This window comes from Saccostrea echinata, unplaced genomic scaffold (genome assembly GCF_033153115.1).
Source record: "Saccostrea echinata isolate AGI-Se365-2 ecotype Australia unplaced genomic scaffold, CSIRO_AGI_Sech_v1 ptg000025l, whole genome shotgun sequence".
NCBI lineage: Eukaryota > Metazoa > Mollusca > Bivalvia > Ostreida > Ostreidae > Saccostrea > Saccostrea echinata.
The window spans coordinates 20,342,237-20,486,415 of NW_026889774.1; the positions used below are offsets into that span (position 1 = coordinate 20,342,237).

The 144,179-nt window shown below is 31.8% G+C and overlaps 7 protein-coding genes across 15 annotated transcripts in view; 2 read left to right on the forward strand and 5 right to left on the reverse strand.

The window, feature by feature from the left end:
- Positions 1 to 6,341: 6,341 nt before the first annotated feature.
- LOC133192937 (uncharacterized) lies at positions 6,342 to 10,840 on the reverse strand. The gene is made up of 8 exons (XM_061328941.1): positions 10,825 to 10,840; positions 10,178 to 10,322; positions 9,924 to 10,085; positions 8,733 to 8,879; positions 8,437 to 8,635; positions 7,035 to 7,127; positions 6,842 to 6,937; positions 6,342 to 6,749 (listed from the first exon to the last, which is right to left on the reverse strand). The coding sequence occupies exons 1-8, from the start codon at positions 10,838 to 10,840 to the stop codon at positions 6,453 to 6,455; spliced, it is 1,155 nt and encodes a 384-aa protein (XP_061184925.1). The 3' UTR covers positions 6,342 to 6,452.
- Positions 10,841 to 14,061: 3,221 nt separating this feature from the next.
- On the reverse strand, positions 14,062 to 16,867 carry LOC133192938 (myosin-2 heavy chain-like). Its single transcript, XM_061328942.1, has 6 exons — positions 16,860 to 16,867; positions 16,382 to 16,546; positions 15,843 to 15,959; positions 15,292 to 15,417; positions 14,909 to 15,058; positions 14,062 to 14,077 (listed from the first exon to the last, which is right to left on the reverse strand). Exons 1-6 carry the CDS (start codon positions 16,865 to 16,867, stop codon positions 14,062 to 14,064), a joined length of 582 nt encoding a protein of 193 aa, XP_061184926.1.
- Positions 16,868 to 23,063: 6,196 nt separating this feature from the next.
- On the reverse strand, positions 23,064 to 64,578 carry LOC133192939 (girdin-like). The gene is made up of 11 exons (XM_061328943.1): positions 64,481 to 64,578; positions 64,262 to 64,393; positions 63,831 to 63,959; positions 63,582 to 63,749; positions 63,207 to 63,473; positions 62,923 to 63,078; positions 62,166 to 62,417; positions 23,928 to 24,126; positions 23,713 to 23,805; positions 23,487 to 23,582; positions 23,064 to 23,384 (listed from the first exon to the last, which is right to left on the reverse strand). Exons 1-11 carry the CDS (start codon positions 64,576 to 64,578, stop codon positions 23,091 to 23,093), a joined length of 1,884 nt encoding a protein of 627 aa, XP_061184927.1. The 3' UTR covers positions 23,064 to 23,090.
- Positions 37,332 to 48,359, reverse strand: LOC133192356 (myosin-11-like). The gene is made up of 14 exons (XM_061328372.1): positions 48,355 to 48,359; positions 46,815 to 46,955; positions 46,048 to 46,173; positions 45,547 to 45,672; positions 45,090 to 45,224; positions 42,243 to 42,356; positions 41,672 to 41,839; positions 41,326 to 41,583; positions 40,599 to 40,865; positions 40,214 to 40,477; positions 39,466 to 39,732; positions 39,023 to 39,286; positions 38,281 to 38,541; positions 37,332 to 37,536 (listed from the first exon to the last, which is right to left on the reverse strand). The coding sequence occupies exons 1-14, from the start codon at positions 48,357 to 48,359 to the stop codon at positions 37,332 to 37,334; spliced, it is 2,601 nt and encodes an 866-aa protein (XP_061184356.1).
- A 20,361-nt stretch (positions 64,579 to 84,939) lies between the features above and the next one.
- On the forward strand, positions 84,940 to 90,154 carry LOC133192120 (homeobox protein PKNOX2-like). Of its 2 annotated transcripts, none has more exons than XM_061327989.1 (9): positions 84,940 to 85,081; positions 85,412 to 85,492; positions 85,907 to 86,078; positions 86,287 to 86,613; positions 86,924 to 87,017; positions 87,129 to 87,232; positions 87,790 to 87,866; positions 88,065 to 88,303; positions 88,623 to 90,154. In XM_061327989.1, exons 1-9 carry the CDS (start codon positions 84,993 to 84,995, stop codon positions 88,739 to 88,741), a joined length of 1,302 nt encoding a protein of 433 aa, XP_061183973.1. In that variant the 5' UTR covers positions 84,940 to 84,992; the 3' UTR covers positions 88,742 to 90,154. The 2 variants fall into 2 exon arrangements, with proteins under 2 accessions (XP_061183973.1, XP_061183972.1); XM_061327988.1 differs by having other exon boundaries at positions 84,941 to 85,081; positions 86,903 to 87,017.
- Positions 90,155 to 90,254: 100 nt separating this feature from the next.
- Positions 90,255 to 105,985, reverse strand: LOC133192123 (cilia- and flagella-associated protein 91-like). 3 transcript variants are annotated; one of them, XM_061327998.1, is made up of 17 exons: positions 105,975 to 105,985; positions 98,351 to 98,431; positions 97,907 to 97,983; positions 97,574 to 97,731; positions 97,284 to 97,430; positions 96,839 to 97,023; positions 96,469 to 96,646; positions 96,083 to 96,240; positions 95,552 to 95,874; positions 95,202 to 95,318; positions 94,554 to 94,580; positions 93,386 to 93,457; positions 92,951 to 93,097; positions 91,881 to 92,102; positions 91,478 to 91,626; positions 91,160 to 91,251; positions 90,255 to 90,830 (listed from the first exon to the last, which is right to left on the reverse strand). In XM_061327998.1, exons 2-17 carry the CDS (start codon positions 98,418 to 98,420, stop codon positions 90,703 to 90,705), a joined length of 2,250 nt encoding a protein of 749 aa, XP_061183982.1. In that variant the 5' UTR covers positions 98,421 to 98,431; positions 105,975 to 105,985; the 3' UTR covers positions 90,255 to 90,702. The 3 variants fall into 3 exon arrangements, with proteins under 3 accessions (XP_061183982.1, XP_061183981.1, XP_061183983.1); XM_061327997.1 differs by lacking the exon at positions 105,975 to 105,985 and having other exon boundaries at positions 98,351 to 98,543; XM_061327999.1 differs by lacking the exons at positions 94,554 to 94,580; positions 105,975 to 105,985 and having other exon boundaries at positions 90,257 to 90,830; positions 98,351 to 98,542.
- Positions 104,263 to 144,179, forward strand: part of LOC133192122 (cell adhesion molecule DSCAM-like) — a 46,461-nt gene continuing 6,544 nt past the window's right edge. The window contains exons 1-18 of one of the 6 annotated variants that reach the window (XM_061327990.1): positions 104,263 to 104,337; positions 121,367 to 121,450; positions 122,743 to 122,793; positions 131,783 to 132,034; positions 132,350 to 132,631; positions 133,527 to 133,853; positions 134,238 to 134,372; positions 134,694 to 134,822; positions 135,208 to 135,483; positions 135,603 to 135,692; positions 135,796 to 135,972; positions 136,229 to 136,450; positions 136,660 to 136,758; positions 137,407 to 137,700; positions 137,826 to 138,017; positions 139,690 to 139,785; positions 139,900 to 140,184; positions 140,524 to 140,550. In XM_061327990.1, coding sequence (XP_061183974.1) covers positions 131,974 to 132,034; positions 132,350 to 132,631; positions 133,527 to 133,853; positions 134,238 to 134,372; positions 134,694 to 134,822; positions 135,208 to 135,483; positions 135,603 to 135,692; positions 135,796 to 135,972; positions 136,229 to 136,450; positions 136,660 to 136,758; positions 137,407 to 137,700; positions 137,826 to 138,017; positions 139,690 to 139,785; positions 139,900 to 140,184; positions 140,524 to 140,550 — 2,692 coding nt within the window. In that variant the 5' untranslated portion in view covers positions 104,263 to 104,337; positions 121,367 to 121,450; positions 122,743 to 122,793; positions 131,783 to 131,973. Of the gene's footprint in view, positions 104,338 to 117,676; positions 117,822 to 121,366; positions 121,451 to 121,762; positions 121,782 to 122,742; positions 122,794 to 131,782; positions 132,035 to 132,349; positions 132,632 to 133,526; positions 133,854 to 134,237; positions 134,373 to 134,693; positions 134,823 to 135,207; positions 135,484 to 135,602; positions 135,693 to 135,795; positions 135,973 to 136,228; positions 136,451 to 136,659; positions 136,759 to 137,406; positions 137,701 to 137,825; positions 138,018 to 139,689; positions 139,786 to 139,899; positions 140,185 to 140,523; positions 140,551 to 144,179 lie in introns of those variants that run through there. The other 5 variants (XM_061327996.1, XM_061327995.1, XM_061327991.1 and 2 more) reach the window with 5 other exon arrangements.

The following is a 144,179-nucleotide window of genomic DNA, read 5'->3' on the forward strand; positions in this document are numbered from 1 at the left end:
TGTAAAAAGTGATGTCTTTGGTACCATGGTACCAATTATACCTGGTAAAAAACACAAACATTAGCCATTAACTCAACTTATAACGATGTAAAATATAAACCATATTATTTTGACATGTACATGTAATACTATGTTTTTGAATGCAAATATCTTGACCTTTTTTTAAAATCTTGTACCACTTTTTAAAGCAGATTTATGAAAACAGCCTTTTTTCAGGAACAGATTTATAGTATATTTATGTTTTAAAACTAAATGATTGGTGTAGGTTTTCCTTACTATTTATCACTATCCATGGTTTGGTCTTGGTCAAGCTATATTGTGTCCATTTTGCGGGTATCTTCAACTACACGCATCTGTTGTCAAGTACACTTACATTATATAGATATTACACATATAGCATATATTCATAGTTATTTGGAAGAAAATAAACAAGATTTTTGAAAGAAATTGTCAGAATTTGGTCGATGCTAATTCTACAGGATGTCATACATATTCTGTTAACCTCAAACATCTACTTATATCTCATTATAAAACTAAAATAATGGTCTGCTTTGTTAATTCACTTCCGGAAATTAACCAAAAAATTTTTTTTAAATAATTAATTAGTTTTGCATACAACTTGACATATTATCTTATATATCAATAAGATACGGAAAGATAAACTGTTACTACTAATATTCTACAGACTGAAAAGACTGAAGATGATTTTTGACCTCATTTTGATAATGTTTGATAAAGTAAATACATAAAAAATACTGGTATATTCGAAAAATTAGCTTACTTTTATTACCTTTATCTTGTACTGTGAATTTGTGAATAAATTTTCTACTTTCGTTTTAAATATCCGGAAACAGTAAACAAACTGTGTGTCACTCTGCTCATCATACCTGGCTTTATGTATTTTTATCACAATCAAAGCATTTTCGATAGTCCACTGAAAAGTTTTCAGCGCAAACTAAAATGTTCAGTTCAGAAAAAAATTCGAGGAGTTTATTGAAGAAACTTATGATTAAGATGTAGATACCTACCATTAAAATTCAAAGTACTATCATTTTTTTTTACTATTAATGATTTTTATAGCTAATTATATTGATCTTTTCATTTTGATTCACATACAGTGTACTAGGTGAAACACTGGCATCAAAATAATCCAAAGACACAATCCTTATAAATATACAGTGTATATAGGTGAAAATCATCCTAAACAGTTTGCTCCCAATTTTACTTTAAAAACAAACAATCTTCGGCAACTATTGTTCGTAAATTTAAGATAGAATTCTTCTACCAGGATCATGGCGATGGAAATGATAGATTGTGTAGGTTGACGATGTGTTTTTAAGTTTCCTTATTGACTACACAATTTAAAGACATACTTAATATATGATAAAAAGATAACGTTTGATGTAACTATTCAAATTAAAAAAAAAGAAACATTGGTAAATCGCAGTTTAGTGCTATTTAAACCTCTGATGCAATGTCTAGAACGTAACATATCGTATGTGCATTTTTACATGAAAGGTAAGGAATGTGTTACGGTCTTTTAAAAAAAGAAAATCAAGAGAAAAAGCGGGTATTTCGGTTAGCCAATATAATTTTAGTTAGATTATTATCTCGGTTTGGTAGTTTCACCATATTTGCTACCTTAATCTTGTGATTTGTATATTATTCTATTATTTTTTTTTACCATTCAAGCCTCATTTAAACTAAAAAAATTAATCTGATTTCAAGCATTTTTTAAACCTTTAAAAATATCACTCAGTGTTCGCATTATTTATTTTGTGTCTTAGGATATGCAGTGAAATTTATTTGATAGATGCATTTTTGCAATAAACTTTCCAACACAGTCTTTATGTTTTTAAATTTAATCGTTTTGAAAACATATAAAGAAATGCTTGGTAAGGTTCTCTTGTTAAGTTGTCAACAAACGATCGATAAATGTCATACGTGGTTAACTGAAAAGTTTTTATTCTCTGGTTGTTTACATTAGATCGTTTGAAAGTTAAACTGTATTTGATTTTTAAAGCAAACTTAAGAATGTGGCGTATATCCATTGTTAAAAACAAGCTTACAATAATAACCTTACTACTGTATATGCTCTAATTTCCAAGACCGATATAGCATTGCTTTTCTTCAAATTTGAATTTGGATCACAATTTTGAATCACAAGCTGTTACGAATTAATTGGCTAATAGATTTTAAGACGATGAAGATTTTTTTTCAAATAATTGTCCCAAGACAATGATGGTGCCAAATAGGGGGTAAAGGTAGTATGAAATATAATTTCTAGAAATAAATGGGTCACGATTCATTCACGCTATCCAAGTTTATTCAAGTCAAGCCCTTGGTGGCTGAGAAGAGGGATTCGGACGCATAAAGGGGAATAAAGTTTCAAAATGGGAATAAATTAAAATTATTTTTAAGATGAACAAGGCAACAATTAGTCATATTAGTATGCAATGAAATGTAAAGATAATGAATAGTAATCACATTACAGACTGAGAGCAGAGCAAACAGGGACTCTAGAAACTCCAAAGGTGGAATCAGGCGCTATTTTAGTCTGAATTATCTGACGTTTTCCAGGCTCTTTTTCACGATTTTGATATTTGACGTGCAAGGACAACAACAAAACTGGTGCCATTATGGAAACTGGAAATTTAGCCGCCTCAAAACGGAGGCAACATTCTTGGGTCAATTTTCGACTTTTACATACGAACCGAAATAAATGTCAAACTCACAACTTATCAATAGCACAATGCTTCTATTACTCACCCGCTTTTATGGTTTATTATATAAAAAGTCTGATGAAAAGATTTTATTAAAATGTAGAGGTTAGTTTTACTTTATTTCGCCAGTCCTGTATCGAAATGTGGAGGGATATTTTCGTTAAGCGACATTGGTGAGTCCTAGAAGATTGTGCTATTAAAAAGTTGTGAATATGACTAATTAGGTTCTCAAGCATCGAAAATCGACTCCGGTTGAAAGCGTCTTCATTTCCCATTTTCATAATAAGGGCGGGTTCTGACGAATCCTAGCACGTCAAATATCAAAATCGTGAAAAAGCCTGGAAAACGCCAGATTTTTTGGAAAAGTGCCATGGAGAAGTGTGCATTCCCTGTCGACCGGTATCTTTAAAAAACTTCTTCGATGCTAAATCAAAAATTCGTATTAAAAAAAAAAAAAAATACTCCCTCATTTCTAAATTAAAAAAAGATTTAATACTGCCAAATGTAATCCATATTAACTACTAGTATTCCTTATTTAAAGGATGGATTCCAATACAATCTGTGATGGGAGGATAACGGAAATATTGAGGAGAATCAACAATATAGAATCAACATTACATGACATGAAAATAATGATGGGTGTATTATTTAAACAACAAAACCAAAATTCAGATCCTTCTAGAGGTGAGACAAATGTTCCTTAACCAAACAAGAGACGAAAAGGATCTACACATTTTCCAGAATGCACAATGAAAGGTGATTTATGAATTTATCTAAATAGGAGAAAGACATTAGAATCTAGAAAATTCTAGAATTTAAAAAATTCTAAAATAAACTTTTCTATGCAAAATGTCTACTTTAAAAGAGATTCTAGAGATTATATGTGATAGTGCATTGCGTCTCCTGTATCAGTATTTTTATTCAAACTCAAGAAATTGGAAATTTTATTTTCAGAAAAGAAAGCCTAGACTCTAATTTTTCACCTGTATGTAGTCTAAACCTCAGAAATTATTAATTTTTTTTCTTTATACGAGAATTCTTAATAACTTTTTCTTTAATATATTTATGCAGTATGTTTCTTTTTGTTTTGAAAAAAAAAAATCCATTAAAATTCAGCAATTAACTGCTAGAATTCCATTTTTATTCAGTTTTGTTTCAAAAATAAAACTGAAAAAATTGAGATTTTTTATTTACAGAATATGTTCACAAGGAGGTGTTGCAAGAGAAATACCAAAAGATTGTCAACAGATTTGATTTTTCAAAAGATAATGTACTGGACAAACTTATTGAAGGTGAAGCAATTTCGGAATCGGACCACGAAGTCGTCCTTAAACTAAGTTGTAAGAGGAAAGATCAGAACCGATATTTGATACAACGTTTTCGTCGATATGACACAGACAAATTCAAAACATTTTTAGAATCTTTAAAGGAAGATTATTCCGACTTAGCGAGTGATCTGAGCGTGTCCTTTGAGGAGAAATTAAAGGAATCTAACAAAACAAAGTGTGCACACTGCACGATTGTACACACTGTTGATATTTCAGATGTCTTGGATACACTTTTTGAAAACAAGATAATCGATGATGAAATTACAGATCAGAAATTAAGGGGAATACCCACGGCTTCTCTATGGATACAACTTTTTCTCCAACTCAAAATTTCACCATTTCCAGCACAAGAGTGTAAAGACATCCTCGTTGATTCCCTGTATGCGAAATACAAAGATATAGCCGAAGTAGTCAAAGTCACCGAATTTGATAGAATATTTTCATGTTTCTGCAAGACTAGTAGTAGAGAGAGAATGTCGATTGCCAGTGACTTTCAGACTGATGGATCGGGAAGTTTGTCTGATGTAAGTTCATTAAGTACTGTGTATAGCCGAGATGGGTTACCCTGGACACTTACTTCACCAAGCATTGAAAAAAGCTCCAGGGACAAAAATTATTTCATTTCACAGACTTCCCTCGTCTCTCGAGATGACGTTGAACCGTTTGATCATGAAAAAAGTGTTTTTTGCAATACACCAAAAGAATCTCTATTTGATTCAAAAGTTAAAATGAAAAGAGATATTCATACGTTTTTAAAAAGAGAACCAGCACGAAGACATACAGTGGAAGTTACTGAGAATATTTCCGAATTTCAGGATAAAGAAGTGGGTGAATATGATAGATGGCAAACAAAGCAGTCCAGGGCAAAAGAAACTTCTGAATTTGATGTTTTGAAAAGAAAACTTAAATCAATTCCCACTCTTCAGAGTGGAACATCAAAGTCATTCAGCACACAGAAACCTCAATCAATTCCCACACTTCAGAGTGGAACATCAAAGTCATTCAGCACACAGAAACCTCAAAAAGGAACGTACACTTGCATAAATTCCCAACGATACCAGCAATCAATGAATATGGGAGAAGAGATGTTAATAGAAAAGGAAGGGACAGTCAAAGTTTTGCAAAATTTACAAAGCAACAATGATCGATACTATAGGGCTTCGGATCAATTGTCCTCATTTGATTATGATCAAAATTCCTTTGAAGATTTGCAGCTACTCCCTGATTCGATGCTGAAAGATACAGACAAAAGAACAAAACATTCTGTGTACAGAAGGTCCCCTAGATTTAAAACAGCGTAAACTACAATGCATTTCTTCAATGCTGTTCTTGACCAAATTAGGCAAACCAATTTTTATTCCCTGCAATGCACATGTTTCAATAACAAAGTTACAACGGTCGGATTATCGACTAAGCACATCAGGTTCGGGATTGACCCTCTCTTCATGGTATCACATTTAGTGGTGCTTAAAATTAAACCAGCAAAATTCCAAATTTTGAAGAAAGAGCATTTCTGTTCCACAGTACATATATAACAATAATGATGATAACTTTGGAGATAAATTTGAAAATTTACTTGGGTAATGTAGGGTGAGATTTTGGACGCTGAAACTTTATGCAGATAGTTTGAAAAACCAGAACATTGCTGTATTATGCTAAAGAATTTATGGATTTCTATATATAAAGCGCACTGCTTACTGTCAACTTCCACCGCCTACTGCTTACTAAGACTGCCTATGTTTGATACTGCGTATTGTGTTGCCTTTGATATGTAATGCAACAAATAAGAGTGCACTGATATTGATTCTGCTTGATCTTTGAATTTTTTTATTCCTCCATTTAATGCTCCATTTGATTCCTCTTAACTCTACCGAGCTACAAGCTCCATTCATTTCTTTTAATCTCCACTGAGCTACAAGCTCAAGTGAACTTTTTTTTATCAATCGTTATGATTTTGAATACCCTTCGCTCAGAGTTGCTTATGGTTCTAGAGAAGGAGTTCAAAATATATTATTAAGTTTGCAGACACTAAGACGTATAGAAAGACAATCAAACAGACAGCCTGAGGGTTGTAAAATTCTTCTCTAAACCAGTAGTTCTTGGGGGAAAAGCTTTTTAAAATGACTTTACCCTTTTTTTTTTTTAACTTTTTATTGATCACTTTCCTTTTAGAAGACATGACCTTTCTTTTAATAAGGGCAAAATAATACTCCATTCACCATTTAATCGATTATTATGTTGTTCTTTGCATTTTAAAAATAAATTCAATATTTATTTCTGTTCTGTCCCGGAAATATCAGCAAACGTTTTAATATGACACATAAGCAAAAGGACATCAAATCATTATAAGAAAAACTGCAAAACAAATATGAATTAGTATACTATAGTAATATTGTAATAATCATGGAAAATGTTTTGGCTGTGCCACACCTTTAGACAACACAGGTCCATTTTCATGCAAGTACAATGCAGGCCAGACAACGAAATCCAAATATCCTCCTGTTTTGGTATATTTCCTCAGTATATCTGTGTTAAATGTCGTCCCTTTTCCGAATTCAAAGCGGGCAAACACTGGAGGAAGACGGATTCTCATTCTCCAACAGAGATTTGCACATTGACGTGCATACAACTTTGTTTTGGGGGACACAGAAACGTCTAACTTCTTCTTCAAAATGGCTGGAAGTTTCGCAAGAAACATCTGAAAACAGAAGTTTTAACTTAAATCTAAGTTAATGTGAAAATTATTTTTGGCAAAACAAAATAAGTATTTCGTATCTAACTTTGCTTTACCTGCCCAATAATTGAAGAACAAGCATTTCCCATCGAGAGCCTTAAATCTGCTAGTGCTTTTTGTATAGAACTATTTGTACCATTGATCCGACGTGTCTGTAAATAGGAGAAAATCACAATTCAACAAGATGCAAAGTGATACGATAAAGATAAGTTATGCAATAGATAAGTGCCATGTTTTTGCTGATCAAACCTCTTCAGTATTTACATCCGTGAGTGTAAAGACTGCTTCGTCGATCCTGGTTTCATAATAATTCTCTGCTTTCATGCAAAACGTGTATGCCTCCTGATAAATAAAATAGAGATGGAGCCAAAGTTTAAGAAGTGTATAGAAGCAAGTAGAAAACAAAAATTGGAGAGAGGTTAAAAGACTAAGGACAAGATAGCAAAAAGAAGTTTAAGTTTTGGAGTTTTTATAATGAACTTAAACGCTAAATTTAAAATTTCCATCAACTGTTGTTAAAATATAGTATACAGGGTATAATTGTTTTAGCAGAAAATTCCAAAAAAGAAGGTCAGGGTTATTAGTTCAGTAACCAAAGATTATGGGAAAAGTCTATCAGAATACTAAATTTAAAAAAGTCCGAACTATCAAGTTTTAAAAGTTGTAGGGCAAAATCGGTTTTCCTTCGCAGGTATCAAAGGACAGGTTCATTGTCAAGAGCCCTGGACCTGATAGTAGAAAGTTTTGTTTTGTTTTGCTTTGCTTTTTTTTTTTTTGTTCGTTCGTTCGTTTGTATGTTTGTTTGTTTTTTCAAAAAATCTTTATTATGCTCAATACTCAAGATAAGCTTTTTCGTTTCAGCGATGTAGGTGTAAACTTGATTCTTTGTAAAGTTTGCGAAAGATCAAGATTAAGATAACAAAAAGTGTTAGCCCAATGCATGTATCATTAGTGGAACTCTATTAACAAGCCATGTGCATTTTAGGGTATCAAAGACACATATTTGGTTAGTCATAAAAAATGAGATAAAACCAAAGTTAAAAGAAAAAAAAATTAAGGGAAAGTTCAAATCACAAAGTCAGTATTTTTTTTTTTTTTATTTTTAAAGAAAATTTCTTATGTGAACTGCTCATGCTAAATACATGCATTACAGCCCTTTTCTCAACTACGTAGTGATATTGTGTAAATTCCATTACGCAATATTTTAGAAAAGTAAGTCAAGATCTAGTTTAATGTCACGAGGTCAATAATCATGGGATTTTGATAATCACTTTATATTAAGCTATACATGAGCAAAACATCAAATCCCTACGTCGTCTTACAATTCAAAAGATACGGGCTCTCACATACGAATAGACGGACAGACAGCAACCAGGAGAAGTTTCGTTTTTTCTGGGATGCGACACAAAAAGGAGACAAGAAAGAAAAGTTTAACTATCACATTTCAGTATGCGACAATAATTTTGAACATGTCTAAGAACTGAGATCAAGATATTTTACTAAGATTTTGTTTGAATAAAGTAAAATGATTTTATATCTAAACAAAATTTAACTATTACACTCAAGTATGCGACGATAATTATGAATTAAACAAGTCTAAGAACTGATATCAAGATATTTTACTAAAATTTAGTTTGAATAAAGTTATCACCTGTAATATGTTCAACAGGACTTGTATAGTTTCTTCTTCAGTGTTGTACGTATTCTTAAGTTCCTCAAAAGCGTCTGTCCACTGGTTGTCATACAACTCGGAGAATTTTTCTGCTATTTTTGTTGGACGATTGCTGTCACTAAGATCGGTTACTGCTGCATTACCATGATATAGCTTGGCACCAGCCACCTTGCTTAACCTTAATGTATTTACATTTTAAATCTTTTAAATATATTTACTTTAAGCGGTATTCTGATAGCTGAATATTAGAATGAAACATACTAATTGTAGAATACCTTGATAATGCATTGTCTTTTTCTTTACAAACTTCAGAGATTTCCTTTTGGAGTCGATAATTGTCATCTTCTTGCTTTAACAGTCTTTCTCTTAAACGCTGTATTTCCTCCTCTAATGTTTTGATGTTTAGTTCAGCTTGACTTTGCCTTACATTTTAAAAGAGCAAAAAATACTTATTACAATAACATAGATCTGGGTTGTAAAACGCACACTTTTATTGTAAAAATGATTCAATATGCCATTGTTCACAAACGAAATAAACAATACTTAAATGCATGATTTGAATTTTATGAAATACATGAATGTGTTTTAAACAAATTCGTCATGCTTGCTAAATTAATACAAATATTTGATCAAGACAATTGACAATTTCTTACATTAAGGTTTTATCTCGTAACTACAGTATAATAAGAAATCCATTATAATAATTTCAAAAGAGGAACATCAGAAAATTTACTTTTGATTATATACTGTGCTCATTGTCTTATATAACTGAGGGATAAATCCATTCAATTTACTTGAATATACATCTTAAAAATGTTTCTTAGTGAAAATATGTAACTGAGTACATTTATCTTATTTATCTATTACATTGAGTAAGTGGTTTTAGGCAGTGAAACTTATTGTTTTATATCTGTAATGCAAAGGTATCAACATAAGCACACGGTACTTTTTATCTATTGTAAAAATGTATGTCAATTAACTGCTACATGTATGTTGATTTGTATTCATGGGTCTTTACAATGGTTTGGAAGGTCTTAAGAATTAACCCAGCCCCCCCCCCCTCCCTTTGTTTTAGTTCCAAGTGTTCATCAAGTGAGACGCAAATAACATATTTTAAGTTTTTGTAAGAAAGGGAGTTGGGGTTAGATTTTGTATTACTTTAAATGAATGATGAATAAGCTATAAAGAACATATTTTTTAATACAATTTATATATAATACAGGACTCTTTAATCCATCAAGTATTCGTGACTGATGCTAGATCCAATATTAATGTTATCATTTATCTACCTTCGATAGTGAATTAAAAGTGAAAATATCATCAATATATGTTTCTCTTTATTGCTGGTGAAATCTTTAATTCCAATGCATATTTGGTTGATATTAAAATATCTGCTATTTTTAGTAATTTTCTTTTTAAAAAAAAAAACTTAATTTTTTCTGTTTTTGTCTAAGTTACATATATACCTTTGTAATGCATTTTCTTTTGCCCCTGATATGGTGGAAATGTGTGATTTATGCTTTTCATTTTCATACTCTAGCTGCAAAATAACTTGCTTCAGTCGGTCTATTTCAGATCCTGGTCTGTGTGCTCGTGAATCTGTCTGTTTCAGATGTGTTTCGCCTTTCCTTAAAATGAAACATACAAAAAGGCAATGTAAATTTAGGAAAGATTTACTAAAATACAATTTTGAAGAAAAAGAAAATACTTTTTTATTTACCGTTGGACTGGGATTTTTTCTTCTTTCAAACTCTCTGCCTCTTTCTCTAACGTATGAACTTCTTTCTTCAGGTTGCATACTTGCTCTTTCAAGTATCGAATCTCCGATGAATTTTGATCAGCAAGTTTTAATTTCTTTTCATTTTCTCTGTTATGTATAAATTAAACATGATCTTTTAAATACTTAAAAAGTAACTTATCACCACATACCATACAATACAAGACTTCATTCATTGTTGATAATTGGTCTATATTTCAGACTTCAAAGTTAATAAAGTTTCTATTTCTTCTTATTCTTTACGCAAGACACATTTTGGGACAACTTTATTTACTCATGTCAGTATTCAATTTTGTATGTGAAAGATGTTTACTGAAAGGAAGGAATACCCTTGTGTTAAAATTGTGTTAAAAGATTATTGCATATACATGATATTATAAATACACAATTATATTACAAAATATTGAGCTTAATTAATGAGAGGGGAGCACAATACTAGCAGCTATTATTATTCTTACAGAATTGCGGCCATGATTACTATACAATGAAAGAAATGGCGTGTCGTACACGGGATAGGCCACTTTCATAGTAATTCAATTTCATAATGATATCAGAAAGGAAATATCAGGGTTCTCCACAAGGGGTTTTACCATGGCGGCCCGCCATGGTTAAAATCGGCGGCCGCCATGATTAAATTTTTATTGCTCTTCAGTATTGACACATACTTTTTAATGACTTGAGTAATTAATTGTGTTTATACTACGACTGCCATGCACCTCTAGCGAATGGGGATTGTGCAAATCAAACACGGTAGTTGATCGGTGACTATGCTGTGAAGCGTGACAATGGAGAGTCAATCAGCTCATGATTAATACAGTGTTTACGGTAGTTCCGGATCAGTTTTCATTTATACATTGGTAGTGAAAATTAATAATGTACATATATCTTGAGAGTTAATTTTATTTTGTGAATTCCATAGTGTTCACGATACGATAACAGATTTACAAAAGATGACATGACGAGCAGTAACATGATAATCGACAAGCATCCCATTCAAGTTTCTGTGGCTAACTTGATTATATTTCTGATAAAATGTACGTAAGTGCCAATCGCCGTCTTAGTTTTAGAGTTACCTCCCGTTTTTATGAAACGTCGCGTGGCGCTATTTTTAGCACTACGCACGTGGAGAAGTAAACAATGGAGCAAACTCAGCGAAAAATGCAACAAGGTTAGCTTTTTTAAAAAAAAAGCTGAGAGTCAGCCACTGGAATACAGAAAGTTTCTTTCTTGTTTTGTGATGGTATATGATTTGTTTTATCCATCATGTGTTCATTAAAAGTCATTGTCGTCTAAGTTAAAATTCGCCCAGTCGTTTTCTTATTTGTAACATAATGCTGTACATAATAAATAATAAAGCATAGAATAAATTTTAGTTAGACTACATCGTGATCTTTATGATGACCTCCAATTAATTTCTCTTGGGCGCGGACATCAGATGCAGGCCCGTAGGAAGCAATTTCAGTTTTTTTTTTTTTGGGGGGGGGGGGCACAGCCATACATTTTCAGTTGGAGGGGCACTATTAACTACCAAAAATTCCTTGACAAGCAAAAAAAAATTAATTAAAAAAAAATAAAATAAAATAAAGGTCATCAGACGTTCTTATTGAGGGGGCACAAACATATAGTAGCTATGTTTTCTATTAATAGTAGTCTATATATCGGAAAAATTATTGGGGGGCACGGTCCCCCGTGCCCCCCCCCCCCGGTTCCAACGGCCATGAGATAAAGTTCATCTCAGAAATGAACAAAGCCACTATGATCCCAATCATTGAACGTTGAAGAATGTATACATTTTCAATTTTACTGTAATATTCTATAAATGATATAGATTATGATGCTTAAAAGGAAGGTAGACCTTGGTTTAGATTGTGTTAATTATTATTAGATAATAGTTTTTAATCGTGCAGGTTCGGGGCAATGCATGATAGGGGAAGGGGGAAGGGTGCATACTGTATGTATATTTAATTCAATTTTTAAATTTAAGCATTCATTTTAGTGTTATTAGGAAAGAAAAGAATTGCTTCAAAATAAAGTAATAAACTGGAAATTCAAAATATTTTATACATACAGTACGTATACCCTAAAACGATACTGGATTCCATCTCGCTCACTCTCTCTAATTGGGGGGGGGGGGGGGGGCTGTCTATAAATCAACGCAGTTTCTCTCAACTCTCAGATCAAGTTCTACTGCGGTCAGTTTCTCACCTGTGGGCGCGGTTCACGTGCACAAGCGGCACTTACATGTCTATCATCGTGTAAATTATAAGACTTTACACATCTAAAGTGATCTTTTGACGTTTTCATAACTCTCATCATTAAAGTGGAAAGAGATTCTTTTTTTTTTTAACTGTTTTGGGACCTTTGTGCAAGTGGATTATTGTGTGAATTCCGACCCGTACATGTCTTATGCAAGGTATTGATCGAGGGAGTCTTGCATCAGGCATTCAGAGGAATACACACAAATCCGTGAACTTGCAACGGCGATTGAGGGAATACATATCAAGTGTTAAATGTGCTCTGCATATAAACTTCTCATCTTCAATAAGAAGCACTGAAATATTTTCATAGTATCATATTTCTCACATAGAACAATCTCTTCTTTAATTTTTCGTCGAGAACGACGAAGAACAATGCAGTCTATAATTAGATCGAGGTCGCGTCTTTGTTTAGAGGGGGTGTTTGTGAAGAATCACGCCCTTTGGTTTGAGCAAATAGCACGAGTTTCGTGTACATCTTTTTCCCAGAATTCCAAATTACGCAAGCGCACTTGCAGTTTCATCCCACCGTAACTAGTCAGCCCGGGGGCTGACTAAATATGTAGAAAAAAGAACGTTAAGAAAAAACAGAATAGAGAATGCAAAATTACAGTAATGTCAGTTTTATGCCCCTGGTTATATTAAGTTATGATACTTTTACATGTATGCCATCAGTAAGTTTTTATAGACCATCCAGTTAAAAAAGCTTAGGCATTGTTAAGATGTCCGTGTTCGTTCGTCTGTTCGTTTGTGTGCATGTTAACTTTTTCTGGAATTCCTTCAAAACGTTCCTACAGTTTTGGTTCAATTATGGTACATTTGTATATTTTTTGTATATTTATATATATATATAAATAAAAAAATTTAAAAAAATTATTTATTATTTGCATAAAAAAATGTTGGTGATTTCAACTTTTTGAGTTGCGGTGGTTAAGTTTTGTGAAACGTATCAATGATAAATGAAGGTTAGAAAGTCTACATGCATTCGTGTTTTCTGTCACATATTTCGCCTTCGCGCAGGTTCCTCCATTGTTAAATTTTCAAATGTGGAGAACCCTGAATATGAGCAAAATAGTTGCATTACATGGAAGACCATAATTTTCATCCACCAAACAAAATCAAGTGTGACCATTGTTAACCCAGTATAAGTATATACCCTAGATGTTCCACTGGATAGTGTATTTCATTGTTTAAAGCTTCTACTTTCATTCCAATGTCATATTATTTGCATGCATATGTATAACAGTCTGTTTTTTTTCGTAGAGTTAATAGTTTTTTTTCCTTTTCCCCAGTACATTTTAATTTAACATAAACTGATTGTTTGCAAATGTACATTTCCTTATAAAATAAGAATACACATCTATAATAGATACAAAAGGAAATTAGAGCAAGATGCTAAGCTAAAAGAAATACTAGTACGTATAAGCTTAAATGAAATTTCCTCAGTGAACCGATTAATAGATAGTAGGTTTCTTGGAGATTTATGCAGAGTATAGCAATTCATTGGGTATTCATAACAATAGTGCTTATAGCAAAGTCGATACTTAACCCATATACGTGCGTGCCTTCAATTCATGTAAACAGGAACCTGTAACCAAGTAATAAAAAAGGCAATACAATTTTTGAGTTTCATACTTTCAAAAACCTTTCTTGTGAACCCTTTTTTCAGAAATTATTTTAAATTCACATCTGCTTTAACATTTTTGATGAGGTGGAAATGTTAGATCTACGGTTTTCGTTTTCATTCTCTAGCTGAAAAATAAATTGCTTCTGTCTATTTCAGATTCTGGCCTGGATGCTTTTGAGACTCTCTGTTTCAGATCATTTTTTTTCCATTTTCATCCTCAAGAGAAATAATAAAATGAAGTAGTGTGAAGGTACTGGAAAAAGAGAGTTGCTGAAATATTTTGGAAGAAATAGGTAACATATTCCATTGTGATCACATGCGGTCGATCACACTTGATTCCATTCTTGACATCCAGCAAATGTAATTATTTTCATAAACTTCATTAGAAGAAAAAAAAAATGACATGACACTGGAAAGTTCGCAAACTCATTCAACGCATAAAGAGTGGAATTAAGAAATCAGTACCATGTTAGCTATAACTGACTTACTTCTATTGAAGTTAAATATGATAAGCTAGTCTAGGATCTACCTTTGTAACGCAACTCTTTTTCCCCTTGATAAAGATGAAACTCTTTTATTTTCCTTTGATAAGGACGAAATGTGTGTTCGATATTTTTGATTTTCTAGCTGCAAAATTACTTGTTTCAATCGGTTTATTTCAGATTCTGTTCGCGAGTTTCCTTCAAATTCTCTTTTGAAAAAAGAAGAATGAAAACATTAACGAAGTACATGTATATCATAACAAGACGAGGTTCTTTTTCTTCAGAAGGAAACAAGATTTTGTTTTATTACCTATGAATTTGGATTTTTTCTTCTCTCAAATTGTCTGCTTGCTTTTCCAAGATGTGGATTTCTTTCTTCAGGTCATTAACTTGATCTTTCAGACATCGGATCTCAGAATCTTGATTGGTTTTCTTTAAATTCTTTTCATATTCTTTATTTCTGTATAAATTGAACATAAACACAATGAAATCATTCATTGTCAAATTGAATTTAATGATCATAATTACTGTTAATAAATCTTTTCACATCTACGTTATGCCTGCTTATACGACACTAAGGGAACCATTTTTTTTATGCCAGTTTGTCCGCCTGTCATGTAGTATCGTTTTTAAAACTGAAAGATTGGTGTTATAACAGGTAAATGTATTATACATATATATGCTGTAACCTACTTAACATAAAGAGATTGAAGTTCCAACTTCGTCTTTTCCTTATCTCTGATCAGAACTTTGATTTCTTCCTCCCTTAATTTTAGTTCTCTTGAATGCATCAGTGACAAGTCTTCTTTTTCCTGTAAACTATAACATTTTATTCCTGTTTACTTGCTTTTACCCTGTAAACAAGCATTTTGAGAGTATTGTATTAGCAATACTAGTCCCCTACCGGCAAGTGTAATCTGGTTCCCTTTAAGAATTGAAAATGTCATATTTCCGTCAAAAATCAATGAAGTGGAACGAAATGCAAACTTGATCTGTAACTCATCAAGATACACTCACATACGAAAAATCAGCTCAATATCTACAAGCATTTAGAGAAAAAAAAGTGCGGAAAACCAAGTGGGACAGACTGACAGACAGACAGAGGGACAGCTAGACTAACGGACAGACAGACAGACAGACGGACGGACAGACTCAGAGGAAACCTATAGTCCCCTCCGGTTTCACCGGTAGAGGACTAATTATTATCAGAAAACATATCGCGAAACACAATAATATAAACTTACATTCGCCTTCTTTTCTCTTCTAATTTCTTGTTCTCAGTTTTCAAAATTCTTACTTCAAAACGTAAGTTTTCCACCTCTAATTCTGTAGTCTTTTTATTGTCGGTTTGAGTTTTCCTTCTGGAAATGAAGTAGAAATATGCACAAATGCACTTTTACTGAAAAAATTGCATATCCTCTGAAATAGATTTGAAAAAACTTCCTGAAAACGACTACTACGTGTACTAGTCTAGTTTCCATCTCAGAATATTTCTCTCCTATTTTTGATATTTGTATTTTTTAAACCCTAAATATTTTTAGAGGTTTTTGATCCTGCGAAATAAAAAAATGTTTTTGTTTGTTCTCGTGAATTTGTTTTTTTTCCCTTCAAATAGCACAGTAGAAGGATCTTTACATTTTTGAAAGAATACAAATTAAATCATTTAATGTAAATGAATTTTATCAATTTTCTATATAGTCAGCATACTTAGAAATAAGCATTTTCAAAAATCAGTACATGTATACAATAATTAAATATTTATCTAAAACTTTTATTCCTGTACCTGATACTATGTTCACTATCAACTGTAAGCCAAAACACCTTTGATTGCTCCTCTTTAAGTTTATGTCTGAGTTCATCCAATTCCGATTGCAAACGAGTTACACCGTCATTCAGTTTTAAGATATCGCCATCTTTACTGTCAGATTCTGCTTTTGATTGTTCAAGTCTTTAATGTAAACAAAAAAATGATTTAAACGTAGTAGCAACTTCAAATTCAAAGAAAGCCAAAATAATTCAATAAAACAAATCTTGGAAGGTGCTGGTTCCTATGGTAAAATAAAACAGAAATAGATTATTCTGTACGTAATTTTATTTTTTTTTAATCATCCGTTTACGTTCTTTGTAAACCTGTTGTAGATTTTTTTTTTAAATTTGGTCCAGGTTTCCGATGTAAATAACTTTACGTCAATCCTTAATTAATTATATGGAAGCTATTAAACTTAACAATTATCCTTATAAATTGTGTCTGCTGTTAAGACATTAGCATACCTTTTTTCCAAGTACTCAATTCGTCCTCTCTGATCTTCGGAATTTTTGTCTTTTTCACATCTTTGTTTCCACTGTAAATCGGCGTTTTCCCTTAACCTACCACACAGATAATTGTAAGTTCATATAAAAATATTGAAACCACAGTATGCAATCCATTTAACAATTCATTTGAACATAATTTATTGTAATTCTGAAGTACAAAGGGATTGGACTAAAAGTTCTAAAATCTTGTAACGCAAAGAGAAAAGTCGTTAATTCTTTGTTGCCCTCGGTGAATCTATCCCCAGTGATAAAACCTGAATCTAAAATGTGAATTTTATCAAATTTTAAAAACTTATCCAAACAAATAATCGAATAATTAAAAGGAACTTACGACATTTGAAGTTCCGTTTTCAAACGATCGATCTCTTCCCTTTTCTTTTGTATAATTTTACAAAGAGGACCTGACGGTCTTTCAGTCAAAGACTTTTTTATCTCTTCTTTCTCTCGGAGAGAATTGTCCAAGCTTCAACAAAAAGTAAATCAGTTGTTAAATCAATGCATCAACAGTTTCAAATCAACTGAGACAACTACAAGTATACTAATTAATGGAAGAATGTTGTGAGACATATTCGAGACTTTCTATTTACTAATCTATATAAGTTTAACATTTTAAATTATTTTTATAAGTAATTCTATACGTATTCAGCAGATTTTGGTTTATTTCCAACATTCTGTCATTTTGAGACTGCAAAACTGAGCACAGAAAGCAATCGGGGGCTGCTGGGAGAACTTTGCTGCCAGATGTTCTGGAATATTCATCACAAAGTGGAACATTATTCCTGTGAAAAAAGATGAATAAGTTGGAAAACGAAAACATATATATATATATATATATATATATATATATATATATATATATATATATATATATATATATATATATATATATATATATATATATGAAATATCTTCAAAAACAGAAAGCTACGGTACGATTGGTCATACATGTATTTATATGGAAGCAAACTCAGGAAGTGTAGAATCAAATTTGTTCAAATCATGACCCCGTAGCTAAGGTGGGGCCTCAATGGGTGATCAAAGTTTTACATAGGAATGCATATTTAAATTTTAAAAAAAAATCTTCTTCTTAAGAAAAACGGCAAAGCCATGATTAGTCATATTAATATTAAAGCATCCTCAGGTATGTAAATTCAAACTTGTTCAAATCATGACCTCCAAGTAGTAAAGAGGGGCTACAACAGGGGATCAAAGTTATACAAAGGAATATAATGGGTATATCAATAAAATTTTTCTTCTTAAAAACAGCAAAGCCTTGATTAGTCAGATTTATTTAGAAGCATCATTAGGTGTTGTAGATTCAAGTTTGTTCAAATCACCCCCCCCCCCTTTTTTTCCCGAAAAATTTTTATATTCAAAATCTTCAATACTGAAAGCAATAAGAGCTGCATTTTTCGGGAATTTTATTTTGCTGTTAAAATGTGTTATTATGATAAATTTGTATGTAATTAAAACCTTTATGATCAATTAGACTAAAATAAAATATCAAATTGTTTTAGAAGAAGGACTTCCTTACAATCAAATATATATTATTATATAAGAGATTAATATTGTACAGGACGACTATAATGTAATTTTGCCTCAATCAAAGCTTATAAAAAGTTTTTTCGTCGCAAATATGAACAACAGAAGTTTATAAATGTTCTTTTTTTCTGTCACTGAAATAGTTAATTACAATTTTGCAACAAAAATTTCAGACATCAAAGTTGCAGCTCATTTTGCTTGAACTGATTTCTGCCTTTTCGTAGCCAAAATGTTCAGGTGAGCGATGTGGCCAATGGGCTTCCTATTTAGTGTATCATTTTTATACATCAAATGGTCACTTTCATATGCCGGCGTGGTATATATATAGTGGCCCTGCAGAATTCCTGAAAGAAGTATTACATTATTTTATCCAGGCCGTAAGTCTATCAATAATTGAGTAAAGAAAAATGAATGTATTTTTATTTTTATCAATTAATAGACAATTATAAGTATCAAAATCATGCCCACTGTAATTAAGTTATTCCTTACTCATTTAGGGCTGGGGGTGTATGTCTTTCCTCTCGTTCCCAAATAGGATAGCGTCTCATCCTCCCTGTATTTAAAAAATTTGCTCCCTGTCTGAAAACAAAAATAAAACACTGCGCTGCAGTTTCATTGTAGAGGATGATGATAAAGTTAATCCTCAGTCTTTTTTCTCACATATATCGAATTACATCTAATAAATCATTTTACAAGTTGTTTATGAAAAGCAGCGTAATGAAGACAAATTTTCACTTACTCTAAAACAATCTTCTATGGCGCACTTTTTAATTTATGCAAGAATCACAAGTGCAAAAAAGAAAAATAATTCGCAAATTTTCGCAAAATAAATTTTCTTTCTAATGGACAGACACACGACAAAGAATGTGATTTAGTCGATTTGAACAAACTTAGCAAAACTAAAAAGATCTATTTATTTGCCGGTACATTTGTTTATATATGTACACTCCCTCTTTTCAATATCACTATGCAGACTAAACAATACTATAGTGCTTAAGAACATGGAGAAACCCCTTCTAACTCCCTAACACATTGGTCTCTCTTGGTCTTTGAAGAACATATAATGTAAAAAAAAGTATGTTTGTCACATTTTTATTTATCTATTATTTACAAGTCTACCCAACCATTATAAAACTATGAAAGTACTTTTTGTATTATACATTAAAAATCTTTGTTTAATCCTTTTATACAATTTGATCTATCAATTAATAAAATTTACAGTAATTAATTATCAAAGATAAAAAGAAAATGGGAATAATTCTCTCAGTAGAGTACAAATTTCCCGATAATATCAATAGAGCCTTGCCCAGTACCAGAACATTTGACCCCGTGATCTGGCTAGAATATCACAAATCTGGCAAAAACACCCTTGCTCATTATAACTTTGTACCCTGTTTGCGTCCAAGATGCCCAAGAGAAGAAAATATCAAAGAATTAATGCATTTTTACTGTATACATGTTACCCATAGAGCCCCTCTTTATTACAATAATCCCAGATCCAAGGGCTATGAATTTCACAGTTTTGAAAGACGCATCCTGGTTCATTATAACCATGCACTAAGTTTGTTAGCTAAATACCCTGGGGCAGAGAAAGGTTTTTAAAGAATTTATGCATTTTACTATATGATTATCATAGCCCCGCCCTAACACAAGAATTTCTCAACCAGGGACCATGGATTTCACAATTTCTAAAGGGGTATCCTTACTCATCTTAACCATCCACTTAGTTTGCTTGCTTCATAACCAGGAGCAGAGAAGAATATTTTTCTAATAATGCATTCTCACTATATGATCATTCCAACCCAAGAACCATGACCCAGGGACCATGAAAGGTAAACGGTTGACAAACGACGGACGACGACGGACGAAAAAACATAGCAATAGATTCAGCTGAGTGTCTCAGGTGACCTAACAAGCGAAACATTGACAGTGAAAATGCTACTTACGTTGGTTATTATTATTTTTTTTCTTGCTACACACACCATAGACTACTAGTTAAAATTTAGTGCAAAACGAAAGTTAAATATTCCCCAGGTAAACCTTTTACAAAACTTTTAAAATAAAATGAAATTTACATTAACATATCAGATTTGATTATTTACATATAAGATTTGTTTATATAAAATGTAACTATGAGGACAAGTATCAAATGGTTTCGGTGATTTTTTACAACTTCGATAGTAATGGTTCCTTCCTAATCAAACTGTTAAATACTCTTTATTTCTACATACTTTGTCAACTTTTAAAAGGTTGAACTATCTTTTTACCTTATGTGGTTATCCTGTCAGGATTAAAGCCTATTTCTTTGGTTTGATACATTGTACGTATCTTTATATCAATATCAATAATCAAATTTTGCTTGACCTTAAAATCGATCAACTACGAAAGCCTTAAAGGACCAAATTTAAAGGTAAATGGCCAGACCATCTACAAATTACATGTATGTTATGAGCGAAATATGTAGTGCTCATTTCCTTAAAAAAACAAACAAAAACGACAATTAGATTGTAATAATCATGATTTCAGTTTTCGTTATTTTAATATATTTTTCAAGCAATGCAGAATTTTGTGCACTCTATTGAGAGATTTTATTCACTCATACTAATTCTCGATCTTTTTTGAATTCTTCTTTTAAAGTTTGTCCAAGTGTTGACAATAGATTTGTGGTTTTAGTTTATATTGGATGATCTATTTTAAATATTAGCTAATCAAGGTGAGGCATTTTTAATACATATTTCATTGTTGACTTTAATTAGCTTGAATTGGCAAATGACATGTTCTGTAGTGGGTGACCTATAATGACTGTTTCAAACAGGACAGGTTAAGGACATCTTCGACGTCTCTCAGAAGTCAAGAAAGAGATCTATGATCAAATTATTTAAAATTAATTGTATGGTATAAAATTCATAACGTATAGAGAAAGATCATGAATACTGTAAGTATACATATATTTGCCTGGAAAAAAAATGTAAATAAGCGTTTTATCTGGAGTTGGGGCGTCGTAAAGAGTTGATCCTTACGTCTCGGGTTCGATTCCACTGTGATGAGTGGAGACCGGTCCTTCGGATGAGACCCTATAAACCGACGTCTCGTGTAGCAGTCGGTGCTGGCACGAAAAAGATCCCTCACTGCTCAAATGCAGTAAGTACCGAGTACAGGTCTACATTTGCAGTCTTCTCGGCGAATGTTGGCATCTCAATATGAGTGAAAAAAAGGATGTTAAACAACAAAACAAACAAACAAAATACTGTCGTATAGAAAACCATTTATCATGTGTGTATTGATAGCAAATACAGTGCTATGGAAATCAGAGATAAACTCTCAAATTCTGAGTTTGTTCCAAATTAAAAAAAAAAAGAAAAAGAAAAGTATCTAAATCTTCAAAAAGATTTGTCAAAAATGAGGAAAATCAGAAATTGCTTTCACACAACATAACTCCTTCTGATAAAATAATACTAGCGTTAATATTTCGTTGCGTTTCCTACGGAACAAAACTGTTTGCAGTTCAGAGCAATTTCCTCCTTTTAAATGATATGCATATTATTAGTAAACAGTAACGATTTGGAACAATTTGAAAAGTGAAGTGGGAGACATATACCCAGAGTAGCAAAAATTGAATACATACGAAAAGACAGTACTAAGCATTATTTTGCTCCTTCTTTAAATTAATCAGTTATTACGTTATTATCGATTATCCACAGAAATCTACGAGGTCGACCAACTCTGTGAAGGGTTCTCTCTCTCTCTCTCTCATAAATATTATTTTTTGTCCTTTTATATATCAATGACCAAAAAAAAAAAGAAACTTGTTATCCAAAACAGTTTTTAATTAATATTTCAATATCGCTCATTAAATAAAGGATTACTTTTTACTTTATTTTCTACAACAACAATCTCCTTTCGCACATTATAGTGTATTATCTCTAAATAAATTGCATAACTCTATTAATTCTACTACATATTTTCACTAAAAAAATATATTTTGTATTGTTTTTATACCAATTAGCCATTATTGGGCTACAGAATTTTCTGACTGTGGTTCAACTGGTTTTTACTTATAAAGAAAAGAAACGTTTGGACTGATTGTGTATCAAGTTTTATTAAAATATGACAAACTCTGCGAGTAAAAAGAGAAGCGTTCTGAAAGTATTCCACAGTAATTTCTATTTTGTACAAATCATGTAACACCATCCGTTAAAATGAAGAAAAAGATAAATAGAATTATGTATCTTAGTGTCGTCTTCTTACGTAACTAATTTTTGTCAAATTGGAACAAACTGTAGAAGGTGCAGCGTCAAAGAAATTTCTTTTTTTTAAGTAATAATTTCTAGTAATCATGTCACCACCGTTTTACGACCTCATACTGCTGATAAAATTCAAATGCATCTTTGTGAAGTAACTAATTTATTAAGTTTTACTAATATCAGACAATTACATTGAAATCAAACTAAAATTGTAAGAAGAGTAAGATATTGAAAATTTCTTTTTTGAAAACAGACGACTGTCGGAAGAACGGCGGATATTTTATCAATACATAAGATTTTCAGGTCTCTGATCAGCAGAGCTAATGAAAACCAAAAGAAAATCTTAAAAGTTTATAAATCATCCACGATATGGAATTGACGGGATAAGAATAATTAAGGGGTATGCTTTGGTTGTGCCACTCCTTTTGACAAGACAGGTCCGCTCTCGTGCAAGTACAATGCTGGCCAGACAATGAAATCAACATATCCCCCTGTTTTTGTGTATCGCCTCAAAATGTCTGTGTTAAATTCTGTTCCCCGTCTGAACTCGAATCGGACAAATATTGGAGGGTCACGAATACTCATTCTCCAACACAGACTTGCACACTGGCGAGCGTATAGTTTTGTCTTGGAGGATACAGAAACGTCCACCTTCTTTAGAAAAGAAGGTAGTCTTGCCAAAAACATCTGAAAATGACAAAATTTCTGTATGTTACAACTTTGATTAGTAATACAAGAGAGCTTCACATTTAAACCAAATCCTATTTACTTTTTTATTAATTGTCTTACCTCTTCGACAATTAAACAACATGCATTACCCAAAGACAACCTTAAATCTGTAAGGGCTTTTTGAACTGGAACATCTGCACCAATGATCTGACGAGTCTAGAGGGGAAGGAAGACAAGCCATTTAAAATAAGAAAATGAATAATTATGCAAGCGTAAATTTCAAATACATGTATATCATAAAGAAGACATATTATTAACATTTGAAAGCGATGAATCCTAATATTACCTCTCTACTTTTCTCGTCAGCCAATGTAAAAACTGCCTGTCCTATCCTTGTTTCGTAATTTTTCTCTGTGCGGACACAAAAATCATATGCTTCCTAGTGGATGAAGAACGAAAAATAATAAATCTTCAGCATTCTTATCTTCAAAAATTGTTTGTCAAATGATATATGAAGTCTGTAAATAAATATAGGAAAAGTGTTATTGAAAATACAGAAACCTTCAAAATTTTAAGAAGGACTTGTATAGTTTCCTCTTCGTTGTTGTAAGTATTGTCAAGTTCCTCAAAAGCATCCGTCCACTGGTTGTCGTACAACTCGGAGAATTTCTCTGCTATTTTTGTTGGACGATTGGTGTCACTAAGGTCGGTTATCGCTGCATTACCATGAGTTACCTTGGCACCAGCCACCTTACTTAACCTTAATGTAATAAGTATGGTATACAGTGTATTTACATTTTAAATCTTAGAATTTTTTTTATCTCAGGCAATTATTTTCGAAAGGTGATGATTGTATAATTACGGAAGCCGGTTGGTGCCAGGTAGAAAAAATATTTTATCTGGTGACCGCAAGATATGTTTCTGGCGGCCGGCCGCCAAATAATAATCTGGCGGCCGCCACATAAAAAACTGGCGGTCACCAGAAACTTATCTGGCCAGAAAATTATTTGGAGGCCGCCATATAAATTTCTAGCGGCCACCAGTTATTTATGAGGCGGTCGCCAAATAATGATTTGTCGTACAACTCGGCGGCCGCCAGATAAAAACATGTACTAATTAAAGAATACCTCGTTAATGCATTGTCCTTTTCTTTACAGACTTCAGAGAGTTCCTTTTGGAGTCGATAGTTGTCATCATCTTGATTTAACAGTCTTTCTTTTAAACGCTGTATTTCCTCCGTTAATGTTTTCATTTTCAGTTCAACTTGACCTTGCCTTACACGTTAATATGACAAAAATACTTATTTTGTGCACATGGTACATATAATACAAAAACATGCTTTGCTTTTCTAGAACATACATTTCTATAATTAAAATAATAAAAGTTGTCTTGGTTAAAAAAACGAAATTAACTGTACTTAAATGAATGAATGAAATTAAATGACATGTGTTTTGAACAAATCATTATAATCACTAAATTAATATATTTGTTCCAGTGTATTGACAATTCTTCACATCCTAACATGTAAGTTTTATTATCTTGTAATAACGGTATGGTTTGAATCCCATGATATTAAATTTTAAACTTGGAACATCAGAATGTTTATTCTTTATTTACACTGAGGTATTTGTCTTCTTTTTAGTAAATTAGTAAATTAGTATGTGACATTTAAGGAACAAATCCATTAGATTTACTAGCAAACACATCCTAAATATTATAAATGAAAATAGTTGTGATACATTTTTTTAAAACATCTATTAGACTGAGCAAGTATTTGTAGGCAGCAACACCTATGGTATGTTAATTTATATATATATATATATATATATATATATATATATATATATATATATATATATATATATATATATATATATATATATATATATATATATATATATATATTCGTACGAAAGAGCTACCCCACCACCCCATATCCCCAATTTGATTTTTGTAAAATTATTTGATTCTGCGAAAGAATTAACAAAATTAGTTGAATATATTTATGATATTACTATCAAAATATTAACTTTTGCTTGGGCAAAGGAGTCTTTTTATATGGGCCGATGTGTCAAAAATCTCGGGCCGATCTGTCAAAACCGAGGTATCACAGGTGTCGCTGGACCAGATAATGATAAGTATATTACGTAGGGGATTTTGTATCGTTTTTCAATGCAATTTTTATACTTGTATAATACTGGACATTTTCACCAATCAGCTACTCATTGCGGATACTTTAGATCCAATACTTATGAATTCATATATTTAGCACTTACAGTGATTAAACGTGTAGATATCATCAAGACATGGGTTTTTTTTTTTCATTATTGTTGGTAAAACATTATTTTGTTACATATCTAGTTGATATGAAGATAACTTCAATTTCAACTTTGTTTTTTTTTTATCTTAAATATCGTTTGTTTAAGTAATTATACCTTTGTAATGCATCTTCTTCTTTTATCCTTATGGCTAAAATTTGTGATTTTTGTTTTTCATTTTCATTCTCTAGATGCAAAATAACTTGCTTCAGTCGCTCTATTTCAGATCCTGGTCTGTGTGTTTGTGAGTCTCTTTGTTTCAGATCAGTTTTGCGTTTTCTTTAAAAGAAACAAAAAAAATTAGGCTTTGTGTAGATATTGAGGAAAGATATGCTAAAGTATAACTACGGACACAAAAAGAAACATTTCATTTTTACCGCTGAAATTGGACTTTTTCTTCTTTCAGTCTTTTAACTTCTTTTTGTAATGTATGATTCTGTTCCTTCAGGCTACTAATTTGGTCTTTCAAGTATCGAATTCCTGAAGAATCTTGATCAGCAAGTTTTAACTTCTTTTTGTTATCGTTGTCTCTGTGTAAATTTAACATCGTCACTTTTATAAAGACAATAGTGAGTGAGCACATACGGTAAAACATAAAACTTCATCCTTGCAATAATCACTGTTGCGTTTCAGGCCGTTTTGGCTACAATTTTTGCATTTTTGTTAATGAACATTACCAATGAAAGAGACGACCTGCTGCACTGCATAATTGCATTACAGTTTTGGATTCCTAATACTATATTTTTTCTTTCCTAATTCAATGCCAACAGTTTGATACATGCATCATGTACATGATCATATTCGATCCGCGAATTTTATTGACTCGTGACTAAATATCCGTATCCAGTCAAGAGTACATGGCTTTTCCACCTCAATACTACAAGGGGGGATTAATATTCTACTGTTTGTCAATGCAGTTTCTTTATCTTTATGCGGAGGACTAGGCGTCCAGAACTATTTGAAATATACTAAAGAAAATATACTTTCTTGTATATTTTCTTTAATTATCTTCTCTGGCGAATCTTTATTTTCCCTTGGTTATATATCTACATTAGAATATTTGTACATTCAGTGACAATCCCCCATCCTTAATCCCTACAAAATATCATTATTTATCCTGGCCTCTTTTTATTTTCATGTTTTCTTTATTACCAAAAGGACTTGAATGCCAGAAATTAAAATAAAATTTACAGATTCGGTGGTTTTCATCCAATGCTACCGTTTTAGTCATTTAGTACTGTAGTCGAAACTGGATCTGCTGATCCTTTTTTCAACAAAAGATTTTGCAGAAAATAAAATTGGAATATTTTGAAAATTACGATCGCAATTTGTTATTTTTTTTACCACATAACGATATAAGATAAAAATATCTCTACAAAACTTTAATTGAATTGCTTTAAATATTTTCTTGAAATAAAAAATAAAATCTATTTTTGTTTAGGTAATACCTATGAAATGCATCTTCTTTTGCCTTTGATAAAAAGGGAAAGTGTGATCTTTGATTTTCATTTTCTAGCTGCAGAATGACTTGCTTTAATCGGTCTATTTCAGTTCTTGTTCGTTGTGCTTGAGTGTCTTTCTGTTTTAGCTCTGCTTCAAACTTCCTTTTAAGGAAAAGAATGATCTGATTAATGAAGCATTTTATAAAAAGAACAAATTTTTGGATGCCTTCAAGGAGAAGAACGAACACTTTTTTTAAAATTATTATTATTACCGTTGATTTCGGATGTTTTCTTCTCTCAGATTTTCCGCCTGCTTTTCTAACGTATGAGTCTCTTCTTTTAGTTCACTAATTTGCTTGTTCAAGTTCCGGATTTCTGAGAAATGTTGATCAGTTCTTCTCAATTTGTTCTCATTTTCTTTGTTTCTGTATAAGTTGAACACAAAATCTAATCAAGTAATAGTTAATCGAAATTTACATACAATCTGTTTTAATCTTTCAATTATTCAAATTACTATTAAGATATATGGTTAAAGTATACCAATTAGGGAGTTAGCAAGATTCAGGTTCCCCTTAGCCAGTACCATTTCCCTAGGCAAATCCAAGAGTAATTATTCTGGTTGAGGAGAACTGGAATTTTCCTTACTCACTCTTCAATATACTTTTAACTCTTAAAAAGTAAAAAATAAATAGAGGATAACGGATAATCAGGGTTTAGCTTTCGAATCAGGGATTAGCTCATTTGACTAATGCACGGCAAAACAGGAATTAGTCCATTGACAGCGATTTCTGAGAAATCATTCACATCTAACGATCCCAATTTTATATAGAGGAAAAAATCAGTAAATGTATAATAAATCGATATAACATTCCTTTTGAATTGATATCCGTGAGGTGCTGATACATTTTTTTCAACTACATGTACATCTGTTTGCGTCATATGTGTCCTTGGAAGGCTGGAATGTAGTATTATCATATTTTGCGTGAATATTGTTTGTATCAAGACCTTATAAAAGTATTGGAGTAATTAAAACCTGTCGACCCTTCACTAAATTTTCAAAGTATACTGTCAAAGTAGTTATTTTACTCAAGTCACTCTTAGAAAACACTGGTTCGATTATGAACGCTTTTTAAGTGAAAGCACTTATTGGGAAAATACTACCTGGGGATATTAAATTGTGGAGCAAGTTCTACACTCGAAGACACATTTGGGGACACTAAGACGATCGGACTATAACATACAAAAAAGGTGAGATTCGGTGTTAAAAATAGAGAATTCGAGATCCATGTCGACAGAGGTTTTACTTGATGGTTATTTATTCATTTACGCTGTATTAGGAAAAGTAGTATCCATTGTTACAAGTTTATCGACTCATTGAGAAAGCTAGTAACACGTGAACTCCATTGTCGATGTATAAATTCTGTATATCAAACATCCAAATATCGGAAATTTTTGGATTGGTCAACGTTCCTTATAGCAAATTAATTCTGAGTTGTAAGAAATTTATTTTCTCGAATTATATAAAGAAAGTAACCTATGAAGTTGTAATAAAGCCTTCAATTTTTACATCTTTGTGATATTGATCAACTGTATATATATTTTAAAAGCCTAACTTTATGTGAAGAGATTGAAGTTCAGTCTCCAAATTTTCTAAATTTTTCTTCCCATCTCTGATTTCCTCTTCCCGTATTTTCAGTTCTGTTGAATGCACCAATGACAGATCTTCTTTCTCTTGTGAACTGTAAAGTTATAATTCCAATTATTAGCTTGTACTTGGTAGGTTCTAACTTGAATACTTGTTTTTAGCACATAGCATTCTAGTATGTTGTACATAAACTTACATTTGTCTTCTTTTTTCTGCCAATTTCTTGTTTTCGGCTTTCAATATCTGTACTTCGAAGCGCAAGTTTTCAACCTCTGCTTGTTCTGACGATTTTGAATTGTGAATGTCAGTTTCACGTCTTGAAATGAAGTTTAAAAGTGTGCTTTATTTTACATTTTAAAACAAAATACATATGCTCATAGAAAAAAAATCCTGTCATTAAGTTCTCTCTCCAGTGATTTTTTTTTTTCACTTTTACCTTTCACATTCTCTTTTGAATTTGACGATTCTTTTTCTAGGGTTTAATAACATTAAATAATAATTTTTTTTTACAAATAGAAACAAATTTTTTTATGTTGAAAGAACTGAATCTTCTATATTCTGTTTATCGTTTGCAATTTCAGGATAGCAACATCATAACTCAGTATCCAGTAAGCAAACAATTTTGGTAAGATATATATATATATATATATATATATATATATATATATATATATATATATATATATATATATATATATATATATAGTTGTATACCTACCTGTTATCATCTTTACTACAAGTCGTAGGCGAAAAACTCTTTGATTTGAGTTCATTCAATTCTGCTTGCAAACGAGTAACTTCGGCTTTCAGTTTTATGATCTCACATTTTTTACTGTCATATTCTGTTTTAGGTACTTCAAGTCTATAAGGTTAAAAGTAATCTTACGAAACATTTTTGAATACAACAAGAGAAAAAAGGTGAAATAAAATGATTACTTTGATCTTTACGAAAAATAATTTAATTAAATGGATTTTTTAGGCATTTGTATCTAAACTTATTTTCGTGTTCCTTCTTGTTACCTTGTGATGAATGTTAAATTATTACAGAGTACTTATATAAATCGATAAGTGATTATCTCAAAACTATAAACCTGTTTACACAATGAGATATTTAGATCCATTCAAGACTGAATATATACCAAAGGTATATTTTTAAAGTTTTTACTGAGCTACCGGTACGTTACATACCAGTAGATTGTACCCTTTGAATCAGAACCTAAGATCAGTGACGTATAAACTAGTATATGGTCCCTGTTAAGATTAATTGGTATTATGTCAGAAACTATAATTTGTTTAATCAAGATGAAATAAATGCATATTATGATTTTTATCAAATTTACATACGCTTTCTTTAGGTATTGAATTCTTTCTTTTTGATTTTCAAATTCTTGGCTTTCAATTGTATCCTTTACTTCACCCGTTTGTTTCCATAAATTGGCGTTTTCTATTTTTCTGTTGAAATAATAAATGCATGTATCATGTGATAAATATACATAAATACTGAAAATTTCAAGTCGTATTCAAGCACCGAAAAGAAATCAGAAATTAATAATGATCAATAATAATTAATAATGTACAAGCTAATAATTAAGAATAAGAAATTAACTTACAACTGTCTAAGTTGGCTGTTTAAATGATCTATTTCCTCTCTTTTCTTTTGTAAAATCTTCCATAGAAAACTAGAATCTTTTTCAGTCGTCTCTTCTTTCTTTCGGAGAGAGTTCCATAAGCTTCAATAAAATGAACATCGTTTATTACGTAAAATGTTTAGATGTCATTTCAAGGATTTGAATATTTCGCTGATATATATACCTGCATGACATAGTAGATTACTTATTTATAAGTGAGGAACAAATATTGAGTAGTTTTACGTGTAATTCGCCACTGTGTTTCAGTTTAAAGTCCTAATAAGAATCAACTTCGAACTTCCTCAAAAGTAAAAAAGTGTGAAAACGTTACAAACTTCGTATTCTAATAAACAAATAAATGAAATGTCAAGGAGCATGGAATTTATAAACTATAAATAGTCAGGTATGTTGTAAATGGCTGTGAAAAAATGTACCCTTAGAGAAAAATTTGCAATAAACAATGTCAATATCTGAAAAAAAAATTCATTTTTAACAATATAATTAAATATTATATGAGATTTAAATTCGAGAAAAAAGTAATAGGTTGTTAGAAAATAATATTTTTATAGAAATACGTATCTTTCATAAAGAGTAGATTAAAACTATTTTTAGACATGATACACTTCGAATTTAACACAAAAGTTGAGTCACAATACAATTCGTTCATAAATGAAAATATTAACAGGGTTTGTGAATTGTTTTGATCAAAAAAAGTTTTAGATTCAAAAACGTCTGTCAGATTATGAAAATTGGGTTTGTTGCCTTTTTTACTATTTAGAGCATCAGCATAAATTTTAGACAAAAAAAATCTGATTGAATTGTACTCTGCGCTTTACAAAACTTCAAATCGAGAGAAAGTTATTGATTTTTGTTGATTTAAAATTCTGTGGAGCGCCTAGAGATTTTGATTTTTTTTAAAAAAAAAAAATACATGTATGTACCATGTGTTTGAAATGTGATAAAGATTCATTCAATAAGTATTTTGTTGCGTATTTTGTATCACAGAACCTTTGCCGAAAACAGTTAGGTTTTATAAAAACCATATCGAATACAAAAAAAGAACAAATTGTCTTTTTAGAAACGTATAACTGCCCCTTTCACAGAGCATCACAGAATAAATTTGGTACATATCACATTACATACGTTTATGTCTCTTTGCCAGCTTTATTTTCAAAAAAACTTTATTTATTTCAGAACTCTAATCGAATTTCTGATGTAACACTTCCTCATAAGTACGCATGAGAAAGTTATAAAACATCACGGTCATCATAAAAATGTTATCTGTCCTTTATAGTCATAGTCACATACCTTTTTTCTAAGTACTCAGTTCTTTTTGTTTCACTTTCTAGTCTCCATTGCAGATCATCGTTATCTCTTGACCTAAAAAAGTGATAAATCTTGCTTTATAAATGATGTAATTAGTCAATGTAATCAAGGAACTAGGAGGCAATGAACTTACAGATTTCGCAGTTGCATGTTCAATCGATTTATCTCTTCTCTTTTCTTGAGTAAAATCTTACAAAGAAAACTGGGACGCCTTTCTGTCAAAAATATCTTTAAGTCTTCTTTCTTGCTTAAGCTTCAATGAAATGTACACCATTTGTAATACTGATGCTTATTTCATATGAAATATACATGTAAATATGAATGCACATTATTGTACTGAAACTATGAGTTATTTTAATGTAAATTCCTACTTGTTTTTCAAGGCTTGGATTCTTTCTAGCAGTGCTTTATTCTCCAACTGCAATATAGGACATATGACACAATCGGGAACTGCAGACAAGACGTCAACTCCGCATGTGCTGGCATATCCATGACTGCGTGGAACATAATTACTATATTTTTAAAAAAAATAACTGAAATCTTCAATGCTAAACAAAATTTATTATTCGCATCTGATATATTTTAAATTATTTTTTTTAAAAGATTGCAAAAGAATTTCATTTGTCAGGGTAAATACCTTAATTATTAGTTTGGAGTTAAAATAGGATCTATAAACTGGTAAGTTGTACCAGTATTATTTGAATTTAGTATGTAGAAAAAACAGAATTTTCCATGTTTATTTGACATAGATAAGGATGGATGTGAATTGATTACTACAAATTATTAAAAACAAAGATCAAAAAGGATTCCACTCAAAGCGTCAAAATATGAATCCTGCTACAACAAAACATATACATAGTTAATACACTTAACATTTATCTGAATGTTTCTAAGATTTCTAGAGAAAAACTTTAGTGGATGTTTTACCAAACATTATTTCAATTGTTTCTTTTCTTTATTACACTATACCAAATACAAGAAATCATAGCAATGATTTAGCTATGATTGTTATTATGACACTGTGGTAGAAAAGTTCAAGTTGGACCAATAACTCAAAGTGAAAAGCCAACATAACCGTAATTATAGTTCACCATAATCACACAGTAAGATATTTTTTCTTACTTTGGGCGGAGGAGGTACGTCTTTCCCCTCGTTCCCAGATAGGAGAACGTCTCATTTTATCCGTAGATTTTCCCTGCTCTGAAAAATTAGAAAATATTGCACTGCAGTTTCATTTTGCAAGTTATGAATGATCAATAATAAAATCAATCGAAGCTGAATGTTGGCCTTGGTATTGAAGCCTTAATATCAATGGTAAAATTATAAACATACTGCACACACATAGCAAACTTCACAAGAAATATCGGTACAAGAAAACTTATCAATTATAGACTTGGACAAAACCGGTCATCTATCAGTGGAAAGCTTAAGAATGTGAATAACAAATGCGTTATAATTGTACCCAAAAATGAATTTTAAGATTTAAAAAAATACACTTAATATTTCTTTAAACACTGATCAAATATGTATATCTAAAATGTTTCAATTCATTTCTTTTTCACAACAATTAAAGTGATTTCTTCCTGAGAAGATTTCTATATGAAATAAACAATATGTTTTTTCATACTTAGTAATTGTTTTAGCAATCTTCTTACCTTAAGTGGATATCATTGTTTGGATAACAGCCTAATCTTTTTAGGTTTGATACATATCACGAAACCTTATATCAAGATCAATAATCAATATTTGGTTTGACCTAAAAATCAATCAACTACGAAATTTAAAGTTACATCGTCAGACTATTTACGAGTTATTTACAGAACGAGATAAATAGACCACTATGTTTAGAATATACTTAGATTGTAATTATTATTCATTATTTAAATTCTCATAACATCGTAGTAACATTTGGTGTACACGAAACATACTTTTCTTACACTACTTCAGACTTTTTTGTAGGATATATAACATAATTTAGTTTCAGTAAACTTGAAATTCCTTATCTAACAAGTTCTCATCAAACTACGTCCTTCTAAATAATGATCAGCAGTTTTTAAAGTACTAGTAGTCAAAGACTTCTTTACGAAGAATGTAAACAAAACAAAGAAATTGAAAAGCTCCTTAAAGCCTCGGACAAGCAGGATATCAGAATTGAAAGATACCTCTATGTAAATAATTGATAATCATTTTGACTTTAACATACCTGAAAAAGAAAACAGAATTAACTCACTAAAACGCACTGGTATCGAAAACTAAAGACTTTCAACGACAAATCTGTTAAATTTGAAAGATTGACGTTTACGGTCTTTCTCATTCATTTGCATATATTTATGTGTTAAATATGCACTTGTTAACCTTATATTGTTTCTTGATTTGTAAGATAGTTGTAATTACTTTTGTCAAATCTACCTTAATTAACCGACAAATAAAACATTATGGTACCACCACTCTTCAAAAACAATACTGACATATGCACTTTGTAAAAATTCTTAATCTGTTGATGTTTTGCCGTTATTGATTGAATTGCAAAAAGTGACTTAAAACGAGGGTGTTGAAATCCTTGTAACATCAACTTATTTGTCAATAATGATCGTCCTCAGAGCATGTTCTTGCGTTTCGAATCAGTTTGGAGAAATAAACTCCATATGAAGGTAATTTGGAGTACACTACATAAATAAGGGAGGTTGACGATGGAAAAGTGACCCCGTTTGTCAAACAGTTTAGTTATTAGATGGTCATTATCGTCCATAGTTAATAAAATCCAAATATGAAACAGGTTGTGACAGACTCTGTAGCATCGTTAATTTCGAAATTCACTGGGATATCTTGAGTCAACATATGAATGAAAGTAACTATTGTTAATTGATAAATGGTCGTCCATATATATTTAAAAGTCGAGTTGAAGGCCACAGCAAGAGTTTCCTTCTCATGTAGAAGCTTCTGAATAAATTTTGCTTCCTAGGCATTTAAAATAGGTCGGCTATTAAACTGGCACAAGCACAATTAGTACCCATCGGAATTCCATCAGATTGTTGAAAGACCTACTCTCTTCAATGAGGAACTCCAGCATCTTTTTAATATCAACTTCAGAGTACTTGTATGTAGAATCAGAATGATGTTTAACAAAGTAATTTTTTTAGATGACCTGCTTGATCATGCTTGTTCTAAAAGAGGTTATATTTTAATGATTAAAATTGATTCCAGTTTCAAGGATGCTTTGGGATTAATCAGTGATCTTTTAAAGATGATAATTTTGTTCAAATTACAACAGAACACCTAATCCTTTAAAAAAGGGTGTTAACATCTTTGTGATATAATGCAAAAACTATATTTTCTTACACATAATTGTATTCCAATTGGAAAGCTACTACACACTGATACACTGATAAAATAAACAAAGTACAATGTAAAATACTTTTTTTTCCTCAATATTAATTTACATGGATTATTTGTCTAAATATTTTTTTACCTACTGTGGGAAAAACATCAAGAGTCAGTACAATTTCAGAGAATTAATCATTATATCTATGTAAGGGAAATACATGGACATTTTTATAATCTTTAAATTGTAACAGGTATTCCTCTAAGAATAGATTATACAGTAAAACACAGTAAAAAAATGACAAAATAAATCTCTTTGTGTAATTGCTCAAGGCGGGTGTGACCGGTTGACAGGGAATGCTTACTCCCCTAGGGGTCCGTGTTTTATGCCCCGTTTACAGATCTGTATTGTTTGTACTTCTTTTTTTTAAGATCGATCACTGTTCGTTATCTTCACCTATTTCATAATGACAAAAGGCTCACTGCCATACCCCTCACTTAAGCTACGTAATGTGTGTGTGAGTGTTATTCAAACAAACAACCCTGACCTTATAACATAACCAAGCATGGATATTTGTCAAATAGAATCTTTTATTCCTTTTAATGTATTTCAAAAGATTCTTCTATATCCATTTATACCCATGTAAAACTTTCGATTTAATCTGATCAACCCTTGCCCATGATACAATGACTTGTACTAGACTGTATCTACTGCATATATTGGAACTTGCATATCAGTTTGTATGATTGCAACTCTCTTGTTCTTTAATAATCTTCGCAACACTTAAGATCTTCATTGTCTTAATCAATTATCTTTGATAAAAGGGGTGAGGGGCATATCCTTTCTATCGTACGAATTAAATTTCCTTTATCAAAAGATATTTATGGAAGCTTTTGTTCAATCTGGGAGGTGATATCAGAAAGAATAAGAAGTAATGACGAACACACGTCTATCAGTCTTAAACTTTGTCTAAATATCGACCAATAGCAAGCTTTTGTGTCCCAAGTCTACAGATATTGCTATATTCCCTTCATATCTTCTAAAGACACTTTGGTATACTTGAGTTACTCTCAGTTATATGTTTTAACTCATCTTCAATGCATTTTAATAAGATTTTGAAATAAAAATAAAACAAAATTCCCAGTAGCATTAAACCAGAAATTTGATTTGCCGAAAGTGTTGTGAAGATGGTTGCATATCTTCGAGATATCCATAGACTTAGTACACAAAAGTTTGCTATTCGTAGACATTTAGACAAAGTTTAAGACTGATTAACGTGTGTTCGTCATTACTTGTTATTCTTTCTGATATCACGTCCTAATTTCAACAAAATTCCACAAATATCTTTAAAAGACGGACACAAAATAAAAGTATAGAATGATAATCTAATAAATAGGAACAAAACATCCTTAAAAATATATACAATTCCAAATAAATGTCGAGTCTTAAATTCACAGGCTTTAAACAATGCAGATTGTTATATAAGATTTTAATTTCTCATGGCGAATGTTTTGGCTGTGCTACACCTTTAGACAATACAGGTCCATTTTCGTGTAAGTACAAGGCTGGCCAGACAATGAAATCAAGATATCCTCCCGTTTTGGTATATCTACGGAGTATATCTGTGTTAAATGTCGTCCCTCTTCTGAAATCAAAGCGGACGAACACGGGTGGATCACGGATTCTCATTCTCCAACACAAACTTGCACACTGACGGGCGTACAACTTTGTTTTCGGGGACACAGTAATATCGACTTTGCTCAAAATCGTTGGAAGTCTCGCAAGAAACATCTGAAAATTGAAATATTTTATTACTTTGTATCCTTTATCATAATATTTTGACATTAAATTCCATTCTTTATTATTTACTGTCATTACCTCTTCTATAAGCAAACAAGAGGAATTGCCCAACGACAGCCTTAAATCTGTGAGGGCTTTCTGCACAGGAACATCTGCGCTAGTGATCTGGCGAGTCTAATAATATATTGGAAATATCTATCTTAAAAGTTCAAATTCAGAAAAATAATTCAAATACTTTTAAATGTGACATTAAGGATTAAATTATCAAACCTCTTTTGAATTTTCATCTGTTAGTGTAAAGATTGCTTGTCCGATTCTTGTTTCATAATTATTCTCTATTCGGACACAGTAGGTATATGCGTCCTGGTTTGATTAAAAAATAAAATTGGTCATAAACTGCTAGGATGATAAGTTTAGCTTACATTTATAAAAATACACTTTTATCAACAGTAGGAGTATAAATGCTATTTATTGAATCTTTAATTTAGACCTGCAAAATTTGCAGAAGAACTTGTATAGTTTCCTCTTCGTTGTTGTAAGTATTGTCAAGTTCTTCAAAAGCATCCGTCCACTGGTTGTCGTACAACTCGGAGAATTTTTCTGCTATTTTTGTTGGACGATTGGTGTCACTAAGGTCGGTTATTGCTGCATTGCCATGAGTTAGCTTGGCGCCCGCGACTTTACTTAATCTGCAGTGGAATAAAGTCCAACATGTAGGTTATTTTTCCCAATATATTTCGTTCTGATTAAAGTGAATTATTCCTCTAATAAAAAAAATAACTTCAACATGTTATAATTTTCTTTTTCAAGTGTGTTATTACCAAGAGTTATTTTCTTTTAATCCTCAATTACAGTATATGCTTAATGTACATGCATAAATAGCAAAAACAATCTTAACACAAAGTCAAACGAATGAAAATGTGTAACTGTTCCATAGATCAAGGTGAAAGTAAAAATAGATAAATAAGACTTTATCAATTAAGCACAGAGGCCTATGGGCAAATTATCACTTATATATTTTTTTAAACATATTGATATTTTGAGAAAAAGCATCGGGTAAAAAGATGCATAAGAATATAGCTTATACTTTAAAGTGTTTTAAAAGCATAGGTCAGCAAGCAAAGTTTATTGAAAATAATTTTCTTTTTAAAGATTTTTTCAAGGGGCGATGACTCTTATAATTAACACTGTATGTTAATCAAAGGAATCGGTGCATATATTTTGCTTTGTTCATAATTTGTTTGTTCTTATTATCTTTTAATCTCTTTTAAAAGCATTATTCAAATTGAATATATAATGAAAATAGCAAAGATGCCTCTATGATATCGCATATATCTTAAGCCACTTTTATTTTGAATGTAATAAAAAAGATAATATTATGAAAGATTTGATGTGAAAACAGTGCATTTCGGAAAGAAGGAAAAACATTTTACCTAGTAAGTGCATTGTCTTTTTCTTTGGACACTTCAGCAATATCCATATGTAGTTGGTTATTCTCACTTGATAGTTGAGTTACTTTTTCTTCTAACTGTCGAACCTTTGTTGCCATGACTTTAAGCTGTTGGTCTGTTTCACTGAGCTTTTTGCTTCCTGATGCTTCGTCTTGAAGCAATCTTTTTTCCGCACAAAGTTGATCTAACTTTTCTTTCAAACTCTGATTTTCTTCCATTACTTTCTGCTCAACTTCTGCTTTTCTAAATTGAAAAAATGGAATGGGTAAATGTAGATGATTGTTTTTAACTCATTTCTATTATTTTATTTATCAAAACAGTATTTCTTGCTCGTATCTCAATTTTTTGATAAATAGTCAATTCTTTTTCTCTGCATACATGTCTGATAAAGACTGTATGTCTTTTACTAACTACTATAGCTTTGTTTTATATAACAAATACTTCTATGACATGCATATAAATAGATTGTAAAAATGACGTAAAAAATCTTAAATCATATCTAGTCCATTTTTTTTACCAATTTAATTTTTTTTATAGATAAAGTTATATACATGTCAGAATTAGAAAACTTCTACATGAATAAAAATAAAAATATATCATCTCTATGTGATAAGATGAATGCATTGATGCAACCTACAAACAAAATATCTCCTCCAAAACACTCTTGTTCTTTTGTGACTTTCTTATTCCAAGACAATATAATGAACATGTATGCATTTATTACCTTTTGAGTGTGGTGTATGTGTCATCTTTCTCTTTAGATATTTTATTAATGCGCATGCGTAGTTGGCTATTTTCACTTGTTAGTTCCGCTATCCTGTTTTCTAATTGTTGTGTTTCGGTTCTCAGGAAATGAAGCTGTTGTTGGGTTTCATCAAGTATCTTATTTTTTGATCTGACATTTTCATCTTGAAGCTTTCTGTTGTCAGAAGAAAGTTGATCTAAATACTCCTGTAATTGCCGACTTTCTTCTTGTGTTTGTTCACATCTATAATGAGAAGGAAACTATGAAACGATGGAAGATAACTTCCTTTAAATATTTAAAAACGTGTAGTAATGAAGCCAGTTTTATTTTGGATATATTGAAAAAGAAGATTATAAGAAGCATTAAATGTGGATTCATTTACAGATAACAATGACGTTTGGAAATAAGAAAAAACATTTTACCTTGAGAAAGCATTGTCTTTCTCTTTAGAAACTTCAGCAATATCCATATGTAGTTGGTTATTCTCACTTGATAGTTGAGTTACCTTTTCTTCTAACTGTCGAACTTTTGTTACCATGACTTTAAGCTCTTGGTCAGTTTCACTGAGCTTTTTGCTTGCTGATGCTCTAGCTTCGTCTTGAAGCAATCTTTTTTCCGCACAAAGTTGATCTAACTTTTCTTTCAAACTCTGATTTTCTTTTTTTACTTTCTGCTCACTTTCTGCTTTTCTAAATTGAAAAATTAGAATGGATAAATGTAGATAATTGTATATTACTCATTCATATTATTTTATTTATACACACTGTACTTCTTGCTCGTATCTCAATTTTTTTATAAAACTTATTTCTCTTTAATTTTTACATGTTTGATAAAGACTATAATTATGTCATTTACTGACTAGCTTTGTTTTATATCACAAACACTTCTATGATATGCATTTAAAATAGATTGTAAATTTGAAGAAAATAAAAATCTTAAATCTATATCATATCAAGTCCACTTTTGGCTTATTCTTTTTTTATAGATAGGGTATATCCATGTCACAATTAAAAATTTCTACATAAATAAAAATAAAACTACACCATCTCTATGTGATTATATGAATGCATTAATGCAACTTAAAAACAAAATATCTCCACCAAGACTCTTCTGTTCTTATTTGACTTTCTTATTCCAAAACATTATAATAAAATTATATGTATTTATTACCTTTTGAGTGTGGCGTGTGTGTCGTCTTTCTCTTTAGATACTTGATTAATGTGCATGCGTAGTTGGCTATTTTCACTCTTTAGTTCCTCTATCCGGTTTTCAAATTGTTGTGTTTCAGTTCTCAGGAAATGAAGCTGTTGTTGGGTTTCTTCAAGTATTTCATTTTTTGATCTGGCATTTTCATCTTGAAGTTTTCTGTTGTCAGCAGAAAGCTGATCTAAATACGCCTGTAATTGCCAATTGTCTTCTTGTGTTTGTTCACATCTATAACAAGAGGGAAACTATGAAACAATGGATCTATCACTTAAAATGAAACAACAATTTAAAAGATAATTTCTTTTAAATATTTACAAACGTGTACTAATGAAGCCAGTTTTATTTTTACCTTGTGAGAGCATTGTCTTTCTCTTTAGAAACTTCAGCAATATCCATATGTAGGTGGTTATTTTCACTTGATAGTTGAGTTACCTTTTCTTCTAACTGTCGAACTTTTGTTGCCATGACTTTAAGCTCTTGGTCAGTTTCACCGAGCTTTTTGCTTGCTGAGGCTACAGCTTCGTCTTCGAGCAATCTCTTTTCAGCACGAAGTTGATCTAGTTTTTCTTGCATAATCTGATTTTCTGCCATTAATTTATGTTGAATTTCTGCATCTCTGAATTTAAATATTAAAATGCTTGGGTATATGATTGTTTTCATTTAATTATGTCTTTTTTTTAATCAAAACAGCATTTCTCCCTTTAAAATCTTCGATGTTTTTATAGGCATTTCCTTGTTTTCTTTCCTTTTGTATGCAGTTTTCTTAAAGACTATTTTCCATTTATGCTGTGTAAAAGCTATGTTTTCTTTATCGAATAAATGTATGATGTGCTCAAATAATAGAGAGTAAGTTTGACATAAAAGGAAAACTTATTCCTTAGTAAATTGTCTGCTTTGCAAGGGGTTTTTTTTTTGGCCAGATGAAGTAATTTTGTTCAGTTTAAAAAACTAAATTCAATAAAATACATAGATGTAGAAATGAACTTGAATAAGAAGAGAAAAAACCTCTAGGTCTTATGCAATGTTTTAGTACCACAAACATTATAATAAAAATAATTGTTTTAATTACTCAGTACCTTTTCAATGTGTCATCTTTCTCTTTGGAGAGTTGACTAATGTGCATTTGTAGTTGGTTATTTTCACTCACTAGATCCGCTATCTTGCTTTCCAATTGTTGTAACTCATTTCTCGAGGACGAATGAAGTTGCTGTTGTGTTTCACCAAGCGTCTTTTTTCTTGATCTGGAATTTTCGTCTTGAAGCTTTCTGTTCTCAGCACGAAGCTGATTTATATTCGCTTGTAAACGCCGATTTTCTTCTTGTGTCTCTTCGCACCTAAACCAAAAATAAAACTCTAAAAAGCATGTAGATATGTCACTTGGAAGGGAACAATTTTAAAAAATGTCTCTAAATCATTTTATACCATTTCATTGAATATTTGTGCTCCTTTGAAGCCGATGCAAATTCCCCTTTGAGAATTTTAGTTTCTTCCTCTTCCTGCTGAATTCGTGCTTTTAGATCTCGAATCTCAAACTCTTTTCGCTTCATTTCTTCTTGTGTTGTCTTCAGTTTATACTCGTCTTCATTAAGTCTATCAAGTATTTGGATACTATTCTTTTATATTTTTAAATATCAGAAAAATATTGTCCTTATATCGATTTTTTAAAGTGCAATATATACTCTATAAAATCGTTTTATGCATTCGAAATACGGATATAGTTTATATAACTTTATAACATTATCCTGACGTCCTCCTTTACTATCAGAATCATTTAAAGATTTTTATTAAGTCCTCCTTTAGTACATTTACTATTTCTTAATTATTTCCCTTTTTTGAAACATGCTTAAATCTCCTTTAAACGATATTGAATTAGCCTATTGAGTAAAGGAATAATATACATTGCACAAAAATACACAAAGTAAATAAATGAATTCGTTTCGAAAACCTTACATTGTTTCAATTCCAGTGAACGTAATTTAAAAAGGGCACTTACTTTGCCTTTGCACTCTCCTTTTCTTTCGTTAGCATAGAGATATATTCTCTGAAAGTCTGATTTTCTGCCTTCAGATTTCTTAGCTGCACTTCTGTGATCTCTTCGTGTTTAGATCTAGGTTTGTGAATGAAAACAACTTGATAATATCTCTCAACCTTGCCGATATAATCACAAAATAAAAATTTGGGTTTTTTTTAATTAATTAAAATAAAATAATAAATTATGAATGTCTGGTAGTCTTACTACTTTTATTGGAGTTTTATGAAGAGACTGACTTTTACAATTGGCGACTGACTTTTACAATAATATTTAAAGGGATCAACTCCAAACATTAAAAACATGTAATAGGTGTATTCAATAACAATGAGAACTTTTAAACTTCAGGGCTGATAACACATTATAATTTACAAATACATGTATCAGGATAACTTGAGTTCGTGTTTTTACAGCGAGTGCGTGATACGCATGATACACTGACAGTAAAGCTTAAAACAGCTCTTATTAATGAAAATTTTATTGGTGTGTTTATGAATTTCTATGTTTGCAATTCATTATTATTTAGTTAACAAAATCACATTTGTAAATTCATTAAAATTTAATTTTTGAAAAGTCTGAACGAATAGTGCATTATATATGCATATGTTAGCATTTGTTTATTCGGAATCACTGACCCTGGGAACTCTCTAGAGTTTCGGAAACTTTTTGGTAATGATTCTACTGTACGTTTCTTGCTTGGTTTCCCAAGAGTGTTCCAAGGCAATAAGTGTGTGGGGGGGGGGGGTGTTTCCTAATCATACATGCATGTATGTGCTCATAGATAAAAAATAAGAACAATATAAAAAGATCACAGAAGACTTGAAGGTTCCTAATAAACTGAAAGTCAAAGAAGATCAAAGGTTTCGGCCATGTCGCACAAGCTCACATCCTTTTCCATCAGCACTTCTCTAACTTTCGTTTAGACTTGAGGCTTTAACGAAAAAAGCCGAACAACTTCAGATTTTAATCCTCAAAACTGCTGCCATTCTTTGTCTCGCATCGCTCTTGGTATCGAATGAAGTTTATCAGGGTCTCACGGCCACGAGTGGACTCAGGATCCCTGAAGTTGTGGAGATGCGCTCTTGGGGAAGATAAGTGATTAGTGTTAATTGCGCTTTTATTGAGTTCACCCGAAAGTTAGACCAGACAGATAACAGGAAGGCAAGAACAGGCCGATTTTGGATTTGCTTAGGTCCAACCAAAAGGCATACGGTGAATTTATTAAGGATAGTTCCCGAAGCTTCTGAGAATTCTCGGGGTCTGAATAAATCAATCCTAGCACATGTAATGCACTATTCTTTCACATTTTACATTCAATAAAATTTACTAATTATTTCAATAAAATAAATTAATATCAATTGATTAATAATTCAAATGATTTTTCAAATGTAATTTTGTTAACTCCTTTAAGGTGAATGACAAGATAACAGACCTAGAAATTTCTCATTAAAAAAGAGTTGTTTAAAGCGGTGTATCCTGCAGGCACGTAGTATCGGGGGGGGGGGGGTGCAGAGGGGTCTGTCCCCCTCCCCCTCTTTTTTTAATTTAGAAAATGTTCAGAGAAAAGTAGGTCCCCCAACTTTTGGTTGCAGCATAGTGAAATCAGGGTTATGTGGCAATGTTTGAAGAAAATTTGATCTTGAAAGAAGCCCCCCCCCTCCCGAAATATGATTTTGGAGTTTGGAAGCTTTCTTTTGAACTTTGGTTTTTAAATTATACCTGGTATTTCTCCAGAAAGAAGAATGCAGTTTATTGATGGGAAGAGTCGGCGGGGAAACACAGTCTGCACTGAGTGACAGCCCTCGAATGTCGTTAATTTCTCACATGATTCATTCGAATACCTTAGAACAGGTATTCCATAAATACAAAAGTCAATCAGATTGGGAGTTTACATAAACACCAGGTAAAAACGTGTTCGATCGATACACGATTTGTTATAACGTCAATAGACATGACAAATACGTACATATACCTTGCAGAACGTGAGTTTGAAAGAAGCGGGGAGTCTCGCACTCGATCTTTCTCCAAACTTCATAATATCCTTATTTCAGCAAAACTCTCGCTGCTAGTCTCGGAGAGTGGGATGTCTTAAAACATTTGGACCAATATTGATTTCTCAATTCTAACGAAATCGGTGTCATTATTTAACAACTGACGTTCGATAAGAAAGACCCAAACGTTCCATTCAAACGATAAATTTTACCACTTTAATGCGCATTTTGTACATATATGTACCACAGAGCGCTCGATCGCTATAAAAAGACTAATTCAACTTAGGCAGATATTTGTCAATAATTGTATTACCAGCCCTGAAACTTAAATTTTCTTATTTATCGAAAACAAACGCTAATCATTTGTTATTGAATAGACACCTATTACACCTTTTTCATGTTTGGAGTTGGTCCCTTTAAACTGTAAAAGTCAGTCGTCGATTGTAAAAGTCAGTCTCTTCATAAAACTCCATTAATTGATACTGGTAATATAAATCGCATAATATTTAACACCTCTAATTCATATCAATGGCAAGATTTTTCATAAGACATGGAATTGTTATTGTCATATCTATAAAGAATGGTCTCAAATTTTCATGAAGAGTTTTAGCTATACTGCTGGTGCTAAGGAGTGGGGGAAAGAATTTCCTATGGAATTTTTTTCTTAATGTGATAATTTTTACAATACTCAAAAGCCATTATATTAAATGAACGTCATAAATGAGTAAAGGAAACTCTATTCCTAGCTATTTTAAAATAGTAATCTGTCGCAATAGAAGTTATCACAATACTTGTATCAAATTTTAAATAAACAAATTACAATGGTTCCAAACGCGTATTCTCCATTTTCATTGTAGATAACTCGACCTTCAGATGTTTGTTTTCATTATGAAGCTGTTGTATGATTGTTTCCATTACTTCCACTTCTTTCATTTTTTCATCTGCGTCTTCAAGACTTAAAAACAGTTAAAATAAAATGTTATACAAACGAAAAAAAAATTACAAATATATTTATTTTGAACTACATTTTTTTTGTTTAAAAGTCAATCTTAATCTTTAATTTTAATCAATACTTTTGAAAAGATTCGTCAACTTTTTTTTTCTACAAAGCAGACTTTTCTCTTTTCCAAACTTTTTTCCTCATTAGGTTTCCTGTTTTCTCTAAAAGGAGTCATTTGTACAACATGTAATCTCTGTTCAGAATCTTTCAGCTTAAATATCACATTTGTGATTACTGTCGAAATTATTTTGAAAATTTTTAACATTATGATATTTACCTTGATTTGAGAGATTCCATTTCAATTTCTACTTTCCTCAGTTTCTCCTTTGCTACTAAAATTTCTTCTTCCTTTTGCTTAACTGATGTAGAATGCAACAATGCAAGATCTGCTTTTTCTTGAAACCTGGGATTCAAAAACCTTCTTTACTTGACATTCTTATCATTCTTGCAAAAAAAGATCGAATATATTAAGAAAGATTATAAGAGTGTGGAAGTGAATATTAAATGCTTTATTATGTGTTGTAGTATCTTATTCTGACTAAAATAAGAATATGGAAGACATTCTCAGACTCATCATCGACTACGTGTCTTCCCCATATAAGATCTACAAACTTTTAGATTTAAGCTACATGTATTCATTTAAAAATGGAAACAATGTTATAAAGAATCATTTTTAGGGTATAAATGGTAAAAAATTAGATATGTTACTAGCCAATTGATTATTTACAAGTTTTTCACTCTAGCTTTACTGCATGGATTGAAAAGAAAATCATCTTACATTGCTTTAAGTTTTTCTTCCAGTCTTTTATTTTCATTACACAGTTCTTCATTTTGATGAAGTATATTTTTCATCTCTGTAGGGAGCTCTGATTGATAATTGTCTTTCATTGTCCAGGGTCCCAGTCTTAAAGTGACGATCGATACATAAATAACAACGTACACACGTCATAAAATTAGTTGAAGATTACAACTTTGTTTCAGAACTTCTTTATCTTTATTTCAAACTAAACAAACAGTCTTTCATTAAAACATCATTTATTATACTAAATAAGAAAGTAATTCGGGTATCTGTTTTCTTACTTTATATGTTTTCTATTTTCCTGTTGCAGAAAATTATACTCGACCTCAAGTGTGTGTAGTTGATTCTGCAGACTTTAAGATAATTTAGTTTAGTGCATTGTCAACAGTGTCATCTCTAAGGCAATATTGCGATAGATACAAAAATATCCTCCCTTCTATGAATTGACCAAAATTATTGAAGATAGAATTCATGCTCTTGTCAAATCAAGTTTTATTCTCATTAATCGAATTGATCCGCGCATGAATTAAATTGATGATAGCAAAAAAAAAGAGTCGATGCGTTAATCAATTGAATTCATGAGAGCAATACTTGCTTTGTGCATTAAGCACGAAATCAAAAATCATTTTAATTCACCATTACCCAAAGACGGAATAGTTTTCAATTTGATATTGATTCAATTAAATTACATATAATAATTTACTGTACACAGAAATATTTCAAAAAATGATGACCGAATGATTTACCTTGCAATAACCTCTTCTGACTTTCTACTTGAACTGTTGTTATCTGAATATTGTTCCTTTCGCCTCAACTTTTCAAGTAAACTTCTGTTTTCCTTTTTAACTTCCTTGCACTCTTCATCTTTTCTCCAATATTCTTCCAACCTAAAGTTTTAAAATAGGTGATAATGCTAACAGTGCAGCAGGATAAGATTTTTGAGAAAGTAAGATTTCTTCGTCAATTATTTTAACTTTAAACATATATATAAATATCGTTAGATATCTGTGGTGCTGTTACAATATTTATATCTGTTTACTGGATATTTTCAATACGTTATTCTACAACAGACTGAACTTTTCGTAAAATGAGGAAATACACTTAGTCTGATTTTTATTTTATTTTATTTTATTTCATTTTTTGCCATATATGCATCAAATAGTAAAACTCAGCGTTATCCTTGACCTTTTTCACATCGTACGCGCGCCACATTAATTTTTTTTTCGCGCAACAGTAAAATTTCTCTGCGCCGATCAGGAACATAAATTCTCTCTAAATGAAACCTTTTTTTTAAACTACCGTTTTTCAATTTCTAATGCTGAACACTTAATTTACTCTTAATTAGGGTCCATTGTGAGCCCTCACCTTGCATTATCAATTATCTCGGCGGACTTTACGCATGAATGAACAAAGAGAAGCCATATTTAGCTCATCTCAACGAAGTTGGGGGAGCTTGTGTAATAGGTCGGCGTCGGTGTCTCAAGTTTTTAGAGTAGATTTCTTTTCAAGTACTTCTCTGCCCTATATTAATCAGAGATGCATTGACGATGCTTCTAGTAAGTTACATTGTACAGGTCAAAGTTTCAGAGTCTGCAATGTTAGCTAAGAATGACCAAGTTAATGTTTTTGGAGCAGGTTAAAGTGTTTCAAGCAAGAGGAGGTCTCATTTCCAAGTAACTATAAGCTCTATATTGACCAAACTTGCATGGATGCACACTACTAGGCTTGTTTCGGAAGCTCGATCTGACCTAAATTTTCAGAATGAGTGACCAACTTAAAGATTTTGGAGCAGGTTCATTCTTAAGTAAATATTTGCCCTATGTTGACCAAACTTGCATGGATGATACATCTAAGGATGCACACTACTGAACTGATTCAATTGCTGAATTTGACCTACGTTTCTTGGATGAGCGACCATGTTATAGTTTATGGAGCAGGTTTATTTTAAAGTGATATAGGTCCTTTGCTTACCAACTTTGCATTGAAGATACATTTATTGTTGTACACTATCAGAGTTGCTTTGGATGCGGGATTTGACGTACATTTTCCAAATGAGTGACGAGGTTAAAACTTTCAGAACAGGTCCATTACCAAGAGCTATAAGGCCTACCTGATCCAAACTTGCAAGGATGATGCATCAAGAGATGCACACTACCAGAGTTGCTATAGATGCTGGATTTAACCCACATTATTCCCAAGTAACTGCACGCCCTATTAGACCCTATTAGACCGAAATTGCATAAATGTTGCATCTAAAGAAATTATTAGTTTAAAGTGGGACCTTACCTCATTTAAAGATAGCATTCGTTGAGATAATCTCTGTAATCTTTGATTACTTATGCAATTGTTAACAACAATTAATTACTTTTGTCTTAAGAATTACTTCTTTAAAATTGTGTTGACACTGTGAGCCAAACATCATATTGTAATCATAGAAATGGTGTATTGATGTTATATTAAAAATTTAAATCATTCGCCATAAATGTATTTTATGTTTCAGTTTCTTTTAATGAAAATTTTACCGATACTTCGATAAATCATTTTTCATAAACAAAAAAGTCATTCGTAACTAATTCGATTGAATGACAAACCAAAATTTCTCCCGCTTTTCATTGTACATGTAAAATTTATCCTTAGTAAACAAAATTATATTCATAAATAACAGGATTTAAACTTACAACTTGCAAATACTGATACTAGTATATTCTATACGTTGTTTAAGAAATCATATGTATAATTTTAATATCTTTAAGTTGTGTTTAGGAGGGATATATATATTTTTTAATCATGTACATAAAATAATGTACATTGTATATTGGAAATATTCTAATTTTTTTTTCATATCCATTATTCAATTTTTATCCTACCATTTTGGTATCCAATAAGATTTAAAATGGTTTGAGTGAGAGAGTGTACAGGATAGTATAAACGGATAGTAACATTTCAAATGGTGAACCATACATTTAATCCAATATATGACCTCCAAAATGTTTTACTTTCAAATTCATTATAAATACTAGTAGTTTGAAAAGCAGTAATCTTACGTTAAATGTATATTCCTCTGCAGCTGTGTAATCTCGTTTTCTTTATTTTTAACTTCTGCAAACACCAGACCATTTTTCACCAATTCTAGTTCATGCTTGAAATATTCTTTTTCTGCTACTACCCTGTTTAAGCTACAGAAATGTGTAACACAACATGAATTCAATTAAAGTTTACCACGTACAATTTATTATGTCATTAGTCGGAAATTAATTCAATTTATTGATATGTATTGAATTACAATATATATATATATATATATATATATATATATATATATATATATATATATATATATATATATATATATATATATATAATGAGCATATACATTTTCATTTTCAAAAAGAAAGAACTAAATGCAAATGTATGCAATTGTTGAAATATATATATATATATGATGAGCATATACATTTTCATTTTCAAAAAGAAAGAACTAAATGCAAATGTATGCAATTGTTGAAATATTTTATTCCATTACCTCCTCTGCAAGTTATCAATTTCTTCGTCTTTCTTAAGACATGTAATCCTAAATCTGTTTAAAACATGACAAAACTTTAATTTAAGATATGTATTCATTATTAGGTCACTGAGTCTATCGGTATAACCAGGAGGTACTCACTGTGTGTCCGTCTCTCTGTTCGTTTGTCCCTCTGTCTGTCAGTGAGTTTGTCCCATTTACATGCATATTCGGACTTGCAAATACTGACTTAATGAGTTGATAAATTTTGGACGGAATTGTGGTCTTTTACTAAGTGTCTTAGGTTTAAATTTCTGTGGTGATCTATTGCAATACGATTTCAAAGGCGTGTTTGGTTAATTTTACTTGAGTTGTCTAAAACGTCATAACATTCGAAAAACCTTCAATGCAATAACAACTGTGAAATAAGAATATTGAAGTCTATTATAGGTCCAAGCTCTATTCATAAAGAAGTGTTCCTTTAAATGGAAACTCAAACACTAATCTATAGCGCTTCCCCCACGGCGGGCTCATCAGTGAATTTGAAATTATGAATAAGTATCATTAACTTATTTATAATTTCAAATCTACTGATGAGCCCGCATAGGGCGAAAGCGCTATATATTAAAGTTTATATATATATATATATATATATATATATATATATATATATATATATATATATATATATATATATATATATATATATATATATATATAAAATAAAAATTAATTTCATTACAACGTGTATTGGTAACAATCCTCTAATAAAACTAATGTCCAAATAACTGTATCTGACTTCCATTCTCAATGACCGTGTAGTATAGAGCAGTGCCGCGAGAATTCCATCGGCATCGAAGGCAAGTTTTTTGACTTGCCTAGATAGCCGAGCGGTCTAGCGCGCTGTTCCTGTACTGCTAGGAGACAGATTCCGTAGGTCGAGAGTTCAACCCCTGGCTGGGGCGGAAGTGGGTATCCTTATAAAAGTGAATTTCTTTGTGCTTTCTATATTAATATTTCTTCACTTAGGGCAGTTATGTTAGTTTAAGAGTTGTTGTAAAATGTGCTTTATAAATAAAAAATAAAAATTAATTTCATTACAACGTGTATTCAATTTGGTAACAATCCTCTAATAAAACTAATGCCCAAATAACTGTATCTCACTTCGATTCTCAATGACCGTGTAGTATAGAGCAGTGCCGCGAGAATTCCATCGGCATCGAAAGCAAGTTTTTTGACTTGCCTAGATAGCCGAGCGGTCTAGCGCGCTGTTCCTGTACTGCTAGGTGACAGATTCCGTAGGTCGAGAGTTCAACCCCTGGCTGGGGCGGAAGTGGGTATCCTTATAAAAGTGAATTTCTTTGTGCTTTCTATATATATATACCTGTCACTTCCCCTTTGCTCTTGATAAAGATCCATCTCTGTCTGTTTAAGACTATTTTCTTTCCAACTGACTTCTTCTTTCATGCTGTAAAAGAAAGTACTTTTTGATAGAGATAAAATAAGAAAAGTGATTGATATGCTTCATGTCTCTACATTCAAATTACAATCTCTCCTCTCTCTCTCTCTCTCTCTCTCTCTCACACACACACACACACACACGCACCCTCCCTCCCTTACCCTCACACACACACACTCACACTCACAACACACACATTAAACAATTAAGTACATTACCATTCGTATTTTTCTTCCATATCTTTCATTTTCCATCTTAGATTCCAAACTTCTTCTGTTCGTCTTTCTATTTCATTTTTCAATCTGCAAATACATGCAAGAGAAATTGCTTCCATATTATTATGATTCACGAAAATTAAAACTAAAATAAATTTTTCAAACAACAATCAAAAGCATGAAACATAAAACATGGTTGATAAGACTATGTTTTGTCAGTCTCTTTCGTGGGTTTTTCATAACATGATTTACCAAAAAAAAAAAAAAAAAAAAAAAAAAAAAATTAATGCTTTACTTCCTTGACTTTACAGTTTCTTTATAGAAAAAAAAGTCTATTTTATCCTAATTTCGATTATTATTTCTAAAGTATAAAGTAGCTATAAACTGATATAAGAAGTACTGAAGAGTGAATAAATGTGGTTGGATTGTGAACTCATAAATTTTTTTTATTGTAAAAGGTGAAGATAACGAACAGTGATAATCTAAAGTTAAGTTAATGACTCAACAATTGGTGGAAACATGTCACTCAAAATACGACTCAACGATAGGTTATTATAATGACCATAGAAATTTGCTGACTTTAAAAGAGTTAATTGAAAATCCTATAACATCAACTTGTCAGCCTGCTTCATTTTTAAAAATTGATTGTACTCAGTACATGTTCTTGCGTACCGGCTCCGTTGGAAAACAAAACAAAAAAAATGCAGATGATAGCTGAATGCTACTACATAAATAAGGGAAGCTGATGATGGAAAAGCTTATGTCATTCCTCTTGTCGTATAGTATAGTTCCGTTGAAAGTTGGCCATTAACGTCAATAGTTAGTCAAGCATCCAAAAAATAAATGCTCATTGTTGGAGGCATTTTTTAATAGTCTGTGCATTCAACCATTTATTAGTTGACTGATTATTGCTTAACGCCGAGTCGGCAATGTTTTAGCCATATTTCGGCATTTATTGGTACTAAAAAGAAGTTTTATCAACTTCGTTAAAGGGCAAAGTTATTGTTAACATAATTTTTTATTCAAAATATTACATCTAGTTTAACAACTTGTGAAATTATAAAACAATACTAGTATTTAACAAACAATCAGCCAAAAAAGTATAAACGAACAAAAACAAATGTAATTTTTTTTGTTCTATTTATTAATACAATCGAGTGCATTTAAATTAATAATCGCAAAGTAATATAAAAAGACAAACGAACCGAATAAACAAAACAAAAACTTTGCTTTTGGAAAATTAAATTGTTCCTAATCAAAATTAAGACTACCTCTCATACGGCAAAATAATCTTACAATCACCTACTCTGAAATATTTTCCAATGCTTTTTCATATTCTTCCCGTAGATTATCAACTAGCGCTTGTGTTGTTTCCTCTCTAAAACAAAAACAAATAAAACAAACAAACTACAAAAAAAATGTTAATAGATGCTCTGCCCACTTTCTCAATAATAAATGTGATAACGTTAGCATAATATTCTTACCTTTTTGCAGAATTTCGATCTAATTCCCATAGTGCGTCTCTCAATCTACATTATGTAAGAGATAAAAAACAAATATAAAGATTCAGATAACCATTTGTAACATGAATTTTGAATAGCAGAGATAAATGTAGTCAGAGTTCTTTATCTTACCGATCCCTATCCTGTTCTACTTCCAGCAACCTCTCTCTCAAACTAATGTCGGAAAAGAAAGTAGTTCATTTGAATTTTATTCAAGGGAAAGAAATCGTTTCTTCAACTTTAAATTCTCATTTTTAATTAAGTTTAAGAAGAAAAGAAATTGAACAAATGTATAACTGATTATTAAACTTCTCTTTGTAAAGTTTTGGAAATCAGTAGTAATTATAATAAATTTTCACTTCATACCTTGAATTTGTTTCCTCTAACTCTTTAATGATTTCAGATGTTAAATTCTTCACTTTTAGCTCGTTGCTTCTCAGTCGTTTTGTGACACTAGAAATGGTGACATTTAATTTTGCAATAACATAAGATACTTTAAACTCATCAACTTCAACTGTTTTATAACGATTTTGCAAATTAAATCTTCCAACATACGTACTTGTTTTGTAATCGTTGGTAGTCTCTTTTCTTGCGGTCTATTTCTAGTCCTTTCCATACACACGCTATGCAGTTTCTTTTATAGGTCTTTTGTTTTCTATTTTTTCTTTCAGGAGGTCCATAAGTTACTGCTTTATTGCTTAAGTAAGGAAAAATTCAGAATTATTATATTTCTAATAGACGATTAACCTGAAAAATTCAAATAAATCCATCAAATATATTTTCTGACCCAAATTTGTTTATTTCTTACCTAAACGAGTACGTGTATGTTAATTTGGCGGTGGGCGATTGTTTTATGGTATTTGAGCTCGGATTGTATATCTTGAACATAACTTCCGATTTTCCACTATCATTCTGAAAGATTTCTCTCAGTTCATTCACAATTATAGTAAGTACTTTAAATCTGTCAAAAAATAATGTTGTCAGTAAATTCTGTTCTCCTTAAACTGGGAAAGGAGTAAAGGGCCTCATTATTTTAAAGTAGCTATAGCAAACATTTGCACTTCGTAGAATTCTTTCTCTATAAAAATTTCAATTTTATTTTGAAGGTATCTTTTTGACAATATGTCTTGTCATATGTAATTGATTTATTATATTTTCATACATTTTAAAACATGCATGAAATCCACATTGATCCCAGTCGCACATAGAGTTCTCTCAAGGAAAATACACAGTTTACAGTTCAAATTTCAACTCCCTATAGAAACATCTTCAAGTGTCACACTGTCACAACCTCGTAAATGTTTCGCAATTTTTTTTTTTAGTATTTAAACCGGAAATATATTAAAGAAAAAAAATTGCAAAAGATAACTATTTTTTGGCATAATAGACGCTATACTACATGTATATGTAACTTTTGAATGTATAAAGGGTATAGCCATTACAGTGATGTTTTTGTTGATCACAAAAAAGAAGGATGGTTACACGCCAAGCCCTATTAGTATTTTTATTACTTTAAAACTAGTAATTATTTTATTTAAACATATAGGAAATAGAATTTCTCAAAGCATACATTTCTCGAATTATTTATTCTTTTGTAATAATGAGTTAAGGATGACGTTTACTCAGAATTTCAGATTACAGAAAGGGAAAGCTATGAAGTACAATATGTTAAATCAAAGTTGTTCTAAATGGACAAAATAACCAAGTTATAAATCAATATCAATTTGAAATTCAATATTTTATTATTTGAAGAAAATGTCCAAGAACAAAAGTAAATATATGGTGGTGCAGAGGAAATTCGGACTAAGTTTTAATTTTTCATTTTTGTCACAAAACCTTTTTTCTTGCAGTATCATTCACAAATTCGAGATATTCTATGTGTTTTTAAACATCATTTTGCAAATATTATGTCTATTACAGCTCATGTATTTTTTTTTTCAAATAATTGAATGACATGCAATGAAGAATTTCAAAAATATGAACAAAAACCATGCCAGACAACAAATCTCAATAATATGATCATTGATCTCATATAATTTTAATACCAGCAGAATAACGGCAACAGAAGTAAAGTAATGTTATAAATAGAGTTCCTATCATTCAGATTTTTGCAGTATAATATTACTACTTGGTAAAAATTAGAAATTTCACAGAAGAAATTCGGACTGGAATAATTAAAAAGTTTATGGCTAAAACTTTAATTGTTTATCTAAATGTGGCAAAACCATGTCGTTTCTATTATATTTTGTTATCTTAAAGAGTTTGTTGCCTGTAATATTTTGTAAAATAAAGAAAATAAAGAAATATTTGTCGTAGTGTGAACAATTGAGTTATTTTCCGAGAAATACTAAGGGGGCACTAGCATGAAAATAGATCATTGACCTAGTTATTTGAAAGTAAATAATAACACAAGAAGCATAGGTGTACAATGTACAATAGTGGTTTTTCATTCTTATCAGTGGAATTTTTTGTCATCTGAGTAAACGTCATCCTTTATTTTACCACTTTAATAGAGATTTTTAGTCATAAAAGTGTTTAGGATTAGATTTTATGTTTGATTACGGACGATAACGAAAATGAAAGTAAATAATCGGCTTTCAATTGAAATTTTTTTTTATATGTAATAAAGGTAAATTAAAAACTGAAATGCCATATAATTTGCTTCATATTTGTAATTGTACTTGTGAAATTACCAATGAACACAACCATTTCCCCCCTATGATACCATACATTTAAACTTGGTATTGAATATTATGATATTGATCAAAGATGTGAATTCCCTTTTTTCACCCATTGGTGTTTTTTAAATAATTAATCAGTGTCGTTATTTTAATACATCTTCAGTATAGTAATGTAGTATATTTATCGATTTAAAAATGCGTAACTTACTTTACCTTTAAGACTTAGTATGCATGAAATGTTATCCTCTACTTTTGGTTTGTGTACTGTCTAATCAGTTAAGCTTCTTGGGGATTTCCGTCGCTTTTATTATGGTGAGCAACATAGATCATTAAATCTACGTACCGTAAGATAATTTTTCAAAGAATATTGAAGACCTTTGAATGGAAATAGTTTAATGCTTTACTTCAAATCTGAAATATGTCATACAAAGCAAAAAAAATTCATTTACATGCTTTCATTGCAAGGAAAAAATGCACAACACTAGTATTCTTCTCCCAACAGGACTGAATGAGTTAAAAGGACTGTACATCACGACTTATTAGTATGGTATTAGTCCCTTTGAACTTGAAATAATTCAGTGAAAGAGCCTCCTTCTTTATAAGCTCTTTAAACAACCATGCATGCATCCCAATCTTTTAGTTGCTTGTCTAAATGGTTCTCGAATCCGCAATTGTTGCATCTGCACGATTATTCAGTACTTTTTAAAGTTGTATTTGTATATGTACACATGTATACAAGAAGTACTAATATCTTTACCTAGATGAAAGCTTTATCTGTTTCCTTATGTTGATGAATGACTCTTTTTTACACATAACATATTTTTCCTTGCTGCTCAAAAGAAATTGAGTAAGGACGATTTTTTTTTTCATAAATCAGCAGTATAAGCTCTAGATGTTTTTAAAAAAATGTCTAAAACTTTGTATCGATTTTTTTAAATATATATTTTAGGGATTCATTATAGTTGTCATTTCTATTCAAAATTAGTCAAAAAATATGTATAAATCCATGCATCAAATTTTCTGTTTGTGTTATTTATCCTGAAGTTGTTCTTTCACTTGCTTCAGTGGTTTTTTTAATACAATCTTTTCTACAATTCAAGAATTATAGATGGTGCAACTCCCATAGGTGTGTAAATTGCAATCACTCATCATCCAATTAATATCGTGTGATTTTTTTGTACTGAAAGCAAAACCTATCTCACAATGCTAAGATAAACTAGAGTGTTCCAAGGAACACGTTTCGCCTGCTTCATAGCTTTATTAAAGATGTAAATAAATCTAAGCGTGGTCAGCTAAGAGTGTTTAACTACTGGAATTATAGTTCATGCATTTGCCTGCAAAAAAAAGAAAGAAAAGAAAAACATCCAAGGATAGTATGTGACAATCAAATAGAAATGTGATTCCCCAACCTTCAAAGCTGAAAATGAAAGATGAAATTGAAATTATTAGAAATAATTATTTTTCATTTAATTAATACTCGTTTCCAACAATCCTCCAAAAGTGATTTCATTCTGTCTTCAATGCAATTGTCAGTCTACATTTTGGAATACTGATGTATTTTCATAGTACTGAAATTCAAGTTTGTGTGGTAACTGTTTATCAGACAGTTTCAAAGTACAGTGTCATGAGCTCAAAAACATGTATAAGTGATAATTATCAAAACTCTGCCTCTCAAAATTTAAACAAACATGTAAAATTAAACCCTCCAGAATTTTTTTGCAAATTAGGTCAAAAGTCAAGGTCAAGTGGACTGTGTAACGCTAGTATTTTTCAAAATGTTTATGACAAACAGTGCACATGCTATATAGCATAAACTTACCTCTTTAATGTCAAAAATATGCTGTATATCGGCACAATGAACTATATTGAAAATAGGTCAAAGGTCAAGCTCAAGGGTCATGAGATCGGCAACCATGGCATTTTACAAAAGCCTTAGTGTCAAGTAATATATGTGCAAAATATCAAACACATACCTCTTACAGTGTGACAGACGGACGGATAGCTAGACAGACAGACAGACAGCTAGACAGACGGAAAGACAGACAGACAAACGCCTGGTAAAGCTCTGCAGGCGACACAACACAATTTGTTCTTAACCGGTGTTTGAGAGAAAATTCAATTTAATAAATGGTAACTGGCTTATCGTGGAAATTAAGATAAATTTATTATCATTAGGCAAATTATCTTTGAAATTCTTTTACTCCACCTATGCAAATTTAGATTTTTCCAGGCCCCGGGATCATGAAACATCTTAAGCTTAAGTCAAATTATTTATGTTTTACTAAGAAGTTGTAGAAGTCACGCAGACCAAAATTAAAATATTTTTCAATATTACTTTACAAAAGTGTTGCTATCTGCAAATTTTGATATAAATTCAATAATTAATAAACATTTTATAGGTGATTGAAATTTTGACTTAAGTCTAAATCTGTTTCATGATCCTGGGGCCAGATATTTATCCACTTCCTTTTTTCAATTTTTAACTGCTGAGACAGGTTAGTTAAAATTCTGTTAAAAAAGTCAAATCAACTCATCCATCCATATTCTACAATCTATAGAACAATTTAATTTGTTGATCTTTTTCTTATTTCAGATATAATGGCAACCTGGAGATAAGACCTTTGATTGAATGTTTCAGTTACTGACACAAAATCGGCACTTTTAAATTTAAAATATGGACAGTTGATAATGAATATTAATTGGTTAATGTTGGGTTGGTGATCGTTGTACATATAATTAACAAACTCTTCTGTTATTCTCAAGAAATTCAAATAGTAGATAAATGTATAAATAAAACCCATAGTGGCAATATCATTAGAGGCAATATCGGAGATCAACCAAGTGTGCTACTTGCCCGTTTAGAACGGTACTTTCAATATGTTGTTGGTGGGGGTCGACAATTATTAAGACATATCTTTGCAACAATATATTCGAGAAGTGGCGTAAATCAGATGTGGATACTTAAAAATTCCAAGGAACTTTTGGAAAATTTGAAATCACAAGGTTTTACCAAAATCAACAGCTTAAAAACTTACGACTTTTCAACTTTATACACAACCATTCCCCACGATAAATTAAAGTCAAGGCTTTTTGATATCATTGACAGCTGCTTTTTCAATAAAAATGGAACTCGTAAATTTACTTACCTTGTCATTGGTCATTTCCAAATTATTTTGTTAAAAAACATTCTGATTGTACACACAAGTACTCTGAAGTTGACATTAAAAAGATGCTTGAGTTTCTGATTGACAATATCTATGTGGTTTTTGGAGACCAGGTCTTCCAACAATCTATTGGAATTCCCATGGGTACCAATTGCGCCCCGTTATTAGCAGACCTTTTTTGTTTTCATATGAAGCAGAATTTGTCCAAAATCTTGAACGTGAAAAGAAGAAAACACTTGCTGTGGCCTTCAACTCGACATTTAGATACATCGACGACGTATTGTCAACTAACAATGGCTATTTCCATTCTTATGTCGATACGATATACCCTTGGGAGCTTGAGATAAAAGATACCACAGAGTCTGACACATCTGTTTCATATTTGGATATTTTACTTGAAAAAGACGTAAATGGTAATCTAACAACCAAGCTTTATGATAAACGTGATGACTTTAACTTTTCAATCGTCAACTTCCCTTACTTATGCAGCAATATACCTTCATCACCTGCATACGGGGTATATATCTCTCAGCTGATTCGATACGCAAGAGCATGCTCTACGTATGTACAATTTCTAAAACGAGGTAAATTATTGACAAACAAGTTGATGAAACAAGAATATCAGCTGTCGCGTTTAAAGTCATCATTTCGTAAGTTCTATGGGCGATACAATGACCTTGTCAGCAAATACAATTTATCACTGAGTCAAATGCTGACTGACGTTTTTCATACAAATTGTTAGGCCATTATTTACACACTGAATTGTCGACGGATTTTTCCGTTATTTCCCGATCATGACAAGGAACACACGGCGGGTGTGACCGGTCGGCAGGGAATGCTCACTCCACCATGGCACCTGATCCCACCTCTGATGTTTGGAGGTCCGTGTTTGCTCTGCTCCTATTTTGTATTGTTTGATGGACTTTTGAGCCTGAATACTGTTCGTTATCTTCATATATTTCATTGCTCTTACACAGTATATGCAAGGTAACTAGTTGAAATTGCCTGACAATTTTATTACATGAAAATTTATATGGGCATATTAGTGGTGTCTTTGGTAATGAAAAACTGTTAGGAAAAAGATCTTAAGATTTTTATTCCAGAAACTTCTGTCTGGACTAAATTAACTGAAATAGTTGAACAGCTGGTTTTATGCCAGGCCGGGTATTATGGTGTTTCTTTGGCTGTTTGTTTTGTCCTCATCTTTAACCTTGCTAATAGGTTAACCTAACTTTTACAATGAACAGCATGGAGACTTCATACAGCGCACAAAAACTAGCTCTTGACAAGAGAGTTTCTCATGATCCAGACCAAAAGTTCTTTGGAAAGTATCAAGGTCATATGGATTGGAAGGTAAAATTGTTGTTTGGTCAACAGCATTGTGATAGAGAAACTTTAACAGCTCATAGAGTATAAAAGTATGTTATAACACAACTGTTCAAGTTTAACACACCAGTGAATATAAAGATATACGCAGTACAATCTTTTATTCACAATTCCATTATGTTCTATAATTGCCAAAGAAATACGCATACAACACAAAAAAAACACAAAAATTTAATTTTTTTTTTACTACACGCTAATTTGCAAAAGAATTAGTACAAATACATTGCCACACTACATGTATTTCAGATCAGAATCAACATCTTTTAAAGGTCACAACCTTTAACTATTTTAATCACAAAAAATTTAATCCACAGAGAATGTCAGATTCAGGTCATCTTTTTCCATAGATTAAAAATATGATTTAGTTTAATTTCTAATATTCTTGTTCAATTACATGAGATTTGTTTTAATCTAGATAAAACTTCCTACAAAATGCAAAATAACTGGAGAGAGAATTATATTTCTAAACTATATTAATACATTTTCATTGAAATAAAATCGTAGATGTAGTCTCTATTGTCCTAATACTGGTGTACAAAAAATAACTGAAAAAAATATAAACGAATAAAAAGAGATTTCAACATAATTTAAAATGTCGTGCCTGCATTGCGATTTTCTGAAGGCAACAAGTAGCACAGTATCATTTTAACCATTTAATCAACTCATCGTGTGGTTATTTGCCTTAAAAAATTTACAGCATTATAATTTCATAACAAGGTTTGATAAACCTATCCTGATAGAAGTTTAACTTGTTTCTCCTTTAAAAACACTTGTATCAGAAAACACTTCTTTCGTCACCTTCAGTACATGTCAATGTCATTGAAGTTTAATGTGACATGCAAGAAAATGAATTTAAAAAAATTAAATAAAACACGACACAAAAAGCAGTCTGCAGTAAGATCTTCAAAGCTCATGATTCAACTACTTTTGTATATTTTAGCGATTTTGAAAATCAAGGAGAATGTTTTGGCTGTGCAACGCCCTTCGACAATACAGGTCCATTTTCGTGCAAGTAGAGTGCAGGCCAGACAATGAAATCCAAATATCCTCCTGTTTTGGTATACCTCCTCAAAATGTCTGTGTTGAATTCCGTTCCCCGTCTGAATTCAAAGCGGACAAACACGGGTGGATCACGGATTCTCATTCTCCAACACAAACTTGCACACTGTCGGGCGTACAGCTTTGTCTTGGGGGACACCGAAATGTCCACCAGTTTCAGAATGGAAGGAAGTCTTGCCAGAAACATCTTCAAATTAAGAAAGTTTTTTTTTTCAATTTGAAATTTTACGGTATTCGTGTCAGTGGATTTATCTATCTTCGTGTGTTATCTTAATATTTCAATACCCCCCCCCCCCCTTACCTCTTCCATAATCGAGCAACATGCATTGCCCAATGACAACCTTAAATCTGTTAGGGCTTTCTGAACAGGGACATCTGTTCCAGTTATCTGACGGGTCTGGCAGTAAGAAAAAAACGTTTTTATCATAAAATAAAGTTTTAGAAATTATCAGAGATAATTTTAGTTAAATGTTCTTTAAAAATATCTATTATTTCCTAGTATACTTTTGAGTCTCTGGGCCCAAAAATGTTAATATACATCATTGGTGAAGTATAAGATTTACATACAGACATTCTAAGAAATTATTTGAATAATAATTATTTAATGCTAACAATATTTCATTTAATCAATTACTGCCTATCAAACCTCGTTAGTCTTTTCATCAGCTAGTGTGAAGACTGCTTGTCCTATCCTGGTTTCATAATTGGTCTCGGTTCGCACACAGAAAGTGTATGCTTCCTGTGTTTAGTGAAGATGAATTACTTTTCAAAATCATAGATAAGATATGAACTGAAACGACATAAAATGAATACAAGGGACATTGATATCAAACACGAACCTGCAATATTTTTAGAAGAACTTGTATAGTTTCCTCTTCGTTATTGTAAGTATTGTCAAGTTCTTCAAAAGCATCCGTCCACTGGTTGTCGTACAACTCGGAGAACTTTTCTGCTATTTTTGTTGGACGATTGGTGTCACTAAGATCGGTTATTGCAGCATTGCCATGTGTTAACTTAGCGCCTGCTACTTTACTCAATCTATAATCCAGGAAAAATGTCATTCCTCTCTTTTTTCCCTAATTTAAGCAAAAAATAATTTTAAATTGTGATAAAAATTTTGAAAGGCTACCTTGTAAGTGCATTATCTTTCTCTTTGGACACTTCAGCAATATCTTCTCTAAGTTGATTATTTTCGGTCGATAGTTGTGTCACTCTGTCTTGGAGTTTACATGTCTCTAATTTCATGGATTTCAGCTGCTTTTCTGTCTCCTCTAATGTCTTACTTGTTGACGTAATCTTCTCTTCAAAGATTTCATTTTCAGCATGAAGTTTGTTATAACCCTCTCGCAAACGCCGATTTTCTTGCTCAAAATCATTTTTTCTACAATTCAAAAATCGCCCTGTATTTTTAGTTAAAAGATTTTAATGTATTTTCCTAGTAACTTTTGTGGAATTGAATGAATGATGAAAATTTCTACTCTCCTCTCTTTTTCAGAGAGGGTTTCGAATTTATAAGTAAATGAATGTATTGGGGAAAAGATTTTTTCCCCTAAAATAATAGCATGTTAAATTATTTCATTAGACTTTTCATTTAGTGTTTTTAGTTACTGACTTGAGAGATTAAAAATCTGAAAGTAAACCATACATCATATACAATTTTAGCAAAACTCATTTGCATGGCGTTTTCAAAATTTGGCACAAATTTTGCACGGCGCTATCAAGTTGCATTCATAATGACCCTTTTCAAAGATTTCATACATTTTACTTGTAAGTATATTGCTTTGGTTACTATGAATTGGTACATTCACTAACACGCTACAGACGTCGAAATATCCTGCTAAATAACATGTACCGACAGGGAATATGTTAAAATAATAAAATTCTACCTCTCTTTTCCTTTTGAAATCTCTGACAGTTCCTTTTGTAGTAACTTAGTCTCTTCTTCCTTTTGCAAAATGCGCTCTTGAAGTTCTTGAAATGCTTTCATTTTCTGTTGAACCTCCACATTTGATATTTTCAATTCGGCCTCAACTTTGCGAATTCTGTTGTTGAAATAGGAAAAATATTTTAATACAATGTATTCTCGTTGTTAAGTGGAGCGCATACATTCAAAATAAAATGTCATTTCGAATATTTCTGAGATAGTACTAGTATGTAGTCAACAGCTTACCTTGTTAGAGCTTCATTCTTCTCTTTAGATATAACTTCAATACCCTCTCTTAATTTGCTATTTTCACCTTCTAGCTGACTATTCCTTTTCAGCAAACGCTGTTCCTCGGTTCTCTTAATATTAAGCTCGTGATCTGTTTTCTCATATATCTTACTTGCTGATCTGGCATTCTCTTCTTGACATTTTGTCAACTCGGACCGGAGCTGGTTCAAATTTTCTTGTAAATTTTGATTCTTATTATACAATTCTTTCTCAAGGTCATCTTTTCTATAAATAAAATGCATAAAAGTTGAACAGATGACATATACATAAACACATATCTGTGAACTTCAGATTTAATTTGTCACTATACATAAATAAGCTTTTCTTCCAAACCTCTCCAAAGCTCTATCTCTTTCCTTTAAAATTTCTGAAAAGTCCTGCTGCAATGTGTTGTTTTCTGTTTCTTTGTGCCTGATGCGTTCTTGTAAAGTTTGGATTTCTGACTGTTTTCCGAGAACTTCGCTTTGAATATTTCTTATTTTACTTTCAGCTCTTTCATATCTACCATGATAGATAAAGCATTATTCAAAGTGTACAATATAGAGTAATTCAGAATTCTATTCTAACGTCTAAATATCTTACCTTGCCACCGCACTGGCATTTTCTTGTTCTAGCGTTGAAATGCGATGCCGATAGGACTGGTTTTCTGTTCTAGTATTCTGCAATTCTCCTTGCAATTGCTCATTGTCTTTTGAATCTTGAAGTGTATACCTTAAATCGGAAGATAAAAAATCATTTTAACATGACTGAAACTCGTACATTGCACGACAAAGCCTCATTATCTAAGTTAGAACCTGGGGTTTCCGGCGTCTTTTTTAATCTGAGATAATTTGTCTTTTAACTGCTCATTTTCGTTTTCAAGCTGTAGTAATGACTCATTGGAATCTTTCTGTTTCTTTTCTTTTTCTTCCAAACTGAAATATTTCAACATTAAAAAAAAACTACATTGCAAATCTTTAACAAATTTACATAATATCTACTGTGTGCAACAACAACAAATAAAAACCAATTGCCTTTTCCTACTGTCCTCCAATAATTTTTCCAAAGTGGATTTTTCTTTTTTCAATTTCTCAGTTTCTCCATGCAAACGTTGATACTCGCTGGTCTCTGGTATTGCTATCTGTGCTTTTTTAGCATCAATCAGTCTAAATGTCAAAAAAGAGAAATTTTGAAACTATTAAAATGACAATGTCCTATTTTGGTTTGTTCCGTGCAACTGTTTGTTTTCTTACTTTGATTCAAGAGATCTAATTTCTGTATCCTTGTTTTGCAAGCTCCTTTTCATTGAAATAATTTCGTCTTCCTTTCTGTTCAAAGCTACTGAGTGCATCAGTTTTATGTCGCTCCTCTCTTGTAAGCTGTAGTTTGGTATTTTAAAAAAGACATCGACTTTTCAATAATGATCCGTTATGTGGAAATTTTAAAACGCAAATAATTGCAATAAACAAATAAAAATGTCAAGCTGCAAGACTTCTGACGGCGGAAAAAAGAATATGTGTTTACATTTTAATAAAATTTCTCGATAAATTAAAGTTTGGGGAAAAGAGCATTTCACTTCCAAATACTCTAATTTTTAATTCATTTAACTTCGTGCAAAATCCATACTAATATTAAATAATTAAAGAGACTCACTCATATAAAAGATTTTTTAAAAATTAATAACCCTTTTTTTCTTAGTAAGATAAAATAGTTTTCTTACAAACGTCTGTGTTCCTCTTCCAAATCCTTATTTCGTTTCTTCAGAGTGGCAAGTTCTTGTTTGAGCTTTTCTGCATCATTTACATTCGTATCCATTTGCAAATTTAAGAATTGTCTCCTCCTAGCAGTATCGCAAGAGCAGATTTGAATTTAAAACGAAATCAGAATACATGTCAAGCGAATGTATTAATTGTCAAATTATTTTCTTATAAAAATTTTCATGATTTGTTTCAAGTGCTTAAAAACGGAGCAAAAATTTCTTTAATAGTTATTTTGTATAGTGATATCTTATTTAAAAGATGTTAACGTGAATGAGAAAATCTCACTTCATGCATGCTAAACATTAAAAATGTATTAGATATATGGGGGATAGACATATTTTTTCTTACAAACAGCTGTGTTTCTCTTCTAAATCTTTATTAAGCTTTTTCAATGCAGCAAGTTCTTGTTGGAGGTTTTCCTTATCCTTTGTAGCTCTGTTTGATAAAAAAAAATCCCTCATAAATGTATTAAATAAAGCATTTAGTTTTATTTGGGAGGATAGCTGCACAGTTATAGACAAATGTTTCTGTCTTTCATTTAAACAGAATTCTGGGGGGGGTCCATTTCTTTATAGTTTCCCATAAAATGTGATCGTTCATATCGTAATATGGTTTTTATAGGCCTAGGGATGTTGATTTAGAATATGTTAGAGAAATAAGTACTATTAATACGATCAGTGCCCATTTTATGTTTCGTACATGCAACCCTTGCATTATAAGCAAAATATTTAATAGCCTGTAAATTTTATAGTTTTAAACAAACTTGGTTACTTGTCAGATTTCCTGTTCACATTTGTCAAAATTTCTAAATCTTATGGTTACCATATATCCTGTAAGTCTGTTTTTTTGGGGAGTTAAATTTTGGTCCAAAATTCTATGTTCGACTTAAACATCATATATATATATATATATATATATATATATATATATATATATATATATATATATATATATATATATATATATATATATATATATATATATATATATATATATATTAGGGATGGCAACGAATATTCGAACATTCGAATATTCATTCGATGAGTTGATATTCGATTATGAATTTAAGATTCGAATATTCGGTGTTTTTCAGATTTCATAAAAAGAAGTACTGTGATTAACAAATTTTGATTAGAACAGTGCTGAAATTATCCCTCTTTAATTTACTAGCGATCAATTTCGATCGCCTGATTTCTTTCATTACTTTCTTATCTTATAGATTTACTAAATTACATGTACTTTGTTTTGAGTAACGTGTTAAAGAATCGTACAATAATGCTTTATGTATAATAAAAAACGTACTTTCATAGTTTTTTATTAGTTAAATACGATCGGGTCTAGAATCGAGGACAACAAAATGAAAACCTTCTTAGAATGTCTAAAATACATGAAGAGTATACTTATCAAAACAAATTTAAGTGATCATTCAAATGAATGTCCACTGTAATTAATTTTGTAAAGGGCTCAATTTCAGAATAAATGATTATATCTTGGGTTGTACATAATCCTGAATTTTATATTCATTATCGGGAAATTAATTAATTACCTCGGAAAATTGTCTTTGGAAATATCTGTTTATATTTTAAAAACATTGTATAAAAGGTAATAATCATATCTCTTATTAGGCGGATAATTGTAATTGAAATATTGAAATCTGAACAGTATACCGTTACGACTATATCTTGCCTTTGGCAAGACGACTGGTTCCCCAGTTGGAGCTACTATAAATACATATGTTTCATTTGTTAAAATTATAAAATTATATATCAAATAAAATTTCTTATTGTACAACTACAAAAGTCTTCATACAATTTTACTTCCAAAATAAGTATACCTACGCTAAACCTTTCGTGGGAGTAGGATGATGCATATTTAAAATAAAAGAGATTTTATTTATTTTATCGAATATTCGAATATATTCGAATACTTTCATTGAATATTCGAATATGAATTATTGACAAAATTGACATCCCTAATATATATATATATATATATATATATATATATATATATATATATATATATATATATATATATATATATATATATATATATATATATAAAATCCAAATTTAAATGAAAAACTCAAACTTTAATCTATAGCGCTTTCGCCCCATGCGGGCTCATCAATAGATTTGAAATAATTATAATAATCTGTAATATATATATATATATATTGCAAATAATCATGTTTTGAAGTGTTGAAGTCGTAATTGATGAAAAAAAATATCAAAACTATGAACTGATTTATTTACTAAGAATGGGTTAGTGTGTGTTATAATCTTTAAAACAATGTCAAATGCATATCAAATCTCGGGGGTGCAACACAATAACATAAAATAAGGTAACTTCAAAATCTAGTTTTTTTTGTAAAAAAAAAAAAACTTATATATCAAAATTATTTTTTGGCTTAGATTTAAAGAATTGATTTAAATGGACAAAAAAGTTTGCTTTTTTATTGGGAATTTTATATTTCTTTCATATTAAAACTTTTCAAGCCAGAATTGAAAAAAAAAAAATTAAAACAACAATCAAAAAGCCATTTTTTCCACATATACAAGAGATGAAACTCAGTCAAGGTTTAGATCTAATCATTTATGACCCTGATGCCATTTTGAAGCATAAAAAACTATAGTTTCTATTGATTTCGTATTTCAGAAAGCTTTTGGGATGTAGTTATATCTTCTTTTTTCAAATGTAGTTTTACTAATAAAAATTCTGAAAATTTTTTATCCAATTGTCTATGCCATTGCAACTTCAGGAATTTTAATGTATACACAATATGATGATATTAGTGAAAAATATGTTATGGGTAGTTGAATTTTTTTCAAGAAATTTCAATTTTGTGGTCATTATTTTTTTTAATTCACCCTTTTACTTTTGTTGGTTATAGTGCATAATAATAAAATTTATAAGAGATATAGTCGTAAGGATTTTTGGTAATAAATGTACAATATATGAAGAAAATGAAACCATGAAAACGTTTTTTAATTGGGGAAGTGATGTTTAAAAATTTTAAAAATTTTAATACGTATGTTCTTGGTCTAATGATTGTTTATCGAAGCAATTTTTTTTCAACTGAAACAAGAAGCAAATTGAAAGAAAAAGAAGAAAAGGGTTGTCTTTAATGCATTTTTCTCTTGTAAATTTATTTATTAGTCCTTTATCAAAGTTCTTTCATTAATAATTATTCGCTACTGGGTGTTTTGTTTAAAAACAATCATTTAACACTGATAATATTGCCATTGTTTTTGAAATACATATATTTTTATTTCAAAGTATACGAGTACTTACTGCTTTTGGAGTCTTTTATTTTCTTCTTCCAATAACATGTTTTTGTTCAGTAGAGTTTGTCGCTCATTCTGCATTCCAGTGAATCTATGGAAAACACGATTACTAGATTTTTCGACATGAATTTTTAATGATTATCATGTTTAATAAAAAAAAAAATGTATGAAAATTTATAGTTTATAATAAAAACAAAAGGTTCATGGGCCACATCGCTCACCTGAGCACATTGGCTAGGAAGAAGCAAAAATCAGTTCGGTATTGAACGGGGTGGGACAAACTTTAATTTACATTACCTCAGGATGCTTCCATACAATATTACTAATCATGGCTTTGCTGTTCGTAAACAGAAGAATTTTATTAAAGATTTTTTTCCATATGTTTTCCTATGTAAAACTCTGATCTCTCAATGTGGCCCCACCCTACCCACCCTAAATTTGAACAAATTTGAATCTACACTAACTGAGGATGCTTCTATAATAATATGACTAATCATGGCTTTGCTGTTCTTGAGCAGAAGATTTTTTTCAAAATATTCCTATGTATTTTTATGCAAAATTTTGACCCACTGTTGTTCTCCTCAACCCCTGGGGGTCATAATTTGAACAAACTTGGTTCTACAATACCTAAGGTTGCTTCTGTATAAATATGACTAATAATGGCTTAGTTGTTCTTGAGAAGAAGGTTTTAAAGATATTTTCTTTGTAACATCTATGATCAGTTTCTTACAAGGGATATATAGGTTTTCCTTTAACTCTGTCTGAGTTAAAGATTGGAATGATTATTGAGACATCTCTTCTGAGGGTATATCACACAGTACTTAAATTTTCTCTTATCTAGAGACAGGGACTGGGTAAAGTACTACTTGCACCGTGTTTCTCCCCTAGGTTCCCATTGATAGATAAGAACCGGGTGTTTCAATCTTTTTCAGATTTACTACACCCAGAACTTTACATCAATTCCTCAGGATACTTGCCACTGGTGTTTACAACTTTTATACTTTTATTTCGCTCTTACCCTAAAGGTTTTCCATCCCTAATAGGATCAAATTCTCTATCCTTAAATGTCCATCACGTACATAATACTCTGATATTGATTTAAAGCATTTTACAATAGAAAAGGACTTACCAAGAGAACGTTTCAAAAATGTAATTAACTAAGGAGTAATTAATTTACAAAGATTGCATTGAAGTGTATAGGGACAAGCGATTTTTTAAAAATAAAAATTCAAATATAAATACCATGTTGGAATTATGTCTAAATATACTGAGTATTCAACGCCTACACATTTGTTACGTACCGGTATTCAATTTCATTGAATATGTTGCTATTAGGGATCGAATACCTTAACTTCCTTATTGCTGATTTAACATCCAACTTCATCAGCTAGCTTCTGAATGCCTGACTTTGCCAAAGCTTTGCCTTATATTCTTTGGTTTGGCTAGTCAATTCCAAGGGCTGTCGGGTCATTCCACTATTGGAAGTCTTCAATGCGTATTACTCAAATGCCCCTTAACCATTATACATATATATTCCTATGTAAAACTTTGACCCATTGTTCCCCCCCCCCATCCCCACCCCCGGGGGTCATGATTTGAACAAATTTGAATCTACACTACCTAAGGATACTTCTATATTAATATGACTAATCATGGCTTTGGTATTCTCCAGAAGATTTTTGAAGACATTTCCCATACATTCCTATGTAAAACTTCGACCTCCTCTTGTGGCCCCGCCCTACCCCCCAAGGGGTTGTAATATGAACAAACTTGAATCTACAGTATGTGATGAAGCTTTCACATAAGTTTCATATTTATCGCCCAGTGGTTCTTGAGAACAAGATTTTTTAAAGATGCCACCAAATTTTCACGAATTCTTAATACCGGTAATCTTCCCTTGAAAGAGTGCGCGCCACTTCCTGTGAACAAACTTAAATCCCCTTCACCCAAGGATACTTTTTGGCAAGTTTGTTTGAAATTGGCCCAGTGATTCTTGAGAATATGTTGAAAATGTGAAAAGTTTACAAACGACAGACGGACGCCGGACAGAAACGCTCACTTTAGCCTTCAGCTCAGGTGAGCTAACAAGATTTAAACTACATATTTTTACTAGTCTTTGCTTTGTACTTTTATCTTAATTCAAAAATAACAAATTAGCTTTCCTTTATCAAAATATCAATGTCTTCAAATCTAGCGGTAGGTTATCTACATAAAAATTCATGGTATATCTATTGGGATTTTTATACATTGATATACATTATATCTTGCATTGATCAAAAATAGACCCATACTTAGTATGCCTGGTCATTAGCGATTCAGGGGATTGAACTAATGGAATGGACAATCTAGATTCTTCGAAAGTAAGCTATAAAGGAGAAAAAATATTAATACCGTCCCGGTCTTCAAGATGTTCCTTTTATGCAAGATTTTCTTACTAGTACCTTTTGACCCACAAAGAATCTGTTTCATTGCTTCGCGCATTTCTTTTTTCCATTTTCAAATTCTCCTGTTCTTTGTGCAAGTGTTTATTTAATTTTTCAACACTTTCAAGTTTTGATGAAATCCTATTTTTTTCTAGCCTTAAAATTTCCAACTGATGGCATGCCCCTCTATAGTCCTCTTCAACCCTTCTCCTTTCTTCCAGTCTATGAAATGTTTCAAGAAGAAATGTAACAGAATTATATGGACTATTTTATAATTTATATTATATATGTATATAATATACAATAGATTTATTTATTATCAAATGCTAGTTCAAGCTCAATTTTGAAATATTTTGATATAAAATTTGGACCTTACATCCAGTAATATAGTTCTCTCCACCTTTCTACTTCTTTTGTCTTTTTGTCAAATGCAATCTGGATTTTGTATTCTTTCTCTCTCAGAATTCTATTTTGAGTCCATAAATCATAGGAGCTATTCAAAAGATAGATCAAAGTTAATCATTTTTGGGTTGATGTACAATCATAAGAATACAAATCTGTCTGCAATCCTAAATAATTTCATAAAAAAAAAAAAAAACAAAAAAAAACAAAAAAAAAAAACAAGTCTTTGATAAGCAGGGTATTATTAAGGAATTACATTTCCATCGTCTCTCTGTCTGTTGTTTATCTTTAAAACAGTAAGAAAATTGTCAAGGGAACCTTAAAAATTACCATGATTACAATTCTCGGGGCCAAAATGTAGACTTTGCCTTTTTAAATTCAATTTTGTCTCTAATCTTTTGAATGTGAGAAAGATTTTTATTTAAATCTAGCATATATATATATATATATATATATATATATATATATATATATATATATATATATATATATATATATATATATATATATATATTAGGGATGTCAACGAGTACCCGGTTAACCGGGTACTCGATCGAACGTCCGAGTATCGAATACTAAAATCGGTACTCGGTTACTCGGTTGTATATTTTTTTTTCATATTTCAAAGTGTATATTTTTATTTGAAACTTATCAAGAAATGTGATTTAAATATTTATTGTCTATGTCTTATACAGTAATTAGGATCACCTACACCAGTTAATACCCGTTATCGCCTGTGGCTGTGTACATGTGTATACAGTAATTACAGTGACCAATCACTTGACATCGTACACAGGTGTTCTCATCTCTTGTGACCCTAATTTTTGAATGGCTTTAAATGTGGGATAATTTATGCATATATAACGGGTGAAGTTGTAAATATCGAGAAATCAACATAATTAACTTTCAGTGTTATCAAGAGAAAACTTGGAAATGTAAATAATATACATGTACGACTCGCGATCACGACAACGTCCATTCCCAAAGACATGATTCTCTTTCGCTAGTCTAATCGTTAGAAAGTTGCGTCCTTCTCTTCCGTTGATCAAATTATCTTCCTAAAAAAGAACCGTAAATCATTTGTAATTGTTGGTGTAATAATTGATCATGTCTTTTGTGTTTGATACATAAATTAAGTACCAAAAAAGCGTTTTCGTTGGGCTCGATGTTTTTGTACACGCATTATAAACGAAAGAAAACATCGATGGGATATACAGATCTCAATAAAATCAACAAACTTTTCATGTATACTGCTTTTTCCGAGTACCCGGGTACTCGATCGGAAAATCGTTCGAGTAACCGGTTATCAAATATTGACCGATTTGACACCCCTAATATATATATATATATATATATATATATATATATATATATATATATATATATATATATATATATATATATATATATATATATATATATATATATATATATTAGTAGTATATTGCAATTCATATTAAAAACTTTTGTGAAATATCAGAAATCAATATATCTTAACTTTTCACAAAATATTCTGAAACCCAGCACAAAAATTTACTAAATAAAAAGTTTTAATCGTGAAGGCATTTTTTTTATTATTAGCGTGTGTACTGATTACCATAAAGTATAGAGACTAAATGACTTCATTGACTACTCTGTAAAATAAATCGGGGGGAAAAGCAATAAACTATACTACTGTCAGTTTAATGTACCAAATAACAGAGGAGAAAATAATACAAGATAAATTGATAAAATACATCATGAGGCATGAAAGTGTCTGAGGAACAGTTTTATCCTGAAACTATCCGGAAAAAAAGAAAAGGTGGTGGTTATAACAGAACATAGAGAAAGAGGAAGCAAGGTCAGGTAGATCCTGATGAACAGTCCAATATGCAGATATGGATAGGAAGGGGTTGGAGAGAGATTAGACCTTATGTGCCACAAGGGACGAAAAAATACAATAGTGTTTACGCCTCATGTGCCACAAAGCAGGAAAAATACTCTTTTAGTTGATGATAGAGCAATTTAATTCTATTCGTACAGTTGTGTTCATTTACATGTACCTCTCCATCAAAATTGCATATTCCTTGTTCCGACTCTGAAGCTGCATTGTACATCTGTAAAAAAATAAATAGAAGAACAAGATAAAATATTTGTGATGGCTTGCAGACTGTACATTTCAAACACAGAACGCTTGCATTTCCACGATTTTGATCACCCGTTTAAGATAAAAAGTTGTATTTCAATTAGAGAAATAGAAAAGCTACATAGGATGTCCACGTGAATACTCTAAACAACAATCTAATGAGAAGAAATGCCCTGGAGTGAGTCAAGGAAAAAAACCTATTTGTTGCATTACTGTGAGAGATATTTTTACCAATCATTACTTGTGAAATAGGGAACGTTTTGTTTCCACTGATTCGCATGTTTGTAAAACCGTAGTATTTTCAAATTGGATCCTACCTATAGTGAAAATATGCAAAGATTTTTTTAACTCATTGGACGACATTTATAGTCATGTGAACTTTAATGAAATTTCAACTCAAAGCGATCTGGATAATTGTACCTCAAAAATTACTGATATGTTTAATGTCGATGTTCGTATTTTTTTTTTTTTAAATATAATTGATCATCACCCTAGAGCTTCTGGCCGTGGGTCAAAGTATCCCACTTGCTTATCTTCAAACAATTAGCCCTGGTTTGATAAAAACTTATAATCCCTTTATAGAGATTATATCAAATAATTACGTACATTTAATAGTTGTAAAAATATACAAAATCACTCGGATTTGGTTAACAAAAAGCACATTTACAAGAGCTAGAGCAGAAGCAAAGCTAAAAAGATTGTACAAGCAAGCAGAAGGTAATAGGTTAAACATTTTGAAGAAAAATAATCCCAGATAATTCTTTGCCAAATTTGATAAAATAACAAAATCAACTCCAAAAGTATCATTAGAAGATTTTTATGAGCACTTCAAAGGTATCACTGAAATAGACGAAATTGGTGACTCAAATGTTGAACATGTAAGTGGTGAATGTGATTTTGATGAAAGGGATGAAGAAATTTGTGTAGATGAAATTAAAAGCGTCTTTAGTAATTTAAAGCAGGGGAAATCGCATGGTGAAGATGGTATTTTGAATGAAAATTTTATTGAATTCTAGGAATATCTGCTTCCTTTGTTATATAAACTTTTCAACTGTGTATTAAATACAGGGTTTTTTCCAAAAAGTTGGTCATTATCTGTAATCGTGCTTATTTTCAAAAAAGGTGACAATAAGAACCCAGACAATTACAGAGGTATAAGCCTTGTCAGTAATATGGCTAAATTATTTACTTCAATATTGAACAATAGATTATTAGAATGGTCAAAAAGTAACGATATTATCACAGATGCAAATTCTTTGATTACTACTACTTTATCTAAAAGTAAAAGACTATATTGTACATTCATTGATTTCAAAAAGGCTTTTGATTCTATTGATAGATCTAAACTGTGGATCAAGTTATCTTAAGTGAGTATCCAAGGTAAAATGTCATAAAAACTCTGTATTATAATGTGAAATCTTGAATAGTGGTAAATGGTCTGTATTATAATGTGAAATCTTGCATTGTGGTAAATGGTCAATTGAGTGATTTTTTTCTGTAACAATACCGGCTTAATGCAAGGAGAAGTGTTATCTCCAATTTTATTCAATCTCTATGTCAATGAAATCTGGCTGTATTTCCTATGATCTAATGTCACTGAATTTGTTTTTGTTAATGTATGCAGATGATATGGTCTTTTTTCTGAAACCATTGAAGGTCTCCAATCACTTTTGAATGAATTGTCTCACTACTGCAAAACATGGAATTTGTGCATTTATGTGGATAAATCTAAAGTTTTAATCTTTAAAAATAAGGGCAAAATCAAATCTAACGAAAAATGGTTTCTTGGTAGTCATATTTTGGAAATAGTTGGACAATTAATTAATTATTTTCCGTTATAATAATTTTGCAATGGCGGAAAAACAGCTGTCTGACCAGGGTAGAAAAGCATTGTTTGTGTTGAAAAAACCCTAAGGGGATTGTCTCTTAATCATGCATGAAACTTTATTATCACTTTCTGATTGTTATGTTGGAGGTATTGTTAATTATGCATCAGAAATCTGGGGAACTCATAAAGGTGACAATGTTGAAAAACTTCATCTTGATTTTTGTAAGCAAATACTAGGAGTTAAAAAATCTACATGTAGTGCAGCTGTTTTTGCTGAGTTAGGTAGACTTCCTCTGTAGTACAAAAGGATGTTTTCAATGATAAAATTTTGGAGTACTGTATTAGCCAGTCAAAGGCGTAGTCACAAACTTAAAAGTGGGGGAGGGGGCTCAAATCCAAGAAAGATGATGTAAAACGTGAATTAGCAATTTCACTTTGAGGGGGCACAACCATATATTTTCAGTTGGGGGGGGCACTATCAACAACCAAAATTCCTTGACAAGCAAAAAAAAAAAAAATAAATAAATAAAAAAAAAAAGGTCATCAGACGTTATTATTGAGGAGGCACAATCATATAGTCGATATGTTTTCTATAGTATTCTATATATCGACAAAATTATTAGGGGGGAACAGCCCCCCCCCCCCCCCGATTCTTACGGCCATGATAAAGATGTAAAACATGTAACATCAAGCCCCTGTCTAAGTTGAATGAGAGGACTTCAAATAGTGCATTTAAGGTATTCAATGTATAACGACCATATTTTTTACCTAAAAAATGAATGGTCCAATAATTTTAATCAAGGTAGCATTTTGAAGGTGTTACCAAATAAAAATGCTCCACCAAAGGAATTTACAAAATTTTGATTATTTTCCAGTTAATTGCACCTTGAATTTTACATTGAAGTCTATGGGCAGTGCATGTTTTTTTAAGATATTGTAAAAAGTAATTTGAATTTCAAACAAATCTCTTGGTGAAAATATGTATAAACTCTCTCTTTATTAATCTATAAAATAAAATGAATCATTTACCACAGAAATTTTGAGAAATTAAAAATTTTATGATTTTAATCAAGGGGAGATATAACTCTTCAAAAACTTTTAAGGTGCAAAATGACCGGCGTCTTACTTGTAATCAGTCAAGTGAATTTGGTTCATTTCACTTTTATCGTTATCTAGCAATGCATTTTGAAATAGTTTAAATTTATTCAAAATTGATAAAAATCCCTTCATTATACATTGAATACCTTAAAGTTGATTGACATTCATCACAGGTATACCGAAATCAGAATCTCCAATACATGCAGCTATCTTGTAGAAATTACTAATCTTGATGAGATTCAGATTTGCTAGGATATATTCTAAAGTATATTACATTACTATTACTTCAAGAGAAATGCTTACTCAGTTGTTGCTGAAAATAAAATAAATTTGCCATAAAATGAGGTTTAATATAATTTCAACATAGCTGTGATTTTGTTCTACATTAAGGGGGGGGGGGGGCACAGACATACTCTTGCCCCCCCATATCTGAAAGTGGGGGGGGGGGCTAGTGCCCCCGCTGCCCCCCCCCGTGACTACGCCTATGCCAGTGATAACTGTGTTATTAGAAATTGCTATGAGAAAATGTATATTAACTGTGAATCGCATGCACGAAAAACTAGACTTTTCAGGTGAAGAAATGCTTAAATGATCTTGGTTTTAGTGAAGTTTGGGGTAAATTAATACAGTTACATAAAAATTCATTAAACAAAGGCTCTTGGATCAGGCTAAACAAGAAATATTTGCTAAAATTGAAAGTTCGCAGAAATGTTCTTCTATAATTATCTGCTTTATGGATTTTACCTATTTCAAAAAATCTATTCCGGGTAAGTTTCAAAAATGTATATCAAAGTTAAGATTATTCTCACACCTTTTAGCTATTGAAACATGGAGATATAATAAAACTAACAAGGCCCAGAGGAAATGTTTTTCGTGTCATACTTGTGTTGAGGATGAACATCATTTTATACTAGTATGTCCTGTTTATGCAGATTATCGAAGCAAATTTATCAAAAATATCCTGTAGAACCATCCATGTTAAATTTAAATTATTGCAATTGTTCAATACAGAGAACTATAAGGATATGTGTAACCTTGGTAAATATATTTATTATAGCATGAGGCGAGGAGGTGATCTTGTAATCCAATAATTGTAATTTTTTCCTTCTTTTTATTTCACTATTATTTATGTACGTACACATTGTTCTCCTGTAAATTATCCACTTCTGTACTGCATCTGATTGTATCATATTGTATATACTGATAAGCTGTAAAGCTTAAAGTAACAATAAAGAAGAAGATATTTTTTGTCATTCCATCAGCATTGATTTGCCCGAGAACATTTATATGTTTTACCGTTTAATAAAAAGCTGGATTATAAGGATAAAAAATACATGCAGGATTTGAAATTGGGCTTGACTTTGACTTCGAATTTGGCATATGTAACATGTTTAACTCCACTATTTGTTACTTTTTATGTTTGCTATTTTCAATATCAGTTTTGGGCTTGGACCTTGATTTTTAAGCAAAAATAAGATCTAAAAGATAAAAGATTTGACTTTTGACCTTGAAATTGATTAAAAGAGGGAAGATTACAGGAACGTCACCTGTAAAATTAAATTATTTTCTGATGTTATGTCTATAGATAAATTATGACATTTAATAAATTTTAAAACTGCCTTCAATGTTTTCTTACCTTAATTTTTGACACTGAATCGGTAAATGATTTGCATATGCTTGCTCCTATCCTATCTTCTTGTTTAACACAATATTGTCACTTGATTTTGAAAATTGTTAATTGTTAACTTTAATATATAACTTTGTTATACCTTTATAAATTTGTTCCTATATAAACCAACACTAATAAAAGTCTAACATTTCCAATGTTTTACTGAGCGGGCATAGAAAAAAATCGATGTTTGACCGCGGAGTGAAATATTGGACCTGTCGATGAGATGTTGGACCGCTTACGTCACATAATGGGCGGGGTCAGCTAAATCGCATTCGTTGGTGTTTGACAAAAAATAAATAATAAAATAATAAAAGGTATAACAAAACATTTATTGACTGTGTTCTCGGGCAAAATGCGTTTTGTTGACCCCTCGAACCAAACTGTTTGCCTTCGGCCTAACGGCCTCAGGCAAACAGTTTGGTTCTTGGGTCCGACAAAAAGCAAGTTGCCCTCGAACCCAGTCAATAAATGTATAATACTCCAATTTTTGCGCAAAATGGCTTAACAAATTGTGAAACATCAGAATCTTTTATAAAGGCTTAAAGTTGACTGTAATTGTTTTAAAAGCATTTTCTTTCTCCTTGTAAAAAAGAATTGTTCGTAACAAAGTATTTTAACGTTTTGTTTGTTAATAATATTATTTTGTGTATATATATAGTCTCACGTATCAATTTCTATCTGTGCTTCCTGAAGTTGAATATTTTGGACAAGTTCTCTTTTCCTAAGTAATTCATCTACACTGCAAATAGAATCGTGTGTATGTATCTTCATATGTAGTACACTCAGCAGTGAGTATATTTCATACGGCATGTACTATTCCAGATGAAATAATTTTTTTCTTTCTTTTCAAATTTGCAGACTTTTAGTCTTTACTTCAACTATTTTGAGTTTAGGCCACTTGCTACAAACTTTTTTCCAATAATTATGAAAATTGATACCAAAATCTATGTTTATATCAATAATGTTAATGAGTTTTTTTTTCAGTTTCTCAATAATGTCCGGTAAAGTGTTTAAAAATTCTATCGTTATATATAAGAGGAACAATAAAAAGTGAGGATTTTGCACATCCTAGAAAATCTACAATAATATTTCAGGAATTTTCCAAAATAAATCCAAATATTCATGTACATGTATGTCAATCCATGCATCCAACATTTTGTTTGTATCAAGTGACCTTGTGTTTTCCAACAATAACGTTTAAGGACAAGGGAATCGCAGGACAAAATCTATTTTGATATCAATGGCTCTTGTGAACTAAAGACTAACCTCATCTTTTCAGATGTCATGACCATTAATTTTATTTCCAGATTCCAACATTCTTCTTCCTTCTGTTGTAACAGTTCTTCTAATCTATATAGAAATGTATTTAAACTAACCAAGCATAAATATGTTAACATCATACGTAAACCGTTACATTAAAATATTGTAGTTATTGACTTGTATACTAGGTCAATACACAAATTATCCTACTCTGAATTATCTTCCAGCGACCTGTAGTATCTTCCACGGATTTCTTCTATATCATTGTCATGAGCGATGAAGTCATCCGCACTCGTTAGCCTATCGATAGATATGAGAAACTGTGTAAAAAATATTCATCAGTAGCCGTTGTGAACATAGGGTTTAGATCCATATTTTTTTTTTATTCATCAAAAAATTAACTCTTCAAAATCTGGAATATACTGTTTGCGCTACTTCTGAAGAACAGAATTATATAGTCTTGTATTGCAATTTTGAAAAGTAACTTTAAAAGTCTCCAGTCGTTCAAGATTGCAATGTTTGATTGATATTCACCTTGTTATTTAAGCTAAATGGTTTAAACCATTAATTTTTTTATCCATATTAACAAACATACATTTATTACTTTTAACTTAAAGGGGGGGGGGCATTTTTCAGACAAGCTAAGCCCTTGCACATAACGTTTAAAGTTTGAAACTTTCAAGTTTCATATGTTTAGGCTTCATACCAAAGGTTTTCTCCATATGATTTTTGGGAGACCGTGGACTCTAAATGTCTCAGTTCTCTTCGATTTTCTCTCAACAATTTCTCAACAACAGCAAGCCTTGGATTAAAAACAAAAGACCAACATCAACAGATGATAGTAAAATTGAAAATAAAATTTTCTTTAATCGAACAAGATCGTACTTTTATTGTAGATGGCTAGTTTTAGTAATTCAGTACCTATTTTTCAATCTTCTGTTTTCGTCTTCCAGTCTTTCTTTTTCCAAATCAACGCAGTTTATAGGGAACCTTTGACTTGGATTTCTGGTGGAATATTGTTCTGCACTATCTCTTGGTGACGTATATCCGTTGCTGGTTAAAAATAAAAGGCATTATATAATCTCTCAATCATAATGATCATAAATTTATATATTTAAAGCATTGGATTCATTCATTGTGATGGACATGTGGATTCCTCTGTGAACTTTTATCAATCCAAAATATTTCATGAGACTCTAATTAACTTATATGAACAATCTTGCATATTTTATGTAAAATATACTTACTCAAATTGGATTAGTGATGGTACATTTTGTTCCTCTCTGTATTCGTCATGCCAATAGCGACTTGTCATCGTTGGAAGGTGGTCAGGACAGGCAATTAGAGCCTGTCCTACTGTGGTTACAGATAGTAAGACTTTTTCATCATTAAAATAACATCAATAGACTCAATTGCAAAATCAGCAGACTCTGGTGCAAAAAAGAACAGTCATAATCTAGGCTCAGCTCTGTAATTTCTTGAACTCATCAGTCATGTAAAGCTTAATATGTAGATTGTTAATTTAACTGCAGAACTGTAGCTCTCTGCTGGAGAAAATCCGGACAGACAATTTTCTCAAGCAGAGAGCTACAGTTCTGCAGCTAATTGTTAATTGTGTGCTATCGTAATTTTGAAATGTGCAATTTCTTACTGAAGTGCAGTTTAAGAGCACTATCAATCACAGTGTTGCCAGGGTTTGCAATATGACTTAGGATCCAGCAAAACCCAACTATAATTTTATCTTATTAGTGAAGTGATAGTGCTGTATTTTAAAATGTATCTTAAGAATATGGGAGATCAATGTTTATATTTTGTACGGATTGTAAGCACGAAAACGAGTCCGAAAATACTGTGGAAAAAGTTGTCTTTAGAAGTTTGAATATATTTAAATAAAATTTTTAGGACTGTTGCTTCTGCTATAAAAATTGTTGATTCATTTTGGAAGCCTTGTAGAGAATATATACCATCAAAGAAGAGGGTGTAATCCACAATTTATCTAACCTTTGTAATATTTGGACAATATAAGCTATTTCCCATGAACCTGAAACACAGAAACTTAACGTTATATATTTATCTTTAAAAAAAATAATTCCCTATACCTAATGAAGTATAGGGTTAATTTAATTTTTTTTAAGAAAACTAAAGGTTAAGTGCCTATGTCCTGAAAAGACCAATTTTAGACGATCTCATATGCCTCGAATACGAAGTTGATCTTTAAAATGAGTCGGGAAGTATATCGATCCCGATCTCTTTTGACTTTTCTAAAGTACGTTGTGGGGGAGGGAGGGTCTGAATATAAAGTCAGGCACGTAGTATCGTTTTTGAAAGTGTGTTGGGGGGGGGGGGGCAGAAAAAAACAATTTACCTGGAAAAAACTTTTACAAGCAAAAAAAGGGGGAAATTGTCCAAACACCAAAATCCTATTTCATGGGGGGCAAATTTTTTCACATTCAAATTTTATTAATACATTACCATGATTTAACTAAACCGAAGCAAAAGGTGGGGGGGGGTCAACCAGCTTTTCAAGGAACATTTTCAATAGTAAAAAGTTATGTTTTTAAAACGCCCCCCTCCCCCCCATACTACGTGCCTGAAAGTATCACAACCAAATTTTATTAATACATTACCATATTACCATGATATTACTATACCGCAGTAAAAGGGGGACCAGCTTTTCAATGATCATTTTCAACAGTAAAATTTGTGTTTGGAAAAAGGAGGGAGCATATTATAATTATAACAGCTTGAAAATATCAATGTCATTTCAAATCTAGTAATCTCTCTTTTTTTCTCTCCAGTACGTCCTTTAAGGATTATTTGATAACTAACGAATATTTTTTAAATAAAACAATCTCAGCAGTCTGCGTTGTTTGCATTCAAGTTTTTTGGGGGGAGGGGGGTGGAGGTGGGGTTGTTGCTGTACATACATGCTCAGATGTAAATAAAACAATTCTTACCTCGACTATCTACGCATATACGTAACAAACTTTCTTAGTTTGATTTACTTTCGTTTTGCATAGCACGCATGCACTTGTTTAAACAGGATCGAGATCTCGATATTTTAAAAGATGTGGTGGCTTAATTGTAACTTCGCACATACATGTAAAGAAAAGCACTTGTCATGCACATTAATTCTCTCCCCAAAGCTTATGATAATTTTGTTATAGTAAGCAAAAACTAAATCCCAATTGTCCCCGTATCAAAAATTGATGTACATGTTCTCTCCATGCTCTCTCTCTCTCTCTCTCTCTCTCTCTCATACACACACACACAAGTCTCTAATCAAATCAGTACAACATAATTAATATCACCTTCACGTGGTGCAAATATGCAAAACTGGGGAACATATCTTTCACTATGACACATGTGGTGGGAGAGAGAGAGAGAGAGAGCATGGAGAGAACATGTACATCAATATCTTACTTCTAATTCTCCATCTCAACGCCCTCTTAATTACGATGAAAGTGTTTCTCCTGTTATACACACACACACACACACACCCTCACACACACACACACACCCACCCCCACACCCCCACCCCCACCCACACACACACACACACACACACACACAGAGAGAGAGAGATATATATATATATATATATATATATATATATATATATATATATATATATATATATATATAAAGTTCATAGACATTTGACTACATGTATATGTTAAATTTTAAAGAACGGGGGCGCTTTTGGTTGGTATTTGGCAGGAATCTGGCTGCACGTGAAAAGTGAAAATTTTACTGAACTGTCAAATGAAATTTTAGCATTCATTTGATATTAGAGTCTTATGAAATAGAAAGGGGAAACATTTTTCCAAAAGTGTGTTTTGATTTGCTAATTAAAAGAATAACTTGAAATATTTGGTACAAAATGTTACATTTTAAAACACGTTTTTTTCCCCTAAAAATTTGCGATCTCCACATCTGTGCATTTTAATTCAGAGAAACGAGCAAACATTTGAAAAAAATGGAGAGAAGACCCAGAGACCATTAAAAATGAACTTTTTCCCCAAAAAAAATCCCATCGTGTAAATGCGATGCTTCAATGGCGTTTTAAAATCCATATTCGTTGTGAAGTAGTGATAGGTAAGTAGTATGCGTTCCCAATCCGGAATACTCAGGAATTAATAAGTGTTTGGTTCGATCCTTGCATGAGCATTAATTTTTTTTTTTCATGCAAACAATCGGGTCATTTGTCAATTTAATTTTATTTAGGGATTTATAAAAAATTTTAAATAGAAAAATTTTGGATCAGTTGCCTGCACTGAAAGCGAAAGCAATTCTTATAACCTACTGAAACGTTCATACATACCCAATATCTACCCTAGGATTTTATTATTTATGTAAAGTGTTACTATATTTTCATAAGAATTAAGATTAGCGGACTTAAATATTACAATTTGACAAGATATTTCAATGTAAATTTAACTTTTTTCCTATGTGTGTGACTTTATAAAGTCTGTCCAGCTGTGGTCAGTCGACCAGTTGGACATTTTTATAAGCTATAAACGTTTCGTTCACATGATTCCTGCAGATCACACGCCAAATAAGTCCATCTTCTTTACCCTCATATTCTTGCTTGCAACTTTATGATTTTTAAGGCAAAAAAAAAACAAAGGGAAAAATAAAACCGGAACAAAAGAATATAATCAGCAGCAAAACAAAACTAAATGTTTTACGGGTGACACTGTGATTAAAAAGGAAAAAAAAAGAAATGACATGTGAGTCGATAATCGTCTATTTACACTGCCGAATGTACAGGTTTAAACAGATATTGAACTCCAATTTTATTTCTCAATGCATCCCCCCTTTTGTCGCCCTTCTTTTTGCTAGCCTTCTTGCTTTTTAGAACATTGAACTTTTTTGACATTTGTTTTATGAAAAACATCCTGTGTTAAACAAATGAGAGGTTATTTTTAGTGTTTTAAAATAACGGTGAATCGATCAAATTGAAACATTGGATGTCTCTGGTGCAAACAACGGTACTGCGCATTGCATAAGTATTAATCACTCGAAAAAAAAATTTCTTGGTGTCCAGAGAAATGAGAGGTATCCTGATTGGACATTTCGTTCCCCCCAAAAAAACAAAAAAAGAAACAAACACAAAATACAAAACAAACAAAATCAAGCCTTTCAATTCCCCCAATGGAACCTCTGAGCACAAATGGGGCACCTGCTCAATTGTGACGTATTGGGTCACGTGATAGGGTGGGCCAGTGTAAATTGATGGGCGCCATTTTGACGGTGAGTGACAGTGTCTTTATAGGAGGTAGGCTGTCAATTAACTGCCAGATTGCTTGTCAAACGTTACAATGTTTACATTGATTTGCTTCTAATAATTGCATATAGGGAGGAAAGGGTGATAGATCAAAGTTAGTTATCAGTATATTAGTCAAGAAAACTAAAAGATTGAGATATTTTTTTGTGAAAAGCTTACGATTCTTTGCATATTGACCTATTTTCGACAAAATTTACATTCTGGCGTTTGGCACGGCCCCAAATTGTCGTTCTTAGATTCAGTTTGTCTCTTCTTCATCGTAAATCAAATCTGATCGGACAATTTGTAATTTGAACAAGTTGACCCATTCACAAATTGATTTGAGTGAATAAGTCGAATTGGGCTATGTTATTGTTAGTCTCCATATTGTATGCATGTTATTAAACGTTAGACACTTACGTACTGTATGTTGTTCATTTGAATCATTTTCATACTGTTGTCAACAAGCTGGCATTTTTCAAGAAAAAATTAAAATTTTGGTGTTATCGGTGTGTATACCAAAATATCTGTAGAATACAATGCTGAAATTAGAAATTGCTATCCATACATTTTTCAGGAATCTTACAAATGTTTCCATTATAATGTATTGGACTCTTTTTGATATCCTTTAATCTGTGAAAATGTCCATGGTCCAAGGACTCCCTCCCACCTACACGGAGTCCAAGTTACTAAATAAAGGGGGAAATGCAAGTTCATCAGATGTCCACAGGTAATTATTGAAGAAAATACATTTTTAAAAAGTTTATGCATGAATTAGCAAATGTTACAGCTTGATTTGAGAGAATAAGTCAAATAATATTTTACCTCTTGAGAAGGATAGTGTTGAAAGTGTTGAGGTATTTTTACCTTCAATTCATTATTTACTTTATTACTTTGGCTTGAAAGTTCATTAGTTATTTTATTTTGAAAGTATCAATTTGATTTTAAATGCATTTGGGGGGGGGGGGGGTATCAAGAGAAAAAACTATGCAGGATAAATCTGCAAAATTTCTTGTATTGATAGTAAAATGAAAACTCTGCATCTTCATACAAATTGTAGTTCTGTGGAATCTATGGGAACTATAACCATACAAGAAATTAATGATTCCCAGTATGAAGAGGAGAAGAAAAAGATATATGGGTATGTATTAAAGTTACAGTTTTGCAAAGGGCAATAACTGTGTATTTAGAAAACCAAAAAAAAAAGATTCTTGTTAGTTCTGAATAAAAAACTTAAACTGGAAAATTAATCTATCCAAAAGTACTTAAGTAGAATCTGCTTACTCCTCCAAGGCACCGGACCCCACCTCTTGATGTTTTTAGATGTCTGTGTTTGCTCTGCTCATAATATTTGTATTGTTTGAATGGACTTTTGAGCTTGATCACTGTTCATTGTCTTCATATAATTTATTTCATACTAGAATTTTGAGATTTTTTTCTAGATAAAGAAGACAAATTGTTTAAAATTGATTGAAAAATTATAGCACATCAGAAAAAGTAAGCATGTAGAAAATACCACTCATTTGATTCAAAGTACTTTTATACTGCTTTTCAGACACCCCCTCTTTCCTCTGATGGAACTCCTGTTTGTGAAATGTGAACAGGCTTCCCAGACCTCAGACTGTCCAAGCTCTGATAGTTTTGATGTTGACATTCAAACATTTGTTCAGCGACAGGAAAAAGAAAGAAAAGCTTTCTTTAGTGACGATTCAGAACTGGACAATCTGGTTGGTAAAAAAAATAATCTTTAAACACTAAATTATTTTCTGGAATAAGCCAAGGTATAATTCTGTGCAGTTATGATTTAATGCAAAAATGCATAGTCTTATAGAAAGCTTATGATTCAGTGCTTTGCAAGAGTTATTTCCCTTTCGTTACTGTTCAAACACTGCTTGAATACTTAAATTTGAAAAACTCTGTCTTTTTTCTCTTCAGATGGTGAAATCTATACAAGTCTTAAGGATTCATTTATTAGAACTTGAAAAAGTGAATGAGTTGTGTAAGGATTTCTGTAACAGATACATTAACTGCCTAAAAGGCAAACTTCAAAGTGAACAACTACTTCGTGTTGACACAGACTTTGATGACTTCAGTGAACATGGCTGCTCCCCACCCCTAAGTGGAGGTCAGGGGTCGGGAACAGCAGGAGTGGTGACCAGTACTGGAATGGTGATTCAGCAGCCATCAGCTTCAATGGCCACCCTGAATCAGGTTTATCAGATGGTGCAGACCCCCCAAGGATTGGTGGCACAGCCTATTCAGGTATTAGAATCTGTTCACTATAACATGGATATTTTTTTGTTTTCTTTTTTTTTTATGATAATACCTACCTATTTTTCATTATTTGTAAGTTTTTAAGGTGTCAGGAGTTGCACATTTGTTTTTTTGTTTTTATGGGGAGGGGGGATATCTTTTTTTTTGGGGGGGGGTATTAATTTTAAAATTAGAGAGAATATACAATTGAAAGAAAAAATAATTTTAATAATGGAGAATTTGTTGTCTCTTGATCATCAGATAATAGGGTTAATATAAAATTTTAACTAAATTTTAGATACAAACCACACCATTACAGGCTCCCATAGTGTCCAGTTCTGTCATCCAGGGGAATCCCTCACTGAGTCAACTCGGACTAGTCAACAACCCTGCTGCTCAATCATCTGCCTTGGGTCAGTAGAAAACTCTCCTTTCAAAGTATAGCTTCTAATTAATTTTAGTGGTAAAGAACTTGTGCACTCTTAATAATAGTGTTGATAATATTTTTGATATATTTTGTGTAGATTCTGATGATGACGATCCATTAGGAAAGAAGAAAAGCAAACGGGGAGTACTGCCCAAACAAGCCACTCAGGTCATGAAGTCGTGGCTTTTCCAACATATTGTGGTAAGTTCAAATTTCTTGAAGATTTTTTGAGGATTAGATTTAGAGCTAAGACCAACAAATAAAAAATGATTTATTTGATAAAAAGGTTTATAATTCTCTAAGATGCTTTTTTGATTGCATGTTTTTATAGCAATAAATATTAAATTTGCCTTGTCCAGTGTATAATGAAAAGATCAATAAATAAATCAATAAAGTCTTGTTTTTTTTATGACTGTAATAAATTTGTTAGCTACTGTAAAAAAAGTTGTTTAAAAAAAACTGCCTAACTAACTATCTACCCACCTTGAAAAATGTGGGTCTGAGTAGATCAAACAAAAGTTTTTTGATGATGGCCTAGCTGATAAAATGATTTAAAGAAAACCTACATGCATGTATATTTAGAGTCATAGACATATTTGATATAATATTCATGTACATTAGGGCATTATTATTATATTTAGATGTTCATAGATGAAGATTTTCTGTGTTTAAATCAAACTTCACTAATTTTGAAGATGAAGTTTTTAAAACCATTCCATTGCATTTAAATAACAACTTCTTAATGTACTGTTTTGCAGCACCCATATCCTACAGAAGATGAAAAGAGACAAATTGCAAGTCAAACAAATCTAACATTATTACAAGTCAATAATTGGTAAGAATTCTTTTTGATTAAAATACTTCAAATATACATTCATTTGTACTAAAATTCATTTAATGCTTAAATATTTGACATCAGAAATTTTTCACTAAGTTTAATATAGTTATAAATGTAAATTGCTTCTACATATTCTTTTACTTGCATCTCATGTGACTAGGAGATACCTGTATTGATTGAAAACTGTGTATATAGGTTTATAAATGCCAGAAGAAGAATTCTACAGCCAATGTTAGATGCCAGTAATCCAGAACCTACAAAAAAGGCCAAGTCTAAACCCCAGAATCGACCATTACAGAGGTTCTGGCCAGAGAGTATAGCCAACATCCAGCCTCAGTTACCTACGGGGATACAGGCCTCGGTCAAGTCTGAAGCAGCTACTTCTGTCACTGACACAATACAGACACAGCCAATCGTAATACCTATTGTAACAGGTAAGTGTGTAGATCTCTGCTGGCTGCTCTTTTCCAGTCATGCTATCATTGAAAACTTTTTTTTTTTTTGCTGACAAGAAACTCTTTTATAGTAACTATCTTTAGCCCTTCATGTACTTAACTTATTTACTTGTCAGTGCTTATCCCATTATTAATAGTTGTGAATATTACATATTTAATTGTAAAATGAGAGGTATGGGTTTTGATAGTAATTTTTTTTTATTAGCAGAATTTTACCGCGAGATTTTAAGATATTTGATAATGGTGCAGAAGCTAGTTATAATCTGATGGAATATTAACTGGTACTTCTACTTATTAGTCCCGGCTCATGGTGACCAAGATGATGGTCAAGATGGAAAGGAGGTCCAGGAAAGTATTTCAGTGACCATTAACAGAGAGCCAACAGATTCCTCATCCAGTGAGGCGGATCCACATTGACAAGACAGTTTGGGAAGAGCTCTTATGCTGCCAAAAGATAAAGAGTTTTGCCCACCCATGTGCTGGAGAGAAATACATGAATTTATTAAGCTGCTGACATTGGGACATTAAGCATGATGTGAAACACAAAAGGAAATGCATCTATGAAAGCAGTGATTTAATTTTGATTTCAAGTTTTTGTAAATTTATTTTTTAAAAAATGCTTTTCAGTGACAAGTGTAAATGTAATACAATGGAACTTGGATCTTCCACAATTTTGTTTTTAATATTATAAATTTATGGCTTTAGACATTTTACTTTTAAAAGTTAATGTGATTTATCTGTCCAATGGTTGAATGCAGGTGGAAACATACAGTGCATGATGTTTCTAGGTCTGTGCCAAAGTCCGAGGTCTTGTTTTAAAGAATGTCTCCTCAAAGTTGTTATTCTGCAAAGCAGAACAGATATTTGTGTATGTATTTCACATATTCAACTACAGAGTTGTGTGTCTGCCTGCTATCATTTTGAGTAAGATACAGAATGAGTAATGGTATATCTGTCATAAAATGTATAAAGACAGTAGGATTGTCAAGGATGTAAAAAGCTCACTTGCTTGTGTCTGTTGTAAAAACAAAAACAGGTTGTAAACAGTTTAGTAGTATTTTGTTAAAGATATGTAAATGGCTTTAGAGAAAGAAAATGTAGATTCTGTTCACATTTCATGTATATTAAAAAATGCAACGAGAATATGGAAAATGTTGAAAGCATTTTCAAAATATAAAATGCATGTAATTTATCTTGCTTTCAGTTTAAGGATTAAGCTTGTATGTTCACAGTTATTTGGGGGGTTATTTTTTTATGCTTTAATAAGGAAACAAAATCGACATATTTTGTTCCTCACTTTTGACTTGTTTATGAAATGCAAATATTAAATATTCAGGTTGTGTTATGTTAAGAAAGTTGAAATATAATGATTTTTTCATATATGTATTATGTGAAATAGTCTTAAACTGTTACTGATTGAGTGGATCTAATATTTGTATGATGAATGTCAGATTTAGAACCAATGTGTCTAAATCAAAAGCATTGTAATTTGTATATTTGTTATCAGCACATCATTGAAAGAAAAGAGCATTTAAATTTTACCATTTGGTCAATGTATCAAACTTGTCAAACAGTAGCGATAGCATTCATCATTGTTTTATGGCATAGCATGAAAATGAGATAATTGATCCTGTAGAGTCTAGTGTTGAAAGAAAAGATTAAGATTTGTAAATACTAATAGCGGTAGGTGGATGGTTCCTTTGAACTCCCAAGCTTTGATTGTGCGATCTCTGGTGCTTAGCTTTGATACACTGTATATTTTTTTTTTCCATTTTGTACATTTACGTACATTGTTTTGTTAAAGAAGAAAGAGAGATAATAAAGAAAACAGGAGAAATAAGCAACTTGTCTTTAATAATTGAAAGATTGATTCATGTAAAATATTCAGGGAAGTAACTCTTGAAAATCTCTAAATGTTTCCACTTTTATTGAAAACATAGGATAAACAAATTCATACAATATCATTCCATATGTTCAATTTTTACAGTTAACAATACAAATATTACACTTGCACACATCAACTGTGCAATATAAAGATCTATCACAGAGTAGCTTATTTAAAAAAGTCTCTTCTCTTCAACATGATTTGCACAAGTGATTGATGGTAGTCTAGCATTCAGTTAAATTATCTTTCTACCAAAGTGCCAAAAAAAAAAAAGATAAATAAAACACTTCTAGTTTTAAATATTTTAGATTTAAGAAAAACAAGTGAATGGACATAAAATAATTGAAAATTTCCCCCAGGATGTGTCGCAAGTTTCAGTCACGCAGAAGAATTCTGTTTTGTAGCCATATATTACTGAACTTTGAGCACTCGAATGTGATGTTCACCTGACAGTTTATTGATAAAGAAAGGCAGCCTTAGTAGCTTAGGTGGTTCATGAAGATCCTTCTTCTTGGCCAGTCTCAGCTTTGGCAGGTTTAGCGTGCATGGAGAGGATGTCTTCTCCCTCTTTGTGAATCTCCTTGTGAGCCGCTAGGAGGTATTTCCTCTGATCTCTTCTAACTGTTGATTATTAGTAAAATAATCAAAATTACATAAAGCATTTAAAAGCATACTATGAATAAATGTACTTTGATAGAGATGAGATGATCTTTCTAAATGATAATTCTTTACAAAAGATACTTCTGTAATCTACTTCTAATTTAGAAACAAAACAGGTGTCCGTGTTTGATGACAATTACTCTATACCAGTAATATTATTCATGAAATAGCCTCGATATAAGTTTGAACAGTACATGGTGACAAATTATTATGTAAAGTTATGCATGTTCTCCAAGATTAGAATGTTTGGCATAGATATATCACTTGTGTAAACAGGTACAAAACTATACCTTTCTCTCTCATGGTCGTTTTTTGAACTTCAGGTAATAAGAAACAGTGAACAAGATCAGCAACTATTTCTTCTGACTGGAGCTGAGTTCGACTGAAAATATAATGTTCAGTGTAGGAGTACATTCAGTATTCACTAAAATAGATGTGATGATTTTTTTTCTAAATACATGTATTTCAAACTTTTCTTTTCGTTTTTGGTTTTTAACTGTATAAATCTTAAAAATTAAGTTTAAGGAATTTGTACATGCATTCAAAACTTTTTTGGTTTTATGTAAAAGTGAGCTTTGCACAAAAAAAATTATTCAACTCCTATATACCTGTCCTCTATTTCATAGGCCAGATCATTGATCTTCTCGGCCTGTTCCATGACCTCAGCGCGAGCCTGCTCATCGGCTGTTTTGTCAATTGATCCCAGAATAATGTCTTCCAAGTAAGTATCTACTGATCTCTGGTGAACTTTGACAACCTAAAACAAAATCAGAAGTATCTTCAAATTCCGAATACTGTTTTTTTGTAAAGACTCTTTTCAAGAGAAAGTTTATAAACTACAACTTGTAACATGTTCTGATGAGCACTGTATGAATATTTTCAAAACAAATGCTTATTTTCAAAGATGAGAGAAAGAAGGATTAAAATATTTTTCACAATACTTTTAAGTTTACATTGCAATTTATCAATTTTTGAATTTCAAGAACACTGCTGAATTTTTTGAAAACTGACCTGTTTGAAAACTTCATCCTCCTCACGGCGACGTCTCTCCTCCACCTGCCTCCTTCCACTCTCCTCAGCCTCCCTGATTCTCCTCTGTCTTTCAGCCAGCATGGAGAAGGCATGGATCCTCCTCTCCTCCTGTAGACGGACCAGTTCCTTACTGAGGAAGTCCAGGGTGTCTCCAAGGGAGGAACCCTCTAACTGGCTCATTGCTTCATCAACCAGTAATTCCTAGTAAGATTAAAGGAAGAAAGGTCATTTCTATCTTTTTTTTTTTTTTTTGCTTTCTTATTGCATGATATATTTTCCTCATTTTTGAAGGAATGTTGCTCCATTTTCTTTCTTTGGTGAAAAAAGGGGAATTAAAAAAAATCCTTAGAAAATGCACATTAGATATTGGTATTATTGTCCTGCAAACTGGATCCAGGCATTGAAAATTAACAAATCCTTGATTATTGAAAACGTTTTAGTTTGAAAATATTCTTCAAAGCAGATTAAAATAAACTCCTTTAAGACATACAAATGAATCTTTAACTTTTAAATAACACTACTGTAACAGTTTAATCAAAACTACAGTCTGGGAATTATCCTGTTGTACATAATTAATTATGCATTGGCCTCGTTAATCAAGATTCCTTCATCCTTCATTCTCACAGAAAAAAACACCTACAATGCTCATAAATGAATAATAGATGAATTGGGGGTTTTGACATGCTGGAAATGTAGAATGTTTTGTATAAGAATCTTTTGAAGGAATTTTAATCAATATTCTAAATCAAGATGATATTGGTCAAACTGTGCATTTTAAAAGTTCTGACATATTAAGGAAATTTTAGTGCTATTTATATTGCTTTCACACATCTGTAACATATTTACTTGTATCATGTATATATTCCTCTTGTTTAACTAATTACCAACAGAGGGGTGCACCTTGCATGAAGATTTATATTCAAAATGTTGCACTTTTGAACACAAACAAATTACTCCTGCACATCTTGATCAGATGCTTTGTATAAAGAAGTGAAAAATATCAAGCATGTTTGTGAATACCATTAATGTTATTTAAGATATATACGTACCTTGTGTTCATGTAGTCTGCGCTGACGTTGCAGTGCCAGTGTTGCTTGCTTCTCCTGTTGCTTAATTTGTTGCTCAGCATCTTGCAGAGCATGAGTGCTTCTTAATTCCTTGATAAGTTCTTGTCTTTTCTCTTTTCCCTCGAAAATCTGAAAAGTAAATAGAAATTAATAGAATTTTTTTTTATTTGGTGTGTTAATTTACATGAAAAAGTGCAAAGGTGCCCAAGCCATTATGCTTCCATCTTTTTTTTTTTTTGTTAATCTAACATGGTTGGTCAAAGCTAATGTTACTCATGTATAATGGATAGTTTAAACTGTTTCCTTATAGATTTGATTAAATTTATTGTAAGAAATGGTTAATCTGTCCTGCATATGAATAGTAATTTAGAGTAAGAGATGAGAGAGAGAGAGAGAGAGAGAGAGATTCATGCTTACCATATTTTGAATAGCTCTTCCCCTGATGACTTGCTGTAAGAATATCACAGCAAGTTCTTTTTCTTCTTCCTCCTGTAAAGAATAAAATCAAGAATTAGCTAGCTTATTCCAGGTAACAGATTCTGCAGACTTGACAAATAAGTGTTTTTATATGAGAGTACACTTAATGTACATCAATATAATTGTCAGGGCTATATTCTCATTTATCCATTTGCATACTATTTATGGATATTTTATAACAGTTCTTTATGTACAACATATTACGCATTTTAGCACTACCATGTTTATAAGTTACTATAGGGAATAAATATGGATAATTTTACATTTATTATGAGGAAATTATGAATATTCATGTAATTGGTTTGATAAATTTTAGTATCTGGGATGAATAAAAAAGTTAATACTGCAATACTTTCAACATTTTCAGAAAATGGTTTTTTTTCCTTGACAAGCCATGCAGTGATGCTTTTGTTCCAAAGGAAGCATAAACTTATATATACACAAGCATAAACTTATATACATGTGCACAAATAATATATATATTGTGCTCTCTCATTTTCCTCCAATACCATGTGATTTATCTCAATATGGCTGCTGTGCTATGAAAGCTTGAATTTCTTTTTTTTTCTTTTTCTTTCTTTCTTTCTTTTTTTTTTTTTTTTTTTTGTGCAGTTATATCAATCCTGTCCAAATTTCTATTTCTTTCCTCTCAGATATTTACCTGTTAATTTTGCTCATTTTCAAATACAACCATTTTTTAACTAACATGTATGTGTATACTTTCTATGAAATATATAAGAATTGCTTTCTCTTATCTTGAAAACTTCATTCTGGGACTTAATAATTTATTTTATTTATTAATCATACATAAAATTTATCAATGCCTGAAATCATTTTGTGTTAATTTTTCACACAAAAGGGGACAAAATCCCCCAAATACATGCTAAGGCAAATTCTTCAAAATGATCCACATAGAACTTTCAGTTTGAAATTATTTTCTAAAAAAAATCAATCATTATTTTCAATAATGATTTGTCCTTCAGATATTAATAACTCAGGTCAGATGATTAAGATGGAATTGATGGGAAAGAAATACATAAAATTCAAAAACAGGCACTCCTTTTATGATATTTGATGTATATATGAAAAATGACTTGAATTTACATACTATCTTATCTCCTGGTGTCTTCATCCCCTTAGAAATAAGATATTAGTAGTAAAAACAATTATTAAAAAGCATCAATTTTTTTCATTATTTTGTTGTACCTATGTTGATATTTCTTGCCTATGCTACTATCAAAGTCTGGATAGTAAATTAAGTCAACAATTGAAATGTTATGAATTTTTTTTTATCAAACAATTACTTTTAAGTTTTGGGTTTTTTTGTTTTTGTTTTTTGTTTTTTTTTTTTTATACATAATATAGTATTATATAAAAATCAAATTATTCAGTTGGTGAAACAATTGATAAATTGATCTAATATAACATTTTTGAATTTAATGAATTTACTTTGTTTTTATATTCGAGCATGAGTGTACAATGAATTTTTTTTTCCACAAAGTAAAACATGGTTTATAATATACTTTGTTAGAGTAAATATTTGCTTAAATGAATAAAGTAAAAAATTTATAAAATAATGATTGTAGATGGTTGATTGCAGAAAAAAACAAAGTGGTTCAGACAGTTCCTACGAATTTTCTGATCTTCTTTTACACGGTTTTAATTAAAGCTTCAACCTTTTGAAAGAAATAATGTTCAATAGCCCTTTTCACCTCGGACAAGTACTAAACAGAGAAAGAAAAAGTAGATTTATTACCTCTGAGGGAACATCCACTGTAGGAGTAGGTGGTCTAGGAATAGGTTTTTCAATCTTTTGAAGGAACCTCAATGGTTTAGGCTCCTCCTCTCCTTTCTCTTTTTCCTCCACAATGGACTGTGAACAAAGACAATTCTTTACAGTAAAATTATGAACTTGAATTATCATCAAAACAACATAAATGTCATCTATTTTTTAAAATTTCAATATAATCTTATTGATTAAGTAATTTTTAGAATAGATTTTTTTTTAACTTTTGTTTGTTTGGGGTTTTTTTTACTTTTTTTACTTTATGCATGCATTTGTTTCTTATTAAGCCTTATCAGCTTTAACTTGAATCATTTTTTTACCATATGCATGTCTTTGAGTTCTTGTTCCTGTCTGTATTTCCTCTTTAGATATCCAGTCTTTGTTACTGTTTTAGGTTTTGGTGCCTTGACACGTGGATTTACTACAAAATCTGGAAGTGAGGCTTCCAGCTCTAGCAGACCTTGATAGGTGCTAAGATGGCGGCTTTTCACCACATATTGTTCAGACCCTCGGTCTAAAAACATTCCTATCCGTGTAAGAGGAGCATAGGTTTGAGATCCAAAATTTGCAAACTCTTGAATAATCTCCCTTCTTTCCATTTTTCCTTCCACCTTTCCCCTTTTTCTTGTCAACTTCCTGATTGCTGTAAATTAAAAAAATATAAACATTTAATTTGCCAGCTTGAAAATATTTGTACATGTTCATGGATTTTAAAGATTTTCAAAATTGATGAAAATTTAGTCTCTAAATGTCTTCAGGATCTTTTCCCCAAAAATATGTTCTTAAAATAGAACTTATTGCTGCAAACACTTCTAAAGAGCTAAAGTATTAAGAAAAGTTATTTGGCATACTCTTTATGTGTTCATTCCTTATTTTCTTCACTTTAGCATCCTTTTCTTTCTGTTTTTTAGTCCATAGTTTATCCAGTCTCTTGATATTTAGCTCTGCATGATTCTCCTCTCTCTTTTTCAGAAGCTGTTTTAGTACTTCAAGTCTAGCCTCCTGTAACCTGAATACCCAAGTCATTATTACTATTATGTTCAAAACTTACTGATGTAAATGTAACAGCTAGGCTGTTTAGCATTAGCTTTGAAGATTTTTAAATCTATCTTGACATAAAATATGAAAAGCATTATGTAATTATAAAAATGTCCTTTATGCTACTCCAAGAATACTTTCATAGCTTAAAAGAAAGCATTTTTGTTTTTTGTTTTTTTTATTGAAGATAATTTCATACTTTTCAATTTCATGCTCTCTGAGTGCCCATTCTTTCCTCTCCATCTCATCCATCATTTTTCGTCTTTTTTCCAGTTGAGAAACATCATTCAGAGGAGGAAGAGTTGCCTCCCATGCACGTTTGGCACGAGCACGCTCAATCATCTCAACCTCAGCCAAACCAGCTGGAAGTCCATGGCCTGTAATTTTTATTTTAAAAAGTTAAGGATATTTTAGTACTTTTTCACTTTAAAAAAAAATCCAATTTTTTTTCATCAGTACAAAATTTCTGAGGTACATTTTCATGATAACCATTATATTTAATAACCAGGAACTTTACACTTATCTATTACATTATAAATATCATCAATTTTCAGAGAAAATAATTTTACCATGTGACAGAGTGGCCAAAGTGAGCAACTCAGGAGCGGATCCAGGGCGTACAACATATTCAGGGGTGTATGGATCTGTTTGGGCCTCAGAGTCCCTGTAGTCTGTTTGAATTTCTACTGTTTTTGTCAGAGGGGTTGGAGGACGTTCCAACTGCAACTGTTCAGGCCCTGCCAGTGGATCTTGCCTAATACATATTGTAAAATTTAAAGTTTTGTGTGAAGCATTAGTATTCTTAACCACATCCACTAAATTTCTCTTCTTTTTTTTTTGATGATAAACAATTGTACTGCAACATAATTTTGATGATTGTGACTTTTAAACATGAATTATAATGACAGTCTTTTATTCCTTGCCTTTACAGTCTTCATCCTGTAGAATGACTCTATCATATTGAGAATGAATTGTATGTAAATAAAGTAAAACCTGTTCAATATCAACTCTTACCTGGCAGTGGCAAGCATAACCTCTGGTGGAATTTGTTGTAAAAATGGAATTATTGGCCTTCTGAAAAACTTATATCGGTTCCGTCCTCCTACTTCTGCATCTGAATATTGCTTAGGTGGCACTTTTACGCTTGGATCATAATTAAAACTGTGAAAATAAACCAAATGACATTCATTTAGATTTTTTGAAATTTTATTTAATTTTTTGGTGGGGCATATTTTTGGTATGAATTTATGAATGAAATTTCAAGTTTAAATGAATTTTATATTATTTGATAATCATTAACTTACGTTGTGTATCGTATCAATTGCTCCCGGGCCTGGTCAGCATAACCTCTCCATTGTCTTGATATAAATTTTGGTACAGGATCTGTGACATCTAATCGCATTTGAAAACGGGGATGATGGCGTAGTTCACTAAACATAGTATCATACAATGGCACCCGTTTCTGGAAAAAAGAAACTGTGACAGTCAATGGAATACAGTGTAATCTGTTCTGTGGATAAATGTCACTGATGTCAGATGGTAAATAAATCATGACTGTGCATTTAAAATGTGATTGGATAAAGAAAAAATATCATTCATAAATTTTACATCATACAAGGAATATCAGTTTTACTTACAACACGATCAATGCTTGTATGAGCTTTGAATGTAGCCCTGGCATGATCTCTTTCACTTGCAGACACATAATGCGGGTCTAAAACAAAAATAAATATTAAAAAAAAATCATTCTAAAAAATTCAGAGATGAAACAAATCCTGATTAGAAATAGCAAAAAATGCTATTCTGCCATTACTGCATCATTTATAATAATAATCATTGATAATACAGTATGCATGATGTACAAAACATACACACTATTGGGGCCCATAAGTAAGACCCATTTTTCTCATAATCATTGAATGGTATTAATTCCCTTGTTTGTTTTCGGTAAAACTTATTATATTATTTAAAGGAATCTGTCAGTATTATATATCAGTTTTAGAATTCAATCTTTGCACAATCTTGAGGTCCATATGAAAATAATAAACATGTCTTTATCAACCGCCCCACCGTCGACTTACCATAAAGATAATCGTGCGTCCTGGCGGGTTGAAAGCCAGACCGCTTCACTGTTTGAGTTTGGGTCGCCATTTTTTTAACAACTTCAGTTTTTTAATAGGCCCTATGTGTAAGATCTACGGTGTTTTCCTGGCGGCCATTGTAAACAATATGGCGACGGTGTCGTCATAGCTACAGTAAATACCTTGAAGAGTTGTCCCGCTTTGCGTAACTTCCTGAAAATGTCGACACCTGCAAAATGCAAAGAAATATATTCAGTATTTGTATAATCCCAGTAGCTTTAATAATAATTACAATACAAATGCATCGATATTTTCCTTGTAGATGAATATTTATGATTTAGGCTATATAACATTGCTTTACTTCAACTGGGAAAAAATGTAAGAGTTTCCGAAACGCCGACCTTTCGATACACATCTGAAATATTCATTGTGCAACAAAATGTTACAGCAGACGAACTCGCGGTTTCCGCTCCATGTGCTCAGAACTCGACTTTTCTGTAAGGTTTAAAAGATTTCAAAAGTTAGTCTAGCAATGCTTGGGAAGCTTGGCATCAGTTTCAGACTGTGTATCATGCATATATATGCAAAGTCATCAATTATGTTGCTGAGCATTGCTAGACTTGAGATATATTCAAAGCGTTTTCCCTTAAAAATTCAAGGCCCAAACTTCATAGAGAGCTTTAACGTTATATCTGCGTGATACATGCATGTATATGTTTTGATTGGGTATGACTTTACGATTTGAACTTTCCAAACAGGTTTTGATGCAATTTTACATCTATATCTTATTTCATATTTATATCATTTCATTCAAAAAACAAACAAACAAACAAAAAAAGAACTGGACATTTTATACTTTACAAAGTCTCTCTATAATGTTCACGTTTGCCCCCCCCCCCCCCCAAGCCTGCAGGTCTGGACCATGTTTTACAAAAAAACTTACAACTTTACAATTAAAAGTAAATTCACAATTTAATCAATGTAAAGAAGAAAAATAAATATAAAAGTAGATTTCAGTAGTTGTTAAAGTTCTTTTGAAAAACGTGGCCCTGAAAACTAATGCAAAGGGCTTCTTTTGCACCTGTCTTAGTTTTAACATCGCTGTAAATTTGGTCTTTGAATTTCAATTTTCCCAACATTTGTTCAATGAAGTTGATAGATTAGTCTGTCTTATGGAATAAAACAAAATAATTTGTAAATTTATCTTTAACAAAACCTGTTTTTGCTACACATTGAGACCTGCCACATTGATTTATTGAGAATGGCCTTAAAGAAATAGCTAATTTGATACTGGACTCCTGAATGCAGATGTCTTGGTGGCTTGTTTAAGAAAAACTATTGACCATCAAGAGGCATCTGTCATGCAAAATGGAAATTAATGGAGTTGAAAGTGACCAAGTCAATGTCTTCTTTAGTGTTCTTTCTCATTTTCATGATTTAAGTTTGCCTATCACAAGGGGATGACCCCAGCATGAGATTTGTTCATTTGATAAGCAAATACTGTAATGATTTATTAATTTGTTATTGTAATTTTGTTTGATTTTAGTCTTAGATATGTATGCGTCTATTGAAATTACATGTAAATGGCTATCAAACTTCATGCAAGACATTTACAAGGTTGCTTAAATAAAAAAAATCAAGGTTTGATTTTTTTTTTAAATGTTGCAGTAAACTTTGTCTAAAGTTCTTTCCTTTTTCTTTGATGAGGATTAACAATAGCCTGAAACCTCTATTTAATATTCCATACCCGATGTTTAATGGCCACAGGTACTAAAGCTGTAGCCATTCCAGATCCTCAGTGGTGAACATCAATTGAAAACTTGTAACAGTATTGTTTCATTGACCTGGGAACCTTTGCACAAGTTAGAATCCAACTACAATAATTTCATCAAAGGATAATTGTTTGATGTCAAAGGTCAGATATGAGCATTTATAGTCAGCCCTTTATGATATGCAAAAGAAATTTAACAGTAAATGAAATTAAAATCTTTTGCAGGTGAGATTATTATAGAACAAAGTTTATAACATTATTCACGAAATATATATACTATTACTAATCTGTAGATATATAATTGATTTTTCAATACATTTAAATGTACATGATGTGTTGATGCTTTATTGAATTTTTCAGGTGAAGGTAAAGACAGGTAATTGAAGTGTCAGTCACTTTCAGCTGTCCACTGGCAGCACTAGCTATCCTGTCCTTGTGATGGTGTTGTCAACAATGGCCCTTAATTAGCTGAGGTTCGTAATCACTTTATAAAGCCATTGTTACAAAATTTACCCTGAATCATCCTGGTATGTTGGGATTGAGTCTGTGGGAAGTTTAAGAGACATTGACAAGGTTAGGGACGTAAAATTAGTATAGTTATGATTAAGCTGGCAAAAATCGTCAGTCCGATTACCTAGTGGTAGGTGTAAGATTACAGTGTGTTCCTGTTCAGTGGACAAGAGTGTCCAGCTGAGTATTTCTTTGTTATGAACAACTAGAAAAAGTCCACTGGAATGTAGGATATTTTTGCAGTCATTACATCCTAGAAAAATACAACATCTCGGATGTGTTGGAATTCTGGGATAAATCAGAGTGTGGAGGGAAAGATGAGATAGTGACAAGATGGTGGTAGGGAAGGAGGGTGGAAGGGGATGGGGGGTGGATAGGGGTAGTAGTATACTATTTGGTCAGTTTGACTGTAAAGTCCTTTGCAATTAATATGTAAAATATTTTTTTAAGTGGGTCAGAGAGGTAAGCTCATTGGAAGGAAAATGACCTGAGTCATATGAGTGGGATGAAAAAAAAAGTTTCAGGTGACCCATTGTGATTTCACATTACTTGGCCAATTTCCTCTGTCTGAAAGAAACAAGTTTGCCACTTCCAGTTTAGGTAATGATTTTTAAATCTAAATGTGTTTGTAGGTATCTGAACTCCACTCATGAACATACCTTTTATATGATGAAAAATTGGTATTTTCTTATCACACCACCATATCAAATTAAAGTTCTTGGGACAAGATATTACAACTTTCTGACAAATGTGATTTTCAGATGGGGTAGAATTACTAGGAGTTACCCTGAAAAATCCTTCACACTTTGTAACATATAACATAGCAATATCAAATTGCTTTCTGATGAAAGGATTTTTACTGAAAAACGTAAAATTATTTACAAGTATTTGATTATTTATTTTGATAAATGAAGTTATTTTAGCTTCAAGTTATGACCTGAAATTAAAGATGTCATTCATTGATTTAAATACATTTCCAGGTGCTCTTAAGACCAGAGAAGTAGTCAGTTCTGTGTACTATACTGTAAGTGAAGTGAATACAGAAAAGAAGACCTTGGAGACCAATATACAAAGGTTAATATTTTATAAATTAATCTCTCTCTCTCTCTCTTTTGTATGTTTATGTAGAATTTGTGAAAAAAGCAAAGCACTTTTGCTTAAAATATGTAATGAAACTAATGGGCTATTTTAAAATTAAAAAATTACAGATTTACCTGTTATCTCAAACCATTTTAAAGAGACACATTGACTGAAGAATTATTATCTATTACTGAAAATTACTAAATCTGTGGATGATTGGAGGATTAAGCTAAAAGTCTATTAAAAATTGCAATAATTTTGCATATTTAAATTCCCCTTAAAAACATATTTAATGTAATTTTCAGAGGAAGTGACAACAGCTGTATGCATATTCCAATTTTCCAATTTTGTCATTGGAGCAAAGCAGATCTTGCCTTTCCTTAATTTACTATTGGTTTTCATCTCAAACATACTAAAAGCAGTAAAAAGTCCACTCTATAATTTTAGGAGGCTTGTTTCTACAGGTGATTTAACAAGAATTTGTGGTCTCTCTATATACAAAAACTCTGGAAAAAGACCATAAAAAAGTTTCAAAAAAGATGAAAACCTAGTTATTGGTCACAGAACAGTGGAGCATGATTGAGGTTTTACCCTGACGTATCTTTGTCCTCTAAATAACATGCTCACTTCCCTCTCTGTGAAATTAGGGGTATCAGGTGAATAATAATTTGTTTATATTTAAGGGTATCACTATTTATGGGTAGCAGAAGTTAGAGCAGGATGTTGCAGATATATGATTATTGTTGTGACTATAGGCTTTCTTTTTGTCCAACAGTTTTATCTGATTTTTAATCTCTGAGTAGGAGAAGGAAAAAAAACTGTGTGATTTTTCTTTCTGAGTGTTATTTTCCCAGTGTTTTATTTCTAAATTAACACTATTGTTCCATAACTCAGAATCATTAGGTTTCAGCTTGTTTTTCATTAACCATGTATGTGGTAGGTATTAAAAATCTATTTTCTTGAATTACAATAACTTTTTTTTAGCTTTTAGCTTGTAGCATGACATGCATTTTTCATAGACTATTGTTTTTTTTTTTTAAATAATACTGTTATAAAACTTGTTATATGCATTTTTTGTGTTAGATGTAGATTTATTGCAGCTTTTGGTTTTGAGGGTTTATGATGAAAAAAAATTTTTGATTTTGAATGACATATATATACTGCAGCCATTTTATTGGTCAAATTTGAACTTGAATTTATGTGATTAATCTTTTTGAACAAATGTTTTCTTGTATCAGGCTTACTTGCATTAGAATCATATAATGGCCATGTTGTGTCTCAGTGAAATAAATGATACAGAAAGCAATGTCATGGAAACCATTCTTATTGATTTAATTGAACACCTGTGCAATGTAGACCATCTTGCACCATGCAATGTAACATACATACCAGTTTCATATTTTTTTTTTTAATGCTTTTGATTTGTTTTCAGTCTAGAAACAAGCAGACTTTGTTCTATCAAATTCATGAAAATGAATGAATTCCTTTTATAAAAGAAGAAACTATCGGTAGCAAACATGATAAAAATCTGAGGATCATTTGATAACTTGAGTCTCTCACTTCATACATGATGTTGCTGATGACAAATGCCTCTTTCAAATTAGGAAGAAATATGGGGGTGTTTTCTAATGTTCCGTAAGACTGATAAACAGCACTTTTAATGAAGTATCTCTGCTGTTTTGGTATCAGATTATCTCTCTGTGGATCACGGTCGCCTTCCATTAGACTTCTGTCTAGCCTTTATGTTGCTTTTTGAACTTATTTTTGCCTTCCTGGATGATGAGTCTAGGCGTAACAATGTCCTTTGACAAAATTTCAAATTAATAGTGATAAAAATCTTTTCATAATATTTTGGAAAGTAATTTTATATGATATATGAGAACAAAAAATAATGAAAATTTGTTATTTTGTCCTCAGTTGACTGCATTCTGGACAAAGGTTGGCTGATAAAGGATTGATACACTAGGTAAGTAAAGTATGGGGTTTTTTTTTCTTTTTAATAAAAATTTCGTTTTTTGAAGAAAAAAAAATTGCACCTCAAGAAACCAAGGTTACCAGTATGAGAAATGATGTCAACATGTAGCTTAAATAATAGCTGGGGTGGTTTTAATTAAAAAAAATATGAAAAACCAGCTACATTTATATATTGGTACAATTTATCGTACTGTTAAATATGCCATGCCCTTATTCATTTGATATTAAGGGAAGTTTTTTAATGCTTTATTTAAATGCAATATGAATTAGGCGTACTTCAAATCTTGTGTCAATTTTCCTCATTAAAGAGGTATCAATGCAATCTCTCTTTCCCTATTTCTTTGGCTGTTGTTGATCAACGATTTAAAATCCTGTACATTGACAAATAATGATACCAAGTATTATGAAGCTATGCAAATCTTAACACCCCCTGGGGAAATTGACTTTCTGTTTATCATTTTATACCAGTTTCTGTCTAATTATGGGTATTGCTTCATTTAGAAAGATTTTCGATAAACATGAAATGTGAATTTCATCATTAAGTTTACAGGCTTTTTGAATTTGTTGAAATTGGACCTCTCTGAAGAGAAAATGGTTTTATCATGATATAAAAAGGGTGGTTTATTGCACTGAATCTGCAAAGATCATACAGGTATGTGAAGCCATTAAATTGGAGACAGCATTTCAGACACCCTTGTTTGTATTTCAAATCATAACAATGCCTGGTTTGCAAAAGATGGCCACAAATTGATGGCAATTGTCACACAGTAATGATCTTGAGATGTAAATATATAAGTTTTATGTGCATCAGTTTTGATGCCACTTACCAGGTATAAGCCTTACTTTCATAAAAAATAAAAAAAAAAACTTGAAACTGAAATCAAAATGTATCATTCCTTTACTACCCTAAATTGGTTTAGAAAGGTTAAAAAGATAACCTTTTCAGAACAAGTGAAGCTTTAAAATTTGTAAAATTGCCACAGTAACAAGAAATCATGTAATGTACAGGGCATTTTAAACTAATGGTTAGACATTTTCTCAAGTTTCCACTCAGTTTGTTGAGAAAGTTCAGAATTCGCAACATTTATATAATTTCGGCCAATAGGAGTATTGTAGTTTTCTTGTGAAATAAAGGAAATCTTTCTTTAATTTTTTAAACTAAGGAAACTGCTTAAATAAACTAAATCTAAAGGACATTTTTTAACTTTTTAATATGGGATCTCATAGATCCTTGCTTCCTTGAAAGCACAATGTAATTAATGATAGACTTAATAGCAAGCTTTGGAGTTTTCCTTGTTGAAGCAAGACAGCACATCAATTATAGTTCTTTCTATTAAGATTTCTTTTTAAATCATTTATTGATGAATTTGAATATAATTTGTTTATTTAAGATGTTTCTGTATTTTCTCACTTCTGCAAAGGATACATGAAATTGTAAACTGTATGAATTTTATGTCACAGGTTCACTTCAAGGTCTTAAGGCAGAACTAAAAAAAATGGAGATTGGAATAGTTTGTGCAGTCCTTTATAATATCAATTTTATACACCATTTATAGTGAACATATTTATTGAGAGTCTATCCATGCTGCCACTGGACTCCAACAAGGCTACATCTGTGTCTCAGGTCTCTGTCGTTTGGCAAACACTGATATATAATGACATCTTTGTCAGTCACAATCCAACGTGTTTGTGGAACACCTCCATTGAAAGACATTTTGCAATCGTTTAAATAAATTGGTTTCATTGATTTGTTTGTAGAAGATTTTCAAGTGCTGTTTTTTGGTACAAATTAGTTCTGATGTCTTTTTGACATGTGTGTGTTATTTACTTTTGGGCCTGTCTTCAAGATTCGTGGAGATTCTTTCTTGCTTTCTCCTGCTCAGATATTAAAAGCCCACTTAAAGATAAAACTCTGCCATTGACCTCAGTAGCACTACATTGATATCAACTTAGAACTTACTAATTTGTTTGACTCATGGGACTTCTATTCACAGTGAAGTGTAGAATATTGTTAAAAAAATATCTCCTAAAGAAGTTTCCATTTATTTTTATTTTTATTGAGTCTTTACACAGTAACACTATGTTTGATTTTTTTCATAGTGTACACATTTGTTTTCCCAATTATGAAGGGTAGGCCACCAATGCTTTATTTGCTCATTGGGTATATATCAACTTAATTCTAGTTTTGGTTTAAATTTTGTATAGTTTTGTACTCATGTTCATCCACACCAACATTGGGACATTTTAGTTCGTGTTTTGTAAGTACAATAGTTTTGTTTTGCATTTTACTTTAGTTTTTATTAAGCATTATAAAAAGCCATTTTTCATATCTAAAATCATTTCTAATTTCTTGCAAAAGATTTTGTGTGCTTTTTCATTGTGCAATTCTTGGACCTTTTTTTCATCAACTGTAATGAAAATATATTGTTGTATACTCTCTCTAGTAGAATTAAATTGAAACATTTTGTCTGTTTTAGAAAAAAAGGAGAATATTGAGTTGTTAAAGAGGTGTATGCATTGATAGACCTCCATAGCTGCTGTGGATTTTTAAACCAGCTGACTGGTCTGTACTGAAAACTAATTGAATTTTCATTGTTGACCATTTCTATTGTCCCCTAGTTTATTATTTGTAACCTGTCTGTGATGGGTTATGTCAACATTACTGCCTTAGCATGGTTGTGTTTATTTACTTTTCCTCAGTATCAATGGCCTTTTAAAGTTTTACTCATTTACTGGACACAGACTCTTCAAACAGACACATATTTATGTTTTCTGAATATCAAAGGACTTAACCAGCATAACCAGACATGTAGCTGGCGCACAGGCTTGTGGCGTTTTTGCCTTTCAGAGTTTTTTAATTTTTTTTTTTTAATGAAATGAAAAAATAATTATGTTTTGAGGGTTCTTTTTTCCAGCAATAGATTTTGAATAAAGTATGTGATTAAATAATTTGCATGGCATTTAACTTTTCAGTTTACAAATTAATAGGTCTATTAAATTTACCATGTAGTGATTTTAATGAAGAGATTTTGATGTTCCATAATATTTAGGAATATATGAATAAAGAACCAGTGTATAAAACAGGTTATATAACGGTAATGTACATAGTTATCGTCATAATTTTGTAATGATAGAAAATATTGATGTGGGTTGGAACTAATGCATCTATCAAATTGAGAATCTTAAAATAAGTTGTGCATTTAATTTGTAATTTTCAAAGTAACTGTATTTTTTTATTATTATTATTAAAGAATTTCTTGTAGATTGTTAAGAATTTATTTTTAAGAAGTGAAGTAAAGGTGATGAAATAGAACAATGGATTTTAATGAATGGTAAAATTTTGTTAAAATTTGTAAGATTTGTCACCTAATAATTTAAAATAAGGATTGAAAAATTCAAAAATTCCCAAAGATTTTATATGTTTTATTTATACAGTGAGATATAAAGAAACATTTAATTTCTAAGTAAACTCAACAATGATTCAAATGACTCAAAAGTCTGACAAAAGTGCTAAATTCTACACAGCTATTAAACAGTTACATTAAAGTTTCAAATACAGTTATATGGAATTGGCTTGACCACATCTTAAAGCAAGTTTAAATCTGTTGTGGCACAAACAATTGCTTTTTTATAGACCATCGGTGAATTCAAAGTGGGACGAAACCCAGTAATCAATTTAGATACCATAGGTAGTATTGACCATAGGAAGATATTGTTTACCTATGTCCCAAAAGGTATTGAATGATTAAGGTAGCCGAATGGGAGGCTTTGTATGGGGGAATCGGCCAAGACTAAACACTGCTTATTTTCTTTCAATATTTACGCAAATCAACAACAAATACTGTTTAGGGGTAATCGCTAGAAAGAATTTTGTCCAGGGAAGCAAAGTGATTGGATGAGAAGTAAATAGATCAAGGGGATTTTCAGTGGGAGAAAACAGATGAAAAAATATATTTTAATTTTATTGAGGATTTTTTTTATATTGATAAAGGTGAGAATATTAATTTGTTTTTGAAATACAAACTTGTTTCTAAATTTAATTCAAGAGAGGTTTCAAAATGTTTTAACACATTATAAGCAATAGATAATTTTTAAGTTATCATCATATTTTGATGTTTGTAAATAATGTTACAAAAGCATCTTTTGACGAGAAAAAAAAAGAATACAAAAAAGCAATGTTGAGTGCTCTTATATGCATTAATGACCATTGACAGTATTATCTCAATTCAGCCAGACGGACAATTAACCATTCACTTTTTGTCGCCTGAGGAGGGATCATTCTTATTAGTCACATGGTTGATAATTCTCCTCATTTTTTCCAAAAGATTAACCATGAAGACCTTTAGCTGCAAATGTTCTTTGTAATTAGTGATACCACACAATTGTTTAAGTGTGTTTGTGTGCACAAAAAGGGTATCATCTGGGGTACAATACAAGCTCTAGGGCCCTTATGACCCTTGTCATTACTTTCTATTGTCCATTCTGATGGCTAGACGGTTCCCGATTCATGGGTTTATTATAATAATGGTGTTGGCTGTTTCATGATACTGGGTAAAAATTTTGAGAAATCAGATCTTCACGAAGCTGCTTTGAGTCAATGTCGCTCCTGGGTATGGGACGGTCTCCCTCCTGTGTTACCGAGTGCTGTGTCCCACTGTGATTAGTTGAGGCCAAATGTCACTTGTAATTTGTCATGTCTTACAAACTGTACCCCAGACTTGTCAAAGAAACAGTTTATATGGCATTTCTAACATATTTGTTTGTGGCTAATGTCTTGTCAATGATGTTTTGTACCATATATCTTTAATGTAATTGCAGTGGATGAAAAATGTATTCTTTAAAATTGGAACTCTTATATTGATAATAATCATTTTCTGGCGTATTAGTGTCTCCTGAATCAGTTGAAATTGTATATAACAATTTTAAACTTTTGTGCTTTTTATTAATCTTCAATTACGAAGCTATGAAGTTGTGTTTCAAAGTACAATTTGGGGTGTGACATTAATATTTGATCTTTGTTATGATAAACAATGTAGATTTCAAACAAAAATCTGTAAGCACTTATACTATGTATGTTTCTTCCCTACATGAAAGAATCTTAAGACTTTGTTCCAACTTTTGTCAACTGTAATCATCAGAGTTTGTTAAGAAAATACTACATTTCATCATTGAAGTTCAGCAAAATACATTTGTTTCTAGGACTCATAAGTGACATGTAGAGTTTTGGTCCAAAATTTAACTCCCAAAAAATCACTCTATATAGTAATTATAATTTGGCAGTCAGAAATGTAAAATACCAATGTCTCTTGAACAAGGTTGAATTACCCCATAATCTTTAATACCCAATGTTGCCAAGATTGGCCAGTATAATATTTCACAAGAGGCTCAAGATAAGCCTCTTGAAACCGGACATTGATACTCTATCCTGTGCTAGTAGCATCACTGTAAGCTGTAGACGACCCAGCCTGAACTGTGGGTGACATTGGGTATCCTTAAGCCCATCTTAATACTGAATGGCCCCACTCTCCTCTGGCCATGGTATAATTGAAGAAAATGAGAAGAAAATTCGAAAAAATTGTAGAATCCATGCAAGTGCAGCAACTGAAATTCGGCCTCTTGGAAGTTGATCTAATTATTTTCGCAGCGAATGGGCAGATAATTATGAGGGTATAACTGAACAAAGAATTAATGTCCCTATGTTCTGGGAGAGTAGAGAATTGCCCACTCAATGTTTAATTTCAATTTGAATATTAATGAACATGAATCAAGATTGATTGTTTTTCTTTGTGATTAAATTCCAAAAGTTTTTATGCTTCATGTGAAATAGATGTTTTCTGATTATGGCTGTATAATGCTAATGTCACACCATAGTTATCCCACTACAATTAGTGACCAGAAGTACAGGTAGTTACAGATCTGGAACTTGATTGTATTCCGCAGTATGTAAGTTCAGTTTAGATATAATACGTACCACATAATGTAGATATTTTTTGATAATGATAAAAGCAAAATACATGTAATCTAAATTGCAACTGTTTAGATTTATAGACTAGTATGATTTGCATGTCTTGATCATGATATCAATATTGCACATCACTGGATTTCAAATGGCAATACATGTACTTGGGAGGGGGCAGGTACCTGGTCAAAAAGATACAAGGTTCCTTCAAGAGTGTAAACTCTCTCTCTCTCTCTGCTATCACTTGTCATTAATAGTTTTTAGTTACAGCATTTAAAGTACCGTAAAAGAAAAAAATTGAATTTTGAAAAGTATGCAAATTATTAGAAAATACGTAAACACCTATGGTATTTTTAAACTCAATAGAAATAAGTAAATGGTAACCCATTTACTTAACAAATAGTCTCATGAAGGATAATGATGCTGTAATAATAAGACATACATACACTTCATGACTGCCTACTAGAAATACAGAAAGACCCTTTTCTATTTAGAACTGATTATGGAGCAGTTGTTTTGTAGAGAAAACAAAGAGGATTCTTATGCTTAGCAGCCACCCTGTGATTAACAGCATCATAATTTCATCTGATATTTAATTAAAATATCAAAAAGAGGCCTGTAGAGGTGCTGTGAGAAAAGTTTTATACAGTGAAGGATTTTTTTTTTTATAGTTTTTTTTTTTCAGTTTAATTTAATTTGACCTATTTAAAGACATTCTTTACAACTCTAATAAGTAGGGAAAAAGAAAAAAATAATAATAACAGTGAATGAAGCTGATGCAGTCAAAGGATTTGCTTTTGAGGTAAGTTAGATTATAAGAAAGTTTTCACATGTCTGTACAAGAATTCTTATGTTAGTTATCGATAATTAATTTTCTTTACAATATTTTTTATCTTTTTAAGGGCAATATGATTATGTATCTAGTTGTTATAGATCTGTAAGTTTTAATGATAAAATGCTCAAATGAAATTAGCTAATAAGCATATGTTGCAAGCATAGTTTTACTGCTGTGGTTCTCTGTTCCACCTTCAGCAAATCATGACTCTCCAAACTTTCGCAAGATCAATTAATGCCATATAATCATAAACAAATGGAGAACTTAGTGTGGACAGGGTCATAACCCTTGGGTGGATTACCACAGCCACCTTCAACAAAATTCCTGGATCACCTCTACTTGCCGGAATTAAACACAAATTAAAGCAAGTGTTTTTATTGACACCATAGATGGCTTTTTAAGACGTAATGCTTGTCATCTTCCTGGGGTGGATAGGGAACATGGAATTTAGTTTATACCTGTGTACCTAGACTGGGTAAATATTATTTAAACTTGGAAGTAATATTTGCACACTGGGGCTTGATTTGGGCTTTGTGATAAGAATTTTCAGATGTATGAAGATAAATGTGATTTTGTCAGAGATACTAAAACTATATAGCATTAAATTTTTTGGGGGTCTGCTGAGAAACTTTTCACAGAGTTAAAAAAAAAAACAGTACATGTGCTTGAAATAAAGTAGACATAGGTGTCAAAATTTGCACTGAGAATGATCAATATTGACTGAGTTAAATGATCATGCTGCAAAAAGTCTTGAAAAATAATTCCCCTGCAAAATGACAGCAATCTCTCTGCCTTCAACTATTGAGTGACTCTAAGCAGCATTTGGCCATAAACTGATACTGCATTATTATCAGATGAAATCTCGGATATCCCAGAAGCTGCATGGGTTTTTTAGGTGCTACCAGTTTAAGAGTCTGTTTTTCTTACTTATCAAATATTTTGACAGTGTGAGATTGGCTTGATTTATAAAACCAACAACTGTGTGTCATTACTGAGGCGGTTCCCAACTCTGATGTCTTTACCATCATGTAACTGTTCTTCCATTGAATCTGTATTATTTGAATTCTTAGAATTTCTCTTCATCTTTAAAACAGTTTCTTATGATCTATTTTCAGAGTTAGATTAGTGACAGTTGGATACCAAAAATGAAAGACAAAGTGCACTATTGTATATAACAAGTAATAACAAATTTTTAAAATGTGTGAAAGGGACCAATTCCCTTAACTTGTACATCAACCACTTGCAGCATGCTTTTTCATTGCATGTTTGTGCTGTTGTCGTTGTACTAGACTAATACTTTCTTTTTTGTAAAGAAAAATTGCATCAACTGAATTAAATATTGGTCTCTAATTTTGTGAATTGGCGTTTGACAGGTAGAGGTATAATAATGTTTACAAGGTTACAATATTTGGCCTTTTGAACCAACAGTTCTCGTGGGATGTAAGGCAGGAGATATAGAGTGGCCAGAGTTCCAGCAAATCATTCATTATCTGAGTGATTTACTCCTTGTGTTACTTCCTCTTCAAGCAGATCAAAATCGTTATTTTTGTTTTTAATGAAGATTTATATAAAGTTAAGCTGACATCATTCAGGTCCATCCTAGAGGGAGGGGCTGGAACACAGATTGGGTGTCTGGGTGGCAGGTAGGATTAATTAAGATGAAGTTATTTAATAGAATGACAGTGTAAAAATCAGGAGGTTTTAAAGGTAAGTTAGCATTGTAAATGACCATACACCTATCATATTATGGACTTGTAATAGAAAAAAACTTTTATGGGAGCAGGGTTGAAATATTTCTTTTTAAATATTGAACTGTATAGGAACAGTATTTAATATGAAATATATTCCATGGGTTAATTCTTCGCTGAACATTTACGGTATGATGCTTGAACTTGTACATTAGGTTGTCAATGAGCACTTTAAGGATTTGAATGTGTCAGAACTAAATATATAAGCTCAGAATTTGTCTGAAGGACAATTTTTACATCATAAAGAACATGCAATTTGTTTTTATCTTGTTTCCTTGCTTTTGAGGAGCCATCAGTTATTTTTTGTGTTACAAAATTGTCTTAGGTTATGTTGATAATTCTTAAAGAGACCCAAAACTTCACCTTTTCTTTTGATATCAGTTGATGATCTTTTGTGAAAATGAAATTCTATACAAGATATTTATCTCTATTTAAGTTAAAAAGTATGTCATTATTTTTATCATGAAGGCCACTACCTGTCTTTTTTAGGCCTTTTAGGGTCAAATTGCAATAGAAGAGACATCAATATAGCTAAAGTTTAAGGAAAACAAGAAACATTACTGTCTTCATTTAAAAAGCTTGGTCATGCACCATAAAATTATAATTTGTAAATAATTGGTATGGAAATTTGAAGAAAATATTTTGAAGTATGAGTGAGGGCAATTCTTGTCAAATTGTGAAATATCTCATTGGGAGATGGAAGCTTGGTAGAAATTATTTGGATGTCCAAAGGTTAATCATCACAGGTAGGGTAGAGATACTTATGTATATGCATGTACTATTGTAAGCAGTGAATGTCAGTGTATGTATGTAATTGTTTTTAGGACAATCTCAAGAAAATTCTTTCTGCAAAATTGTTCTTTAAGTTGTTTGTCATAAGTCTGTATGTTTTGATAATGATGTTTTATACTTATTCTGGTCAAGAAAGTGATATGATATATGATATTGGTTCTTTCCAATTTAACAGAAGCTGAATATCTTGTACAGAATTTAAAACAAAAATAGCCTGTTATGTATGAAAGTCATGCATTTAGAATTTGTGCTTGTGTTTGCCTTAGATTTCCAAAGTCTTCATCCTTACTATGGGTTCTTTTGATCATACTCTAAGCAAGAATAAAAAATATTAATGTTTAAGATATCCTCTTCAAACATGCATTAGCACTTAAATGTGTATAAATGATTCTACAATTATATGATGTCATATCAAATGCATATGATCTGATAAAGCAGCAATTTAAATGAAGCCATAGTGGCATGAAAATCTAATGTGGCCATCTTCTCTTTTGCCACCATTCCATCAGATTTCCTTTTAAACATTTTTATGGCATATTTTACTGGAAAGCAGTAAAAATTCAAAGGCATGCTTCATTAGTTTCTTCAAATAAAAAAATTGAAAAGCCCCACATACATTCTGATCTGATGTCCTTCATGGTGACTTCATCATTAATGCTGTACAAAAAGTGTGGAGTTTTAAATAGGCTATATATGTTTTGATTCCTTCCGTTGGTAAACCATGTGTTTTATTGCAACTAAATTTATTTTTTTTTTATTGAACATCAACAGTTTTGAAATGGTTATTGAAAGAAATTAATATGAAGATTTTAAAAATTGTGTAATTCCTGATTGCTGACAGTTATCCAATGAGTAGAGTCAGGGGAACAACAGAATTGATGGGGACATGTACAGAAATTTAAATAATTGATTCAGAGTTTTATGTTCAGGTAAAAGTCTTTATGTGCTTTGTTATTGCTTAGCAGTGGTTTAAATTAATACTATCATCGATGTACTATTATTGTCCATGTTGTTATACTGTTGCAGGATGGATAATGGTTTTGATAATGTAGCATGCATTGCAAGTTCTGTAGCATTTTGTTGTAGAAGTTTCTACATCTATACAGTGCAAACCATGTTTAATCCTAGTTACACAGTGTACATGTATTTTGGATTTTTAAAAATTTTTCCTTCATCTTTTTGGGAAGGGGGCAAAAAGATGGTTAGATAATTATGTTTCTTTAACAAATTCATTGATTTTATAAGATATCATCTAAATGGTTATGCAGATTTCTACAACTACTTTATGCATGCATATTTCATGATATCTATAAACTCAAAAAGATTTGTATCCATGATTATTTTAAGGTCAGTGTTTGATATCCAGAAGTACTGATTTTGCTGCAGTGTTTGTGTTTATCCCCCCCCCTTTCTTTTTATTGTAGGTGGATGTTTTGAGTTGCAATTTTATATTTATAGTGATAAACCATGGAGTAAATATTTTATCTTGCATGAAGACATTATGTGTTATCAAACTATGTATGAACCATTTCCTATTTCCTTCTTTTAATAAATTTCATGGTGTGCATGAGATAAAACTTGCATCTTTCTCTAAAAAAGAATCAGATATAGAAGGCTGAGTAATCCACAGCCACAGTTTAATGTGATTTGAAATTTCATACTGATATTTGAATGATCAATAAGTAACAAATTTAGTACAGGTATGCATTTTTGTAGGGCATCAAAACATTAAATCATAGTGTTTTCATCTATTATCATTATGAAAGTGTAGCACCTAATATTCTTTGCACAGTCATAGCAAAAAATGCATAACAGCTAAAAATAGAGATTCTGACCCCCAACACTGAGACCCAGGGGAGGATATTATTACATATTTGGAATAGACAATAATTTTATTAGTTAGTAAAATTAAAAAGATCTGCCTTTATTCTATCTAATTTTATAAATCCTCAGATATGCGACAGGCATAAGAGTTTCATGAAAGCATGTTTCCGGATTTCCATATCCTTCAAACTCTTGCCCACAAAAGGTTCTGCTTAATAAGCAGATTAACAATCTAGGTGTCATAAAAAAGAAAAAAACTCAGTAGAATGTGACAAAGGAAAAGGAAGGAGGAAAGGAGAGAATTTTTTCACCTTAAAAAGAAAAAAAAGGAAAGAAAGAAAAAGTCTTTCATGCATACTTCTAGTTTGGATGACCCTTGTGCCATAACCTTAGACACTATAGGATCGATCCCGATGATCATTTCATAGCACATTAAACATATGCTTTCTTAATGCAGAGTATTAATATACTAGTTTAAATTATTTTAAAGATTTTTTCTACCCCCCTCCCCCTACCTTTCAGGTGATCATTCTTAGACTATCGAAAAAATATAATGGAGCTCAGTTTTGCAATATTTTTTGTTGTGTAAAATATGAAGTAAAGCAGATGTTCTATCTGTCTCTCAGTACTTGTTAGGCTAGTACATGTTTTATCTAAACACACACAGTCTTTGGACAATAGAGGCCAAGTGGGCACTACTAGTATATAGAATATTTCCTGGTCAATTTGGCATATCCACTGATAATGAAATTAATCAAACCTGTTGATTTCTTCTTCATTGCTCTTATATTTACTTTGATTTTGAAAGTTTTAAATCCTTTAATTCTTCAATCCAGTTTTATCTATGAATTAGCAGAATTAGTTATTGGGGGACTCACTGAAAAGGAAATTTATATTTATTCTCTTGACATGAGCTAACAAACAGGAGATAAGCTGTTGATGACATAAGAAGCAGACACGAGTTCCCCGATTGTGACATCACTGTATCTAGTTGATTTTATCGTTTTTCGACAAACCTCATCATTTACATGTAATGCAAAACTTGCAGGACTCTTTTATCAGTACAAAAAGATCAATGGAAGAGATAAGTGTATTTCTTTACTTGTTGGGATTATCTGATGATGAAAAATATCGGTCTATGGGGTTGGCATATCATGGATTTACCATATCAATTTATCAAATATTTATTTTCATATTTGAAAATTTATTATTCAAGACAAACTAACAGTAGATCAAATGAAATGTTTAATGTTATGTGGCGTGTCTTATCGTCAACATTTACACACCCTCCATAAGCTGTGAAATGGTCCGCTTTTATCATATAACTGTATGTGTCCTCAGATAAGGACTTAAAACACAGATAAGTTATCTCCCCTTTTCCCAGTGGTTATCTACCCTTGGTTGAAGAAGTGTCCTTGTGATCTACATGGCTGTCAGGGATGGGGTTTGATATCAGTTGTTTGTGGGGATAATAATTCCGTAACTGTTTGGTCTTGTTCCTAAAAGAAGAATCTTGACTTCATTATTACTCATACATTAAATTAAGTTTCATCTTTAAAACCAAAGGATAAACTCAAAAACAAAGAGTTTCAGAGCAAGGAGAACATGATGTAAATTGCATAACAGATTATAGTTATAAAATTGCATAACAAATTATAATTTAGTAGATGACTAAATAAAAATACATCTTGATCTTTTTTGTACCGATTTTACACATTAGTTTCTAGACATTCAGAACAAATTGCATTAGAAAAATGTCTTTGAAAATGGTAAGATTTAGTGTGATATATAACATTTTCTTGATTGAAATAGAAGACAGCTTTTGCTCTGTGTGAGTTGAACTGGTTTTCAGTGAAATTCTGAACTTTGTAATTGGTTTGTGACAAATATGTTCCTATCCCTGCAGGATTCAAGTTTTATCAATTAGACTATCAAGTTATTTCTAATCAGTTGTTCTTATCTTTTTCTTGTGTGGTTGTAAAATTCAGTTACCAAAAATATTTGTGTGAGACTGTGATCCAAGATGAAACATCTTTTATCAATTGATCATTTTAATCTTACTTGATGAAATGATTCTTTCACAGCCAAAATGTTTAATACTGAACAATGTTTAACCATCTTCCTTGTATCTTAAAGCATAAATTTAGTATTCCCTTTGGACTTATTAAAGTCTAATTTGGATTTTTTTTTAATGCATGTATGACTAAAAAGGTATTCTTTTATTCATATTCAATTAATTTTTAGTTACTTTTCAACAAAGATATATAGGAGATCTGCCAAGTAATATCCTCTATATAAGTCCCCTAAAGGTAAAATATAAGGGGGGACGGGGGCTATAGGTTTCTTCTCTATCTGTCTGTCAGTCAGTCTGTATATCTTCGTATTTCTGACTTTTTCTAAAGTGCTTCCATATATTGAGCTGATTTTGGGTATGTGTGTCCATTTTGATGCGTAACAGATCAGTTTCATTTTGTAAAGCTTTGGGAGACCCAGTATTACTTTATGCAATATAAGTTGAATACAGTTTAGTTTCTCCTACTTTTTGATAAGGAAGTAACTGGACATTTAGAATCCATTTCAAGAACATTATCTCATGTCAGGTGCTTCTTTTTCCAACAGAATCTGATCTTTTTTGAGGACTTTTGATGTAAAACCACATAATCTTGTGTTATTTTTCATCAGAGAGTTTTGGTTAAAATGGATTTTTTTTCTTAAAACTTGAATCTTTTTGGAAATCTTGATAAGATAACAGGAATTTCTGGTACAAATGATGAGATGTTGATCTGCTCGGCAGGACGTCCCAGCTTGCAAAATGAGATTCAGGTGATAGTATCAATGGTAATGTTACTGCAATTCCACTTAAGAAGTTTATAAACACTGTTATCAGCCTTGATGATGAATATTAGCTCACAAAAATGAGAAAACTCCCAGCAAAAAGGTTCTGCTGGTCCAGTTAGGATTTAGTGGAGCTGAAAACTGTAAGTATGATTAACAGAAATTTCATTTTTCGAAGATTTGTTTTTAAGACATTATTTTGTGTATTTATTCAGTGCTCAGTTAGCATTGATGGAAAAGATGAAGCACTGGTAGTGAGAGATTTATTTTAGGCACATTCTGAAGATTGTTGAAAGCTTAGAGTTTATAATTGGCCAAGATTTACTGGTCTATATTTCGACCAATTCCAATGTAGGTGTTTTCTCTGGTGAATGATTTATTGCAGCTCATTTCATACTTCATAAAGAAACTTAATATATAAACACAATTTTAACTTTAAATTGCTGTTAATGTAAATATTATATCTTTTTATCTATATTTTTTCTGATATCCTGGTAAAGACAGCAATTTAGAAACAGTCCGCAGTTCATAATAGAGAAACGGGTCAGGTAGTTTTATATCCTAGCTTTGCCAAAACATCCCCTTTATAAAGTGAAGACGTAAAAGTAGGACCTAATGGTCTCGATTAATCTTCTTGTATTATAAGTGATTATGCAAGGATACGCATTGAGGTGATAACTTTTATTAGTGAGGATTTTAAGTGGCCAATTTTGATTAATGATGATCACTAATGATATCCTGTGATGTATTCAGAAGTTAAACTTAGGAAAATTGAGATCCCTACAACTGCATTGAACATTTTAATTGGTGTCAGAAATTTAACGTAGAGTGTCAGAACGACTGGAATTATCCAAGGAGATTTTGAGAAGGTGAGCAGTTCAAACATATGCGTGATTGAGACAGGGTATGCAAACTTAGAAGACGAAGAATAAAAGCAATAATTGACTTGGTGAATCCTCAAACTTATAAAGCAGATAATTATAAGTTAAATGATTTTTTTGTGTATGAATTATCATCTAGTCCCTTGCCTTGGTTTATTAGGGGTAGACATCATAACATCTGAAGAATAGATCTCCTAGCTGCTTTTATCTTGTGGATAGAATAGCTTCACTGATCAGGAAATGGTTTACAACTTAATTGATTATAATTTAGATATCATTTTCCAGTTCTATACTCATCCAAACAGAAGGTATATATAGATACTGTCCATTCTGATTTTATTATGGATCTGGCTTATAAAAGTTTGTTGACTTCATGATCTTTCAAGGATTTTATATGTTAATACATGAATGTGTTCTCAAAGAACTGCAATGATGATATTTTTTTCTGATTCTCAGCAATGCTAAAGGATTTTCACTATATCCAGGTATTGTTTTGATAGTTTTAGACAAATTTACAATGGTAAATACTTCATTGTAAAGCTACAATATTTTCGCATATGGGTTGTTTCAAATGCTTGCTCTCATATCTTTTTGTTTGTCTAATTCATTGAATTTCACTGTCTAACACTAAAATTCTTTAAAGACAAGGTGCTTTAATAATCCTGTTAAAGTCTTAGAAAAATATTACACTGATTTTACCACTTTTACAAGAGATTATTCACAGTGGTATTGCTAGTCACATGCTAATCTCTAGGCTTAAGAGGAGACTTTTTAATTTCTTTATTGTCCCCAGTGTAAGTTGTTTATTTTTAAATCACAATAGCCCAATAAATTATAACACCCAATAAATTCCACATTTATTGTCCCCTCAGGATTTTGATTGTGGAAACTTGTCTGATGTCATAAAAGTATTAAGAGAACCTTTAATGAGATAGCCAGGTAAAATCTATGAAGGCTTTCATCTGTTTCTTCACATAGGTGTTCTGATTGCTCATTGTTCCTAAAAAGAGAACTCAGCATCCTGCAGAGTAAAGGGTAGGGTCTGGGATGACACTAACTCTGTGTGGTTAATGACAGACTTTGAGTTTAAGTACAAGTTTGGTTCTCTGCAGTTTGGGTCAAAGTGTTAGGTGTTTTGATGCAAGGTGTGGAAAAAGCAACAGGACACTGGATTAGGTGAGAAGAGTGAATTCTCCCCGTGTTTTTCTGACTGTCCTAATCCTTGTCATTGGAATCAGTGGGTAGTGGTCATTTAAAGAACTTTTCATCACTGTAAAAAGTGTGGATTTTTTTTATTTAAGATCTTTGGTAAGATTTTTTTTAATTTGTTCTTCTTTAGATTGCTAAGTAAACAAAGTTAAATTTTGTTTTGTGCTTTATATCATTTGCAGTTTTTATTTTACATATCTTATTCAATTATTGATGCATTCTGGATAAAACTATTAAAATGTAAATGCTAGTATTAGATCTGAGTTGTAAATACTGTTAACAAATGTGAAGCTAACTGTTGAAAGCTGTAATGAACCTGTTGTACTATCTGTAATTGAATGTAATATTTTGTAACAATTTGGAATTGGGGCATAAAAGTGAAAGGGCTTTAAACTCTTTTTGATGGCTAAATTTCTTGATAATCTAACGTATGCCATAAAAAAGTTGTTTTTTTTTCCAAGCAACACTGCATGAGTAGAAAAGGGAAGATTTCAGATTAGAGTTGGATTTCAGATAAAATTCAGAAGCTTATGTGCAGGTTTTTCTAACTGAATATGTATTTTCTTACAGGCGCAGTGAGGAGTTTTATCTCTTAGCACATATTTCTATGTCTTGAAAATAAATCTTTATCACAAATTTAACATTCTTGCAGTCTTGAAAGTGGGAGTCATATGGGAAGATTGAGAAAAATAAGTGTCCATTTCTTGTTTTTCAGTGATTTGCCACTGCCCTTTTTTTCCTTATTTTTTAACTTTTTATTCTCTTATCTCATAAAAAAAAGTATTTTCCAAAACACTTGTTTCAAATCTTATCTGTTTTCAACCCACATGCACATCTTGTCTTCACATAATTTTACTGCTATGGACATTAATAAAGGATATGTTTTTTCAAGTTCGTGGAAATCTTTTATAACCTAGGACCTAGATATGATGTATTAAATATGATTCATAATCAAACAAGAACAGCAGTAGATTAGCCACAAAAAGGTACTGTTGTTGTCTTTGAAGTGTTAAAAAACTAATCTAGGTAGTAATTTCTGTTACTTGAGGCCAGTTTTTGACACCCTAGCAATGGATACATGAGTGATCTGCCAATACTTGTTGGGGAGTTCCGTTACCTGCTATCAACATTTTTGTTTCTTCTGCCTAAATCATCAGAAAGGCCGTTCAATGTTGGTGTTTTTGTGTCATTTTATGATATGTATGTGTCAGCCTTTGATCCCAGTGTAATGTAGGGCAGGTGTAAATATGAACACAAACAAACAAGTCCATGATAAAGTTTGCATACAAACACATTGTAGTAGTTAAGGTAGCTGATATCTTCTACAGAGAAAAATTCTAACTTCTTTGTCACCTGTTTCCATGCAAACAAAAAATAGCATACAATATCAAAGGGAGCACAGAGTTTAAATCCAGGAGATTTACTATTTAATAGTACAAGACACTCTAGACATTATCTTTCGTGTAAATTTTACTTTTACTTTGTTGTAATGAAGTGAAACCTTATTTTCAGGTGTGAACTGGAGACCAAGATTCATGTTTCAGACATTATGTATGTTAATTCATGTAAATGACTGTCATTTGCTTTTTTTTCCGCAGCGAGTCGACTCCGTGCACCCTTAGCTGTCAATCAGGCTCCGTCTGCCCAATCATCGATCTGCCTGGCTCACAGGTAAACCCCAGGTAAGCACAAACACTTATTGCACAGGCAGCTGGTCAGCTCCTATAGTACCAAGGCTGGATAATGCCCCCCTAATCTCCAGAAACTTTTATCTGAGGGATTTTTATTAGCCACCACATTTAGTCTTGTAATTGACAGTTTGTCTATGTTGAGCTTGTGATCTATACGCACTGTGTAAAAGTGGAATATTCTCTTCATTTTCATTTAGGGAATTTAATGATAAGTGCTGAATGGATTTGATTGTGGGGATGTTTAATATATAAACTTATCTTAAACATGAATTTAATGGATGTACAATTTAGTGGAAGGACATTTTACAAGTTTCGTGATTAGGTGAGAGAGTATTTATAGATAATAATAATAGTAGCTCATGGTGTATCGTATCTATATGTGACAATAATTGTGTCATCACAGTACATTAATTTTGTTGTATATGGATAAAATAAACTGGACAGTTTCTCATTTTCTATCTTTATATATACACATAATAACATTATCTTAATTTTTTTCATGAACAAGAAAATGACATATTTAAGAAGTTAAATATTTTTTTTTATGTTTTACAAACGTGCTTAATATGATTTTTGATTGTCTCTAACTTGTCATGCGAAAAAATAATAATGATAATTAATAACTGTCAGCTAAACTTTATTTAGCCATCAGCGAAACATTGAAAATTTATATGCTTTATATTTTGTAAAGACAGTGAAGATTGACATATGACCCTAAACAAAAACTCTCCCAGTATCCTTGTCATCCATGCCAACAATTAGCTGATTTTTTGTGAGGAAAAAATGCACGAACAAGTGCTTTAATAAATTTTCTGTCAGCTGAATATTTTGAACAAGTTGACATGCATGTAGATGGTGTCTTTCTGAGAAAAGGCTGGACACTTGAATGAATGTAAAAACAAAGCCATGGCAGCTTAGTTTTTCTCAAAGTTTTGATAGGAACTTCAGTCATCAGGTTTTGGGCTAAGACACTGATGGACATGCACATGGCTTGTTCATTGGAGATATAGCACAGTTATATTTCTGTTGCAAAATTGCAGTAAATTCTGTATGTTCAAATTCACCTGCACCTGTGCTTGTCTGATGCTTGGGAAAAAAGCTGTAAACAATCTTTCAATATTATCGGTAGTAGTTTAAAAACTATATACAAATGGTTTATTAATATTATAATTTGAGTGTCCATGGTGACAATATTTATGGATGCTATCATAAATGATAACAAAATGAATCGTTGGTAAAGCAGACATGTGTCATAATTATTAATTTTTCTTCTTTATTTGTAGAGTTATGAGCATTTTAGTTTCAACAGACTGAGCAAGACAGCATACAAAAAGGTAACCTCAATTAATTAGAAGTACATGTAAATAGCAATTATGTTGAGATGTGAACAAATACTAGTCATTTCAGTCTCTAAAGTCCATGTTTTGAAATTAAGATAGTCATACAGTACGATCAGATTGTACTGTATGACTATGTTGATTTCTAAACTTTACGGTAGTAGATAATGTGACAGATATGATATCATCTGTAGATAAATGTTTTAAATGTAAATATAGGAGTCTATGTCATTTTCCTGGGCCAGATAACTTAGAATTTGGGTCTAACAAATTTTCCAGTTAAAAATATTGTATTGGGATCATGGATTTATGGACCAACTAAAGTAAGAGTATTTGGTTTGTTAAATTAAATTTGAAAATTTATATCTGACAAAATCTGTAAAAGATGTCCTTGGCTCATAATAGTCTATATAGTGAGAAAAATGTCAGTTTACAAATCAACAATGAATGTCTGTAGTATTTATTGAATGAAGAAATTTGAACAAAGCATTCGGTTGTATGCCGCAACAATTTACCCTAAAATGGCAGTTTTAAGTCGTCTTTGTTTACTGTTTTTCTGTACTTTAATTATCAAAGAGGTACACGCAATCAACACAAACGTGGACATTCTGATAAAGTAATTAAGCGTGAAACAATTGAAGGTTTTTATCCCACACACTTATAAGAAAATCTGGTGTTGCCTTGTGTTCAATATTTTATGGAAATTACTGCATGCAACCACATAATTTTTGACAAGCAGTGACTTAATACTTAGTCAGACTTCTTTTGAGGATAGTCGGGTAATATAAGGGTACAATAAATCTCACTATACACTCAATTTATTTCGTGCTGCACTAAGAAAAAATTGGATTTCTTGTTTGTACCCATGTAGCAAGTATTAAGTTTTGAATATCAGACTTCCTCAATGATATTAAAAATTTTACATTTTTGATTTATAATATAACCACTTGATGAAATTGAGATTGAATTTTAGATGATTTATAGGAAGCTCATTTTCTGTATTTTTTTTCTTGAAAGTTTTTCACTTTAATTTAGGATAAAGGGTGTCTATTTATCTGTAGAAATTAAATCTTTTGACAATGAAAAGCTATATACAAGGTACATGTATAAAGTAAGACGTAAAATTCCCTCACTAACACGTGTGAAGAAATGAGAAAGGAGGGGATTTGACCAATTGTGTCTAAACATATATAGAAAGGACTCATACAGCTGCTACCAACACAAATGTAATCAATGCCAGGAAAATATTAACTGGAAATCGGATAAAAATAGTCTTACAAGAAGTGTCACACCCTAAAATAGGAATTATGTGTGATATATTCATGGCAAATTTAATCCCAAGAATTTTACACCTTATCAACAAATTTGAGTTGAAATTATATTTTAAAGTTGCATTCTTTGACACCAAATACAACATGAGAAATAAGATATTTTTGTATTATTGTTGTCTATTTGAAATTGAGGACATAGAAGTAAACCAAGGAATAATATGGACTTTCATGTTTTTATGCATGGAAATACATTTTTATTAATTACCAGTAAAAGAAAAAGATGTTAATCACCCTAACATGCCTTTCTCTATACATTTTGTAGAATTACTTACAACATAAATAATACTAAATATGTCCATACTTTATATGACAGGACTGAAATTAAGAATAATGTTAATTGATTTGAAATGTTTCTTGCAATTTCTACCTAGGGCTTTGGCTCAAGGGTTTTAAAAAAATTTGATTTTCATTATTACCGATACATTATTTCAATGAACAGTGGAACAGTTAATTGATTCAAAACAAATGCACATTTATAAGCATGTAAAGGTCAGTAAAGAAAACAAATGCAAATTGCATGTATCTGATTTGAAATTAAAATCTGGTATATGTAGCCTCAGTGGATTTCAGCTTTAAATTTGCTACTTGTTTAACACAATGGAAATGACATTTACAGTATCATAAATTATGAAAAAATATTTTTCTTGTTGTCTGCAGTGGTTCTTTCAACTACAAAAAGTAAATTTGCAGGTTAATGAATTTTCATAAATTAGTATAGAAACATGGAAGTGAAAATGAATCAAAAACTGAATACTTAGGTATAAAATGTTTATTGAGAAATTTGAACCAACTTAATTATTGGGGTTTTTTAAAGTTCTTTTTTTTTTAAATGTTGTATAAATTCAACATGAATAGAGAAAAAGATGTAGCCCTTAAGTAATGGAAGATCTCTAGATTTTAAATTGGATATCTTGTATTCTAGCAATTGAAAAAAAGATGTTATCATTTATATAATAATCTAAATTTTTTCAACAGAATTTTTTTTTCACTGGGCCAAACACTACACTTCTTTCATCTTGGCACATAGAGTGGGATAAGTTTCATTCAGGACAATAGTGTTTTTGTCTGTCTCTGCAGGACTGTTTTGTAAAGAAACAGAGTCTTCAGTCATTTAATCTGATAAATCCATGGTACACCCATATCCCATACATCATTTAATACATTTTACCATTAAAACTCCCCAGGATTTCTTTTTTAAAATGTTAGAAAAAAGCTCACGAAAGTGAAAATACACAAAAGTTTAAAATATTCTACTCAGTGGGTTGGGAGTATTTTTCTCTATGACCATGTTCAAAATTCAAAGGTTAAACCAACACTTTTGTGGGGGACAGAGAATTCCCTCTTGATGACCCTTTTTAGGTGTTCAATAAAACCATTATCACTTGTTAGTGTGTTTGCTTAAATATGTGACAGACCATTTTCGTTCATTGTATCAGACCCTTAAGAAATCACAAGATAAAGTAGTTGATATCAGGAAATATCCCTATCATCCTTTTCTTCTTTTCAATCGTTTTATTTAAGCAATTTACCTTCTTATCAAACAGTAATGAGATTTGCTGTGCAGGACTGATGTTGAAATTGAACACATAAATCCTGGAAAGAAAACGGACCAATTGTAAATGTACATGCTTCTGTTGACAAGATGAGCCTATTGCCAGCCTTTGTGGCAGCATATCCCATACTTCTTAAAATTATAAATTACTGCAATATTGAATCATATAATTATGTCCAACTGTTGTTGTGAAGGCTTGATAAATTAATGCACTGAGTAAATATCAGGATCTCTCTGGAGAATTGATTTACTCCACTTTCAATGAATTTGGAAACCAGAATTTAATGAAGTGATCTGACAAGAAAGTTTTTCAGGGTTTGGATCTTGAGGGTGTTTTTAGTATCAAAATTGATAAACTCAAGGGAGTGTTGTAGTGTGAGCTTTAGGGGTGTCCTGTTGCTCAAGACAGATATATAGGAGCCACACAGTTCAAATACACTTAGATTTTACAATCTGCAAAAATAATTTTGATACTATTGATGAATGTCTACAGCTGTTCTTAAATATCTTGATCAGTTCTAGAGATAGGTTGTTAGGGCCCAGCCTTCTCTGTTATGGAGTTGCAACACCAGAAAGCAAGCCTGAGATTTTTTTGAGTTTTTATACAAAAACAATCTTGACATCAACAGTACAGAAAGGAGAATGCCTGGATTCTGAAGTTATAGTGTCTTACTAAATCAAGGTAATTGTAAAGGATTGACTAACTTCATTTTGTGGGGTGGGGGGATATATCAAACTAAATGATAATTTTATCAAGTTATTTATACCTTTAATGAAGAAGAAATGTTGTTCTATCATTAATTTTGGTTTCTCAGGGAGAGGTCAATTTGTTAATAGTCCATAGGGAATATGGTCAATATGCAGACAATTTTATTTTTATGCAGCAGGACATATTAACATTTTGACCAGACAGATGACCGACAATGAGATAATTGTGTGCTAAGTGATACTAATTGCTGATGACTATATTGGTACATGGCATTTACCATAGGGAGTATCAATGATAAGGGGACATTACTGTGGGAGTCTGAGCTCTCATATAGCAGATCCTTATGGTTTCCTTTGGACTCTACTTCAAAAAGAGCTGAAGAACAGAGGGGCTATAAGATTTCAGAGGATGCATCCAAAGTATATGATGTGTAGCAAATTTATATCTTTTATCAACTTCACAGGATATTCTGTCACAAATAATTACTTTAGAAAGAATTGTTGCAGTTTTAACTAGAAGCTAACAGTTTTGTTATATGGATTTCTATACATGGTATAACATAACTGAAACATGTTGATTCCGTGTCATAATGTCCTTTTAATATCAGCCTGTTGTTAGATTAAATATTGTGTCATCAGCAGGAGAATAAGTTACCATGGTAATGAGAGGATGTCTACTGATTCTGCCTAGAACTCTCAAGGTGCACAGATATAGTGTCCCCTTAATATCCATACGTAGATCAGGAACAGGTGATAGGGCTTGTTACAGTGTCCTCAGCAGTTAAAATATGTCTGAAATTAATTCTAAATCCTCTTCAATGTACTTTAAGGGAAAAAAAGGGTTACGTCAGATCATTCAGGTGCAAAGTTTAATGAAACCATTCCAGAAATATAAGTATTTCTGCAACAATGTCTCTAAGAACTGCTAGTCTATAAGACTTCACATATATTTGTCTAGCTATTTGATACTAAGATTACATGTGGTTATGTTCAGATAGATTCTGTTAATTGGTATTTCTATAAATTGTTCCTAAATCTGATGAGTGTCTCGAGTCCTTTTGTACTTGATTTTATTAGTGTGAAGCCAAGAGACAGCAGAGGATTAGTGAAGTCAGGATTATAGTGAGGGGTACCCAATCTGTTCTAGCAGTGGAGGGGAAAATGAAAATGTGTGGTAATAAAGTGATGATTACCCCTGCTGACTGTGTCCTTATTGTGGTGTATTACTACATAACATCAATACTTCCCCGGGCATGCTTGACAGGCATAGGCAACTAACTCCAGTTACCCTCAAATTATGTCACACCTTGTGTGTTCTTCAATACCCTCTTATGCAATCAAGCTATCAAATTCGGAACATACAGGTGCATCAGCTGATATTTTTTTTATTTTTTGTAAAGAAAGTCGTGGGATCTTTACCACGTAAAATATATCTCATCTAAAGATGAGCATATTCAGATGTGTTAGGGTTGCTTATGTAATGACATAAATTACCTGGATAATGTCTTGATGATGGTAACTCTTGTGTGTCAAGATGCAGAAATGCTGATGATTAAATCATATTTGTAATGTTAGTTCACCTTGTAGTAGTAGTCATGCATATTACTTAATTCAAATATTGCTCAGGTACCAATTAGCTCACCATAGATGATATACCCACATTCTTGAAGTACTTAAGAATGTTAGTTGTTAAGTGAAAAAAATGTCAGAAATTTGGGAGGCTTGATAAGACTTCAGCACAGACCAGCACTTAATTAGATGACCAGGAGAAGTTTATGGACAATCCAGATATCTTTGAAGGCAATTGAATAAATATTTTCCTGGCTGAAATCTAGAAAACACTGTGGATTTGATCAATAATATCTGTTGAGTGCATTTTATGTGCGAGCTGTCTGTTAAAATGTAAGAGTTGAGGGAGTGGCCAAGTTTGCAGGTAGAGACACTGGATTTTGTTAAATGATGTTGCGAGAAGATCTGCTTCTATTTCATTGCATCATCACAAGGAAATTAATATTGATCCCATGAACAAAGCATTTATTTTATTGCTTATCAGTATGATCTTAATTTGTGGAAAAATTGTAAATTTTGCTGGTTCGGGGTAAAATGTATATGCTTCATATTTCAAACCTGTTGTTTTCTGCAGTTTTCCTCTTGTTGCAATAATGTGGATCATTGTTTTGTAATGAATTGATATATATACAAGCAAGTCTCCTACATTTTCTTTGTTAATAAATCTTGTAAATTACCAGATAAATGTGCTAATAAGATATACTTTGATTGTCACAGCATTCAAAACATTTTTCCAGTAGCATCCGCAATGTATGGACAGTTATGACTTTTGGGTGAATGGTTCTATTTACTGGAACATCTCCGATATTGAAAACAGATATAGAATTATTGCACATGGAAGAAGTTTCCCCTATTGACCCCCAGTCAGATTCTGCATTGGACATGCAATAAACATTTGTACAGAAGGGATGATGTGTAATGATTGACAACTATGATGAATGTCCGTCATTTACAGCTCATTGGACAGACACATTTTTATTTGTGATCAGGACTGCAGGATATATTGACTGTTACACACAGTTAGGGTTTTTTTTGGAAAGGACAATGTAGATTGTCATAGATTTTTGGATTATTACATGACAATCACATCAGGTATTAAGTTTTCTTTTTGTACTTTTGATATGCTTCCTTTGTTGACTAATATATATATTTAATAGGGTTTTTCATATTTCTTTGATTTTTAAATGGATTTTATTATTTAGGTATTAAAAATTGTTTTTAAAAGACGACCTTTAAGCATTATTGGAAATATGGCTATTTCAGTAACATACACGAATTTTTGATTGGAGATATTTTTTTGTCATTTTTGTCATTGTCATTTGTTTGTCATTTACTGATATTGATGGCTGACTCAAGTATCACTTTTGTTACCTTTTAAAAAAATTAACAACAATTATTTTTTTGGTTTTACCTGTCTGTGTTTCTTCTTATGTTGATGGCAATCTGGGAGAGTTTAGCCATAAATTTGGTGTAATATTTCATTTCCTTGTTAATAAATCAAAATAAACCTGCCACCCTCAGAGTGTAATTGAAAAAAATACAAATAAACATTAAAAGTTTAAGAGAAAATAAGAATATTAAATAATTTTATGTAATAAGTGATTCCAACAAGGTACGTGACTTTACAAGAGGGGAAGTCATGTTGTCCTTGTAAGTGTTTAGAACAAGAGTCCAGTCATGTCTTTGTCACAAAAGAACATACAATTGGACAGCTGTAATGATGTACAGGTGGCATAAAAGAGCTGACCACTTCAAAGGTCCCTGCAGTGATTCTCTCTCTCTCTCATCATTTTGCTACAACCATTACTATATTCCAATGGATGTTGATTTAAACAGGGTGATGGGGGGGGGGGGGGGGAGGTTGATCTCAAATGTACCAATAGCTGTTCTTCTTGGACCATGAAACAGAGAGTAAATCATTTTATCAATTATTCAAAATATTATATTTTGAAGTTCTTTGTTCATTTGACTCAATGGAGATTTTTATGTATGGCCAGTCTAAAGCTCATCTGTGTGTGAGCTGTTCACACTTTCTGGATATAAAGGGATTCCCACCTCTTTATCATTATCCTCCCTGGGAACACCAGCAAGCCAAAAACACATAAAAATTTTCCTATTTGTCTGGGGATTGAGTTCCCCTCTAATCTTTATGTGGGCCTTATGAAGTGCAGTAAAAGTACCATAAACTGCAGTCCATGCTGTGATGACTGACTTTACAGCTCAGGGTTTAATGATGTCATGACTTCTGAGAGCTCTTCGATAAAAGGAGTTAAGGTTGTTGTACAGTTTAAGGTTTGCAAACTAAATTGAAATGTAAATTGAATTGTGGTTGTTCTTTTCATAGTGGTTTTATGGACATATTCTTTTTTACCTGGCTTTTAGATCATTATAAATGAATTTTAACCAAATTTGTAAATGTAAGCCATAAAAAGGATAGATTGTGAGTTTTCTCTGTGGGGTTTTGTTGGAATGAAATAACAATATAATAAGAAAACAGGTGGACATATCAACTGTAAACAAGCAGGTGAACAATTATTTTTCACAAAATGTTTAATGAATTAAGATTAGCATCACATCTCTTTGTTTCAATCTGTCTGCAAATTCATCATGGTGATGCAAAATAGCAACTAAAATAGACTGATAATTTAAGGTCTTTCTTTAATTCAACTTAAGTTGAGAGTGAGACTAAATAGCTATTGTCAGAATGACAAGCAGAAAGAACAATTTGTCAACAGATATCTCTTGTCAAATGTTCATCAATTAAATTTGCAAGATCACTGATAGACAAGGGTCATAAAACACTTAAGCTGGTCACCATCCATACATTGACCTAGAGCAGCCCCAGGTAAACCAATGAAACATGCCCCAAATATCAAAAAGAATTAAAGAAGAGATTAGATAGGTGGTCGCCAGACAGGGAAGCTTTAATTAAATATCGATTACTGATTTAGAATACAGTAAAAACAGGAGACCTTCAAGTGATGCTTCACCAGCAAAACTGAAAAGATAAAGACAGTGGAACTAAGACGAGTTTGTTTATTGTTCTGGATAGAGTAGATATGCTTCCCTTTTTATGTATATCAATCTTTTTTGTAATAAGAGAAATTTGAAGTCCTTGTAGATAAGAAATTAATTTCTGCTACCACGTATAATGAAACACTAAGTCATTGAATGAAAAATAAGTCAATAAACTTAAACAATATATTTTGACTCTGTGCTGACAAAAATGGGTATCTAAAAGAAATGTAAAAAAAAAAACAAAGACATTGTCATTACCCTCAATTTGACAAATTTAAAAAATGATATATAGGTCCCTAGAAACTAGATAGGCATTGTTGTTTACTTTCCCAGAAAAAAAAGTAGTTTTTAAATCTGCAAAGAGAAAAGTTCATTTATGAAAAGTTAATTAATTAACTTGTTTGATTTTGATGGAAAATAAACATTATATAGGATTATTGCACCTTTTTGTTTGAACACCCAGAGGGGCCAGTAGATGTTGCAGTAATGGCCATTAGTGTTTGAACAAGATGTTTTCAACACCTGCAGTAGGTTGCTACTGCTAAACAGGAAAAGGAATGAAGTGGACAGTTTTATTAGGGGCTCTTATCAAAAATCTCCCCCATAAAACAACAAACAATTTTAATCACACTGTGACCCTCTCCCTTCTTTCATCTATAGGGCCACATTTTCTCAACCATTCAGCACCAAATTAAAAATCCCCCAACTGTCATTGTTTATGTATTTTCTCTTGGTCAGACAACCTGTCTGTTTTGCATATGCTTTTCATTTTCAATTTGCATAAATTTTGTTTCATTAATTTGCACAGGTGAAGGAAGAACTTCCAAAACAAAAAGAGTGAATTAAAGCAACTGTGAAGGAGCAATTTGTTTTCAGAGTGGATTACCATTTTCAGCAGCTCTGTGTGTTTTATTGTTAAATGTGGATGTTATAAATGTGAACAAGGGAAGATCATTTTTTTTGTGTGGATTACTTGATTATGATACAAGTCACAGTGAAATGTCATGTAGAATTCACTCTATCGCCTGGATAACGCTTGTCATACTGTCCAGTCTTCAAGGTAACCTTCCTATTCTAACTGTCTTGGTACCTTTACCATGCTTTACAGCTTATATCTGCAGTTTCATAAAATTAAAATGTAGAGGATCATATTTAATTTGCAGTTTTCAAAGGAGTGAAAATCTTAAAATTTTGACCAAAAGTTCTTAATGACTGTCTTTGCATTCTTTATGTATATTAATAATTATAGACGTATTCATATTTCACGTAAGAATAAATAGAAACATGCATTGAATCACATAATAAATTCTTAATTCTTTATAAGATCTGATGAAGATATTATTCTTGAGTTTTTAAAATTTTATTCTTATTGTAGATGTTCTGGGCTTAGCATGGGTAGAGAAACCTTCTGATACAACCTCCGTTATTGGAGGAAACGCTGCCTTCACCTGTGACTACACTGGGGCTAACTTGGCAACATGGTCCGGTCCCCAGGGTGCATTGTTTGTAAACAATATGTCCATGGCTGTGGACAACCGGTTTTCCATCACAGGACTCTTCAATCTTCATATTAGTAATGTAAAGAAACAAGATCAAGGGGAGTACACATGTACTGTACAGGGACTTCCACCAGAAAAGGGATATCTTAATGTTTACAGTGAGTTTACTCGATCATTATGATATGGAAATGATTCCACTATGTCTATTGTATGATATAGTATGGGGTATGACAGGCATTTTAAAATATATTTATAAAAAGGATATTATGGTTGGTATTAAAGAAAAAAGTCCAATTCTGGTATACACAAATAAAAATTTTTGAGAGTTTGGAAGAAAAATTTGAGAGAGAGAAAAAAAGAAAAGGTTCTGAAACTATATTTAGATTTGTACATCTTTAATAATTACTACCATATTTATATACATGAAGGTAACTTTACAAATCAAAGATAACTGCATAGTCTTGAATATAGGGTTACAAAGGAGATGAAAATAATAGATACAATTGGTCACTTCTTTTCCTATGATTTTGTAATTACTCTTTGACCATTTGAACTTTGTTTCATAAACATCTCTTAAACAAGCAGACATTTTAATTTTTTTGTACTGGAAAGTTTTAGTGTCAGACAACTAGTCGTCATTTACAAAGAGTTGTCTGTCACTCTTCTCACACAATCACTCATGTATAACATCTTTGTCTGCTATATGTAAATGAATATTAAAAGTTATACATTAGATGCATTGCACATTTTATGTTATACATTATACTAATTATGATTTATAATCGATATCTCATAAACTATGTCGAGCCAAGTTGGCAGTCCCTTTTACTTTTCTTTATGTATCTAGATGATTTTTCTTGGTCCCATCGAGTTTGAGATAATGATGTTTGACTGTGTTAAAAATTAAATTTGTAATCCATTGTTATTAAGGAAATGAGGCTATTTTCAATCTGATATTGAGAGATCAAAACTTGATAGACCTTAGCATTGTTGAACAAGATTAAAATTTTATTTTCAAATAACCAACTTACAAACTTATGTTTTACTTTTCAGTTCCTCCACACAATATATCTGTCATTACAAATGACACCAGACCCTCACAGATTGAAGGAGACTTTGTTTCTCTAACGTGTTCCTCAATTGGAAACCCCCCTCCCGAAATTACATGGTTTCGAGAAGACACCCAGTTAACAGATAGTGCTACAATTCAAATTATCCAGAAACCATCTATAGGACATGGAAACATTGAGACTCTGGTCACAAGTCAGCTGATCATCAAATTACAATATACAGATCATAATAAAAACTTTTATTGTTCTGCCAAGAATGATGTCAACCTGAATAATCCTAGCAAAGTTCCTTTCCTTGTACAAGTGCAATGTAAGTACATGTTTCTGTATCTAGAGTGGTTCCTAAGTCTTACCATAATCATGAAATTAATTTTTTTTTTACATATATCATCAAAAAAGACATGTTGTTAATATGAAATACTGTTCATTGTGGAATATAATTTACCTGGAACATATCCAGGTGCATTGCTGAACTGGACAGTTTTATTATATATATTAAGAGAGAGAGAGAGAGAGAGACATAGTACCATTTACTAAAAGTTTATGCTGAAAAAATTGTTAGCTTTCCATAGAATTGAACTGAAAAACCCTCACATTTAATCAAGTTAAATGAATTTTCTTAATGTGTATCATGGAATGCTGTAGATCAAGTGATGAATTATAGGAGTAAAGTAATTTAATTCTCTTTTTGTAGATAAACCCAGAATAACTCTGGAGCCCTCTCCCCTGAACATCCTCCTAGGATCCTCCAGTCAGTTAAGGTGCATTGTCAGTGCTAATCCCCAGGTCAGCAGGGTCAGATGGCAAAAAGATACCCAGGTGTTACAGGGTAAGTGTGATTTTCATATTAATTCCATTCATTTTAGTAAATATGTACTTCAGATTTTTATTTCTTGGGAAAATGCACAGTACATTTATACAACTTTACACAAAAATCAATAAATGAATTTTATGCTGTGTATTTTTTACAAAAAAAGTATTGATTTTTCCATGTACAAAATACATGGTCTTTCTGAATTTTGATGAAAAGTAAGGATCAGGATCAACCATTTGTTTGGTTTTTTTCCCTTCTAAAATGATGAAAAGGCAAAAAATGTTAATTTGAAGAATACAGGGTAATTTCATTGCAAATTATTTTACTGTGTTTCAGATACTGATGCAGTGCTACGATTTTCTAGTGTTGAGAGAACTGCAGCAGGACAATATACATGTTCTGCTTCCAACACTATCAATGGACAGGTCCAGTCTGACAGCAAAAGTACATCTGTTAGAGTTATCTGTAAGTAACACTGTGTAAATATGTGAAGATTGAGTATATTCATGGCCTGTATTCTGGTACATTGTATATCCAAATGTGTATAAGTTTGAACAACTTTTTAATACAAAAAATACAGTTAAATTGACAAAACTGTGTAAATTTATAAAAATTATTTTTGAGAGAGTTGGCTCTCCTGGTTAGGTCATTGTTAGCTTTTTGACTTTGTACTTTTTCTGTTTCACGCATGCACATATGTTTAACTATATTTGTAATCTGTCTCTACACTGTACTTAATGTCAGTTTATGAGAATAAATTCATTGTCATTGTCATTGGTAAATAATGCCCTCTGAATTGGTTTCTTAGTAAAGACAACTTTAATCAAATACCTGTATACTACTGTTACAGATCCACCCATAATCACTGTACCAGCCACAGCAGTGGTCAATGACTCAGGGGTACTGAACCTTCACTGTGCTATAGATGCCAACCCTCCACCACTGTCTGTCAAGTGGAAGAAGCTAGATAGTTCTAGAGAATCCACTTCAGCCAATTTCACTGCCTCCCCTGTCACCAGGGACTATGAAGGAAACTACACCTGTATCGTGATGTATCGACTAGAGCCATCGGGGCAAACAGTTGAACAAAATCAGAAATTCGCCTATACCTATGTTTATGTCCAGTGTTAGTATTCTTTTAATATCAGCTTGTCTTCCCAATATTATCAGGCCCATTATTGTCGTTCTAATAGAAATCAGAAACTGTAGGATGTATGATATTTTATATTTAACTTTTATTTCAAGATGCTCCTGGATATTCCTCAATCAAAGCTGTCTCAAGTTCTGTGAACATAGGGGAGACCATTTCTCTCACCTGTTCTGTCTCGGAACCAGGTTTGTGATAGAAATATATACATAAAGAAGAAGAAAGATAACTCTTATTGTGGTCAACACTCTAAATGGGTAAATTGTTGCATTTGATAAATCATCATTTCAGGATATCCAATTCCCAAGTATGAATGGAGAAAGATAGATACCAATCAAGTTTTATCAAGCCAAGGATCCACACTGACCATTCAGTCTGCTAGACTTGCTGACAATGGACAGTATGCTTGTACTCCCTATAATGTAATGGGAAGAGGAGGCACAGCCACAATCATAGTTGAAGTACTAGGTAGGAATTAGGCACTAACACATAACTTCATGACATTTCAAATGCATCAAGTATTTAATTTGTAAATCAATTTAAATTCAGTTTATTTAAGTTTACCCTACCTTGTATTGTTAAATAGACTAGTCTACTTGCTGAACAAGGTCATGAGCAACTTCACACTCAAGTGCAAAGTATTTTTAATATAACACACACAATTGTAATTATGATGCATGTAAAGTTGAAGATAACTTGGATTAACTTTTTGTCATTATTCCAGAGTCACCTAGATTTGTGGAGTTTCCACCAACTAGTGCAAGCATCACTTCTAACCAATCCATGTATTCCGTCGTATGTAAGGTGCGAGGCCTTCCTAAGCCAAGGTTGGAATGGCTGAAAAATGGTCAGGTCATCCAGAGCGGACCACTGTACAACATAACTGAAGAGATCACCTCTATAGAAACCTACAGTAAACTAGTCAGCTCCAGACTTTATTTTGCTGGTATGATCTTTACATTTCAAGAGAAAATCACAATTAAAGGGGAATAACTCTAGAATTTTTTCTGAAGTTATTAGAAGTATAAATATAAGAGAAATGAATGAGTTCTATAGACTTCGGTTTTATTACATATTTTCAAAAATATGAACTGGTACTACACTTACAGTGAAGAAACTATGAGTACAACAATAGTTAATTTTCTTGTATGGCAGGTACTGGGCGACAAGGTTTGATGATTGAAGATATTGCTAATTTTACTTGCCGGGAAGTATCGGGAGGTGAACAACATAATTTAGAGCTTTACATCATGTGTAAGTAAAGGGCAGAAAACGGTAAACCAACTAATATTCACGACAGCTTTTATTCACGATTTGTCAAGTTGAAATCTGTCCATGGCGATCAATTTTTGTATCTGAGGAAATTTTCTACATATGTACTCAGTGAAATAAACAGTTTGCAGTAAGAAAATGTTCGTGAGTAAAAGAAGGTCGCGGATATTTCTCACAGAAGTTGGTTTACAGTAGTAGCATTCAGCTGTACTTTGCTACTTGAGGGTGTAATTAGGGTCCTGGGGTCCGTTTTTACAAAAGAACTTACGACTAAGACCAAAATTTAATTCTGCTAGTAACTTTTCAATTTACATTAAATGAAAATTGTTTTAATCTTTTTAAAAAGGTATGTAGAAAGACACTTTAATGCTAGCAATTTTAAACAGAATCACTAATTTTGCAAAATTTTACAATCAACTGAAGTTTCTGGTCTTTTGTAAAATGGACCCTGCATTAATATAAACTTGAAAATATTTTAGGGATTTATCAGATGTGGACTGTGGTTTAACTTCTATAATTTTGACGTAAGACAGATGATAAATGATATTCAAAAACAATTTAAGCACCTTGATATATTTTCAATTCATAATACTTTTGCTCAGGATAATTTTATTTCCTTCAATTTTGCAGTTAAACCTTCAATAGATGCTGTTGAGAAGGTAGCCACCACGGTTAATCATTCCACTACCATGACCTGTACTGGTAAAGGTTATCCTGTGCCTTCATTTGAATGGTTCAGAGACAATAAAATCATCCAATCAGAATCCCGGTTTACAGTGGAACCAACCATACAGCTGAGTGCCACTGAGGCTAGCAGCTCATTGTCCATCAGGGATGTGGTGGCCAGTGACTTTGGGGAATATGTGTGCATTGGTCAGAATTCTAATGGTCAAGCTCACAAAACAGTGCGTTTGACTGTGAAAAGTAAGTTAACATTTGTTAAATGCAGAAGTTAAATGTTTTAAAGTAATTTTTTAAGGATATTGTGTATCTATAAAAAAAATATTCATGATTTGAAAATTTCTAATCAAACTAAATTTTTGATGTAGATCGCCCTGAAGCTCCCTACAACCTGTCTGTGATATCCTACACCTGGGAGTCAGTCTTTCTGCGCTGGACCCCAGGGTTTGATGGTGGGGAGCCCCAGTCTTTTCACATTCATTTCACCAGTAGTGTTCCTCCCATCTACACAGGAGATATAACTGTCTCGCCTCCAGATGCCACTCAGCACAACATCACTGGTTAGTTTTCACTGCTTGATGTTTTCATTTATTGGGGACTAAAAGATTGAGAAAGAAACAATCTTATTGGGTTTTTTTTCATATATATATATATATATATATATATATATATATATATATATATACAGTGGCGCCGCATTTATCCGGATGCCATTTATCCGGACGCTTCACCATCCGGATGATATTTTTTGGGAACCGATTTTTTCCACGTTATTTGTCTCATTAATCCGGAAATTCGCGTTCCGTATCCGGACGGTCAATTTCTACTACAAAACGTAATAGTTCACTGAAAAATGACTCGGTTATCCGGATGGTAATTTTTCAAGAAACGAGTTTTTCACACTTAGCTTGCATTCGTGTTAATTGTTGTAAAAAGATTGGCCATGCAGTCAGTTTGAAGGCAGTTACCTGTGACCTACAAACAATAGCGTCTATATTTAGCCTGTGTTTACCCCAATTCAATAACACGTTTATCTTTATTATCAAGCTCAAAGAATTTAGCTTACACTGTGCATTAATCAAATAATAATCCATTCAAAATCATATTGCTAACCGTATGTACATCGGTAAATTCATGAGAATTTTGTTTGTAAATAAAATGAAAATATAAATAACGAGCGATTTCGTAATGCTCTTTATCCTGACGATTGCATTATTTTGTATTTGAAACGCTTTTTCCCCCACAAGACAGTTTAGAAAGGTACATAATTGAAGAAATATCTCTATTTAATGTACTACCGTTTACATATGTTCATTACTTAGAAAAGATACATCAAACTGGCGTTACGTACAGAAGTTGATTACGTTTTTCAAGGTATTTTTAATGATCGGAATTCACGAATTTTTTTAATACTTTGTTTGAGCCAGCTTGCAGTTAATTTCATAGTAACCCTGTGTAAAGAATATACGGGGAATATATGGGGTTAGTTTATATTTGAACATTTTTAATGATGATGCTGAAGAGTTCTGTCATAGCATATGAGCTTCAAGAATTATAATATATGGCTAAATAAAAGAACTGTAGATCAAAATTTGCTCAGCCCATGAAGCCAAAGAGAAGGCGAATTAAAAAAGGAGGTCTCAGCATAAAATTGCCCATCCATTTTATTTTTATTGCGTAAATTACATTTTAATATATTTTTTCTTTAATCAATTACTGTTTTTAAAACAATAAACCAAAATATAATTTAAAAGTTTTTTCTTTGCTGTCACATTTGAAACAAGAATGTGCATATATACATGCATAGAGAGTGCTTTTTGAGATGTGATTCAATTATCCGGACGATTCATTTATCCGGACGATTTCGTTGGGGACAGAGGTGTCCGGCGCCACTGTATATATATATATATATATATATATATATATATATATATATATATATATATATATATATATATATATCAAAAAAAATCACAACACCGAAATAAACTCTACCGGTTTCATTTTCAATCTTCAAAAACTCCTGAAGATTGAAAATGAAACCGGTAGAGTTTATTTCGGTGTTGTGATTTTTTTTGATATACGACTACGTGTGTGGATTTATTTTATATATATATATATATATATATATATATATATATATATATATATATATATATATATATATATATATATATATATATATATATATATATATATATATATATATACATATATTTTTTTTATTTTTAGATTTGCTGCCTGGAGTAGCATACCAGTTTTATGTGTATGGCAAGAATTCTCTTGGAAAGGGAAACAACTCTCAGAAAATAATTATCAAGACCAAAGGTAACTCAAGAGTTATCATTCTTTGATCATGATTTTTTTAAATTGGCTATATTATACATGTATATATATTTAACACATTTTCTCCCATCATAAGAATGTTCTTTTCTTTTCCAGATTTTGCATTTCCATTAGTTAATAACATACCAGACTACTCAGCTGAAAACAAAAGATTAATGATACCATTTACTTTAAATTCCACATACTGTGTCAAAGTGAAAATAAGTGTTAACAGTGGGAGCACCTGGCAGACCATTCCCATGAGTGGGAGGGAGTGCTTCCCTGCCACAGAGGATACTAGAGAACTGAGTCTGCAGAGTGATAGCATCAATCGCCTCAATGTTTCAATCTGTCTGTCTGTCAGACCGGACATCTGTGGGGTTCATCTGGCCGCACTAATAAGTAAGTAGATAGATTTTGATTTATAAGACAGTATTAAGATGTTAGAATGTTGATCGAATTGGGGAGAGATGCCTTTTTCTATTTTAAATGCCATGATATATTCACTTTTACCACAACCTGGAATTGATTATAATTAACAAAATTCAGTAAAAGTGTTCAGAGTGAATTGGATCCTTTGGACAAGATTGAATATGGGCATACATTTTCTGTTTGTTGTGTATATATATGGAGTCAAATCATTATGAAACCCCCACACGTGTGTAGTTGTAATACATATATGCACATGTATTCAGTATATAAAGATTTGCAGTCTTTATTTCGTTGCTTTGTAAATTTTAGGTGACTACCCAAAATATGGTTTCCAAAGTAAGTGTCCTTTGTGTGAATATCTATGCAGACTGTAAATACATGTATCTTTGTTTTTATCCAAGTCAATTGAACTCATAATCAGAAACTAGCTTTTTGTGTATTGTACACTTAACGTAGGTAATCAAAAAACTGAAACTGTAGAAAATCACTATAGTCTTTTTTTCCACTTGCATTGATATTCTTCTCAGCTTGCTAACAAAGTGTGGGATTTTAATATATTCTTGTACCATGCATTTTAATGTGTGTGGTGTGAATTTCTCTTTTAAAGCATCTGCATATATGCATTACACTTTATTAGCATTGCTGGTACACTTGAACCACATTCTTAAATTTCTTTATTGGAAACATTTTATTTCACTGTTCAAAGAAAATTATCAAAAGAAAAATTTATGTTACATATTTCTTTTATACCAGTTAAATTACCCTCAAATCTATATAGAGTGATGTATACAAATGTATAATTGTTTTCAATTGCCGTGTGGAAATTGTCCAATTGAATGTAATATACATGTACCAGGCTTTGAGTAATTTAAACCAATTCTCAAAATATCAGTAACATGTTCTTTAAAACTTTTGAACTGAAATTTATGTCAAATATAATAAGTGCAATTATTTCTTTGCATTAACTTTGTCAGTGTTTGTATTAAAAAAAATGCCTACAGTAAATACTTTAAATGATTGATGTTGCTATGAATATAAGGCAAAAAAGAAACTCTTGACAAAAAAATAGTTGGTATTTGGGGGAAAAATGCATTTAATTGAATTACACCGTATGGTTCCCTTTGATTTGCAATAAACTGATCTGGTTAGCAACTAAACGTGTCAGTTGGACTATTCTATTATTAAAGAAAGGGGTGCGAAGACTCTACCTGGGCATAAACAACTTGATCACCTGGATGTTTTGATCGACATAATGACAACTTGGGGCCACACACAGGATATGTAAATTAGCAAAGGCTTTATTATTATTTCATTATGAAACACATGCTTTTCCTGATATGTAAAATTACTCTTATAAAATGTAAACAATAGAACGAGTAATTTTGAATAGCCTATATTTGCCCGATTTTTATTTGTCAAAAAAATACCCCCATATGACACGCACTCGTTTGATTTCAAGCTCATTCGCGAAGCAAGCCTTTACCTGACAAAAATGGTATGAGAAAATGGCTTCCTCGTGAAAATCAGTCTTCATTGTGAACATTTACGATCTCTCTAGGATCTTATTAGCTTGATCTTTAGCGAGAGTTTATGTTTACACCTGTACCAGAAAATATTTCCATACGCTTCTGGAGTTCTGTGTAAGCGAACTGAGGAAGGCAGTCGTTAGAAGTTAATGCTATCACATTTTGTAATCACTCGGCAGGATTGTTAGTAAATGGACAAGCTTTTACCCTGGGGGCTGATTGTCTACGATCGACCTAACCATCCCAAACAATTCTGAGGAAAAAGAGACTCTACCTCACGGTCGTTTGGGAATTTTGATGGGGTTTTATGCCCCAGTTCCTGGTGCAGTACTGATGATATGCTGTTTTTGATGCCGTTTATTAATTAAGGACTAATTCTCGGGAGGAAAATTACAGTATTCAGCGCATGATATTAAAGTTATTGTGATCAAAAAGTCATGTGGCATACTGAAAATTTGACATAGAGAATATTTGCGTTTTGTTGTGCCTTCCTCAGATATTTGCTGAAATGTCTGGTAAGCTTTTCTTCCCATGATTTTGTGATTATTTTATTTTTTCCAATTAATAAACAGTTTAGACAATGGTTTCTTCTGGACATTTTTTAGCTTTTGTAACTTATCAATGTCAGACTGTTTGTATACATGTATATATATGAATCATCAGTGGGCTTTGCAGACTTTAGGGGTCATAGTGTAAAGTCCTTTTTTCACAGCATTCCTTTGCTGATCCTTAATTAATACAGTAAGGATTATCCTATGCAATCAGATTAACTATAGATCTAGCTTCCAAAGGAAAGAAAGAAGTAGACTCGACAGTCCCCATTTAATTTACCTGAAAAAATGGAATTGATGTCTTCTTGTTATAAAAGAAAATAATAAATTAAATGTCCAAACTGGATTGTTAACAAAATAACAAATGAAAAAAAACTGACTAAAGTAATTGCTTTTAAGATTGGTTCTAAATAGTGTTACTACTGAAGTTTAAATTAATCATTTGAATTTTTCCACTCTGAGATCTAAGGCAATTTATAAGTAAGTCCAATCACTCAAGCAGAACAGAAGAAGATCAATTGAAAAACATTCCTGTTTAATGGAAAAACAAAATTTGGGTCAGTGATCAAGTGGAAAGGTAGGATGCCAATTCTGGCATGTTAAGAGGGCTGAAGAATTAAGCTGGGGAGATGATTGAATGGGACATAAAACTGGTCAGTTTGACATCCATAAATGCTTTAGGTTACATTTGTACACTTGTACTGTTCAAGGTTACAATTTATTTTCCTTGTAATTCTTTGTAAATACCTCGTAAGATGCATCATGTGTATTTGAGAGAAGCCTGAAGCTTGTAGATTTTATACACAATTTGGTTTTTTGGTGCTGAACCAAGTCGAGTGTTAGCTGGAATTTCTGGAGTGTTAAATAATGGATGATGGCAGACCTATCTTGTAATTCGGGGTAATAATCCATCGCTGCCAGAATGCGTTTACAGTCAGTTAAAGAAAACTCTCTTTGTTTATGTTAACTAAATGTCTTTGTGAAGTGTCCTTTGCTAGGCAACATGGGAAGGAGAGCAGCTTATTTTACCATCATGAGTTGTGTAATTTTGCAGAGAGTCAATGATAATGGAATTCTGTGAACTTTAAAAATAACACAGTATTATTTTCAGTTAAAAGATGACAACCCTTCACAATATGTCTCACTTTTAATATAGAAGGTTTCACTTGAACAAAACATTTAGACAGGTGCATGAAGTCAGTGACACCTTTTACATACATGTATTTACATAGCACACTTGACAAACCTGGGTAAAGCTTTTTATTGATGGGTGTCCCTTGTATTCATGATACATAAAGGTGGTCAATATTCTGTAGGATATCAGGTGCCAAGCTTATTCATGTTATTTACACTTGAGGTCTCTTGGAAAAAAAAGCTACCTAAGTGGTCAGTGTAAGACAATGTTGACATAAAGGCTGCCTGTTTGTAAAGGTCTCTAGTAATGTAAAAGTAAGGCACCAAGGTCGACAGAGGATGGCAGATTTCCAACAAGACTCCATCTCACAGCACTTCCCTGCTGGTGGTATACACATATATTAGGCTGAATTAAACTAAACATGTGAAAGTGTGTGCATTCAATTGAGCCTCCCTAGCACTGGAGTTTGTTAGGGAATGAGAGAGAGGGATGGCAGAGGGGTTTGCTGGGGTCAGCGTATAAATGTAAAACCAAACAGATATCAAGTTTGTTACATGCTTTCGAGTAAATGACACAGCAACTTGGGTCGTTTGTGGTTTGACCCACATAACAAAGAAATAAATAAGTTTTTAAAGCAAGATGTTTACCTGGTGCACATAGGAAGAAATGACTCATCATAGGATCTAGGTACCTTCCGTTTACCTTGGCTATGTATTTATAAGTATTAATTACACATTAAATTGTAAACCTATT

What these genes read in the sequence shown, in the direction of transcription:
- LOC133192937 (XM_061328941.1), bottom strand. An exon ending in AAAGAAAATGCATTACAAAG is followed by an intron (nt 8,880 to 9,923) that starts GTATATATGTAA and finishes TTAAAATGTAAG; the next exon opens with GCAAAGTCAAGCTGAACTAA. An exon ending in TCCTGTTGAACATATTACAG is followed by an intron (nt 7,128 to 8,436) that starts GTGATAACTTTA and finishes TTTATTTATCAG; the next exon opens with GAGGCATACACGTTTTGCAT.
- LOC133192938 (XM_061328942.1), bottom strand. An exon ending in GAAGAGAAAAGAAGGCGAAT is followed by an intron (nt 15,418 to 15,842) that starts GTAAGTTTATAT and finishes AAAATGTTATAG; the next exon opens with TTTACAGGAAAAAGAAGACT. An exon ending in CTTCAATCTCTTTATGTTAA is followed by an intron (nt 15,059 to 15,291) that starts GTAGGTTACAGC and finishes CAATTTATACAG; the next exon opens with AAATAAAGAATATGAAAAGA.
- LOC133192356 (XM_061328372.1), bottom strand. An exon ending in ATGGAATCTCTCAAATCAAG is followed by an intron (nt 45,225 to 45,546) that starts GTAAATATCATA and finishes ACTGTTTTTAAG; the next exon opens with TCTTGAAGACGCAGATGAAA. An exon ending in AAAGACAATGCTCTCACAAG is followed by an intron (nt 40,478 to 40,598) that starts GTAAAAATAAAA and finishes CTCTTGTTATAG; the next exon opens with ATGTGAACAAACACAAGAAG.
- LOC133192939 (XM_061328943.1), bottom strand. Translation starts at nt 64,578, where the DNA reads ATGCACTCAGTAGCTTTGAACAGAAAGGAAGACGAAATTATTTCAATG. An exon ending in AATGCCAGTGCGGTGGCAAG is followed by an intron (nt 63,750 to 63,830) that starts GTAAGATATTTA and finishes CTATCATGGTAG; the next exon opens with ATATGAAAGAGCTGAAAGTA. An exon ending in CTGACGAGAAAAGTAGAGAG is followed by an intron (nt 23,583 to 23,712) that starts GTAATATTAGGA and finishes CTTCCCCTCTAG; the next exon opens with ACTCGTCAGATCATTGGTGC.
- LOC133192120 (XM_061327988.1), top strand. Translation starts at nt 84,993, where the DNA reads ATGTCCATGGTCCAAGGACTCCCTCCCACCTACACGGAGTCCAAGTTA. An exon ending in AGTTCATCAGATGTCCACAG is followed by an intron (nt 85,082 to 85,411) that starts GTAATTATTGAA and finishes TACAAATTGTAG; the next exon opens with TTCTGTGGAATCTATGGGAA. An exon ending in ATTCAGAACTGGACAATCTG is followed by an intron (nt 86,079 to 86,286) that starts GTTGGTAAAAAA and finishes TTTTCTCTTCAG; the next exon opens with ATGGTGAAATCTATACAAGT.
- LOC133192123 (XM_061327998.1), bottom strand. Translation starts at nt 98,420, where the DNA reads ATGGCGACCCAAACTCAAACAGTGAAGCGGTCTGGCTTTCAACCCGCC. An exon ending in CAATTGATACGATACACAAC is followed by an intron (nt 97,431 to 97,573) that starts GTAAGTTAATGA and finishes TTATTTTCACAG; the next exon opens with TTTTAATTATGATCCAAGCG. An exon ending in TTTGGCCACTCTGTCACATG is followed by an intron (nt 96,647 to 96,838) that starts GTAAAATTATTT and finishes TAAAAATTACAG; the next exon opens with GCCATGGACTTCCAGCTGGT.